The 121,896-nt window shown below is 37.5% G+C and overlaps 4 protein-coding genes, 1 long non-coding RNA gene and 2 other non-coding genes across 10 annotated transcripts; 2 read left to right on the top strand and 5 right to left on the bottom strand.

Annotated features, from left to right (window-relative positions):
- Positions 1–7,606: 7,606 nt before the first annotated feature.
- SAP18 (Sin3A associated protein 18) lies at positions 7,607–13,028 on the top strand. The gene is made up of 4 exons (XM_045567669.1): positions 7,607–7,769; positions 7,968–8,077; positions 12,402–12,524; positions 12,794–13,028. Exons 1-4 carry the CDS (start codon positions 7,641–7,643, stop codon positions 12,948–12,950), a joined length of 519 nt encoding a protein of 172 aa, XP_045423625.1. The 5' UTR covers positions 7,607–7,640; the 3' UTR covers positions 12,951–13,028.
- Positions 13,029–20,807: 7,779 nt separating this feature from the next.
- Positions 20,808–42,290, bottom strand: SKA3 (spindle and kinetochore associated complex subunit 3). Its single transcript, XM_045567667.1, has 9 exons — positions 41,882–42,290; positions 37,220–37,281; positions 36,943–37,108; positions 34,463–34,874; positions 29,220–29,305; positions 25,778–25,863; positions 24,109–24,312; positions 22,176–22,297; positions 20,808–21,859 (listed from the first exon to the last, which is right to left on the bottom strand). Exons 1-8 carry the CDS (start codon positions 42,075–42,077, stop codon positions 22,217–22,219), a joined length of 1,293 nt encoding a protein of 430 aa, XP_045423623.1. The 5' UTR covers positions 42,078–42,290; the 3' UTR covers positions 20,808–21,859; positions 22,176–22,216.
- MRPL57 (mitochondrial ribosomal protein L57) lies at positions 42,133–43,075 on the top strand. Its single transcript, XM_045567668.1, has 2 exons — positions 42,133–42,230; positions 42,461–43,075. The coding sequence occupies exon 2, from the start codon at positions 42,466–42,468 to the stop codon at positions 42,772–42,774; it is 309 nt and encodes a 102-aa protein (XP_045423624.1). The 5' UTR covers positions 42,133–42,230; positions 42,461–42,465; the 3' UTR covers positions 42,775–43,075.
- A 2,874-nt stretch (positions 43,076–45,949) lies between these two features.
- On the bottom strand, positions 45,950–49,968 carry LOC123649479. Its single transcript, XR_006739016.1, has 3 exons — positions 49,953–49,968; positions 46,856–48,215; positions 45,950–46,341 (listed from the first exon to the last, which is right to left on the bottom strand). It is a non-coding gene; the product is annotated as an uncharacterized LOC123649479 (long non-coding RNA).
- A 1,830-nt stretch (positions 49,969–51,798) lies between these two features.
- ZDHHC20 (zinc finger DHHC-type palmitoyltransferase 20) lies at positions 51,799–118,612 on the bottom strand. Of its 4 annotated transcripts, none has more exons than XM_045567662.1 (13): positions 118,294–118,612; positions 93,893–93,919; positions 89,664–89,767; positions 83,680–83,800; positions 76,516–76,585; positions 75,329–75,361; positions 73,998–74,118; positions 66,232–66,364; positions 61,445–61,571; positions 59,346–59,435; positions 57,679–57,794; positions 56,459–56,536; positions 51,799–55,279 (listed from the first exon to the last, which is right to left on the bottom strand). In XM_045567662.1, the coding sequence occupies exons 1-12, from the start codon at positions 118,409–118,411 to the stop codon at positions 56,499–56,501; spliced, it is 1,098 nt and encodes a 365-aa protein (XP_045423618.1). In that variant the 5' UTR covers positions 118,412–118,612; the 3' UTR covers positions 51,799–55,279; positions 56,459–56,498. The 4 variants fall into 4 exon arrangements, with proteins under 4 accessions (XP_045423618.1, XP_045423621.1, XP_045423619.1 ...); XM_045567665.1 differs by lacking the exon at positions 118,294–118,612 and adding an exon at positions 108,162–108,221; XM_045567663.1 differs by lacking the exon at positions 56,459–56,536 and having other exon boundaries at positions 118,294–118,584.
- Positions 58,976–59,082, bottom strand: LOC123649534. The gene has a single exon (XR_006739042.1). It is a non-coding gene; the product is annotated as a U6 spliceosomal RNA (small nuclear RNA).
- Positions 65,795–65,921, bottom strand: LOC123649578. The gene has a single exon (XR_006739076.1). It is a non-coding gene; the product is annotated as a U6atac minor spliceosomal RNA (small nuclear RNA).
- Positions 118,613–121,896: the final 3,284 nt, after the last annotated feature.

Here is a 121,896-nt window from a genome sequence, read left to right as displayed (position 1 = left end):
TGTCCAGTCCATGAGGGCAGGGAATTTGACCTTTTCTTCACCCGCTGTAAGCACAGTACCTACAATAGTGCTAGGCGTGTCATGTAGTAGGTGCTCAGAAAACATTTGTTTAGAAAAGTGAATTGGTTTACTGTGTCACTACTTTTGACCTGCACAATAGCCTTGTGAGGTAGATGTGTACCTTTTGTTATCCTTTCCATTCTTCAGGGAGGACATGAGACTTACCTACAGCCAGCAACTAAAGGGGGGAAGGGCCAGGCTCAAATTAGTTTCTAGTTCATCATTTTTTAATATCCTTATGGAAAGAAATCTGATATTCTTTCTGTCATACCACAAACTACATCTTCTAGACATTTTTTTTTAAAAAGTAAAAGATCTTGCTTTTTCCTTCAAAGTGAAAACTTAGCGAAATAACTAAGCTCCAAATCCACTAATCACATTGTCTATATAAACAATGCACACCGTAGGAAGCACACGTTTTGGGACCTGCCCATTCATTAGATAAAAATGATGACATACATATGGAAAGAAGTGAATGGATTTGGAAATGAGTGGCAGGATCAGGTGGCTTGCATGTTGGATACAGAGAGACAGAGAGAGGGGCATCTAGGCCACTCCCTGTGTCTGCTTGTTCCTTTACGGTAATTTGGGACTTTGCTATGACTCACTGGTTGGCCTACTCCTGTTTTTGTTTGTTTTTGATTTTTTATGAAAGAAATACTTTGTAGAGACCATCAAAACTCTCAACTCTGCCTTTCTGCTCCTAGTATTTGCAATGTAGGTGAGATCTCACATTGAATGCTCAACTGCAAAAGCAGATAAATGGAAGTTTCATATTAAAGCAAGAGAATATTAGTCTGATAATCTCAGATTTTTAATGGTGGTACTAGTATTGATCTTATTTTAAATTATGTTGTTTAATAAAATGCAGATACTGGCATTTTGATTATATGGGAGAGAAAATAAATTTGAGATATTTATAAAATTGTAAAACTACATATGAATCACAGTAAACATACTTATTTTCCTATTGTACTGTAATCTGAAGACCAAAAATGGAATTATGCTAAGTACTGGAGTTAATTTCACAATTATTTAATGAATTTAATGAAATTCACAATATACATTGTACTTCACATAAAATTTAGTACAGAAATTCGATTCAGCAAATGAATACAGGTGAATAATCTGAATTATTTTTATGATTTCTTACCCCTCATTAAATTGAAACTGCTGGTAAAGGTATAAAAAGGGCAGTTTCTATTTCAGTATGTTTTATAATCTTTATAAAAAATTTGACATTTCTTAAGTATTTTGCCCACTGCCTAAAGAATTACAAGGAATCATTCTTTTACAACTTATAATTTCTCATTTGTTAGAAGGAATTTTTTCTATTTTACTGTCATATATAATAATTGTATGTATTTACGGGCTACAGACTGATATTTCAATACATATACATATGTGTAATCATCAAACTAGGATAGTTAGCATATGCATCACCTCGAACATTTATCATTTCTTTGTGTTGTGGACACTCAAAATCCTCTCTTCTAGCTTTTTGAAAATAGACACTAAATTGTTAACCATATTCACCCTACAGAGTTACTAAGGGTACATAATATAATCATCAAAACTATGTAATTCAATGCTAAAAATGAGGGGGGAAATGGTACTAAGTCAGCAGAATTTTCCTGTTATAAAATAATTTTATTAGTCTATAGAGTACCTAAAAATATTTGCAACTCTCAAGCAGATGTATTTTTATAGAACAATGACAATCCATGTTAATGAATTCCAGTTTCAAATTCTTCCAACAATTCTTAATTTTATAATTTTGGAATTCTTGGTTTGTTGGGAAACTGGAAAACTGGGAAAAGGAAATCACGCAGAAATTTAGTGTGTTTGACCACATGATTTTAATGTATAATACTTTATCTGCCTTTAATGAACTTTTTTTCTTCAACTGAATAAACATGCTCTAAGTATTTTGCAATGATTGACGGTTAGGAGATCTTTATTTCAACATGCATGATATGGAACTGGTGAAGGTTTATAAGTAATTATGACAGCAATGCTATTTTTTGCATGAAGATTTCATGGAATCAGTTATTCTTGGGAATTAGAGGAAATTAGCCTCTTAATTTGACCCTCTTACCGTATTTCAAAAGGAGATAGAATCTATATGATGATAGTGATTATAATGGTTCACATTTGTTGATTGCTTAGTATACAGCAGACACAGTGCCAACTATGTTAGATGTATTAATGTCTCAAAATAGAAATATTAGGACTATTCTATTATTTTTATTATATCTTTATTAATATATTACTATTCCTAATTTACAGATAAAGAATCTATAACTCTGAGTAGTTCAGTGACTCAAAATTAGCCAGAAAGCAACTGAGCTGAAATTTAAACTTAAGTTCTGTCTGACTTCAAAGTCTAAGCTTTTAAACATTGATTAAACTTCTGTAGTTGCCCTCTACAACTTGCTTCTGATAAATATGTTGTTGACACTCTGCAGTCTCTTGAGGAAATGGATGTCTTGTTTAAAAACCATTTTCAATCTAATCATTCCATTGCTTAAAATGAACTCTCATTCTGTTCCATCAGCTTAAAATACACTGTAAATGAGAAGGCTCTCAAACAACCTGAGAAGCTGGTTAAAAAGTGGGTTTCCAAATCCTATACCTCATGGTCTATTTTAGTGGGAGCAGCCTAGTAATGTATCCAACTGTTCATCTATATCATTCAATAGACACTGAGCACTATGTGCTAGGCTCTGTGGACTGTGCTAGGAGCTGAGGATGCAGAAGGCAGGCAGAACCTCTGCCCTGGGGGAGCTTACATTCTAGAAAGAGAGACTGACAAAAAGTCAGATAAATCAGAAAGGAGACATGCTATGAGAAACTGGCGACTGATGAATGGAGGAGGGAGGGAGGAAGCGCTCTACCCTACAGCAGCTGAGAACAGCCTTCTGAGATGACTTTAATCATAAAGTGAATGAGAACTGAGGATGGGGCAAGGGTGGGGGAAGACTGTTTCGGGCAGAGAAAGCAGCAAGTGTGAATGTCCTGCGATGGCAGGGAAGGCCCCTGTGGCTGTGGAGCAGTGAATTAGGAGGATAGAAGGAGAGCAGGGCCGAGGGGTCAGCAGAGCCTTAGTACAAAAGTTGGTTTTCATTCTAAATTGCAACGGGATGCTTTTAAGGTTTTTAATCAGGGAACTGGGCCTTTAAAAACATTCTATCTTCAGCCTGAGCAAGAGTGAGACCTTGTCTCTACAAAAAATAGAAAATAGCTGGGCATGGTGGCACACGGCTGTAGTCCCTGCTACTTGGGAGGCTGAGGCAGGAGGATGACTTGAGCCCAAGAGTTTGAGGTTGCTGTGAGCTATGATGATGCCACTGCACTCTAGACTGGGTGACAGAGCTAGACCCTGTCTCAAAAAAAAATAATAAAAAATAAAATGCTGGGACAAGTGAGAGGGAGTAGAAAGAGTGGAGAAAGTTTGATGACGTCTTGAGATTTCAGATATTCACTTTTTTAATTTTTAAAATTGTGATAAATGTATATAAAATTTATGATATAGTATTACACCATTTTTAGGTGTACAATTCAGTAGCATTAACTATATTCACAATGTTGTGCAACCATTGCCAGGATCCATATCCACAATTTTTCATCATCTCAAACAGAAACTCTGTACCCATTATGCAATAACTTCCCATTCCCCTCTTCCCCACCAGCCCCTGGTAACCTCTATTCCACTTTCTTTCTTTGTGAATTTGCCTATTCTATGTGCCTCATATAAGTGAAATTGTACAATATTTGTTCTGTTGTGTCTAGCTTATGTCACTTACCACAGTGTTTTCAAGGTTCATCATCTATGTTGTAACATGTATCAGAATGTTTCCTTTTTAAGATTAATATTCCATTGTATGTATATCTTTTCATCTGTTTATGAACATTTGGATTGTTTCTATCTTTTGGCTATTGTAAATAATGCTGCTATGAACACTGGTGTAGAAGTATTTGAGTCCCTGCTTTCAATTCTTTCAGGTATATACCTAGAAGTGTGATATTAGCCTGTATAAATTCTAAAGAAAAAGAGAAAATATGCATACATTTAAATATTGTAATTTCTCGACCAGTTCAGACCTGGTCCTACAAGATGGAATGAGGGCTGCTAAAAGACTACCCTAACTAACCTAAAATATAGCTGCAGTTCTACCACCTCAAGTTGTTACAAAATTCCATTTTGATGAAAGCTATCTAAACCTCCCCAACATTGCCTATAAAAGTTGGAAGGGTCTTCATCATCACAGTTTCAATGTTTTCCCTTTAACGGATTGATTAGAGTGCCCTCATGTGTCTGCATTTTTACATCATGGAGGTTTTGAAAAAGATTTAATACTAGAAACACAGAATGGGGAGAAAATTTAAATACCATCTTTTTTAAAAAATTGAACATTGCCTGCATGCCAGAACCCATCCTAAGCACAATTTTAAAAATAAATTTTTTTATCAATGCTGTCTGTAGAAACTAAAAAAAATTTTAAACAATAATCTAGCCGCACATGGTGGCTCACACCTGTAATCCTAGCACTTTGGGAAGCCAAGGTGGGAGGTTTGCTTGAGGCCCAGAGTTCAAGAACAACCTGAGCAACATAGAAAGATCCCATCTCTACAAAAAATACAACAATTAGCCGGGTGTAGTGGACACCTGTAGTCCCAGCCCCTCCAAGGTTGAGACAGGAGATCGCTTGAGCCCAGGAGGGTGTAGTGAGCCATAATGATGCCACTAAATCTGTAGCTGGGCAACAGAGTGATTCCCTGTCTCAAAAAGGAAAACAATCCCAAAAACAAAACAGAAAAACAATAATCTAAACACAGAAAGTGTCTAAAATGTATAGCTACAATTTAAATAAAAAACCACACCCCTCCTAGTGAGAAAGAGTTCCGCTGTCTTAGAAGCCCAGGATGCCCTTTGTAAATTGCATCACCTGAGCTTACCCTCAGGGAATAACACTATCTTGAATTTAGTGTTAATCATCCCCTTTGCTTCTCTTATGGTTTTACCATTCATATTTGTTTTCTTAAACAATGTTTTTGGGGAGTTTTCCTGTTTTTTGAGCATTGTATACATTGAATACTATTGTATGAATTTTTCTGTGACTTGCTTTTTCTACCTTTTAAGAAAGCATATTGATTCGTTTACTTTCAAATCTTTATGATATTCCATTTTATGAGTATTCTCTTGGTAGACCATTGGATTGAGTCTATTACAAATAAAGATGTTAGAACATTATTCAAAACGTCACTTTGTGCTTATGTTCCACAGTTTTTCTGGAGTATATACAAGGGATAGAATAGCTGAGTCTTAAGGTGTGCACACAGCCAATCTTTACAGGTAATGCCACTTAACTTTCCAAAGTGGATGAGAGCAGTCTATAAGAATTCCCTTTTCTAGCACTCTGGGAGGCCAAGGTGTGAGGACTGCTTCAGGTGAGAAGTTCAAGACCAGCCTGAGCAACAGCGAGACTCCATCTCTACCAAAAACAGAAAAAATTAGCCAGGCATGGTGGTGCACCCCTTTAATTCTAGCTACTCGCGAGGCTGAGGCAGGAGGATTGCTTGAGCCCAAGAGTTGGAGGTTCCCGTGAGCTAGGCTGACGCACAGCACTCCAGCCCCAACAAGAGAGTGAGACTCTGTCTCAAATAAAAAAAAAAGAATTCTCTTTTATCCATATCCTTGCCAGCACATGGTTGTCAGACTTCTACATTTTGGCCAGTGTGGCAGAGTGAAATGTCATCTCATTGCGTTTAAATTTGCATTTGTATAACTATTCAAGAAGTTGGGCATCTTTTTGTATGTTTACACTTATTTGTGTTTAGTCTTCTATGAAACGTTTGTCCATGCTTTTTATCCATTTTTCTGTTGGACTGTTTGTCTATTTTAAAAAATAGCAACATACAGCATTACCATGGAACATAAATGTTCTCTTTAAAGAGTAATTTAATTCAAGCAACAACGTAACCACGACTTACATTAAAAAAAGAATGTTGCCTTGTGCTCCAGGAGCACTCCACTTGCCCCTCCCTCATCACAATCCCCTTCTATCCTCAGGGGTAACTACCATTTTGACTTTGTGGTAATTATAATTACTTCTTGTCTTTCTCTATAATTATTTCACCTGGGAATCTTCCTGAACAATATATTTGTCTGCTTTTAAATGTTATCCAAATGGATTCACACAGTATATATTCTTTTGTCTTTGGCTCCTTATACCATGTGAGATTCACGTTGTTTCACGTGGCTGTAGCTGGTAAATTTTTGTTGCTTTATAGTATTTCATTGTTGTTGCTGTATAGTATACCACACTTCATTGAACCATTGTATTGTAGGTGGGCACTTGGGCTGTTTCCAGTTTTATGTTCTTATGAACAATATTGCCAAGAACATCCTTGTAATGTCTCTGGATACACTTAAGCAAGATTTTCTCTAGGGTATGTACGCCGGGGAATGAAACTGTTAGACCCAAAGTATACATATCTTCAACTGTACTAATAATCCCCAACCACTGTGCAAAGTGGGCGTGCCAGTTTACACTCTCACCAGCAGTGTGAGAATTCCCATTAGTCTACCAACAGTTGCTACTGTCAGTTTCTAATTTTCGCCACTCTAGTGGGTGTAGTTTAAAACCAATCAATTAAAACCAATTACTGTGGTTTTAATGCACCTCTGATTAATAATGAGCCTGACCACCTTATGTTTATTGGCCACTTGGATGTCTTCATTTAAACACCTGTGAAAAGAAGGAAAAAAGCACAACAAAAATAAATAAAACACCTGCTCGGTTAATTTACCCATTTTTCGATTGTGTTGTCTTTTTCAGTTCTTATATATTCTGGATCCTAGCTTTTGTCAATCATACGGGTCACAACTATCTTCTCCCACTCTCTGGCTTGTATTTTTCTCTTTTTAGGATGTATTTTGAAGGCCAGATTCTTTTTTTTTTTTTTTTCCAGGTTTGATCTAATCAAATGTACCAACCGTTTCTGGGTAGTGCTTTTTTCATCATCTATTCCTACCCACAGGCCATGAAGATATTCAAGCACGTTATTTCCCAAACGTTCCCGGTTAGCCGCTCACATCGAACTCGCGCAGGCACCCGCACCGCGTCGCGCGGCCGCAGACGCGCATCCCCACCACGCCGCCGTCCCCCGCTCCCCTCGGGCTGCCGTTCCTCCCTCAGAACGAAAGGATCGATACTTTGCTAATAAAGGAATGTCTTTTGCTTACCATGTGTAACGTTCTTAAGTGTTTTGTGTTCAATAAGGTTTTCATCACTACGTGTGAAAACGCCACTTTAAGCTTCTTTCGCCTGTGAACATTTAAAGTTTAAAAACGCCTCGCCAGCCCACGGCGGGGCGACGGACCACAGCCGCTCCCCTCAGAAGCTCCGCCCCGCGGACGCCGGCGCCCGCCTTTTCCTCAAGGACGCAACGCGCACGCGCGCCCGGCCCGGTCTCACACGCCACACTGCGAAGTGCGCCTGCGCTGGGAAACGCCCCGCCCTGCCCCTGGCTTGCTATAAAGCCGCTAGCTTCTCCTCGCGAGAGACTTCGTGCTCATGCTCGCTGCGGGGGTCGGAGGTCAGGGAGAGCGTCTCGCGGGCCATAGGAGGAAGATGGCGGTAGAATCGCGCGTCACCCAGGAGGAAATTAAGAAGGAGCCGGAGAAGCCGATCGACCGCGAGAAGGTGAGGAGCCCGGTACTGTGGGGTCCAGGAAGAGGTTGGGGTGGGCCCAGCAGGACGGAGGGGTGCGGCCTGTGCGCGGGAGGAGACGGTATTTTTGGTCCCTGAGCGGCTCCGAGGCCGCGACGCCTCGCAAAAGGAAGAGAGCGCCTGGCTAGCAGCCGCCGCCTTCAACTCCTGTCCTTTTCCTGTCGCCCCCAGACCTGCCCGTTGCTGCTCCGGGTCTTCACCACTAATAACGGCCGCCACCACCGAATGGACGAGTTCTCCCGCGGGAACGTACCATCCAGCGAGCTGCAGATCTACACTTGGTTAGCGGGCGGGGGCGGTGTCAGGGACCTCGTTCGGGGGGAACCTGGAGGGTCAGTTTCGCCTTTGCTAGTGAGGAGTTATTCTCCTTGATTTCAATTTCACTCTTCCACTTGGGGCATTGGGGTGCAGTTCTCAGAAAGTTAGAGGTTTTTGCTGTTAGGTAAAACGGGATCTGTCCATCTGCAACGCTTTTATAATTAATGTTGAAATTTTTGGGTTGTTGATGACTGACAGACCCAAGATTGCCATTATGGCTTCCTGGTACGAAAATGCTATGTAGATCATTAAAATGCAGTAGCCGCCCTTAAGGGACTCATAGTCCAATAAGTGGTACTAGGATAACATGGTAAAGGGAAGTGATGCTGTTGAGTGGTATTGTTATTTTCAAAGAGCCTTTCTACTTAATATTAAGCCTTAGGTGCCATAGCACCAAAAATAAATCACCACCAAAAACCAAATGATTTCTGCTCTAGAGGTTAATGGAAAAGCTTTTGGTGTGTGTTTAGTGAAAACTGGTTCCTGAGTGTTTATTTCTTGTTATGTGTACCCGCTTTTCCTTCAAGTCTGACTAGGACAGGTGCATACTGTTAACTTGTCGTTAGCGCTGCTTGTAACTCCTTGGATTGACACCTTAATGGCTTTTTTAGTAGCAGTAAAAGGTGTGTAATTTAAAAATATTTTTATTGCGATGAAATATATTAATATATACCATAAAATTTGTCATTTTTACCATTTTTAAGTGTACAGTTTGATGGCATTAGTAACCTTCACAATGTTGTGCAGCCACTGTATTTCTAAAACTTTTTCATCCCCTTCCTCCCAACAGAAACCTTGTACCCTTTTGTTTTTCCTTTTTCTCAAGACAGGGTCTCGCTCTGTTGCCCAGTGGCATCATCATAGCTCACTTCAAACTCCTGAGCTAGAGTGACCCATAGGGCAGGCTCTCGGGAAGGCTGGAACTCTTGAGCATGAACATGGGCTTAAGAAGTTGTCCACAGCCAAAATTTCTTCGGGGAAGCTTCAGGTCTGCTCTTAACACATTAACTGCCATGTGAGTTGTGTTTAACTCCTCTAGTTTTGAGCCCGGGACCTTGTGAAGCATATGTAACTCACACCCTTGGGAGCCTTGAGAACTATTTTTCAAGTTGCGTATAACTCATGCACAGAAAACAATTTAAAAAAACAAATTTTTCATTAAATTAGAATGGATCATTTTGTTTTCAAAGGCTTTATTCTATTTTCATAATAAACACCGTGGCCCCAAGGAAAAAAAATTTTTTCTAGTGTGGCAGTCAGTGTGTTAAGGCCTTTCAACAAGTGGAATGAGGCCCACCCAGATTATGTAGGAGAGTCTCCCTAATTTAAAGTCAACTGGTAATAGACTTTAATCACATCTACAAAATATCTCATAGCAACACCTGCATTAGTATTTGGTTCAGTAATTGGGGACTGTAGCTTTGCCAAGTTGACACGTAGTAATACTGAACCTCACAGTCACCCAGCAAAGACTTCAGCCCTGAGGAAGCGCCGCCTTGCATTCTCAAGCTGCATCCTCAGGTTTCAGACTAATGGTCAGAAAGCAGTGCTTGGCGCTCTGGCTGTTGGTCTGGGAAGACAGTCCTTAGAAGGTGGGAAGCTTGCGGAGCATTCACACTGTTGGAACTGATGAAAGGTGTTAAACGAATTCTCCAGGTTCTTGTGAGCAAGGTGACAATATGGAAAATGTTTTTAGAAAGGAAAAAGTCCTTTCTGGTGTATATCATAAGTACATTGTGTATCAGAGTATAGATTGAGCATCCCAACTCCAAAATCTGAAGTGCTCCAAAATTTGAAACTTTCAGTGCTGACATGACACCAGAAGTGGAAATTTCCACACATAGATACTTAACATAAACTTTGTTTCATACACAAAATTATTTAAAATATTTTATGAAGTTACCTTCCAGCTGTGTGTATAAGTATATACGAAACATGAGTGAATTTAGCGTTCAGATATGGGTCCCATCCCCAAGATGCCTCATTATGTGTATGCAAATATTGCAAAATCTGAAAAATCCTAAACACTCTGGTCCCAGGCATTTCTGATAAGGGATACTCAACCTGTGATTGATACAAAATAATTAACGTAAGAATATTGGGTAAAAAAAAATGACCTCCAAAACAGATAAAATCAGTCTGACCTCAGGTTTATGCCATCGTTGGAGTTCAGTGGGGACAAATATAAAACAACTGTTCTATGTTGCAGAGTAGAATATGAACTCTGACAAAGTAAAAATAAGCTACAAAATTATCTAGGAGGAAGGGTAACAATGTAAGTCTTTATCTGAAGTTTTACAGTTTCTTCAATTTGACTTTAGTGTTTTTCTTCTCAAAATAAAATTTAATTTTTATTAAGATACATATTATAGGCCAGGCGAGGTGGCTCACGCCCGTAATCCTAGCACTCTGGGAGGCCGAGGCGGGTGGATCGCTCGAGGTCAGGAGTTCGAGACCAGCCTGAGGAAGAGTGAGACCCCATCTCTACTAAAAATAGAAAGAAATTATCTGGCCAACTAAAAATATATATAGAAAAAATTAGCTGGGCATGGTGGTGCATGCCTGTAGTCCCAGCTACTCAGGAGGCTGAGGCAGTAGGATCGCTTAAGCCCAGGAATTTGAGGTTGCTGTGAGCTAGGCTAACGCCACAGCACTCTAGCCCGGGCAACAGAGCGAGACTCTGTCTCAAAAAAAAAAAAAAAAAAAGATACGTATTATAGCATGAGTTATGTTTTTGTATTATGATCTCAGCATGTATAATATGCTTGGTATCTGAAGAATTTTTTTCTCTGTATTGTGGATATGCAGAAAAAGATGCCCATGGTAATGTTAACATCACTGGTTATTTCTGATTGGTGAGATTTGGGATATAATTTATTGCTTTCTTGCATATGCATTTTCCCTGCCTCTTTAAATAATGTGCATGTATTGAGTTGGGAAGGGCAGTCATGCCTAGCTGCTCACCCCTGACATGGTACATAGAGTGGCCTTGGGTCTGAAACATTTCCTTGCAAAGAGATAAAGAACCCTCACAGCCTGTGTTGGGAGATCTCTTTGGGAATATCTTTTCCTGTTCTGGACTTGATGTGTACTTTGCTTTGCTTATGTGCATGTGCCATATGGCACCTGCCAACCCTACTGCTGTATCCATTCCCAACGAAGGGGGGCCTTTGCCTGCAGCATGAGAGGAGCCATCTCCCTGTGTTGGCTGTGGGGTGAGAGCTGCTAGCCATGGGGCACCAACACTCTCTACTGAAGGTGATCTTAACTCTGTCTCTTTGTGTGAGCAGTGTTGTTCCAGCCAGTGCCAGAGTAAGTCGTGTCTGTTGTGGTGACTCTGACACCTACAAATCACATGCTGGCTTGACATCCTGGGGTTCTCCTGTTGGTAGACATTGTTAGGCTCTTTGCTGTCCTTACATGGTGGGCCTCCTCAACAGGTGTCACTTGTTTGACATACTGGTTTTGTACAACAACAGAAACTTTTAAAAACTAAGATGGAGATGAGTTGAATGCAACATATACAAAGGATTATAATGAGAGGTTGAAGTAAAGCCATGACACTAGGGATGGAGAAAAAAATAGATCTTCATGTAACAGGATGGAGATGGGATGAATTGAGCAATGCTTATGGTTATGACCTGGGCAGGTAGGTGGGGGATGGTATTTTTGATAGAAATATGAGAGGAAGGACATGTTTTGGGGAGAAGATATTGAGTTCTGTTATGGGAATATTGAGAAAGATTTGGTACAGTAGAAAATAGATGATGTGGTCATCCCAGGTATTTTTATTCAGTGTAATTGAAGCATTGGTTTACTTTGGGTAGGGTGTGGTGGAGATTTGTGAATAGAGTACAGAGCTAAAACTGAATGAGCTCTTTGATGTTTGGTTCCCTACTTGCTGTACGTGTACATGCAGTTCTCCTGCCTCAGCCTCCCAAGTAGCCATGACTATAGGCCGGTGCCACCACACCTGGCTAATTAAAAAAAAATTTTTTTTTGTGGAGATTGGGTCTCACTATGTTGCCCAGGCTGGTGTCAAACTCCTGGGCTCAAGCAGAGCATCTGTCTTTAATTAATCAAAATTTCCCACAGGCTGATACAGGGAGTTTTTGGAGGCAAATAGAATTTTTAGCTGCTTTAATATTAAACCGTAGTGTAAGACCCTGGCGGTTTCTGACAAGTCATAAACAACCCAGATATATTTAATTAACTCACTGAATGTCACTATCCTTGTTATATTATTGCTGATTACTCAAATGTAAATGTCTTTTTTTAAAAATTCAGGATGGATGCAACCTTGAAAGAACTGACTAGTTTAGTAAAAGAAGTCTACCCAGAAGCTAGAAAGAAGGGCACACACTTCAATTTTGCAATCGTTTTTACAGATCTTAAAAGACCTGGCTATCGGTAGGTAACTTCTCACTTTGAATTACTGTAATCTTTTTGTTTTTCTTATGTTTTAACTGACAGAGATAACTGCTTTAATGAATCTCGTTAGTGGAATATGGATTTATATTATCATAATCATAATATCTGATTTAGCTTAATGCAGTACTTACATTTTTGGACTGTGTTATGTAAGATGATGGAAGAAATCTAGTCCCATATTCACTTCATAGTACCAATTAGTTTTCATTGATCTGTGGACCATTAACAGTTGATTTTCTTTCCTGCAGAGTTAAGGAGATTGGCAGCACCATGTCTGGCAGAAAGGGGACTGATGATTCCATGACCCTGCAGTCGCAGAAGTTCCAAATAGGAGATTATTTGGACATAGCGATTACCCCTCCAAATCGAGCACCACCTCCTTCAGGGCGCATGAGACCATATTAAATTCTATTTACTATTTCTTGAATTTATTTTTTAGTCAGTTATGTAAAATAAACTTACGTGTTCTTTTTCCTCCTCTGATTATTGCCATTAAGCCTTTAAATTCTAAACAAATTATAATGCATCTATTTAAGAGTTAGATTTGGATGTGCTATGGTATGAATATTAATAGAAAATCCATGTGTTTCAAGCCCTTCTGTAAACTATGAAGAAAAGTGCTCTTAGCATTCTGTGTAAAACTGTATTGTTAAATACATGTGTGTACTCAGCCTGAGTGTGAAAGTTAATGGAGGCATGGAAACAGGGTTTAATCTCATGTTGGAAGAGAGGGTATGTTTAAGCCCAAAAGGGGCACAGCAAGAAAGCCATGGGATTGTATGAAATCAAGCTGTGACTTTGTCACATAGACTGTTGCATGCAATTAGAAAAAAGGAGCTGTGAGAATGAGGTGATGTGGCAGCAGAGGTGTTTTGGAACAGTGGAGCTGAGCCAAATTGAAGCACCTGTTAGGAGAGATTGGCCTGGCTTGATCAGGTTACTGTGACACAAAAGGTTAGAGAAAAGAACAGGTACCACAGTGAGGGCTTTTCATGGTTTAGAAATGGGGGCAATGGGGCATTTTGAAGGCAGGAACCAGTACAGAGGAAAAAGGATTAGAACACAAGTAAGGATGGAAAGGTTTACCTTGAAGATCTGATGATGGAAGGAGGGATTAAAGACGAATCTTAAGACCAAGAGCGAAGAGCCAGGGATGAGGTCAGATTGAGTGAGTAGGAGATGTTCACATATCCTGCTGTGTGCTGGGGCTGCCGTGCATCCAATCTGAGAGGCAGTGTAGCATAGCAATTAAGACCATGGGGCAAAACAGTTACATCCTGATTGTACCAGTAGCTCTGCAACCTTGGACAAATTACTTGGATCAAGTCTTTATTTTGTAAAATGGAGATAATAGCCCATAGGATTGTGAAGATTAAGTATTTGTAAAGGGCTTAGAGTAGTGCCTAACAGGTAAGAGTAAATACTGGTTAATGGCCATGAAGTGGAGTTCTGTCAAAACTGGAACCCCGTCTTTAATGGGACTACTATACTCTTGTTTTGAAGTTTATAAACCATATGGCAGTGTGTATTGAGCCTAATTACCTTTAGTCTGTTAAAGTAGAGAGTTGAAAATGTATGTCCCAAAATGAAAAAAATGTACTAGCGGTAATAAAATTGCACTAGATTTATCTTGTACATACAAAAGCAGCCATTTAAAATCACATTTCTGGCCGGGCACGGTGGCTCACGCCTGTAATCCTAGCCCTCTGGGAGGCCGAGGCAGGTGGATCGCTCGAGGTCAGGAGTTCGAGACCAGCCTGAGCCGAGACCCTGTCTCTACTAAAAATAGAAATAAAAAAATTATCTGGACAACTAAAAATATATATAGAAAAAATTAGCCGGGCATGGTGGCTCATGCCTGTAGTCCCAGCTACTCGGGAGGCTGAGGCAGAAGGATCGCTTAAGCCCAGGAGTTTGAGGTTGTTGTGAGCTGGAATGACGCCACGGCACTCACTCTAGCCTGGGCAACAAAGTGAGACTGTGTCTCAAAAAAAAGAAAAAAAAAAAAAAAATCACATGTTTCTGTGGAAATGGTGTCCATGTTGCCAAATCAATAACAGAGACCAGACCGGATCTTGAGCCTCTGCTGTGCCATGGTTTACCCCTAACCCTCAAGTGGTTTAATTAATTCAGACTAGATGGATTTGAGTTTTATATGCCATGAACTTAATTTAAACTTAACTTTCTGGAGATAGCCATTATCTTCCTATTTGTGAGGGGGCGGGGGAGGACTATGATTTATTCTGCAGATCGAGGGTGGGAACTTTAATAGAAGACCTGCATAAGCCAGGTTTTCATACAGTGTGAACTCTTAGCAAGGGCTTTCCTGTAATTCCAAGTTATTCTCCCATTAGTTTAAAATAAAGTGGTTTGGCTGGTTTGCCAAATTCACCCTTTGCTTGGTTCCAACATGGAATTTTTCCTTTAAAGATTTCAATCTTCCACCAAAAATATAAAAAATACCTAGTGAATTTATTATTGAATATAATGCTAAGAATCAAAGGACTTGTACTTAGTCCTTGTTTACCTCTGGCTTTGGTAAGTAAGTATGGCTCATAATAACTGAGCTGTTTCCTCAGATATAAAATAGAAATAGTCCCCATGAGAGCATCTTGTTCAGTGCTTTAGTATCTGCCCTGACTGCCTCAATTGCTCATAGTATTTTGGAGTTGACATTTTCCCTTTGGAATATGTGAGTTACAGTATGTGATACTGCCTTTGTCTTTTCAGTGTTCTCGATGTACAAAAACTGGGACAGTTAGACTCTAGTCATCGACTCAGGTAATGTTTCAGATACCAGTTTTATGTGTGTATGCACATTTGAGCATGTGAGCGACAGGTATGAATGGGGGTAGAAAGTTCTATTAATATTAAACTGTTAGGCTAGGTTTAAAATTCTCTAAATTTTCAACTTATTAAATAAAGAGTTGAACTCAGTCTCTCTCTATTTAATCAAATTCCAAACTTGTTTTTGTGAAATTGAGAAGGCAACACTCTAAAACCAAGTTTATAATTATGATTTATATAATTATGCTTAGCTGTGTCAAATGCAGGTGATCCCTGACTTAACAATGGTTTGACTTCTGATTTTTCAACTTTGCAATGGTGCGAAGGCAATATACAGTGTGCTCCTTGACTTATGATGGGGCTACATCCAGATGAATCTGACATAAATCGAAAATATTGTAAGTAGAAAATGGACTTTTGATTTCAGATATTTTTTAGCTAATGATGGGTTTATTCAGACTCATGACCCCATGATAAGGAGCATCTGTACTGTGCTAAGGAACAAGTTTACCATGTATTATCTCATTGAACCTTCACAACTGAGATACAACTGTATAGTTTCCATTTATAAATGAACTTGAGGCCTAAGTTGGTTAAAAGGTCAGCTCAGACAGAGTCCTACTTTAAATAATAGTTCAAAAGTCGGAGGTGGGTCATTGAACTTCAGGAGGGAACCATAGAGGATGAGTTGAAACATACATTTTGAGAAATAGTGTTCTTTCACACTTATTTTCTTTTATCTTCAACTAATTAGTTTGGCTTCCACCCACACTACACTGACGCTGCTCTTGCAGTGACATTATCCCCTACAATTATAAATTTCTGCCAAAATAAAGTAGACCTTTATCCAGTTTTTATACAAACGAAAAATACCTCTATTTTTTTTTTTTTAAATGATGTAGTCAAGGTTTCCACTTTGATAAGAGCAGCCTGATTGTTCTGGTTTGTCTTTTATTGCTTAGATGCAGGTTGCTGTTGCCAATAGCTATAATTTCCTGGAATCTGCAGTGGAACAAGCTTGAAGGAAGTCACATTTATTCTGTTAGAAAGGATTAATCACGACTAGGCAACTGTTCTATGAAGAAAAAATCATGGATTCCTCCCCCACCCCACCCCCAAAATCCCTAGGGGGAATAAGCTAAAACCTAAAAGCAGTTTTAATACTAAACACTAAAAAGTAATTTTAATAAGCAAAAAATCCTTAGCCTGGGAATGCTGTGCATACCTTATTGTGGAAAGGTTGTAATGACATCTACCTCATAAAACTGTTGGGAGGTGTCAATGAAATGGTGCTTAGGGGACAGCCTGATGGACAGTGAATGTTCAATAAATGTCAGCTGATTTTAAAAGAGAAAAAAGACATTTCTAACCCCTTTATGCCTTTGGCTGTTCAGAATTTCCTACCCTACCCAGGCCAGCATGCCGGTCCACCAGCCCAGTTACAACCAACTGGGAAAATTTCACAGGTAGGATTTGGTGAAATTAGAGCAATTTAAGAATTAGGTGAACCTCCTGAGGGATTTTCAAAACCTGTGTAAAATCTAAGGAGAGTAATTATTGGAAACTGGCAGAGAATTTGAAGTATTCCCGATTACTTTAACTCCCCTCACACTTCAATACTTTGGCAGGGAATAAAATATATTAAATGAATGTTTTATATTATTAGGTCATTATGAAATGTCTGACTTCAGATCAAAAGTGTAGTTTATGGTATCTCAAACAAGCAGTACCAAGTATGCACCTAACCTATCAACTGTTTTGCCATCTTAACGGTAGCTTGTTTGTGCCAGCAGCAAAGAAGTCTGGAGAGCGTGTGGTGATGAAATCACAAAAAGCGTTTTCCACACTTGTTGAGAACTCAATATTTTCCCTTGCAAGAAGTGTTGGTGCGAGGTCTGGTGAATATGACAAGAGTTTCCAAGTCCAGCTGCTATAGTTTGAGCAGTGGTGTTTTTGTGACAGGTGGTCTTGCAAGAGGATTGACCTGTCTCTATGGACCAGTTTCAGCTGCTTCATTGCAAGCATCCTCCTCATTTCATCCAACTGGGGGCAGTAGACATCACCTGTAATCGATTGACCAGGTTTCGTGAAACTGTAGTGAATAATACCAGCGCTGGACAACCAAACAGACACCATTAGCTTTTTTTTGATGAATATTCAGTTTTGGACTGTTTTCGCAGTTCATCTTCACCCAACCATTGTGCCAAACACTTGCAATTGTCAAGAATCCATTTTTCATCACGTGTAACAATACGGTGTAGAACTGGTTCACCTTTATGTCGTGACAGCAAAGAAAGGCAAGCTTCATGATGATTTCTCTTCTGATGCTCATTTTATTCATGCAGAGCCCATCTAGCCAGCTTTTTTACCTTGCCCATGTGTTTCAAATGGAACAATATTATTGGAATAGTAACGTCAAACCTGCTAATTCATGCATAGGTTGAGATGGATTCACTTCCACTACAGCTTTCAGCTCATCATTATCCACCTTGGTCTCAGGGCTCATTTTCAATATTAAAATCACCAGAATGGAACTTCTCACACCATCAATGTAATGTGCGTTCATTAGCCACATCCTTCCCGAACACTTCGTTGATATTCTGAGCTCTGCTGCATTGGTTCCACAATGGAACTCATGTTCAAAAATAACATGAATTTTTGATTTATCCATGGTTTCACAAAAATTGCTCTAAAAAAAAGTTTGAAAGATAATCACAAGCCAAAATGTGTGTTTGAAAGAATGAGGATGTTCCTTCACAAAAAACCAACAAAAAAAATTGAAGTGTCAAAGTGATATGTACCAGGTGCCATGGAACTGGCAATACAGAGATCAATCTGCACAGATACAGATACTTCCTCATAAAGTCTTAGTCTAGTGAGGAGGAAAGATGGTAAAAGGTAGAAGTGTCACAAGAAAGGAGGATAAATTGCTACTCAAGAGAATACTATATGGTGGGATGACGAAAGGCTTCCTGGAGATGGCATTTGAGCTTGTCCAACTCCTAAAAGAGGAGTGGGATTTGTACTCCAGATAAAGGGTACAGCACGACAAAGAGGAAATGACAGTGGAGTGCTTCTTATGTACTGACTTTCGGCAGGAGTTCAAGATAAAGAGATGGGAGTGTCAGATACTATGGCAACAACCTAGGTGAGAATCAGGATAGTGGCAGAGGGTAGAGGGGAGGGAATATTCCAGGGATGTTCAGAGACCATCTGGAGGGCACGAAAATCACAAGGCTCAGGCTGCGAAATGGGATGTGAAAGAGGAAAGTAGATCATTAAAGCCTCAATTTCCTCACCTGAAAAATCTTACCTCGATTTAATGAATTAAATAGGTTACAGCTGAGGTAAGTGTAAAGCATCTAGAACCGTGCCTGGTATAGTAAGAGCTCAATTGTTTGACGTCATCACTAATTCAGTCACTGAATACTTTAAATTGCTAGGTACCAGGGTGATGAACAAAGCAAGCAAGGAAACAGGGGCCTTGCCCTCATTGAGCCTGTGGTCCAATGGGGGAAACAGATGAACTAGATAAATGTACACCCAAGTATTTTATTACAGACTGTACCAACTGCTATGAAGGACAAGAATAGGGTGCTGAGAGAGAAGACTTCTTTTAAACTGGGAAGACAGGTAAAGTTTTTGATAAAATGATATTCAATCTGAGACGTGAAGCGTACCAGCCAGGACTCTAAGAGAAAAACTCCAGCTTGTTTAAGCACACGGAGTTTATGGATCATTTAACAGAAAAGTTCAAGGTGGTGCTAGCTGGCGTCAGGCCCAGCTGATCATTGGCCTCAGAGCTGTTGCCTCAGCTGAGAGGGGGGCTCCCTCTCACATAGGCTTCGCTTCCATGGCGGGGCGGTGCGGCCGTCACTCCAGGTGTACTGCTGCAGCTCCAGAAAGGGGGTGCACTGCTCTTCGCCAGCACTTGCCCAAGGTCCCAGAATTGGCTGGGGTCCCACGCCCATCTCTGACCGGTATGGTCAGAAATTGTGATGCTACTTGGTGGAGCCTGGATCTGGCCTGTAAGTTCTTAAGGGCAATAGTATGGGGCGGATAGAAACACCAGGTGTCCACCACTTAAGCATGGGCGGGAGAGCCAGTGAAGCAGAGGCAGAAAGTCGTATTCTAGGCAGAGAGAGCAGGGCGTGCAAGGCCTGGAGGCAGTATGGTGGTGTGCCCAGAACCCACGGTGCAGGAGGGAGAGGCAAGCTGGGGTCAAACTATGCAGGGCCATGTGGACCATATTAAGAATCTTGTGTTTCATTTAAAGAGCAGTGGGAAGACATGCTTGAAAGATCCCAATGTTTGGAGCTTGAGAAGCTGGAAGCATCACAGTTCTAAGGAACAGAAACTAGGATCATAGGAGAAAGATGGTAAGGGTCAGGGAAAGATGAAGTTTGGACAAATGCATTTGAGGGGTCATCACAAAGCAAGTGGAGCCCCTTGCAGGCAATCAGAAATACTCAAGTCTTTATTGCCCATCTTAAAACCTCCTTTTTGCTCCATAACCCCTGCCAGATGCTGCCCCTTCTCTGTCCTCCCTTCTTTAGCAAAACTAGCCAAAAGAGGTGTCTAAAGTGGTTACTTTTACTTCCTCGCTTATTTTCTCTTCAGCCCACTCCAGACTTCTATCACTAGCACTCCACCAAAGCTAATTGGTGTTGTCAATAACACTGACTTTGCCGAATCCATTGGTCAATTCTCAGTCCTCTTTTCACTGGAATTCTCAGCAATATTGACAGAATCATCACTTTCTTTGAAATATTTTTCTTCTTCCTACTCTACTGTCCTTTGCTAGAGTACTCTGCCTGTATACATCCTCCAAATCTGGGGTAAGCCCAGGACTTGGTCCCTGGTACACTTGGATCCACCCCCTCCCTCCAGTCTCTTCCAGTTCTGTGGACTCACACTTATGGTTACACAGTGATATAAATTTTGGAATCATCAGTGTATATAAGGTTGACTTGAGCTTTACTTTGAAAACTAAAACTATCTTGAAAATAATTTATTTTACATTATATTCAAGAAAATTATACTTACTTACAACTACACAGTAATTCCTAGAACAAGGACTAAATTTTGTTTTGGTAACAATTTTCTGACAGGATTAATGGAGCACAATGGACACAATCATAGGCCAGGCACGGTGGCTCATGCCTGTAATCCTAGTACTCTGGGAGGCCAAGGTGGGCAGATCGTTTGAGCTCAGGAGTTCAAGACCAGCCTGAGCAAGAGCGAGACCCCGTCTCTACTAAAAATAGAAAGAAATTAGCCAGACAACTAAAAATATGTAGAAAAAATTAGCTGGGCATGGTGGCACATGCCTGTAGTCTCAGCTACTTGGGAGGCTGAGGCAGGAGGATCATCTGAGCGCAGGAGTTTGAGGTTGCTGTGAGCTAGGCTGACGCCACGGCACTCTAGCCCGGGCAATAGAGTGAGACTCTGTCTCAAAAAGAAAAAAGACAGTCATGAAAATGGGTAATCTTTATTTACTGCATCAAATTTCCCAAAGCTAAGCCTTTGAAGCACTTTGTCATGATACTTATCAGTTTCTTCTCACATTTTAAACTGGTCTCCACAGTAAGCTAGATCCTTATTTTCCCATTGGCTGTAATTTGACAAGTTCTCCAACAGAACTTAATTAGATAATTACTTTCCAGTTGTACTTAAACTGGAAGGATCTTGGGCTCCATGGACTGGGCAGTCTGAAGCTGCCAGGGAGCTCCAGAGGCTCCTGGCCACAGCTGACAGTCTGCCGGAGTGCCCCTGACCCAGGACAAGCCATCAAAACTTCCACAGAGGGGTGGCCAAGGTGCAGAGCAGAGGCTGAGAGGCCAACAGCCATGGGTGGGAGGAACTGATGGGAGAGAACAAAACCAATAGTAAAAAGCTGGGGGAAAAGAGAAGAAAAACAAACAAGCTGACAACACTGAGTCCCGGATCCCAACTGTCTGGGGCCTCCCTTCACCTCCAACAGTTATAGTGCGTTACCCTGGCCCAGAAATTCCCCTCTTTTCCTAAGTGTAAGCTGTGTTTCTGTCACTTGCAAATAGCAACAGAGTCTTAAAAGAGTCTTGAAATAAAAGGTGTGAAAGGCTCTGGGACTCTCCCAGGGGAGATGAGAGAAAGGCAGAGCTGGTAGGCAGCAGTGACTGCCTGGCTACAGGAAGGTCAGGGCTGCCGCATCTGAGTAGCAAACAGCAGCATTTATACTTTTACAGTTATTTGTCCTACTTCCTGATATTACTTAAACCATTCTGTTAGATTATGCAGAATAATTTAATAACAATGAAACAGTAATATTCCTCAAAACTAAATGAACCACATGTCAACAAGACTGAGGTTAAGCCAAATCAAAACATCACAAAAAGCATATGATTATGTCAATATCCATGTTCTTCTCTGAAATGAGTTGGTTTGAAAAAGGGGGAAAGAGGTAGGGAAGTGGGAATAACAAAGTAAGTCCAGCTGTTTGATATCACACTGTTCAGTTTCTGTAATGGATGAATGCACTAGAATTTCTGCAACAGATACAAATAAAAAATATCTATTAAGTATAATTAAAAGCCATCAATAAAACAATTGACACAACACTGTGGCTATATATTTTAAAACTGTTGTTAATAGATACTGGTATCATCAAACTTGGGAGTCACAAATTTGGGAGTCTGTGATTCAGGGATCACTTAAGGTCTATATCAAAAGATAAAGACAGGCTATTAACCTAAGCTGGCAAATGTCAATTAAAAACAAAATGTTTACTACCATTCAAATGTTAATTTTTAAACGTACTCCTCAAATAACACACAAACTTTCTTTACAGTGTATCATACTCACCAGTTTTCTTTGTTGCCAATATCTCGGATATTCTGTCCTTCTTATTTAAGGAACCCTTTGCCAGGTAGCACTGCTTCAACTGCTACTGGAGTAGCTAGGTTTGAGTTGTATTTTGATAAAATCTAAAACAAAAAGTAAATTCTTTTTTATCAAGTCACATGAACAACATAACCTAAATTTGGAAGGTGTTATAAAATGTTCAAGAAAATTCATGGACAATTTCAAGATATGGGTTATTTAAAACACTAAGAATTTTTTAAGTAATAGTGCACACAGATATTCAACAGCAATGAGAAGATGGAGATATTAAAAATTTAACTTGGATGTGAAGGATTGATTTCTAAAGCCTAAAATGCACTCTGATGTTAATGAAAACAAGTAGCAATACACCTCTGAAAGCAAATTAAACAAAGATGTTGGGGAAAATATACGTAGGAAAGAGCTGAAGTGAATGCTCAAAAGATAGATCATCAGTTATAAAAACTATAAAAGCAGGACCTGAAATATCAGCATTGTTTTTTTCATGCATAAAGAGGTGATACATAAATACAAGTTTTCCTTAATTTCACATAGAAATAAGAACAAAAGAATCAGCCACGGGGAAGTGGAAACTCTTTATAACTCCCATAAAGACAGAAAGTACTCCTTCTTCACCCAATTTATCATATCTCCCAAGAAAGCAGAAAAGACAGAAAGATGGATAACAAATGCTTTGTTTATACTCTAGGATGGGTGAGTTCTAATGGCATTTGGGTATTTTCCCAAGTGGTTTATCCTTCTCGTGGCTCTCCATAAGCCAGGAAGATTCCTAGAATGGTTATTAAGAATTCCACATACTTAATAATTGCCAAACACTATAACTTCTATTAAGGAGGGGGAGTGTCAGGAGCTTGAGGCTACAGTGAGCTATGATGATGCGACTGCACTCCAGTCTGGGTGACAGAGCAAGATTGTGTCTCTTTACAAAAAAAAAAAAAAAAAAAAGCAGAATGTCAAAGAATCAGACTGGTTATTTAGAATTGGCAGTTGTTATAAATCTGTAGAAGACTAATGGTAAACAATGTTATACATATATTGTAACATTAGATACAGTCATGCATCACAGAATAACAGGGATACGTTCTGAGAAATGTGTTGTTATTAGGTGTTGTTAATAGGTGACTTCTCATTGAGCGGACGTGGGACGTGATAGAGTGCACTTAAATAAACCTCAATGGTATAGCCTACTACACACCGAGGCTATATGGTAGCCTACTGCTCCTAGGCTACAAACCTGCAAAACATATTACTGTACTGAATACAATAGGCAATTGTAACACAATGGTAGTGTCTGTGTATCTAAACATAGAAAAGGTACAGTAAAAATACAGTATTATAATCTTATGGGACCACCATCATATATATATATATGCCATCCATCACTGTTGGAAATAGTTATGCAGTACATAAAATTCTAATATACACCAAGTGGTGTTTCTTAAATTGAGGTCCAAGAAGTCTAAAGTTCAAGAAACACTGATATAAGTTATTCATGATACCCTGGCTCTCGAGAATTATAGGGTAAAAGACATTTCTAACTTTGCCAGTGACACTTCAAATGGAAACATGATCAACGTGGCAACCACTGTTGAACAAGTATTGGAAACTATCAGAATATATTTCAGAACATGGAGTTAAAGGTGAAGAGAAAATGACCCATAAAGGTAATAACACTAAAGATATGAAGAAGTCCCTAGCTTGTGCTCAGCTCAGAAGAGTCTTAGCCAGGTGGTCTTAGAATGGCCTAATAGCCTAGAATTTAGATTTTCTCAATACCAAAACTAGCACATTAGCCCAATAATAAATAAGACAGTTTATATGCATTTCAGGTCTTTAATATAAATGTCTGATTTTTGAAAAGAATAGAAAAAATAAAATAGCCTGGAAGAATAACCTGGAGAATATCTTCTGGAATTGTAGTTACTTCTGGAGGTGTAGGTGTTCTGAGCAGATTCTCATAAGAAGAAATCGTAGGAGAAGAGGGATCTGCAAAATTCTCAAAGCACTTGTCTGAATTTAAAATTATTGAAGTACAATCTTTAACTTCCAAATCATTTGATGAACTATTTGTTTTTGATAGTGAATAATTTGTGGATACCTGTTGAATAAAAATAAATCATTAAATTATGGTAGTATAAAATAATGTAGTAAATAAAAATTGTGAGTTGTTTGTTAGTTCTGTTGGGCTCTGTACGTAGGCCACCAAATGATCCCCTCTCCCCCGACCAAGTTCTCAACAAAATCAAGAAAAAGAAATGGCGTAAGGAGGACAAAATACCATCTTCATTACTAATGAAGACTGAGTTAGAGCTTGATGTCAGGACTAAGCAGATGTGTTGCCTGAGCCCAGATTTGGACGACTCTCCCACCCATCTCAAGCACACCATGCTGGCCAGAGGAGAGTCACTGCAAGGATGAGTAGGCTACCCACGCCCTCAGCAGGCAGGCTTCCTCCAGAGAGCAGAAGCAGATCTGAGGCAAGCTTAACGTGCAGTTTATTCATGCTAAATGGACCAATTGGGTAAGTCACCCCATCTCCCGGCAGTCAAAGTTGATAGAGAAGATGGAGTGTCACCTCAGCAGGCCACCTCCCATGTAAACAGAAATCTGAGAAGTAGATTAATTGTAAATGGCAAGTACCAGCAGGCAGATAACCTGAAACTTCAATTGATAAACAGCACTGTTTGTCTACAGCTGCACTGTCCAATATAGTGGCCACAAGCCACAGGGGGCTACTCACATTTAATTTTAAGTTAATTAAAATTAAATAAAATTTAAAAATTATTTCCTCAGATACACTAGCCACATTTTAAGTGCTCAATAATTACATTTGATTAGTGGCTACTATATCAGACAGTGCAGATTATAGAACATTTCCACCATTATAGGAAATTCTATTGGAGACCTTAATACAGTATTGGTTGTCTATACTATTGGTGGTCTTAAAATGTTCCTACAGACTTTAAAGAGGGATAAGGTTTTGATTTGATTAAATCTGTCCATTAATTTGGGAGGGGAAAGCATAAAATCACCTTAAATCTATCACCCAGAGACAACTACATTTTGGTGTGTTTCTATACATTCTTTTTGCTTAAAATATGTGTGTATATATGTGTGTGTACACATATACATGTCATTTCCATATGATTAAGTATTTCTTGAAAACATACTTTTTATATGTTCTTTTATATGTTCTCATCTGGTTTTCAAAATATGTGAAATAACACCAGATCTCATAGCTATGCCTTATTGGACTCGCTTCTCTATCATGCGACATTTACATTGTTCCCCGTGTTTTGCTCTTACAAATAATGCTATTCCTCCTTCCATAATTTCCCTGTTATAAATCGTTGTCCAAACTTGTCTTAGAACAAATTCTAAGACATGGTTAAAGGGTATGAAAAAAATTGTAAAGCTCTTGATCTATGCTGCCAAATTACCCTCAAAATATATTCCTAAAAACTTCATTAGTGTAAGTTTTTAAAACAGACTGAATCTGGAAGCAATACTGTATCTGAGTCTTTAGGAGCAAGATTAGAGTTTTCAATTTTACAGAAGGTTACCAAAGCCGTGCTGTTCTTTGTAGAAGGAATTTTCAAACCAGGAGTGCAGAATGTAGGTGCCAAGGGAGAATTTGTATACTCAGCATCTAGAAGACACATACGATGGTCATGAAAATAAAGATGTGGCTATAAGCTGAAATAAGATTGCAACTTTTAAGTTATAAGCTTTGTCAATATAATTTTTATCCTTTATTTATTTATTGTTTAGAGACAAAGTTTCACTCTGTTGCCCAGGTAGAAGGGCAACCTTGAACTCTTGGGCTTAGGTGATCCTCCTTGCTTCAACCATCTGAGTAACTAGGACTACAGGCATGCACCACCATGCCCAGCTAATTAAAAAAAATTTTCTTAGAGATGGGGGTCTTGGTATGTTGGCCAGGCTGATCTCCAACTCCTGGCCTCAAGCAATCCTCCCGCCTCAGTCTCCCGAAGTACTGGGATTATAGGCATAAGCCACCATGCCTAGCCTACTTTATTTGTAATAACTTCAAAAAATTATAACTACAGTGTGTGTCTGATTAGACAGGAAAAAACAAAACTGTCATATTCACATATGTAATTACCATTAGCGCTAATAAAAGTTCAGCAGAGTTATCAAAGCACTACACAATAATGAATAGTTCTGTTATATAATGGATAGAAGAGCAACAAACTATTAAAAATATAATTTGCCAGCCTGAGTAAGAGCGAGACCCTGTCTCTACAATAAAAAAATTAGCCAGGTGTGCTGGTGCATGCCGGTAGTTCCAGTTACTTGGGAGGCTGAGGCAGGAGGATCGCTTGAGCCTAGGAGTTTGAGGTTGTGGTGAACTGTGATGATGCCACTGCACTCTAGTTGGGGTGAGAGTGAGACTCTGTCTCAAAAAATAAAAAAATTAAAATACAATTTGGAAAAAGACATTTTTCACAGTAGTAACAAAGAAGACAAGATACCTACATATATATCTGTTAAAAACTGTATAAGACCTTTATGGAGAAAATTATTAAACTCCTGAAGAACACCAAGGAGGAGGAAGAGGGAGAGGAGGTCACCTGCCCTCCACGATATCAGAACTTACTCTAAAGCTACAGTAATTAAAAACAGTGTAACATTTGCCTGTAGTGAGAACAGCTGGGCAACATAGCAAGACCTTGTCTCTAAAAAAACAACAGCAACAGCAAAATACAGTGTAACATTAACGAGTGATGGAAAAAATTGACTACTGGAACAAAAGAGAGCCATATAGACATTTGCTACCATCAAAGCAATCTTAAAAAAAAAATCAAAGAGAACAGGTAAATATGTTAGAAAAACAATCTGATTGGCAAAATATTTCAAATCTAAAAATCATCAAGTACTGGAAAAGATGGAAAAACAGGTACTCAAACACTGCTGGTGAGAATATAAGTCAGAACAGCCACTCTTAGCTGGCAACTCAGCATTTTCTAGAACAGTAAAGATGTGCATGCCCTTTGACCTACAAATTCTACTCCTAGATGTGAGAAACACATATGTACACAAGGGGACAATTTCACTAGAGCACTGCCTGTAGTAATAAAAACTAAAAACTACCTCCTAATAAGGAAATGAACAAAATATGCTTTATTTATACAGTGGAATACTACTTGTCAATTAAAAAGAATAAATATAACAAACATACCATTAACTGAAAAAAGTGGCAAAAGAGTATGAATTGAATGTTGGCACTTCTGTAAAATTTGAAAACAGAAATGTACTTTAGAAAATTTACTACTTTTGGAGAGGAAGGGAAGGAGACTAGTGGAGTGGACCTTGCGATTTAGCTTTATGTTCATTCTCTTTTATGAAACAAAAATCTGAAGCACATATAGCAAGAATCTGGTATTTCCAAGTATATACCTAGACATCTAGGCTTTTAAGACAAGCACAGAGAGGAGTTAAGGTGCAGGCTCTGAATGAATGGGGAACAAAAATGGAGCACGATGTATAAAAGTTAAAAGCCTAGAAGAGCTGTAAGGTCCATGAACCAGGAACTAGAAAATATCTGCCCACTGGCACTGGCTCCAGGGAAACAAGATGAAAGCAAGCTAGGATAAAGGTGGAGTCTTTGGAGAAAGATTTAAAAAACAGAATATGAAGTCCATAACAGTGTGGAGTTGTGGGTTCTGAGTTCACCCTACATATCCAGCACAGCTCTCCTGAACCAAGCAGTTCACCTAAAAACTTGTCTGCAAGTGGCAAGACCCTTGGGGCCTTGGCGAGGGCCAGCATGAAACAGCTCCTCAGAGACTACTTGACAATCCAGGGCATGAAGAACTCCATTGAAAACAACTTCTTTTGAACTTAAAATTCATAGTTAACAGTTAAAAATTAAAAGCATATGAGGAAAGAAACTACCAAGAGAGTGAATGAGACCAATAAACAACAGAATCCACGCCTTAAAGAGTCTTTCAGATATATGTGTTTAAAATATTCAGAGAGAAGCTGGGTGTGGTGGCACATGCCTGTAATCCCACTACTCAGGAGGCTAAGGGGGAAGATCACTTCCACAAGAGTTCAAGGCTAGCGTGGACAATACAGTAGAACCATCTCCAAAATAAATACAGTAAAATATTCAAAGGGATAAATGAAGGCACAGAAATCATAAGGTAAGGGAATGATAGTACACAAGGAATAAAAAGGGTTCATTCACCATATGGCTCTCCCAGGCTCCTAACTTTATGTAACATATTCAGTTTCAGTGCCCATACATTTGAAAGAAAATCTTTCAAAACAGAAAATGTAGTTACTAGAGTAAAAATTCAATTGATGGATTAAAATAACAGCTTATACTCAGTGTAAGAGAGAAACAGTAAATTGGAAGAAAGATCTAACTAAAGCACAAAGCAGCATATTTCATACAAAATACAAAAGGTAAGTTAATAAACTGAGGAGACAGAGTGATACATTCTAACATCTATCCAATAGGAATTTTAGGAGATAAAAATTGAGAAACTCATTAATAAAGAGATAATGTCAGAATATTTTCCAGAATTGATAACATGAGTCATTGGTTTAAAAAAAAAAATACTAAATTCTAGGCCAACTGTAATCTTAGCACTTTGTGACGCCAAGGCAGGAGGACTGCTTGAGGTCAGGAGTTCAAGACCAGCGTGAGCAAAAGCGAGACCCCATCTCTACCAAAAATAGAAAAGTTAGCTGGGTGTGGTAGCATGCACCTGTAGTCTCAGCTACTCGGGAGGAGGCTGAGGCAGGAGGATCTCTTGAGCCCAGGAACTGGAGGTTGCAGTGACCTAGGATGACACCATTATACTCTAGCTGGGGTGACAGAATGAGAGACTGTCTCAAAAAAAAAAAAAAAAAAAAAGGAAAAGCTATTAGAATGTCTAAGGTGACATTTTTGTACATCTAAGGTATACCATTTTTGTACAAAGATAGTCTAGCAATAATATAGCTTGAAAGTAATTTGATTTTTATACTTACCACTTTTTTCCAACCTCTGGATTATGGGGCCAGGAGTAGCAAAATAATTATCACTGGTCATGGATTCTGTTTCTATGGCCTTCTCACTGGTGTGATTCACAGTAAAAATGTAAGATTAAAAAAAGTAAATATTAAACCTCTGGGAAAAAATTTAATCTTAAAAAAATTAATCTTGCTATATATCATCAAGTTTAGACCAACATCCAATCCTGTTTTATGAAATAGAAGTCTCATGAAACAAATATTTTTTTAAATATATAATTCATGGCTCAAAAATATTAAGAACCATTTTCTATTGATAGTCTTGATTTAGAGAAGTGGGTTAAGAACCTCCGACTTAAAGGAAAGTCATTAAGTTCAACTCATTAGTTCAAAAGCAAAAATTGTGGCCAGGCGTGGCAGCTCACACTTGTAATCCCAGCACTTTGGGAGGCCGAGGCAGGAGGATCACTTGAGGCTAGGAATTTGATGTTACAGTGACCTATAATTGCACCACTGCTCTCCAGCCTGGACAAAGTGAGACCCTGTTTCAAAAAAAGAATAAAATAAAATAAAATAAAGGGATCTGTACAGTTCATTGCTTCAAAATCCTGAAGTGGAATTTTATAACCAGTATACAGATATAGATTAAGAACTGGTCATGTTTTTTAGACTAAAAAACTGATCCTGTAATTACACAGATGTCTGGGATATAAAGAGAAGTATCACTGCATACTACAAGATGGTTCAGGATGGATTTTCACTTATAAATTTCCAGTTTTGAACTGAAACATAATGACCATGCTATCCTTAATACCTTATATAAATATTTTAAAAAAGTATGTGTACAATATGGCACATATACAAAAGAATGTATAATGAAGTATCAATTTTTAAGAAAATTAACACCCTCAAATCCACTTTTTTTTTTTTTTGAGACAGAGTCTCACTCTGTTGCCCGGGCTAGCATGCTGTGGCGTCAGCCTAGCTCACAGAAACCTCAAACTCCTGCGCTCAGGTGATCCTCCTGCCTCAGCCTCCCGAGTAGCTGAGACTACAGGCATGCGCCACCATGCCCAGCTAATTTTTTCTACATATTTTTAGTTGTCTGGCTAATTTCTTTCCACTTTTTTAGTAGAGATGGGGGTCTCGCTCTTGCTCAGGCTGGTCTCGAACTCCTGAGCTCAAATGACCTGCCGGCCTCGACCTCCCAGAGTGCTAGGATTACAGGCGTGAGCCACTGCGCCCAGCCCAGATCCACTCTCTAGCTTAAGAAAGAGAATACTGTAATACTAGTACCTGTGTAGTTCTCTATGGAATCTTCCCAGCTAGACATCCCTCTCTGCCCCATAGAGGTCAATCTCTTCCTAGATTTGCTTGGTGTTTGTAACTACTTATTTATGTATTCTTAATATTAATATAATTTTTACCTGTTTTTGAACTTCAGAAATATACATGAAATCAGAGTATTATATATATATACCATTACACACTGATTATTTGCCTTGAATTCATTCCTTTAAGTAAAATTTCACAGACTTACATATACTGCCTATTTTCCCTTAGATTCAGCAATGCTCACCAGCATTACAAAAGTGTTTTTCTTATGTCTTTATCAACACTGCAACTTGCCTTTTTTGATATTATCTCTCTCAACTTTATCTCCCTAAACTTTAACAAGCCTAGTTAAAACTTGGAAATAAAATGCATGTATCTGGATAGGTGAAAATGACATCTCATTTTTTTATTTGAATTTTTTTGATTACTTACAAAGTTAAACATGTTCATACACTAATTGTTCACTTGTATTTCTTCTTTTGTTAATTCATGTCTTTGCTCCTTTTTAAAATTGAGGTGTTTTCTTTCTCTAATTGATATACATGGGTTTTAAAAACATGTTATGTGGCCGGGCGCGGTGGCTCATGCCTGTAATCCTAGCACTCTGGGAGGCCAAGGCGGGTGGATCATTTGAGCTCAGGAGTTCAAGACCAGCTAGAGCAAGAGCGAGACCCTGTCTCTACTAAAAATAGAAAGAAATTAGCTGGACAACTAAAAATATATAGAAAAAATTAGCTTGGCATGGTGGCGCATGCCTGTAGTCCCAGCTACTCGGGAGGCTGAGGCAGGAGGATTGCTTGAGCCCAGGAGTGTGAGGCTGCTGTGAGCTAGGCTGATGCCACAGCACTCTAGCCCGGGCAACAGAGTAAGACTCTGTCTCAAAAAATAAAAAAAAAATAGTCATTTTATTGAGGAATATGATGTCCTTCTTCATCCTAATTTCCCCTGTATATGACTCAGAAATGTTCTATGCCTGGTGTGGGTATTTTACTTTTTTATTGCAAATTTGTTTTTTTTTTTTTTTTTTTTTTTTTTGAGACAGAGTCTCACTTTGTTGCCCGGGCTAGAGTGAGTGCCGTGGCATCAGCCTAGCTCACAGCAACCTCAGACTCCTGGGCTTAAGCAATCCTACTGCCTCAGCCTCCCGAGTAGCTGGGACTACAGGCATGAGCCACCATGCCCGGCTAATTTTTTTGTATATATATTTTTAGTTGGCCAGATAATTTCTTTCTATTTTTAGTAGAGACGGGGTCTCACTCTTGCTCAGGCTGGTCTCGAACTCCTGACCTCGAGCGATCCACCCGCCTCGGCCTCCCAGAGCTAGGATTACAGGCGTGAGCCACCGCGCCCAGTCGTTTATTGCAAATTTGGATGGATTTTTTTCACTATAATTACCAACTAGTTATTAATAAAATGTAGGAAAGTTTTTAAATATTTATACAACTATATAAAATATATATCACCCTTTCTGATTTTTATTATTTCTAGAAGTTTTTCACATGATTTTCTTGAGTTGCATAGGTATAAAGCTTGGCCTAGAAATATAACACAGAAATACTTGTTTCTATTTGCTATCTCATTACACTGGCCAGAGTGTCAAGAATGATGCTAAATAATAATGGTGACAGATAACTTCACTATGAAGTTAGATATTCATATTGTTTATTATGTTAAGAAAGTATCCTTCTATTTAGAGTATGACCAAGCATTTTAAATGAAGAACAGGTGTCAAATTTTATTAAATTCTTCACTAGCATCTATTGACATTAATTTTTTTTTCTTATTGAATCATAGAAATAATGTATTTTAAGAGTTCCCAAATATTAAACTATCCTTGGATAGTTTCCAAGATTAACTTGGAAGTTGTCCATTATATAATGCTTTTAATATGCTACTGAATTTAATTTTAAATATTTTAATTAGAGCTTTTACACAAATTAGATTGGGCCATAGTTTCCTTTTGTGGGCCTTGTCAGTGTTTTTATATCAAGGTTATATCAACCTCATTAACTAAACAATTTTGCCTTATTCTAGTTTTAGAAAAAGAACTTTGTTTTTGAGCAGTGTGTTCTAATAAAACTTTATTAAAAAAAATAGGCAGAGGGCTGGATTTGGCCTGTGGATATAGTTTGTAGACCCCTTTTTATTATTTCATTATTTTTATATCATTTTTTTATCTCAATCTTAAAGCAGTTTATAACTTTTAATCTATTATATCATTATTTTTATAATAACTCATTCTTAAAGGAGTTTATGATATTTAACCCATTATACCTCACTGACTCTGTGTGGCAAACAGGGTAGATATGGTTATACTCATTTCACTGGTGAGAATATGGAACACAGAGAGGTTTTGTGCGTCTGAAGGTTCCCAGGGCAGGTGCTGGTACGTTCACTGGAACATATGTCTCCTTCTCAGAAAAAGAACATTACAGGCAAGGCGAGGTGGTGCACACCTGTAAGTCCCAGCTACTCGGGAAACTGAGGTGGGAGGATTACTTGAGCCCAAGAGTTCAAGGCCATAGTGCCCTATGATCATGTCTGTGAATAGCTCCTGTACTCTAGCCTGGGCAACAGAGACCTCACCTCTTTTAAAAAAACAGAAACGAAAAACTTTTCATATAAGATGAAACTTATATGTTCTCTGAAATTTTGAAAGGATTCATCCAGAAAACCATCTGTGCTCAGAGCTTTTTGAAGCTGGTTCTCTGATAACTTTTTCAGTTTTCTTATCTGATTATTGGTCTATCTAGGTTTTCTACTTCAAGTCAATTCTGATTATTTTATATTGTTTTCAAAAACTTTGATTTATTGAAAATTTTCAAATTGCCTAATACTACACCCTATGGTATTGTCGTATAGCTTAAAAAATAGCCCTTAGTTCCTAATTTTGTCATTCGCATGTACGTTTAAATGGGAACCAGTTCTTAGATTTATCAATTGTATTCTTCTAAAAATCTTTTGCATTAACATTTTATCTTTAGTGTTTGTTCCCTCCCCTTTTCCCCAGAATTGTGGATTTTTTCCCCCGACTCTTTGAGATGAATGCTTATTTTCCTTTAATAATATAGTTTTTAAAGATAAGCATTTATCTTATTTATTTATTTAGACAGGTCTTGCTCCATCACCCAGGCTGGAGTGCAGTGGCATCATCATAGCTCACTGCAACCTCTAACTCCTGGGTTAAGCAATGCTCCTGTCTCAGCCTCCCGAGTAGCTGGGACTGTAAGTGTGAGCACCCAGCCGAGGCTTTATCTTTAGATAGTGCTTGGCTACTTTGATAAGTGGTATTTTCTTTTTTTTTATTATTTTCCCTCAGACCTTGAAGAAATGAAATAAGTGGAATTTTCAGTGTAGCTCTTATGGCTTTAATTACCATTTCCATGGTAACCACCCTCAAATCTCTTTAGTCTAGCACTGAATTCATCACTGAGCTTCAAACTCATATTAAAATACCTAAGCTTAAGAGATAATAAAAATGTCTATATGCACCTCAAAATCAACATGTAAAAACATTACCTTTTCCTCCAAGCTGCAGGCATTCTTGTTTCTCCCAGCATCATCTCAAAATGCAAAAGAGAAATCTAGGGTTTATCCTAGATCTTCTCTTCCCAAGTCTGTATACCAAATCAATCACAAATTCTTACTAATTGTGCTCCTTTAATTTTATCCACTTTTCTCTATTCCTACAAATACCATCTTTATTCAGGCCCTTATCATTCCTATAGCCTCTCACTTGAGGAAACCAATAGCTTACACTTTACTGATAGAATTGACAATTCAGGGAGGTTTGAAACATAAAGTATCTGAAAACTTTCTAGGGGAAAGATATTGTCATAAACATTATATTTCTTCTAGGAAAAAAAATCAATAAATGAAGGATTTAGAAAGCTAGATAAAATGAGCCTTTTAAGAAAGCTGCTTACCTTTTCTTATTCTTCACATTTTTAAGTCCCATTGTATAATCTTCATTTAAACATATAGTATATTCGGAGATACCAAAGTGCTCTAATTTAGGAGTTACACACTCAAAATCATCCATCTTTAGTGCACATTTTGGAGTTTTTAGTACTTTAACTGGTGATTGTCTGGTAGCTGGAGTTATAATTTTGGGCTCTTCCTTCTGGTTGTTTACTGCCTGTGAAGGTTTTGGTAGAACTTGGGATATCATGTACCGCTCAAGTCCAAAATCTGAAAGTTGCGGACTACGTGGAGACTTCTCAGAAATAGAACTGCTTGCAACAGTAGGATCACAAAGATCATCTTTCACATCAGGCTTTTGAAAAATTTCACAGTTAGACAACTCTGGAGTAGAGTCAATGACTTCTTGCTCACACACTAGGAGGAAAAATCAAAGAATATTATGGTCAAACATCAAAACAGAAAACCCCATGTTTACAAAAAAACCCCCAGAAAATAGCTTCATCTGAAATTTCCCAAATCAACAAAAGTCCTGATTCTCTAAAAACTTTTATCTCAATTTTCCCTTCAGTAAATGTCTGACATGTACCTCTCGTCCACTCATATTCATTCCATTTTGATTATACGTTACAGAAGGAAAGCAAACTAAAGTGTCAAAAGACGAAAAATTAGTATTCACAAATCAAGGTCCATTTTCCTTACTTCCTCAGTGAATGTGATTTACCAGTCTGTTTTAATGTTTTCTGAAAGTATTGACATTAATTACAGTGTGGAATTAACTGTGTTCTAGGTTTAACACCACATATACTAATATTTTTTAGATTTTTAACTGTCAGATGTTAGAAAGGCATCTGGAAGGAAAACACTGCTATACAAAGATAAATTTTTATCCTAAGTCAGTCTGGAACACCCATATCAAAAGCCTAACTGAAAAAATAACAGAACATTTGAAAGATACATAGTTTTACAACCATTAATAGGTTTTATACTTTGGCCCTTGATTCATGGTTTTTGGCCCGTAGAAGAGCTTCTGATTTGCCTAATTCTGTTTTGGCACTGTGCTTTCTGTTCATTTTGAGGAATGCTACAAGAATCACCAAAAACCTACTGATGTATTTATACAGCACTGTCATTGATGAGATTAATAAAGTAAAATCATTACCATTATCACTACTCCATAGGGAGGTATTATTATCCCTGTCTCACAAGTGAGGAAAATGCAATTCAGAGAAATTATCCAAGGTCACACATGTAGTAACTGGCAAAGCTAGTCTTTGACTCCACGGCTCTTTTACACCAAAGTCAACTGCATTCTTCCTATTATACCATAAGGGCTAGGTAATATACCTTTTACACACAACTTCAATACAGACTTGTTCAATTTAATTAATATTTTATTTATGTGCAAAGATCATTTCCACAGTAGAAATGAAGATACTGAAGCATACTGAAGTTAGTCATTCAGAGAGATAGGCATAACAACAGCAGTAGTTAACACTGGTGATTGACATGCCAGGCACTGCTCTAAGCAAATTTTATCTCCTTGGATTCTTATACAACCTCATGAGGTAGATACATTAAACATTTCCACTTTATAGATGGAAAAGTGAAGCACAAAGTTAAGTAACTTGCCAAAGATAACACAGCTAGTAAGTGATGGAATACAGATTTCAACTCAGGCATTTTGGTTCCCAATTCTAAACCACTGTGCTATACTACCCTTCATTAAAATTTTAGAACTAAAAAAAAGCCTTTATCAACTTATACAGCCAAAATCTCTCATTGTACAGAAGAGGAAAATGAGAACAAGAAAAATGAAATAGCATGGCTTAAGGTATCGCAGCTATTTATGGACACAGGTGACTACAATCCACCTATCCTAAGTCATGTAGATTTATTTTATACTTTTCTGTTTATTTATTTATTTTTGAGACAAGGTCTTGCTCTGTTGCCTGGGCTAGAGTACAGTGGTGTCATCATAGTTCACTGCAACCTCAAAGTCCTGAGCTCAAATGATCCTTCTGGCTCAGCCTCCTAAGTAGTTGGGACTATAGGTGCATGCCACCATGCCCAGCAATTTTTTATTTTTTGTAGAAACAGGGTTTTGCTATGTTGCTCAGGCTGGTCTCAAAACTCCTGGCCTCAAGCGATACTCCCATCTTGCCCTCTCAAAGTGCTAGGATTCCAGGTGTGAGCTACCCCACCCGCCTACTTTCTCATTTAAATAGCTCAAAGAACTTTCATCTAGCACTGTTAGTTCTCATCTAGCATTTTGGAAAGGAGAGTAAGGACTTTCTTTATATTGCACCACTGATCAGGACTGCATCCAGCACACAGTGAAGGTCAAATAAATATTTATTAAATGATGGTCAGATAACGCCAGAGTTAAAACTCAAAATCATGGCCAAGCCTACAGTTGTTTTAGTTAATCATGCTGCCTTCTTTAATACTAAAACAAATGCTGTAAAATGAAAGTTATTCAAACCTGAATTTTTCTTGACACGTGGATTATATCCATACTTCTGGAAAACCTCTCTTATTTTTATAATATCCATTGAATTTTTTTCCATCAATATTTTTGTTGCCTTTATGAAACCAATGCTTTCTTGACTTTCCGATCTTGCTTTATGAAGAAGAATATTAACATCATCCTTTTATGAGGAAAGAAAGTACATTATAATTTCTCTAACTTTTGACTAAGTCTATTTAGGTTAAAAAAATTACCACAGAAAAATGATAAATTAATATTATAGGAGTGATACCTTTAGAGTCTGGACTTCTGAATGAAGGTCATGTAAAATTCTCACTGGATAATCTTCAAAATCTTCAATATGAATATTGAAAGGTAAAAAGTCCAATAAATGTGAGGAAAAGGAAGAAAAAGAATAGAAAATTTAGTATATACTCATGTGCCACATAATGACATTTTCGTCAAGGATGGACCACATATATGATGGTGGTCCCATGGGATTACAATACCATATTTTTACTGTACCTTTTCTATGTTTAGATATGTCTACACAATAACTTACCAATGTATTACAATTGCCTACAGTATTCAGTACAGTAACATAATAGGCTATACCATCTAGTCTAGGTGTGCCATAGGCTGTACCACCTGGGTTTGTGTAAATGCTCTGTGATGTTTGCACAAGGATAAAATTGCCTGCTTCTCTATCCCCATTGTTAAGCGACACATGACTATTTAACATAAAGTAAACAAATCATAGTATATTGCTTGATGAACTTTATAAAGTGAACACACCTGCATAACCAGCCCTCAGCTAAAGAAACAGGAAAGGAGGGAGAACAGAACATTATGAGAACTCTAAAAGCCCTTCTATAGTCTCTCCTTCTCCCCAAGGGTAAACGTTACCCTGATTTCTAACACCATGAAGTAGTTTTGCTTGTTTATGAACTTTATTTAATGGATTCATACACTATGTACTCATTTGTGATTGGGTTCTTTCACTCAACATTCTTTGTGACATTCCTCCATGTTGATAATCTAATCCATCCACGCTTATTACTGTACAGTATTCCACTGTATGATATAAAACTTATCTATTCTGTTGTTGATGGGCTTTGGATTGTGTTTGGAACTATTATGAATAGCCTTGCTTTGAACTTTCTAAAACATGTCTTTGATACCAATGTGTTCACATTTCTGTGTGCTGGAGACCTAGACTTTAAAAAGTGCTGGATAATAGGTATGCATGTATTCAACTTTAGTAGATATTGCCAAACGGTTTTCCAACAGAGTTGTTACAATCCATACTCCCACTAACAGTGCATGAAAATTGTATTTGTCCCACATCTTTGCAAACACTTGGCATTTTTCTCTTTTTCATTTTAGTTATCCTGGTGGGTACGCCACTGTTCTGCATTGGGATTTTTTTTTCCAATGAGAAAATAACTATTTCATTTTGGGAAGTGGACAGTAGGCCAGTCTCAGAACTTATGGAATTGTTTCCTGGTGTTGGGGCCTTGGTGACCTTGAGTACTCTGAAGTGCACTGTCTTGCTCAGGGACTGGCACTCATCCATTGTGACAATGTTGCTCATCTGAAGGAGTGGGACCAGTGCACGGACATGTTCTTGTGGAGTTTCTTGTGGATGTAGTGGAGATAGTCCCTCAGGTGACAACGGTCCTCTGCATCTTCATCTAGATCCACCATCAGACAGAATCTACCCTTGGATGGAGACTTGACCAGGGAAGGGCATTTCTTGTCAATATAGGTGCCCTCAATGTCCTCTTTGGGCATCATGAAGCCTAGACTGATGTTCTTGTAGTACTCTGGGAGATTCTCCTTGCCAGTTTCTCCCAGCAGGACCCTATTCTTGTTTTTAAAGATGGTTGGCTGCTTTTGGTAGGCACGTTTAATCTGAACATCTGCAATTTTTCCAGCTGCTGGAAAAAGAGCAGCAGTGGTCGGGTTTCCTCATCCACTGCCTGCGTCGGGATTTAAGTTGCATTTCCTTGATATCTTTTCATAACCTTAATGGCCATCCAAAGATAATTTCTTTTGCAGCATCAATTTAAGACTTTTGCATTTTTCTATTGCATTGTCTGCCTTTTTCTTAGTAATTTGTAGGTACTCTTTATACATTTTGGATATAAGTCTTTTACCAGACACATGTATAGCAGTATCTTCTTTCACTCTATAGTTTGCTTTTTCATTCTCTTAATTTTGATAAACATAATTTCTTAATTTTAATGTAGTTCTACTTATAAAGTTTTTCCTTTATGACAAGCACTTTTTGGTTCCTACTTTAAAAATCCTTACCAATGAAAATACATATTTATTGCTTATGTTTTCTTCTAAGAGCTTTATGCTTTTACCTTTTGCATTTAGAGCTACAACCATCTGGAATTGATTTTTGTGTATGACATGAGGTAAGGATCAAGATCCATTCTTTTTTTCCATATAGATGTCCAGCTGACCTGGCACCACTTACTGAAAAGACATCCTTTAGCGAATGCACTGTCACATTTGTTGTTAATCAGTTGGTCATACATATAATGTAAAAGTAGTTTTTAAAAGGATTATATTTTTTTTCTATAGCACATCTCCTTTGAAGATCTCCTTCTCCTTCTACCTGTTGAAAGTTAACCAATTTTCATTAGGGAGATGCAAATCAAAACCACAATAAGATTCCACTTGTACTCACTGGAATAACTATAATAAAATACATAAATAACAAATGTTGGTGAGATGTGGAGAAACTGCAACCCTCATTCATTGCTGGTACAAATATAAAATGGTGCAGCCACTTCAAAAAACAATTTGGCCCCTCCTCAAAAGTTAAACATGGGTTACTGTATGACTTAGCAATTCTACCTCTATGTGTATGCCCAAGACAACTGAAAACACTTTCACACAAAAACTTGCACATGAATGTTTATAGCAATGCTATTTATAATAGCCAAAAAGTAGAAACCCAAATGTCTATCAATTAGTGAATAAAGAGAACATGGTATGTCCATACAATGGTCTATTACTTAGCAATAAAATGGAATGAAGTAATGACACATGCTACAACATGGATGAACACTGAAATATTACACTAAGTGAAATAAGTCAGTCACAAAAAACTACATATTGTATGATTCAATTTAAATGAAATGTCCAGAATAGGCAAATCTATAGAGACAGAAACTAGATTAGTGGTTGGCTAAAGCTGCTGTGGTGAATGGGGTGATGGGGAGTGACTGAATGGGCACAGGGGTTTCTTCTCAGAGTGATGAAAATCTAAACTTTTTGTTATGATGGTTGTACAACCCTGTGAATATCCTAAAAACCACTGAATTGTATCCTTTAAATGGTGATTTTTATGGTATGTAAATTGTGAATTACATCTGGAAAATGTTTATTTTTTTGAGACAGGGTCTTGCTCCATCACCCAGACTACAGTGTAGTGATTTCATCATAGCTCACTCCAACCTCAAACAATCCTCTTGTCTCACCCTCCTAAGTAGGTGGGACTACAGGCCTGCACCACCATGCCCAGGTAATTTTTCTATTTTTTGTAGAGATGGGGGTCACACTATATTGCCCACTCTGGTCTCGAACTTCTGGCGTCAAGTGATCCTTCCACCTCAGTCTCCCAAAGTGCTGGGATTACAGATGTGAGCCACTGTGCCCACCATCAAAGATGTTTAGAAGTCAGTCAATTTAATAATTTATTACTGTGATCATAAAAGGTGAAACTGTGATCATCTTCGCTAATTAGTACAATTCCATATTTTCTATATTACATATGGGCCAGGGACTATTCCAACTTTTTCTTGTAAAAACAAAAGAAAATGCAGAGTTTTTGCAGAGGTAATATGTTGGTAAGAAGATAACTTAGCACAAGCTTTGTGGAAAGCAATTCAGCATATATACCAAGAATCCAAAAATGTTAATGCAATTTTGTGTCTATTTTTATTATCTCAACTACATAAACAAAATGAAAGAAAAACAAAAAAGCCATAAAATAAGAATGGTACAAAAATTACTAAAATATTAACAGTGGTGTCTTTGGGTGGTAGGGTTATAGAGAATATTTATTTTCCTCTTTATATTTTTTCATATCTCAAATTTCCTACAGAGCACGATCAAATAAACATTTTCAAATGGCTGGAGAACTATTCATAATACAATTAAAGTAAAAGAAGTCAGCAGAGTACAATATTTTAAGATGCATTATGGTTATGACATTTATGAAATAAATCTTAAAATCCAAACTCCTTTTTCAAAAACTTAAAAAATCTCTAATACAAAGGTGAATGGCGATGAATTTTACTCTATTAAAAAAACAGCAATATTGAGTACTAGTATTTGTAATGGCAGTATGGTTTATTGGGAAAATACAGGTGTTTACTGCAACTGTGGACCATTTAGGTGAGGCAAGTCACTAGACATGTCAAGTGTAAAGAACAATGCTAAATAGCTTCATTTTAAAAGGAACTGCTTAATTTTGTTCACATGGTATTTGATTAACAAGCACACAATATTACATGTGACGTGAAAGCATGTCATATGTAAATTAGTGTATACATTACGAACTCAATTTGTCAACTTAGACTTTTATTCATAAGTGCCGCTGTTTTTCTTCGCAACATAATAGCGCTACTGTCGTTACTTGAGAAGAGCGATGTGGTGTACAGGTAACTAAAAACAGACACAACGGCACACTTGAGGGCCCCTAAGACTAAATCATAAAAAGGTGACACTCGCAGCTCCCAGAGCTACGTAAACGACAAACGTGGAGCATTTGGATGCGCGCACCACCCGCACCCGGTACCTCCTTTGGAGCCCTTCTCGCCGCCGTCAGTCAACACCCACTCCGCGAGTCCCTCCGCTGCCCCCCAGCTGCCCTTCCGGCCCGCCGCGCCCGAGGGACCCACGCAGCGCGCCCAGGCCCGCCAGCCTAACTCACCGCTTTCCTCTCTGTCCAGCGCTCGCTGCAGCCGGGCCGTCTCGCAGTCCAGGGTGCTGGCCAGAGACCGCAGCTTCCCGCAGAAGCTCCGGATCGGGTCCATCGGTGAGCGCAGCGGGGCCGGCGCACTCCAGGAGCCAGCAGACCACGACGCGCGTTTCAGAGCCTCCCGCCACTGATTTGAATCTGTCGGCATCCGAGTGTCTTCAGTTCTGCGCAGGCGCTAGAAGTCCTCTCGCGAGAGAGTCAAGTCTCGCGCAAGGTCGCCGTAGGCCTCGCGAGGCGGGTGCGTTCCGGACATAGCGGCAGCCCCCGCACTAGCAGACGCGGACTTCTGCGGAACGCGCTGGTGAGTTGCTGGGCCTGTCCGATACGTTGGCGGTACCTCCGCCTGTCGGCCTTAGCCGGACTCCCCACCTCCTTGCGAGCGGAACATTGCGCGTTCTCGGGGATGCCCGTAGGCGCCGCGGGGAGAATGGCGCGTGGCGCGTGAGCGGGATCGCGCGCTGGCTGCTGGCTCTGCTTGCCCGGCCGTGCCCAGTCGTGTGTGTCTCCGGCTTCTTGCCTCTCTGCTCGCAGGCACCATGTTCCTGACCGCCCTCCTCCGCCGTAACCGCATTCCTGGCAGGCAGTGGATCGGGAAGCACCGGCGGCCGCGCTTCGTGTCGTTGCGAGCGAAGCAGAACATGATCCGGCGCCTGGAGATCGAGGCGGAGAACCACTACTGGCTGAGCACGCCCTACCTGACCGCCGAGCAGGAGTACGGCCACGCCGCGGTGCGCAGGGCGGAGGCCTTCGAGGCCATCAAGGCGGCCGCCACTTCCAAGTTCCCCCCGCACAGATTTGTTGCAGACCAGCTCAGCCATCTCAATGTCACCAAGAAATGGTCCTAACCCTGACCGTCACCCCTCGATTTTATAGATCACGGGGCGGGGGAGGCTGCCCTGTCTTTACCTGGTCCTGGAACTGAAAAACTAGTTCTTATAAAAATGCGATGCTTTGGACCAGTTTTATTAAAAACAAACTTAAGCATGGTGGGCTGCATATCGAAATTCTGGGGCTCTAAATTCCCTAATACCTAAAAGTCTAATCACTGTTGTTTCTTTAGCGTGATAGGAAGATAGGGATTTCCTGAGTCTCAGATGATGTAAAATGTATTTTCAATGAAAACTGCAATAAAGCCGCGGACTATGATTTGGGGTCTTTGCTTAAATACTTGATGGGGGTTTTATCATGCAACTTTATTTAGTTGACTCACCTTCTGTTAAGGATAGTGCCTAAACTTAAATGGAAATAGCTTTTTCAGTTAAACATACTCCTATAAATCACATTTTCTTCTGGGATTTCACTACTAAAAGTGGACATTTAAGTGAAGTAAAAGATATTTACCTGAAGGTATATCTTTTAAAAAACAGCTTTTTGGCAGGGTGCAGTGGTGCCTGCCTGTAGTCCCAGGCAGAGACAGGGGAGGATCATTTGAGCCCAGGACTTGGGAGTCCAGCCTGGGCAACATAGCAAAACTCCATCTCTTAAAATACATGTAAATAAATATAGCTTTTTTGAAATATACCATGTAATTCACCAGTTAAAGATGTTTATTTTTAAAAATAACCTTTTTCTAAGTATAATAAAGATAGTCAAGTACTTTGTCTTACAAATACATACTGGGTAGGTGCATATAGCACCCTGTAGAGCTGGGACTGTTTTATACATGAGGAAACACTTAAGCAACTTGTCCAAAGTCACATCCAGTAATGAGAGGGACTTGAATTTGAATTGCTGTATAAGACAGAAATCTTGTTAACTGCTATACGTATGTTTAATAGCAAAATACATAGAAGAAAATCAATCTCATTACCCATTGAGATAATTCCCCATTAATGAGATAATCCTCATATATGTTTTTTCATTTAGTCTCCTTCTCTGTTTGAAAATGTACAGGTTATAGATAAAAGGAATTGAGACCAGAATCTGATGCCAAATGGCTTTCCAGAAAGGTAGTACAAATTTCAAGACTAATGTTAGTTAGATGATTCACATTTTAATATCTGCAATTTGTACAGGCTGTGGTGAAGGCACATTGATTTTATTATTCATTACACCTAACAAAGTGCCTGACAATAGGCATTTCATAGTTGAATGTTTATCCAGACTGAACTTTTAAATTAATGTGTCATATTCTTGTTGTTCCAATAAATTCACTGGCAAATTTCCTGGATGAACTCTACCATTTGCTTTTCTTTGTTGAAACCGACCTTACTGCTAAATATTGCTGGAGAAAATCACGTAATTAAGGTTAGTAGTTTCTGTTTAAATTCATGACCATAAACCCCAAATTGGAAGTCAATACTGCCCAACAATCTTACCATGTGTATTCCTTTGCTAGGGGTGCCAAAATAAAAATACCACAGCCTGGATGGCCTAACAACAGAAATGTATTTTCTCACAGTTCTGGGGGCTAGAAGTACAAGATCAAGGCTGCAGTGAGCTATGATCATGCTACTGCACTCCAGCCTGGGTGACAGCCTGTCTTCAACAAACAAACAAAACACAAATAACCATTATCAGAAATTAGTAAGATGACATCAGAGTTTTTCCAGATTTTTAAAATATTATAGATATAATAAGGCAATAATATTGACAACTTTGTGCCAATAAATTGGACAATTTAGATAAAATTGAAAAATTCCTTAAAAGATACAAACTACCAAAGCTCACGGAGGAAGAAATATATAACCTGAATGACCTTATATTTATGAAATGATTGAATCTGTAGTTAAAAACCTTCCCATAAAGAAAACTCCAGGCCCAGATAATGAATTTTACCAAATGTTTATGGAAGGAAGATCAGTAATTCTATACAAACTCTTAACAGAAAGTTGGAGAGGAGGAAATACTCCCAACTCATTTTAAGAAGCCAGATTATCCTGATATGAAAACTTTAAAAAGACTTTACAAGAAAAGAAATCTACAGAATACCCCTCATGAACATAGGTGCAATACTCTAAACAAAATTTTATCAAATGAAACCCTGCAATATATTATTATATAAAAACATTACTACAGCAAGACCAAGTAGAGTTTATCCCTTGAATACAAAGTTGGTTCGGCATTTGCAAATCACTCTAGTTTACCATATTCACACACACACAAACACACATACACACACTAACTCATGATTATCTCATTCGATGTAGATAAAAGTATTTTACAAAATCCAAACATCCAATCCTAATAAAAATTCTCAGCAAAGTGGAATAGAAGTAAAACCTGACAAAGTGCATCTGTGAAAAACCTAATGCTAACATCATATGTCATTGGCAAAAGACCCACCCCTAAGATCAAGAACAAGGCTAGGATGTCTGTCCTCACCTCTTCTGTTCAGTATTGTATTGAACATTATAGCCAATGTAATAAGACAATAAAATAACTCCTCCAGATTGAAAAAGAAGAAATAAAACTATCCTTCTTAACAGATAACAAGATTTTCTATGTAGAAAATAACAAAAATGCTACCCAAACCAGTGTGTTTGGTAAAGTTGTAAGATAAAAGATCAATATTAAAAAAATAAATTGTATTTCTATATGATCAATGAACAAATTCAAATAAAAATGCCATTTCCAGTACCACTAAAAATATGAAATACTTAGGGATAAGTCTGACAAAAGATATATAATACCAGTACACTGAAAATTAAGAAGTATCAAAGGAGTCCTAAAGAAATGGAGAGATATCTTTGTTTTACTTATTTATTTAATTTTTTAAGGCTAGTCAAGTGAAGCAGTGGGAGTGGAGAAGGAACAAAGGAATCTGCAACTGGTTACAATCAATTAGTTTGGAGAGATATTGTGTATACAGTGGTCAGAAGACTTAATATGGTAACTATGCCCATTCTACCAAAATTGTTCTGTAGTTTCAATGCAATGCCAGGCAAAATTTCAACAGGCCTTTTTGTGGGGGAAGGAGATGTAGAAATTGACTAGCCGGTTCTAAAATTTATACAAAAGTTCAACATGCCTTCCTCAATAAGCTTCATAATTTTTAGCTTTTGATTTGGAGACATGTGATTTTTCTTTTCACTTGAACACTTAGAGGCCATTTTAGGGTTATTATATTGGCCTAATTTCAATATTGTTGTGACAAGGAATAGGGAGGCTTTAGGAGAGGGAGAGAGATGGGGGAATGGTTGGAGCAGTTAGAACACACACAATGTGGATTGATTAAGTTTGCTATCTCATATGGGTATGATTTGTGGCCTCTCAAAACAATTATAGTAGTGACATCAAAAATTACTGATCACCATAATAGATATAATAATGACAAAGTTTGAAATGTTGTATTACCAAATATTTTGAAATACATAAACATGAACTGAGCATATGCTATTGGAATGATGATGCCAATAGACTTGTTCAACGCAGGGTTGCCACAAACCTTCAATTTGTAAAAAATGCAATACCTGTAAAGCACAAAAACACAGAGCAAAGTAAAGTAAGGTATGCCTGTAAATAAATCTCACAATACAGTATTATAATTTTTGATTTAAAAAATCACATCTTTTAAAGAAATTAAAATAACTCTATACGTTTATCTACATATTTACCATTTCTCATGAGCTTCCTTTTTCTAAATCTGCAGAACACACTTTATTATTTCCAGTCTAGATATTTCTCATAAGCTCCACATTGAAACATCCTACTATTTGACATCTTCACCTGGATGTCATTTCAAAGTTGCAATGTTCAAAACCAAACTCAATTCCACCCTCCAATAAACTATTTCCTCACTATCCTTCTCTATTGTATACACTCACATTTTCTTATGTCTAACTGTTCAAGCAACAAACTTCCTCATACTATTTTTCTTACTTGCCGCCTTATGTTAAAAAAAAAGTTTTGCTGAAAATGGAAGAGGCTTCAGAGCAGCTTTCTGTCCTATCTAATTATTAATATTTTTCCCTCTACATGTCTTACCTTGAAAATGGATAATTTGCCCATGTGGAAGTAATCTGCAGGAGCAAGATAATAAAGAGCATACATGTTATTAAATGTCTTACAGTAACTTTACTTTTAATCACAATTTTATTTTTATTCTCTGTTCAGTAAGTTACCCCTCACTGAAATCAGAACGCTCCTTTGTAGGGTCAGTGCAAATCCTGAAAACCTCAGGACATGAGCACGCGACTCTGACTGGGCATTACCTTCACACTTGCAGGATGCTTTTGTTGACTGTGTTCTTCCTTTATGGTGACAACTGAAGTTTGTTAAATCATCTAAGATGCATATGTTACTTTGTGTTTATCTTGATGCTATAGGAATTTTATTGAGCTCACTGCTGTGATGATGAAATTTCATTATTTAAAAACAGAGGTGACAACTTCATGGTCATTTCTTATAGCCTCTTGACCTGCTGTTTAAGTAATCCAAAATACACAATACAAAAGTATTACATGTTCATTGAGAAAGTGTGAAGTAAGAGTCTCATGCCTCCCCATGTCCCCTCCTTGTCTCCAAGGTAAGGAGCATTAACAATCTGGTGTCTATTCTTCCAGATACTCTTCTGTATATAAAAAATTATGTATCTGTGTATATTACATATATTTTTTAAAACTGGGATCACATTATGCACTGTATTTTGCAACTGTTTTTGTTTTTCAACTTTTTATTTTAATTATAGATTTCACAGGAAGTTGCCAAAAATGAAAAAAAAGTATAGAGAGGTGCAAGGTAACTTTCACCCAGTTTCCCCAATGGTAACATCTAGTACAAACGTAGTAGAGCTTATTCAGAGTTAACATTTTATATGTCCTCGTGTGTTTGTGTGTGTGTAAGTTCTGTGCAATTCTGTCAATGTGTAGAATCACGTAACCACCACAATCAAGATTTGGAACTATTCCGTTACCATGGGGCTTCCTCATAACTCTATAACTACATGCCCCAATCCCCTCAGCTCTGGCAACTACCTCTTCATCTCTATACTTTTATTTCAAGAATGTTTTACAAATAATTTATACTGGCTTTTCTCATTCAGCATTATTGCCTGAGATCCCTCTGAACTGCTGCATGTATCAATAGTGCGAACGTCCTTGTTTACTCAACGATAGATCATGGACCTTCCTTGTGGGTCTTTAATAGACATATCTTCTTTTTCTTAAAGGATATATGGTATTGCATATAATGCATATATCCATTAATTATTTAACATCTTTTAATGATGCAGATTTGTGGTGGCATCTAAGAATACAATTGGCCCTCTGTATCTGTGGGTTCTCCATCTGCAGACACAAGCAACCATGGGTCAAAATGTTTGAGGGGGGATCCTCAGGCATAGTGTCTAAAAAAAAATTGGGGGATAAAACAATAAAAACAATACAACAGTAAAAAATGCATATAAAAACATAGTATAACAACTATTTATATTAATATAATGTTTACATTGTATTAGGTATTATAGGTAATCCAGAGATGATTTAAAGTATAAAGGAGGATGTACACAGGTTATATGCAAATACTACACCATTTTATATCAGGGACTTGGGCACCAAGTGGATCTTGGATCTTGGTATCCAAGCAGGGTCCTGGAACCAATCCCCCGTGGATACCAAGGGATGACTATAGTAACAATGTAACACTATTCACATCTGCTTTAACACTGGCGAGCACTTCTAAAAATGTAGAAAAGCTAGATACAGGTATTTTAATGAAGGACCTAAGCTTAATCACTATATAGACAGGAGCCTGAATAACAACACACGCATCGAACAATGGTTCTAACATATACATTCTGGCACAAACCTTTCCCCTCGCCTACTGCACTCTGCCCTCCCCTCCTGCACTCTGCCCTCTCCTCCAACCCATGACACAAACATGGGCATCAGTGCAGAAAATGCTGTAAAAATTGCATTTCCAAAGGTGATTTCTAGAAGATAATAATGTTTCTTTCCAGGGAACTTTAACAAACAGATTACAAAACAAGTAGTTTTTCTCTTTTTACTCTAGCATACATTGACAACTTCTCCACATCTAGAAGGGCTACATGTTGCGAACAAAGATTTCAAGTTTATTTTAAAAGGTTGAGGGAAAAGCTCATGGTTGGTAAATCTTCCAGATAGAGGGTTGTCACTTCCAGTGGCTGAATCAGGTAAATCACAGCCAACATTTTTTGCTCCCTGTACCAAGAACACCCAAGGGCCCACTGTGGTCTTGAGTTCTCTCACTGGCCATCCAGGGACCTTCTTGCCATTTCAACTTGGAGGTCCTGGGATCCCCATACTCCCCGTGTGTGTTTCCCATGTGGGTCCATTGGTGGGAAGGCAGAACTGACTGTGGCTCTATTCCCACCATTTACCCATCATCTGGAGTAGGTGCTCAATGAACAGGCTGAGTCTGAACACATGGGTATGAGACACGGTCATTGAAAAACCATGGGATCATACTATAAACAGTATGAAGACTTCTGAAATTTGGTATTTTCACCTAACATCTTCAAGATCTTTTCTTTCCCATGGAGATACTTCAATTTTTACAAATATAGCCACACAAAACCTTTAAATGGCTTCATTGCAGTCTCTGGAGTAGAGAGTCATATAATTTAGCCAATTTCCTATTGACAGGCATTGGTTTTCCTTGTTTATTGCTTTTTTAAAAGTCTCTCAAACTAGCTTACATGCTGATCTCTGTATAAATTCCTTACAGCGGCTTGCTAGTACATCGGTTATGTACAGTGGAAACTGACACACATTGTGCCAAACTGCTTGCTTTAGTAAAGTTAAGACATTTTATACCCCCACCAAAAATGCTCCTTTGCCCACATCCTCAGCAACCATCTTACTGCTGTTTTAGTTTACATTTCTTTAATAATGCAGCTAAGCATCTTTTTACATGTTGTATTATTGATCATTCTTATTTCTTTTGTGAATTTCTTCTTTTTGTTCTTATTTTTTTATTAGAGCTAGTTTTCTTCTTAAATTTTCATGTACTCAAGTGTTTTACGATTACCAGTATTATGCCTGCTTTGAAATACTTTTCTTATCCCACCATAAAATTCTTTTCCCATGTTTTCTTGCAGTACCTTCCTGTATTCAGTTTTTAAGTCCATGTGCCATCTGGAATGTGTATTGGTGCCAAGATGTGAACAACAGAGGCAGCTTTATTTTTTTCCAAAGTGCCAGCACAGTGGTCAAGCAACCTTTGTCGAACATCCTGTCTTTTCCCCATGGACATAAAATTTCTAAGGTGCCAGTTTTCTTCCTAAAAAGTGATATATGCACATGGTTAAGAAAGTAAAACAGTGTAAAAAGGCATATGGTGAAATAGAACATATTACTGACTCCTAATGCTCCTTTCTAGAAGTAACGCCATTAATAGTTCACTGTGTATGTATCCTTTCAGATATCCCATTACATGTGTGACCATAAATGGAGGTGGGACATTTATATTGTTTCTAGTCCTTTGTTGCTTCAAACAGTAAGGCAATGAATATCCTTCTATATATTGCTCACAATGCAGATCTATAAAATTCCTACAAGTAGACCTAACAGATAAAAAAAATGGGCATTTGAAAACTTCACAGATATCGCCGAACTGCTCTCCACAGAAAGTACACTGATACAAACTATCACCAAAACGTCTGAGAGTTTGACTAATCTTTTCAAATTTAGGATAACCATGTAGGCTCTGGTGCACACTTTTCTTTCACTGAGAACTTGGGCAATACCAGAGGAAAAAATCTAATCAACATGAAATTCATTGCTACAATTATTTTTTGATCTTCAGTGTTCATTTTGTGTGTGGTTCTTCCAAAAATAAACAGTTCTCAAAAATTTACAATCTTGTGAGTTGAACTGAAAGTATGTATAATACATGGTGAAATGAAATAGACAACAGATAGAAGTCTAGTGATCTAGGCAGCACAGAGGATGTTAACCCAGCTCGGAGGCCAAGTGGAAGAAGGATGGAGTTGGAAATCCTGGAAGAAATTACCTTCTGTGGAGAATGGGAAGGGAGGAGATGGTCTCGGGTGAAGAACAGCATGTGAGAATTACAGAACAGAAACATAACTTACATCCTCTCTAGCAGTTGAAAGGCACTGATATGGAGGGGTCAAAGAGTGAAGTCAATATCACAGGACTGTTAAATCACCCATAAAGACCTATGACACAGAAGAAACTAAATGTTAGTTCTCATCCCTGTATATTCCAGAAGACATATGTAAGAAAAACACATAAAAGAGGCCAACATTGTTTTTCACTGTGCCAATGTGGCTCCAAAAAGCCAGGCTGTAAGAAATTAGGTCAGTGCGACGTCATCTGTTACACTCTTCCGGTGTCAAAACAGCCCTCTGGGCCATTTAGTAACTATTTCTCCTTACCACCCCAAACACTGTTCTGAATCTGGGGGGAAGGGGCAGTTGCTGCATCTCTACTGGCCTCTTGGTTCCTGCAAATATTTCAGAACCTACTAGTCTGAAAACTGCGAATCATAGCTAAACCTTAGAGCCACCTTGTTGTATTCAGCAGCCTCAGTATCAAAACCTTGCCTCTTTCTTTGGAAAGGAAATGGAATACAGATGCCATAAAAGAATTCTACACAAGGTAACATCTACCGTTCAGCATTTTAATGACCACAATTCAACAAACAACTTACAGTGATTTGAAGGTACTCAAGATTCTAAAGTGACTTCTGAAATTAAATTATGTTCAGTAAAAGCTAAGTTAAACTCTTTAGGTTTTGAATAAAACCAAATACACTACCATTTTGTTGTACTGAAATAATACCTACCTTTAGAGGTGGTTTCTCCAAATTATTAACCAGTCTCTTTCTCTAACTAAACACTATTTTACCAGATTTTCAAATTGATAAAAGTAATAGTTATTCTTTCATTTGGTAAATACCAGTTTATAACATCAACAAAAAACTTCAAATACAAGACTTTATTTATTAATAAAGTAAATCATTATGATTTTTGAAAAAAAGTTTTAAAATATTCTGCATACATGTTACTGTAGGTTAGGCCATCCAAAAGACAAAGCAAAGAGTTAACATTGAGTCATGGTCTAGGATGATACAAATGAGAACAAATGCAAGGCTTATGGTACTTGTTGAGTAAAGACAACCAAAGTAAACTGTACTTCAAATGTGTTTATATAAAAGCATATTAAAGATCACTTTAAAATAGTGTCCATCTTTTCTTTTAAATGGGCAAACTCATCTGTAATCATGTACAAATATTATAAACTGGACTAATAGCTTTCTTAATCTGTTAATCTTTAACAAACACAAGTCCTTCCTGCTTTATGCAACCCAACAAATATAGAATGAAGTCATTAGAAAAATATGGAACTTTCTGAATCTATATTACATTTTTAATTTAAATTGGAAAATACAGTTTAGATCATATGAAACATATGGATTTCAGATTTACATATCTGTATCTAACAGATTATTAGACATGGTCTTTATTTTGGCTGAAATGCAAAAATATGATTAATTTCTTAATAACAGATTAGTTAAAAATACTTTCCAATGATAGCAGTGCTAGTCCCTAGAACAAAATTTTGTAAGCAAAACTTACTTGTAAGTGACTAACTATTCAATGCCCCAAATATGCAGATCCAAACACTAAGCCCTTAATATACATTTACTTTAAAGATAACTGAATGGAGATCTCATGTCTGATAATCTTTAAACAATCCTGTAAACATAGTCACAATCTGCTTTCTAATAGAAATAAAATTCAAGTAAACATTGCATATTTGATTTAAACCAACCTGACAGTTAAACTCACTTATGACATATTAGATTATACCACTAGATATGTAAAAAGTTTTAAAAATATCATTCTTATGTAAAGATGAAACTAAACTTTGTAAACGTGTTCATTTTTAATAGCTAATATACTGCAGCTGCTCTTTGGTTTGGCATAGTCTCAGGTACTGAATATTCAAGTAAATTTATACACGGGTAAACCAAGTCTCCTGTCTAATTTGTTTTTAATGGCAATGGCAAGACCTGAAATTCAACTTTATTTTCCTTAGGTGTTATCACAAATGTTCATGCAAGTATTTAAAGGACCAAAGATAGTACTTATTAATTTTGACAGGGCTTCCTTTTGACCTTTTCTCCCCAAATAGTTGATAGCAATAATCAATACCAGTTGAAATACCAAAGAGGCAGCCTTTCCCCAATACCCATACCACTTGTGGACCCTTGATGAATGGTCATTAATATGTATGAATAAATTCAGCTAAATAATATTTAGAATGTGGTAAAATGTTGGCCATAAATGAAACCAAAGATAACTAATTAAAAGGCTTTAACTGAAAATTTCTGGAAAGGTGTTTACTGTACTATTAAAGATGATGTTAAATAACAGAAATTAAAAGAATTGAGATTACAATACCACAAAATTGCCTGAATCGGAAAATTATGTTTCCTCAGTCGGTAGCCAGTGCATGTAAATCTTTTGATCTAAATGTAGAAACACAAAAAGTACCAGAACATTCTGAAAGTAGTCAAGTATGTTTAAACATTTACTATTTCCTTATAATATGCACACTGTCAAAGTGAAGTTATGTTTTTGGTTGGCAATTGATATCTTTTAACTTCCATTCTAGTTTCCTAGAATCAAGATGATTAAGCCTAGAGAGTTGAAATGAAGATAGAAGAATCCATACTATAGTATTCCAAACTGTGTTTTCAAAGCTAACTCATTCCTTTGTTTCAAAGGGAAAAAAAAGATTCTTCCTTTTAAAATCTAGTAATAATACAGCCAATGGAAATTAGGCAAATCTTACAAATTGTAAACCTACAATAGCAACTATAAAATTTGTTACATTAGACAATGACAGAGGTAACCCTAGTATACTGTTTGGAGTATAGAAGTTACTCCAAAAAATTTGTTGGGTGAATGAAAACTAGGGTCATTTTGTAAAATTGGCCATCACAGGATGTTAAAAGTCATCCAGTCCAACTCATTTACAACACCCTTCCCCTACAATCCCATTTTACATATAAGGAGACTATAACCTTTGATACTCACAGATGCTGGTGAGATTTAGCTCTACCCACAGACTGGAAGCAATCAGTCATTCTGGGGAGTGTGTGTGTGTTTGACTAAACAGTATAAATAAACATTTCTACACTATTTATCTTTTATAGGATACTGTATTTTGTTTAAAATTAATGCAATAATTTCTGACACTTAGGTTAGATTTTAAAAAGAAAAAAGGAGAAATGTATCTAGTCAGATTTAAGATTATGCATTGAAGAGTGGAACCCACTTTTCAGAGACTGGGGAATTTAAAATGGCTACTTAGGTTAGAATTTCTTCCTGAGACCCTTGTTATTCTAAATAGTTTTTTTCCCTAGTTTGAACTGCATTTTAAGTCACTATTTAAGCTGTTATAGGAGTACTGTAAAAAGTTTCAAAGTAATTTTTAGTCACCACCTAAAATGAAATTTGAAAGTCAACTCAACAGCATGTTTTATTCAAAATATCTTTAGGATTTGAAATATTTTTTAACAGCTTATAATATCCTGCCTCTACTGTCCTTGCTTTTCTTCTAGGCATTCCCACCTCTTCCTACTGTGTAACTTTATGTTTGCCTGCCCACATATATACACTCATGAAAGTTCAACATAAAAAGTTATTAAAAAGTAGAGAGAACTAAAAATATTTCTTATACTGCCACATGTCTTTTAAGCCTTGGGCACACACTATATTACATGGTTGTATTAATACTTAAAACTAAGCCTTTGATGAATTATACCAATGTGTTCTATGTTCTCAATGATTATATTTAGATATCTGAATCCCTCTGAGTATTATTTTATAGGCAAACAAAAAAACTTTATTAAAAATGTTGAAAAGTATAAAAAAGTAATTATAAATTAGCAAAGCCCAATTTAAAAAAGCAGTTATTTTCTTATCCTTATACAGAACAAGCAACAGTAATTTGGATATTATTCACTTTCAGCCACCATTTGCCCTAGATGTACTTTACTTAAGACAAGTTTTTAGCTTGTGTTTTTGGAGTGAAACTTTACATGGATACTAAGAAACAACTCTAATAATGTAACTCAGGTATCAAAAAAAAATACATATGCCATGTTAACATGTGATGACAGCTCATATTACAGCATCTCATAACAGGTAAGTGTTATTTCCAGAGTAAAATTAAGTTACTTTTGTAGGTGTAAGTCAAGTTGTACAAATGGACATTTAAGATTAAGGCATCGTTCTGCTCTGGAGTAGTGCTTCTGTGAATCCAGCGAACTGTACAAAGGCTTCCTTTTTTAAAAAATATATCTTCTGTTATACTTCAATTATTTCAATCCATTGATCATTTTCTTACAAGTGAAATCGAAAATATCAGTCCATAATATGTTTTTATACACCTATAAAAACAAACAATTGAATTATCGGTTAAAATTTAATTTTTTATTCCTGAAATATTTATTAAATGTTTCTGTGGGCTAAGGTATAAAGCTGCTAATAGAACAAGACAGGCAATTAATTCTTAATACTACTAATATTATAGTAGTAAAGACTTTTATTGGCAGTAAATGAGGGGATATCACTGACTTTCTTCCCCTGAAGCAATCAAGAAAGTATTTTAAAATGGGGACATTCTCAACAGTACTCCCTGACTGCTAATTTGGATATCATTTGAGAAGATATTTTACCTACCTATACCTGTTCTAAGATGGGTGCAGGATGTGGGAAAGTTCCCACAGCAACATTAGAGGACCTGGAGCTGAGGATTCTCAACAACCACAAGCATCAGCCATTATTCCACCCAAATGAAGAAGAAATGTAGACTGAGGACCTGTCTAGGAGCTGCCTAAGTGCTACTGGACAGCTCCAGCTCCTCCCATTGAGGGCACGGACCTGGCCCTCAATCCCCACATGCAGGTCCTGTAGCTCCTCTGCAGGCTGCAGCCCATTCTGCCCAATGTGACCCCCACCCCCAGTACCTGTACCCTGACTTTGTACTGGGTCTTAGGCTCTGGCTGTAACCCTGGACACAGGCTCTAGGTCCTCTGCAAGGACCTGACTGCTCATGAAAAACCTGAGGGCAAGGAAGCAGATGCTCCCCTGAGTTAACACTCCAGATGAGATTCCTTTGGAAAAACGAGCTCCTGCTATATGGTCACTTATTACACTGCAATGCTCTGTTGTTGTATCTTTTACAAACCAAGTAACATCAATGGACTTCTTAAGTCTTTTTATCAGCCTTTAATTTTAGTCACTATTCTCTGGATCAAAAGTCACCTTTTTTTCTTAAATTAATAAGATACTGTTTACTGAAAAGGTTAGCTGTCTACATACCAGTCTGAAACAATTTTTATTAGTTTTGTCATTAATTTACTGATAAATGTTTACTAAGATTGTGGTGGAAGTGGTAAGAAACATAAGATTGTGGCAGATGTTATCTTCCAGTCTCTCCTATACTGCCTAAATTTGCTGATATAATTGAAAAGGGTGAAAAAAGATAGAAATGCAAATTGTTTTGAGTTATGAAATACGCAAATAAACTGCATTTGTTCAAGGAAATTACCTTTATACTGTCTTACCTTGCTCTTATTCAAATGGTTAGTTATGAACAAGTGGTACTCAATTTTCTATTGCCACTGTAACATGGTTATGTGTCCCTGTAAGCACATAATTATACATGATACGACGAAAAAAACTATTAAGTTTCTGTCTAAGTGGTGAAATTGGTTACAATAAAAACAACTATTATGTGAGCACTAAATAGGCTTATGGTGCCAACCATTTGTCTTCTTGCACAACCCAAAAGTAAGTAAAGAGCATTAGGAGTCAAAATTCTGGTTTTAGGCTTATCCTTGTGAAAATATCCATTAGCTTTAAAGATGCTAAGCAGCAATAATTAAGAAGTACAAAAATTAGGCCAGGCATGGTGGCTTACACTTGTAATCCTAGCAGTTTGGGAGGCCGAGGCAGGAGAATCACTTGAGTCCAGGAGTTTGAGGTTGGAGTAAACTATGATGATGCCACTGCAATCCAGCCTGGGCATCAGAGTGAAACCCGGAGTTAAAAAGAAAAGAAAAGAAAAGAAAAGAAATACACAAAATCGACTTTCCCCTTCATCTTTCTTTTTAAGAGATGAGGTTTCCCTATGCTGCCTAGGCTGGCCTCAAACTCCTGGGATTTCCCTTGATCTTATACAAAGAGTGTAATTATCCTAAAGATACTAATTTAACAGAATGTTTTAAGTGCTAATAAAAGTCAGTAAAACAAACAACAAAAAAATCAGAAATTCTAACAGCAAGCTTTTAGGGTACTTCCTGGAGTTAGTACAAATTTATTTGAATGTTCCAAACCATTTTTCAACAATCCAAGAGGATAATAACAATGCTATTATTATTATCAATAGGAACCACTTCAGATTATGTTTTAGGCTAGAATACCTAAAACAGAGTTAAGTGGCCAGACCATATTATAAAACCAGGTCCAATTAAAAATCCCACTTCAATTTTATCTACTATTCTATACTGTATCCACAACTCATAATATTTGGCTGAGTAAAAAAAAAAAAAGAAATCAGCTAAACGGAACAAAAAACAGCATCAGCCACTACACTCACCTTATTCTCCCCCATTGCCCATAAAAGCTACCAGTAAACACGAACACTTCATATGTATTTTATTTAAAAGTTTCACGCATTTTAGCAGTTTAAAATGTCACATTATTTTGATTTTTCCAAATTTATTACATCTGGTGATTTTCATTTGACCCAGACAAAGCAGTGTTTTCATCTGTGAACTATTACCTGATCTGACGATGCCTTCTTCAGCTCCATTCTCTAGCCACTGAGATTCACTGTCCAACAAGCGGTTTTTTGATTCACTAAGTGGTTTGATAGGAAAAGGTTGATTTGAGCCAATACTGAAAGGAAGAGCAAGTAATTTAGAAAATAGTTTAATGCTCAATTAGGGGTACTTAATAAATTAATAAGCAGCAAATTAGTACTCCTTCTCCTAAATATGTGAGGGCAACTCAAGAGATCTCAGCACTCTGAAAAAACTCTTCAGAAGAAATCTTCAAAAGAAAAGTATGCCTGCAACCCCCCATTAAATGGCTCTCTAGACCCAAGAATCTGTATTCCAACACTGCCAATGAAAACATTTAGACAAAAGAAAAAAAGCTCCAGAGGCCAGTCTGAAATGTTTTTAACATGTTAATCAAGAGCCGTAAGGTAGTACAAGGACAGGTGAGGATCTATGTCTGTGGCCAGTACAAAAAAATTACCTGTCATTTCCCAAGTTTTCTGCTTTCTACCTCTGCAGTATAGATCTAAGGGGAAAAAATGATTCAGTGATTTAGCGTAGACTTATATTTCTAGCTAAGAGATCCAGGGAGGGAGGGAATGAAGGAAGGAAGGAAATAAGGAGGAAAAGGGAACCAGTATTTGTTGGGTCCCTATTATGGGTCAGACACTGTGCTAGGCACCTTATACAAATTATCTCAACCCTCACAATTACCTTTGGAGGAAGGAATCATTATCTTTATAGAGGTAAAAACTGAGTCTCATAGTTTAAGTGACTTGCTCAGAACCATAACATATTAGAGCACAATTAGACTCTAGGTTCTAGGGCCTATGTTCTTCCAATATTAATATGCTAGCTTGGAACTTAAGATCCCTCTGCCCCTACAATTTATTTCTGTAATAAATATATTTTGATTGTTTCACTTTGATAGAAGTATCTCTAGCTTCTTTAAAATTTCATTTAAAATGAACTATTTCACTGAATTTAAGAAACAGTTTGCTTGCCATGGAAATATTTTATGAGAAAATGTTTTCTAAGATGAATCAATGAAAAAATATTTGTATTTTTGAAATTTCATTATTACTTTGACACTGTAGTTAAAATTTATCAAAGTAAAATAGTGACTAGTACAATGAGTAATTTCTTTGAAAAAATATAACTTAAATAAACCAGTATAATCAAATCTTCAAAGAATATTTTAGATGCTGCCTAGTTTGTCCAGATAATTCCAATTATATGTGATTATACTGGTTTAACTATTATGACTACCCTGGTTTAACTTTTTTTTTTTTAATTTTTAAAAATATGGAATGCTTCACGAATTTGCGTGTCATCCTTGCATAGGGGCCATGCTAATCTCCTCTGTAGCGTTCCAATTTTAGCATGTGTGCTGCCAAAGTGAGCAAGTGAGCACTGGTTTAACTATCAATAAGCAAGCATTCTCTTTCCTACTCTCAAGTGTTCTAATCTGGATAAAAAGATATGGTTATCCTAAGCATACTGGCACATCAACCCTCAGTTAAAAAAAATTTAAATAGAATTTCCCTTTCCCTATCTATGCTGTCTTACTGAATTACTACTGAATTTATCCATAAGATATGTACACATAACATATACATACAATTTGCTTTACAATGAATACGAAAAAGCTTAATGACAAGCAGCACACCTTCTGGCATACTCATTTTGGTTTGTAACAGAAGCTTGTTCTGGATCCATTCCCACAAGGCGAGTTGGAAAACTGCAACCATCACCCAAGCTGCGTAATGAAAAACATCAGTAATAATTTAAATTATATTAAGTTAAAGTGGTCAAATTTAACACCAGTCTTTCAGAGGCATGATATAAAGAAATTACCATAACTTGTCATTTCATGGAATAATTCCTAAGATTTCTAATTTTGAAGATGTAAGCCATTTTCTTTTATAATTTAAATACACTTAGAAACAATGTCTTCCACACCTATTAAGATTATGATGCTTAGTATAGCACCTCAAACATAGGTACTCAAATATTTGGGTAACTGACCTGTCTGTCACAATCATTTATAACATAATTCAGGCTCAAATTGAAATTCAAATGTAAGTTCCACATATTTATTCATTCAACAACATTCATCAAATGAATATTTACTGAAGGTCTGGGTACTATTTTCAGCATTAGGGATACGACAGGGAATGAAATAGAAGAAAATCTCTGCCTTCAAGAAGCTTACAGTCTAAAAAAAGTACAGTTATGTCTTACTTTCACATTCTAAACACATTCAAGTTGTATAGAACATGGACTTTCGCTTCCAGCCAAAATGGAATAACTGGCACACTTGACATGCCATCATAAACAGTCAGAAACTGAACATTATAGAATAACAGTTTTCAAAATAGGCAGCAAAAGACTGTAGTCTTGGAAAAAACAAAAACAAACCAAGTGAGTCTCAATTTCCTGCCAGGACCTTATTACCAGGAGGGAAAACCAAGCAGAGCAGGGTAGTTTCACTGAACTGAGGTGCCAGAGATGGAAGTTTTGAGAAGCTGAGGTGGCTTGAATCTACAGGACAGAGTTTCGAGAGAGTAAGACATGCAGAGAAATGGCTACAGAAATCTGCACAGTGCCATAACTGGAGTATTTTTATGAATACTAAGCTGCACATGTGAATCCAGGTCAAGAACAACTACGAAGCACAAGGTGAACAATTCAGAGATCCCACAGCACTGGGAGGCATTCAAATGTGACCAGCCAGGGTGAAGAGCTCTCACTGAATACATGGATTTTGCAGAAACTCCATTTTACTGTAAGAGTAAACTAGCTCTAGAGAAAAGCCTACTTGTGGAATGCAACCTAATAAAGCTTAAAACAAGCCTCCAAAAGATTAAGCTGGAACATAAGAAACTTAACTGCCTGCCAAAACAAAATTCACCATTCTTTAAAGGGAGACAATAAAATTTAGATACTCAGCAAAAAAGCATTCAAAATGTCCACCATTCAATCAAAACTTATTAGACATGAAAAGTAGCAGAAAATGTAATCTACATAGCTAAGAAAAATAAGTCAATAGAAAAGAATCAGAAAATTAGCAATTGCAGTAAAATTAGCAAACAAGACTTTGATATAGTGAGTATAAGTATGTCCAGGAAGTAAATGGAAAAAAATACATATAATGAAAAGAGAACTGTAAGATATTAAAAAAAAGACCTGAAAAAATACAACATCTGATGTAAAAAATTCATTTGATGGGCTTACCAGCAGATTAGACACTGCAGAAGAAGAGATCAGTGAACCTGTAGACATAGCAATATAAACTAACCCAAATGAAGCAAAGAGAGAAAAAGATATGGGAGAGGGAGAAGGACAGAACAGCAATGAACTGTGGGTCACTATCAAGGAATTTAACATATGTATACCCCAGAGTACCAGAAACTTCAGTGAGAGGAGGGGTTGGAAAGAGGGGAGTAGGCAGAAAAAACAATCGAAGACATAACTGATAAAAATTATTTAAATCTGATGAAAACTTTAAATTCACAGATCCAAGAAGCTTAATGAACTCCTTGTAGGATAAACACCAAGGAACATGATCATCAAGCTTCACCCTATCTAATTAAAAAAAAAAGTATAAAGTATTTCATATAGGATCAAGATATTCGGCATTTTCATTCTCAAGGCCCATAAGAATGTCATTATGTATTGTAGTCTCTAAATCTTAAGACATTTAACCAGAGAGACAGAGATTACCACAGATTCCACAATCTCTGAGACTTGCATTTTATAAATTACCTTGAAAATACTGGAAGTAGCCAATATTTCTTTTCATCACCAAAGACTTGTCTCCAATTTTTACTGCATCCGAGAGAGAAACCATTTCCATCAGGTCCATATGAAAATGTGGGTGCACGAAATGATTCTGTTAAATATAAATATATAAATTAATTAATCTATTTAAAAATTGTAGGAGGGATTAAAAGTACCAATTTTCTTGTTTACATCTTTAATGTAAAAAATTGTACATACAATTTAAAATAAAGACTATATTTGTAGCAATTAACAGATAAATTTCTGAAACTTATTTGGCAAAAAATAGCACATTTACCATTTCTTCAACCTTACATCAAAATAATTATCTAATACTTCTGGAAATCTACTATAGTGTGTTCAATGTATCTTTAAAAAAAAAAGATGTTCTAAACTGTTGTAACTTCATTATTTATCACCTTCTCACTATGTTCCTGATGGCACAGTACCAGGTATTTGGGATTCAAAGATAAATTAGATGAAATTCCTACCAAAGAACCTACAATCTAGCAAAATAACAATGTGATAAGTGCTAAAATGCTCATGTTGCACTGGGAGCACAGAGGTGAAGGAATCTGATTTTGTCTGCAAAGAGACATATGTGTGTCTTCGGGGTGGGGAAAGGTGAAAGATGGAGGTGGTGGTACTTGAGCATGATCCTGAACAATGAATAACAGGTACAGAAGCAGACAGTAATTATAGATCATTTCAAGGTTGATTGCAAAGTGATGTGGAGTAAGGTCTAGAGAAAGACACAAGTTTCATAGGAAAAGCTGTGTTTCTTTGTTTACAACCAGAATGCAGCCAGGCATGGTGGCTCACATCTGTAATCCCAGCACTTTGGGAGGTTTAGAGGCGAGGACTGCTTAAGCCCAGGAGTTTGAGACCAGAGTGGGCCAACATACTGAGACTCTGTCTCTATAAAAAATAAAAAAAATTAGTCAGTCATGGTGGCACTGTAGTCTAGCTTCTCAAGAGGCTGAAGGCTGCAGTGAGCAATAATCGTGCCATTGCACTGCAGCCTGGGCAATAGGCAATATTTTTGAGACCCTATCTCAAAAAATAACAAACAAACAAAACCAAACCAGAATGCACTTCAGCATGTTTTATAAGCTAAGGATAAGAAGCCAGGGCACTGGGACAGGTTGATGATACAGAAAAGTAGAAACTGAAGGAAAGGATCCTAGAAGAGACAGGAAGGTGCACAGAGGAGCTCCTCAGAGGTCAGAGGGCAGGGGAAAAGGATAGGTGTGAAAGGAGAAATGTTTGCATGAGGCTATAAAGATAGGAAGTTGAGAGTTTACTTGTAACTTTTTCTAATTTTTCTATGAAGGACTCACAAAATGAATAAGAAGAGTAGGGAGAATGGTGAAAATGTGGAATAACCACTGTGAATAATAGGTGAGGAATCTGACCAGAAACATGTGACCTTACTGCCAAACAGAGTTGAGGGCCTCAATGAGGTCTGAGACCTTGCATCTGTAGTTGTAACAATCCCTACAGGACAAAGACACCCTTCACCAGCCCCACTGTACATGTGGATAAAGCGGATGGCCCAGGCAGGATTAGCAAAGGAATTATGGGAGAAAGTCTAGGTACAGAAGATGCAAGGCTACCATCAAGAGTTGTTCAAGTCATTTATCATAGGATCTAGAATGGACATGGGTGAGAAATGAAACCAGAATTGAAAGAATTGAACTTGGCTACTGTCAAGAGTTGTTCAAGTCATTTATCGTAGGATCTAGAGTGGACATGGGTGAGAAATGAAACCAGAATCGAAAGAAAAAAACTTGGGAGAAAACTGTTGGAGAACTGGGTAGGTGACAGGAAGAAGAATAGAGGTGATATGGCAGAATAAAATATCCTCTATTTAGCAGTGGAGGGTATGTAGCAGTGGAGAACTAGCCAGAGACCAGGGGTGTGGGAGATGAGGCTATAAAGAAAGTGGTGTGCTAACGCAATGTTTTCTTAAAGTGTGGGTTAAAATAACTTAATAGGCTATAAAATCAATTTAGTGATTTAAAACCAGCATTTCTTTTTAAGGAACTAGAAAAGAAAATATCACAGTACATTGGACATAATAGAGATCAATGCTGTTTTGTGAAACTTTTGCTTATTCTATTTACATAATTTTATAAATATGTACATGTTCTAGGTCATGATATAAAATGATGCATTTTTTACTGTGGTCACTGGCAGAAAAAGTTTGAAAAAGATTGTTCAAAGAGAACAGTGGGTTCCCTGGAAGTGCCAATCTCTCAGATACCCATAAGACCTGGGCATGAAACAAACGAAGCAGACTTGGTGAGAACTACGGCAAACTGCACGCTCATGCCCCATCTAAAGCAGTCTGCTGCCACTCAGCTCCACTGACTAACGCCAGCTGGGGACGTGGGCCCACATTACCAGACTTATCATTCTGAAGAGAAGAAATCTGGTTTTCTATGTGAAATGTCTCACATAGATTTTAGCTGTTGTGGGAGGTCTTAAGGGATGGATTTTGCATGTAAGCTGCCTTTTAGTCATCTCTGATGAAGGGTAAGAAGATGGCAGGAGACTCTGTGAAGAGGACAAGCAAAGTAGTTAATAAGGATAAGGAATTTTATTTACATGGAAAATGGATGAAGGCCGGATGGAAGTGGACAGCTCAGCAGTGGAGAGTAAGCTGGGGAAGAAGGGCAGAGAAATCTTTACAGTGGAAGCCACCATCACCAGCATGACTCAGTAGCACACATTAAATTGATCCAAATACAAAAGTATCTACATGTCTCATAAAATCTCTTCATCTTTATGTTAAAAACTGTTTCTTTCCAATTTTCCTGGCAGATACATGGCTTTAGATGGCATGGTTTTTAACTTTCTTACAAACATTATAACATATCCCTGTTTTGTATCTTGGTACATCAGCAAATATATACATACTTCAAGTAAAACACAGCGATGCTTCTCACATGCCAACAGCTCAGTGTAAGCGAGGCCACCATCTGTGTTTAGTAAATATTTGTGCAATTACTTGAATACCTTACTGAATTTTCCCCCTAGTTTCATTTTAAAAGTGAGCAAAAAGAAAAAAGGGAAATAAATGCTGATACTAGTGATACAATACATAAGTTTCACTGACAACTGACACAAAGATGGAAATAACAAAGCAAGTGAAAAGCACTATTCCTTAGCCTCAATCATGGAACATATACCAGTCAAATGCGTAACTGGGGAGGAAAAAAGTAAAGAATATATATAAAATACACTGTTATGTTGTAGCTAAAGGATAAGACGTAATTAGAAGGATTAAAAAATTTTTTTGCTATCTGAGAATGAACCTCCTTAGAGCACGTAAATCTACTATCATTGCTTTTTTTAAATGTTGGCTCTTCCTGTGGTTTTTCATTTTTTTAATTTTATTCTACTGAGACATAATATTTTACATATTTATGAGATACATGTGAGTATTTGTTACATACATAGAATGTGTAATAATCAAGGGAGTATCCATCATCTTGAGTATTTATCATTTCTATGTGTTGGGAACATTTCAAGTCCTCTCTTCCAGGGACTTTAAAATATATAATACATTGTTGCTAACTATAGTCACCCTACTGTGATATTGAATATTATAATTTCTTTCTTTCTTTCTTTTTTTTCTTGAGATGAGGTCTTGCTATATTGCCCAGGCTAGGGTGTAGCAGCATCCTCATAGCTTACTGTAGCCCCAAGGAATCCTCCCGAGTAGCTGGGACTACAGGTGTAAGCCACCACATCTGGATAATTTTTTTATTTTTTGGAGAGACAGGGTGTCGCTGGGTTGTTCAGGCCTGTCTCAAACTCCTGACCTCAAGCAATCCTCCTATCTTGGCCTCCAAAAGTGCTGGGACTACAGCTGTGAACTACTGTGCTCAGCCAGAACTTATTTCTTCTACTTAACCAACCTCTCTTCATCTCCCCACCCACACACCCTTCTCAGCTTCTGGTATCTTCTTATCATTCTATCAAAAATGATGGTTAGGGTCCGGCATGGTGGTGCATGCCTATAGTTCCTGAACTCTGGGAGGCCAAGATAGAGGATCACTTGAGCTCAGGAGTTCGAGACCAGCCTGTTCAAGAGTGAGACCCTGTCTCCACCAAAAACAGAAAAATTAGTCAGGCGTGGTAGCGTGCGCCTATGGTCCCGCCTACTTGGGAGGCTGAGGCAGGAGGATTGCTTAAGCCCAGGAGTCTGAGGTTACAGTGAGCTACAATGACATCACTGCACTCTAGCTGGGGCAACAGAGTGAGACACTTTCTCTAAAAAAAAAAAAAAAAAAACCAAAAACAAACAAAACCCCCCAAACCAAAACAACTAAACTATGGTTAGATGCCACCAAGTAGGTTATAGTGACTTAACCAAACAGTGTGTTGTCAGGCCCAAAGGCCTCTTCCATCCTTGTCAAGGGGAGTGCTAATCTTCTCTCCTTTCATATAATACCACAGATGGGTTTTTGAAAAGACACTCTATAAACAGCTTTTATTTATTAAAATTTATAAAATATACTCAGCTCCCTTCTATATGTAATACATTATTGAAAACATATATAAAAGTCAATCTCACTTCCTCAACCTTCTAAATGATAAACCTTTACATTTACTATATACCCACTGTTCCCATCTAGTCACAGTTAATTTTAGTACAGAATTTTTAACTATTTCTCTATCATCTGACTCTTGTCCGTCTCTAGATTTCACATTCATTTGTGGTCATTTTCCTAAATAACTGTAATTTATTTTAACCTACTTACCTATTGTTGTTCTATTTTTTCCAACTAACCAACAGTGGTAGCTGAAAAGTGAGAGGACGCTGATGAAGAACATTGCAGACACAAAGAAAAGAAAAAGTACGTGGAATTTTGCACGTGTATCTGCCAATTCATTCTGAGGAAGGAAATAAGAAGTTTATTTTGAGAACTGTCCGCTTCTAAAATATAACTTTTAATTCAGTTCTGCCTAAAGATTGAATATGTTAAAAGTTTGTCAGATATGAAGAAGAATAAAATAAATTAGATGACAAAGCAACAACTACAAAAGCAAACAATTGGTATTACTGAAACAGCTTGTTTATTTAACAGGTCAGGAAGACTCATTTAAAAAATTTCTTTTAAATATTTAAAAATTTTAGCAATACTTTCAGTCATAAAGTGAAAAAATGAACAACTCTACCCAATAATTTTCATTTGTACTTTATATATGTTCAAGCTTTTCCCAATATCTAAGATATATATGAGAGCTCCCCCTCAGCTATGCTAAAACATTTGCTTGTTTTAATTAGATATGCTGCTAACCAGAAACTAATTGTGATATATTAATTTTATTTTTGAACTTCTCTAATCTTTATTTCCAGAACACCACTGAAAGGTGCCACGCCCTCAGCTACTTTGATTTCTACCTTTTTCACCCCTGCTTCATTTCTACAGAGCCTTTGTAAGTAATTAACAATTCTGACAAATTTACCACAAGGTATTAATGAATGAAAACAATTTTTTGTTATGCCTTCTTATGGCTGTATGCATTTTAACAGGAGTAAACTCTTCACCTAGAAGAAATTATCTTTTTTTCTTTTTAATTTTATTTTCTTCTTTTTACTCTCCTTTTCCTGGTGCCAACAGTTAAAGCTGAGAAATTATCTTTTTTTCAAAAAAAGTTTTTCTTGGTACTCACTGGTTATAGCATAGTATCTATTAATAGGAGGAAGAGAAAGCCTTTAAATGCTCTTAAAATAAAACCACAGAGGTAAATCACCTATTCTACCACAACAAGAGGCTGTCCTGCTTGATTTAAAAAGTGTTTACAGACTAAAAGAAGTTCATTAGCATGAGATTATTCTGACATTTATGTTTTTCTCCTTTCTTCCAGAGTAACCATGGTATCTTTTAAACATATCAAGTGATTCTTCTATTTCACCATCTTGTAAAGCAAATTTTTATTATACATATTCACTATAAATATCACAAAATAGATCATGAGAATGTCATGGCAATGATATATTTTACCTTTGGACAACTCTCTGTAGATTTCCTGCGGCAAAGCTTGTACAAATAGAGACAATATATTAAGAAACCAATTTTTATACAAAATTATCCTAACCACTAGTTTTATAAATCCTTTATGTTTTGAAGAACACTAAGATGGTCATCTATAACTTTCTCTCAAGAAACACAGAAGAGAAAACAGACAAAAACATTTAGTTCTTCAAGCACATTTCAGGTACTCTTTACACACTTTTCCACTCAGTTCTTAAAACAGAGATTTGTGTCTAGCAAAGAATAAAATAAAATGTTTTTCGCCAATACTTTTTAAAAAAAAACTTCTGATGGGTAGTTTCCATAAATCAGATCTGCCGACTTCTTACCTCCTTCGCCCCTATCTTGTGGGGCCTGTCCACACGTGCCCCCTGCCACCTACTCTCAGCTCAGCCATCAGAGCCATCTTCCACACATCAGATCATGTCCCTCCTCTGTTCCCCACTTGACTCCTGTAAAAGCCACAGTCCTTCCAATACTCTCCAAGGCCCTCTGCCATTTGGCCTCCCTCCTGGACTTCCCTGCAGCCCTCTCTCACTCATTCTATCCCAGCCCCGTAGCCTCCCCACTATTACTCAGTCACAGCAGGGACACCTACCATGTTCCCTGGGCCTGAAATTCTCTCCTCGTAGATAGCCACTAATTTCCTTCAAGTTTTTGCTCAAATCTGACTTTCTAAATGAGGTCTACCCTGACCACTCTCTTTAATACTCCCACCTGCCCCACCATAGCACCCCTGCACACTTAAATCTCTTACCTGCTCAGTATTTATTACCTGTCTCCCCCTTCTTAAAAGTAAGCTCTACGAAAGACAAGACCCTGCCCATTTGCTCACTGATGTATTCCAAGTACCTAGAACACTGCCTGCCACAGAGAAGGTGCTATAATAAGTATTTCTTGAATGAAGAAAAAGGTAGATTTTAGTTTTCTTACTTGTGATGAATCTAAAAAGGTTATTTAACTAATAAATATTACATGTCAACACTGATGAGTTTTCTGATAGAGAAATGTGAAATTATATAAATTAGATTTCATTTACCTGGCACTGAATCCTCTTTAATTAGGGCCACTGAGTATGGTTAGCAGGTTGTAAACTAAACAAAGAGCCCAGCTAACTGTGGACATCAGAGGCCAAAATTCATGAGGCTGAGACCACACACAGGTAGAGGTGCTCTCTTCTAATATGTGCAATGGGATTGTAAGTGCTAGCATCCTCTGGTTTTAAATACCCAAACTTTAAAAATCTAATGATGTTTTAATGAAAATCCTTCTAAAATGTATAGGTATTTCCTGGAAGTATAATTGTGCTTAATGACTCAGAGCTTTAACTGTTCTACCCAACCATGATCATGAGTAGTAAGTTACAGTGGAAAGTACCTGGATGTTGGAATAGATAAATTGAAATTTAAATTCTGGCTTCCTATGCTATTAAGTATGTGACCTTGGGGTACTTGCATAACCTCTCCAACATGTTTCCAACTCTGAAAACTGGAATAATAGCAGTCCCTTCTGTATTAACATTTTTTCTTATTTTCTGTATTCCTGTTGCTCTGGCATCTGGGGCCTCACTGACTGGGAAGAGACTGCTCCTCCCAGGGTTAGCCAGTTCTGGGAAAGAGCAAATCACTCACCCAGGAGCATACTTTTCATATGCAAACTAACCAATCCAGAGCCCAAACTCAGAACCACCTCCTCTATCAGGTTCTTCTACCCCAGGAGGCAATGGCCCTCTGCCCTAATCACACCAGAGCCAGATATCTACAGATGGCCCCTAGCCCCCAGGGTCTGCGGAAATTATTCAAACTGGACAATCCTTAATCTGTTTACCCTGGCTTTCCTACAGAAAACATAATAAAGGCTCAGGCCCTCATGTCGACTGCAAACCCAGCCCCTGCTCTGAGGACCGTGAGTAACAACTATCTTTTCAGTGGCCAGTAGTCTCCCATAGTCTCCTGATCTGTTGGCCTCACCATAACTAATAACAAAACGTACATTTTTTTAAAATTTCAGAATATTATGGGGTTTCAAACATTTTGGTTACATATATTGCCTTTTGCAACGCCCAAGCCAGAGCTACAAGTGTGCCCATCCCTCAGACAGTGCACACCGCACCCATTTGTTGTGAATTTACCCATCCCCTCCTTCCTCCTTCCACCTGCCTGGCACTCGATGAATATTACTTCCATATGTGCAAATAAGTGTTGATCAGTTAGTACCAATTTGATGGTGAGTACATGTGGTGTTTGCTTTTCCATTCTTGTGATACTTTACTTTGAAGAATGGGCTCTATCTAGCTCAATCCAGGATAATACAAGAGGTGCTAGGTTCACCATTGTTTTTTATGGCTGAGTAGTACTCCATGGTATATATACACCACATTTTATTAATCCACTCATGTATTGATGTGCACTTGGGTTGTTTCCACATCTTTGCAATTATGAATTGTGCTGCTATAAACATTCAAGTGCAGATGTCTTTATAATAGAATGTCTTTTTTTTCCTTTTGGTAAATACCCCAGAGTGGGACTGCTGGATTAAATGGTAGCTCTACTTTTAGTTCTTTGAAGTATCTCCATATTACTTTCCATAGAGGGCATACTAATTTGCAGTCCCACCAGCAATGTGTAAGTATTTCCATCTCTCCGCATCCATGCCAGCATTTGTTGTTTTGGGACAACAATCTTCATAGGGATTTTAGGAAGAGGAAATGTGAAAGTATTTTTTAACCACAATAATCTCGCCTTTAAAATCAGAGATTGAAATGTAAAAATGAAAACAATAAAAGTGCCAGAAGAAAACGTGGGAGAATATTTATATAAATTTATACTGAATAGATAACAGCCAGAAATCATATATAAAAAGAACTCCTTTAAAAATGTTAAAACTTTGGCTGGGCACAGTGGCTCACACCTATAATCCTAGCTCTCTGGGAGGCTGAGGCAAGAGGATCGCTTGAGCTCAGGAGTTTGACACCAGCTTGAGCAAGAGTGAGACCCTGTCTCTACTAAAAAGGAAAAGAAAAAGAAAAAAAAAACATAAGACAACAAAAACCAGGTGGGCACTGCGGCGTGCCTGTAGTCCCAGCTACCTGGGAGGCTGAGGCAGAAGGATCACTTAGCCCAGGAGTTAGAGCTTGCAGTGAGCTATAATGACAACACTGCACTCTACCAAGGGCAATGGAGTGAGGCTCTGTCTCAAAAAAAAGAAAAAGAAAAATAAGCAGTTAAAACTTTGGTTTGACAAAAAAGAAATAAACAAAACAGGGTTAGAAGATATAAACAGAAAACGGGGAAAAAACAATTGCAGCCTGTGACAGAAAGAGGATTAATAGTATATAAGTGCCTCATGTATCCTGGACATGAGATGCAGGCATTGCAAATATCTTCTCCAAGTCTGCAGCTTGCCTTCTTTTTACTCTAAAAGATGCTTTTTTTATACAAAGAAAAGTTCTTAATTTCAATGAAGTTCAATTTATTAATCTTTTTCTTTTATGGTTAGTGATTCCTATGTTCAATTTAAGAAATTCTCATCTGTCCTAAGGTCAAGAATAAAGATTAGTATCTTTAAATAAAAAACACTTCATACGCAAATACAAAAACCTACTGGAAAAAATTGGGCAAAGAACACAAATAGCATGCTCACAAAAAAACATGCCAATGGCTAGTAAGCATATGTTTGTAAGCATATGTAAAGTAAAACAAGTAAGATATTCTATTTTGTCCATAAATTGTCAGGCACTATACTTAAGAAAGGGAGAAAATAAAGACAGGGGAAATCAGAAGATGGAGGGTCTAAACCAGCAGTCCCCAACCTTTTTGACACCAGGGACCAATTTCACGGAAGACAATTTTTCCATGGACGGTGGGGTCAGATCAGGCAGTGATATAAGTGATGGGAAGCGACCATAAATACAGACGAAGCTTTGCTTGCTTGCCCACCACTCACGAAGAGGCAGGGCTCTGTGGCCCGGTTTTGAAAAGGACATGACTGGTACCACTCTGTGGGGTTGGGGACCAAAGGTCTAAACCATGTCTATAGGCTGGGCGTGGTGGCTCAAGCCTGTAATCCTGACACTTTGGGAGGCCGAGGTGGGAGGATCACTTGATGCCAGGAGTTCAAGACCAGCCTGAGCAAAAGTGAGACCCCGTCTCTACCAAAAATAGAAAAATTAGCTGGGTGTGGTGGTACACATCTATAGTCCCAGCTACTCGGGAGGCTGAGGCAGGAGGATTGCTTAATCCAAGAGTTGGAGGTTGCACTGAGCTATGATGATACCACTGCACTCTAGCCCGTGCGACAGAGCAAGATCTCATCTTTAAAAAAAACAAACCAAAAAACCTCCCATGTCTATGATATTAGGAGAAGGAATGATCTGAGGCATAATTGGAAAAAACAAAATCAAAACATCTATTGAATGCTTTCCATATAGCAAGTATTTTCACCACTTAATTTAATCTTCACATCAACCCTGTATTACTCCAAATTTTAAAGATAAAAGAACAAAAAATCTAAAGTTTAAGTATCTTGACAGTGGCTATTCTTTCATTCAGCCAATATTTGCTGCATACCTACTACGTGCCAGTCAATACTCTACGTGACTGAGATACACCAATAAGCAAAAGAGGCAAAAATTCTCACTCTCAGGGAGCTCAGATTATGACAAATAAATACATACATGGCATTTACAAAGTAAAGAGAGCACACGTTCTTTTCTAGTATACTACCCTGATTCAAGACCTAAGTTTTGTAAGGGAATAACAATAACTCAAAGATGACATTAATTTTTTTACCCTGGCAATCAACAGATTTATAGATTTTGTTCCCATTAAATCAAATAAACACAGAAAGCACAGTGAAAAGAAAATGACACATGCTGATTTTTATGTCTTCATCATGTCTGATGGCTCAATAAATAGTAAGTAGAAACTGAGGACTAGGACTCAGCCAGCATCAGAACTGGGCTGAGAACAGCTATTATGAACACCACAGGGGCCACGCAACCACCCAGAAACACACTAGAGAGAGCCAAGAGTGAGGCAGCCAAGGACTGAGCCTATGTTTATTTAAGGGGGATCATGGGGATGGAGCGGGATAAAGACAAGGAGTAAACAGTATCCTTAAACTTAAAGAGAGCGTTTAAATGAAGGAGTAGTTTTCATTTATTTTAAAATTATTTCTAAATTGTACCAAAATGGTACATTCACAGAAAAAATAAAATAATGCTAAAAAGCTATTATGAGAAACATTTTCAAGAGGCAGTTACTTTCAAAACTTTGGTAGTCTTTCTTCCTAAATACATACTTCCATAACTAAAAATTTTCAACCTATATTATCTGTTTTGAATAGATTACTATTTGGACGTGGTATACAAAATTCAAAAGATAACTACAAGGCATATCTCCCTTTCTAACTGGCCTTTCCAGAGGCAATCACTGTCCAGAATTTTTAAATGTATTCTTCCAGAGAAGACATATACAAATATATGCTTGTATGTTGTTTTGCTATAGAAATGGTAGTATACCATAACTATTCTTTTGTGCCTTGTTTCTTGCACGTGATAATCGACCTCAAAGATCACTTCACATCATTTGTCATAAAGAACTTCCCTTCTTTCTTAAGCTGTATTGCATTCCTTTGTATAGATATATTACAGCTAAACTAGACCCCTGTTGATTAGACATTTGATTGTTTTCTATCACTTGCCTTTAAAAACATGCTATAGGCTGGGCGCGGTGGCTCACGCCTGTAATCCTAGCACTCTGGGAGGCCGAGGCAGGTGGATCGCTTGAGGTCAGGAGTTCAAGATCAGCCTGAGCAAGAGCGAGACCCCGTCTCTACTAAAAATGGAAAGAAATTATCTGGCCAACTAAAATATATATACAGAAAAAATTAGCTGGGCATGGTGGCGCATGCCTGTAGTCCCACCTACTCAGGAGGCTGAGGCAGTAGGATCGCTTGAGCCCAGGAATTTGAGGTTGCTGTGAGCTAGGCTGATGCCACGGCACTCACTCTAGCCCAGGCAACAGAGTGAGACTCTGTCTCAAAAAAAAACAAAAACAAACAAACAAAAAAAAACACACAAAGGAAAAAAAAAACATGCTATAAAACCTATAGAGACAGGAAGTACATTAGTGGTTGCCTAGGGCTGAGAATGTCACATTTCTTACTGTAAAACTACAGTAAGCCTCACCGACTTCAAGCAAAGCAATTACTTCTTTAAAATTGGTATGTCTTTGTTAGAGTGTGGCTAAAAATAATTCGGATCACTAAAAGAAGCTATTTCCTGCTTAATATACATTTATTTACAAATAAACATGTGTAAAGAAGATAAATTATAGCCGTATCTACCCTCTGATCCATCATAAATACTAACTAATAAAATTAAAATAAAGCATATCTACTTGTAATAAAGAATGAAGTAATTCTTTAGGAACATGGCATCTTAAAAAAGTCTTAAATACATGTTTTAATATAAAAAAAAGACTTACCGTCCAAAATTTTATAAAGTACTCTAAAACCGTTACTGCCACGAAAAGGCAATATAATAGGGAATACAATAAAAACAGCAGGAAGAATTTGTAATTAGAAAATCCCACACAGTTATTCACCCTGGAAGAATAAAGAAAGTCACACTATAAAAATAAGACAAATCACAAATCCACAGAAACAGAATATAGAATGGAGGTTGCCAGGGACTAATGGTGGGAGGTGGGGTAAGAGTTGGGTGGGGGAATTGTTTGATGAGAACAGAGTTTTAGTTTTGCAAGATGAAAAAGTTCTGAAGATTGTACAACAATATAAACATACATAACACTACTGAACTGTACACTTAAAAATGGTTAGGATAGTAAATTTTATGTTGTGTGTTTTTTACCATAATTAAAAAAAAACTATCAGAAAATTTAATCATTATTACTTGGAAATGGGTCATTTGGTAGTTGAGAGTAGTGCTATAACTGTAGATGTGTATTTTTAATAAATTCTATAAGGAAGGTCAGGCATGATGGCTCACATCTGTAATGCCAGCACTGTGGAAGACCAAGGCAGGAGGATAGCTTGAGAGCCCAGGAGTTTGAGACCAGCCTGGGCAACATAGAGAGAGACTGTTTCTACAAAGGCCCCCAAAATTAGCTGGGTATGGTAGCGCGCACCTATAGTCCCAGCTACTTGACAGGCTGAGGCAGGATGAGGCAGGAGGATCGCTTGACCCCAGGAGTTTGAGGTTGCAGTGAGCTATGATGATGCCACTGCACTCCGGCCTGGGCAACAGAGCGAGACCCTGTCTCAGGCACAAAAAGAAAATTCTACAAGGAATGTGGAATTTTAATGTTAATTCTTAATAAATTGTTATTTGGGTTAATAATATCAGAAGATATTTTTAAAGGAAAACATTTAATATAAATATGTACATATATAGGCATATAAACAGATCAATCTTAGTATCTATGAGTAATTAAATTGACCTTCAAAATTTAGGAATACTGCCAGCCTGAGCAAGAGCGAGACCCCGTCTCTACTAAAAATAGAAAGAAATTATATGGACAGCTAAAATATATATAGAAAAATTAGCCGGGCATGGTGGCACATGCCTGTAGTCCCAGCTACTTGGGAGGCTGAGGCAGAAGGATCACTTGAGCCTAGGAGTTTGAGGTTGCTGTGAGCTAGGCTGACGCCACAGCACTCTAGCCCGGGCAACAAAGCAAGATTCTATCTCAAAAAAAAAAAAAAAAAATTTAGGAATACTGAAGCAAGTTACTCTACATTCTCTCCTTCCCACCTCCCCATCCCCTTAATGCAATTTTCTGTTTTTTATACATACCAAGGACAGTGATGATCCATCTTAAGAATACATCTAAGAAACAAATAAGCATAAGAAAAATTCACCTAAATTTAATTTCTCATAATTTTCTTTTGAGTTAAAATTTTCCCTTTACAACTACACCTTAAGAGAATCAACCCAGAAACATCAGGTTAGAGAAAACTTCTGATACTTCCAGGAGTATTTTCATAGGTAAGAGGTCATTATGTTTTACACTGCAAATGCAGCTAAGCATATTCAGTTGCATCTGACAACATCAAATGACATTTTAATGTTGAGATCTGATGCACAATAATTGGTACATTAGAGAGGTCTAGCTAACAAATTAGCTACAGGAGATAAAATGCAATACAGATGATCCCTATGTTATTTTAAACACGTGCAGGTCATAAAAATAAAACTTGAGAAGCAAGTAAGTCAAAACATTCACAATGATGGGCTTGGAGACGGTTATTTTTTCTACATATTTTATAAAACTTAACCCCAAGAATAAGTACTACTGTATTTTTATAATAAGCAATAACAATACAAAACTCAAAATTTGCCTCCCTACTAATATACATATTCTATATTTATATAAAGTTAGACTACAGATTATCTCAAATAATACAACAAATGAGTAATCTAATACCCAGGAAGTTAAGTAGCTTCTAGCTAAAAATCAAGGATTAGTTGAGATTCCCAAACTAGTGATCTTTCCTTCAACATATCACTTTCTCAAATGCACACATAGACTTAAGTTTTTTTCAAATTTTTCTAGAAGACATGTCACAGAGAGTAATTTAAAACAATGATGAAATTACTTTGGTGGTTTTCTTAGGTTTTAATATCAGTATTAATAAAAATGAGGAAACTGTCAATATGGCCTTTTTAATCAAGCAAATAAAGTTATCTTTCTCAAGGGGGTTATTAATACTTGCTCATCAATATTATATCAAGTACAAGCAGAGAAAGCATATTTAAAGAAAATTCTATCAACTGGTATAGAAATTACCAACAAAGATTACTTCTGGGTATATTCTAGCTTATGTAAGTATTTCTGTTAGCCCTGTGTGCATAGCAAATAATGGGAGAGGATGAAGTGTTTTGCTAAGTATTAAGCATATAAAATATTTCTTCCCCTTCTATTCTCCCATCACTAAATTTCCAGTGCTGGGTTTAAAGGAAAGCAAATGAGTAACACTTACATGTCACAAGCTGAGCAGTGATGCGCCCGATCAGGTTTAATCAACTGACATTTTTCACAATATCTGATCGCTGTATGAAAGAAGTGAAAGGAAGATCTTGAAGGATGTACAAGCTTAACTAATTTGACTATAAAACTTGCCTTTGTTTTTCTAATAAACAACTTTGGGTAATTGACAATTAATAATTTTAAAATAATACCAAAATGTACTGGAGAGATTCTCAAATCAAAACGTAAAGAAACAGAAGAGCAGAAATGTAGTTTTCCTAGCAATTTTCAGATGAAAAAGTAGATCCAAAGCAAATAAATGACTTACATAAGGTCAAACACCAAGATGAGTAGCAGAACTAGACCAGAACTTAGATTTACTAAGTCCCAAATCCAGTGTTTTCTTCTATTATACCATAGTGCCTACACTAACATCAAAATTTATCTTCATACTTTAAGACATCCTATGGGATTTTGTGTGTGGAATTCTGAAATGGCTTTATTTAAAAAAAAACAAAAAACAAAACCACACACACCTTTTATCTGCCATCCCTACCCTGGAAAAACAGCAAAATTGAGAATGCATTTCTTAAAAAAACCCTCTGAATTGTTTACCACTAAATTCTAATGTATGGTACTGTTGCCTAATACATACTTTCATTTGTTCAAAAGATACTGAACACCTACTAGGTGTCAGATACTGTTCTAGGCAAAAATCCTTGGTTTCATGGAGCTTTCATTCTACTGGAGGAGCTGGAGAGTAATAAAAAGTTAACAAAATAAATAGTATATTACACAGTGGTGGCGAGACAGCAGGGAAGTGGAATTGGGCATTGTCATTTTAGAAACATATGGCAAAACTGATATAGAAAGAAATGAGTTAGTGAGATATCCCAAGATAGCTACATAGCTATCTGGGAAAACCAGGATTCTAATCAGAGGGAACAGACCTGAGGTTAGGACATGCTTGGCTTGTTCAAGGAATAGTGAGGAATAGAGATGTTCATCACAGCATTGTTCTTACTAAAACACTAAGAATAACTTGAATTATGAAAACAGTTAAGCATTTTATGGAATATTCACACAGTGAAATACTATGGAGACTTTAATAAGAATTTTTCGTACAAAACACAGTTATATCCTATTAAAGAAAAGAGAGCAGATCCAAAATGGAGTCACTCATGCCAAGGGGCTCTATCACCAAACTGAACCTAAGTTGTTTACTGGTAAGAGTTGACCTTCTGAGACATCAGGAGAAAGATGATATCCAAATCCCATTAAGCCAACAAAATTTTGCTTATGCCATTAAGAGGAAAATAAGTATGAAACGACCAATCTCCTTTTTGTTCCTTGTTTCTGCTTTCTTTAGCCTTTTACGCCAATACAGCCCACACCCTCTGTTCAACTCGTCAGAGCTCCTTTCTGTTTTGCAGACTGGATGCTGCCTGGTTCACAAATCATTAATAAAAGCCAATTAGGCTGCCCAAGGTCACTCACACCTGTAATCCTAGCACTCGGGAGGCCGAGGCAAGAGGATCGCTTGAGGTCAGAAATTCAAGACTAGCCTGAGCAAGAGCAAGACCCCATCTCTACAAAAATAGAAAAATTAGCTGGGTGTGGTGGCACACACCTGTAGTCCCAGCTACTAGACAGACTGAGGCAGGAGCATGCCCTGAGCCCAGGAAGTTTGAGGTCGTAGTGAGATATGATGACGCCACTACACCCTAGCCCAGGCAACAGAACAAGACTGTCTCAAAAAAAAAAAAAAAAGCCAATTAGATCTTTAAAACTCAATTCTTTGAAATTTTGGGTTTTGACAACCCTAATGTGGAAAAACACAAATATATTAAATGGGAAAAAAAGCAAATCATACGATAGTTTGAATATGTAGTGAGTTTCCATCTATAAAAGGAAAGGTGTATTTCTTTCTTTTTACATGTATAGCCATATATACCATATCTCAATAAAATGCATACATCTTCCAGATGTGAATTACTATCATAACACAAAGTATACCTTAAAGAAATGTTAGAAACTATAGCTGACAGAAAGCTCTATCCAGGTAATCAAATTTGTATTGGTTAATACCTATCCACTCTAATGGTTAAAATATGCTAATTGTATATCAGTTTTGCAATACTTAGTCATGTATAAGACATTTCTGCTAGGATAAGAAAAGGTAGTAGCTTTGGGGGAATGGTGCCACAGATGATGGGTAGACTCATTCTTTATTTGGTGCTCCTAAAAAAATTTTTTTAAATCACGGGCATATAATACTTTTATAATTTAAATGAAAATTTTAGGACAAAGGGAATTTACACAAATGTCTACTTATTAAATAAATAAGTTATATTTTACTGAGGGCCTTCTTATAATACCTTGCCTGGTATAGGCACTACAGAGGTAAAACCATATGATGTAGAAAAAGTAGAGCTATAATGGACTTTAGAGATTTCCTAGTTAAATCTCTCCACTTTACAGATTAAAAACATTCTAAAACTTAGAGAAAGTACTCTGTCCAAGGTTATATGGCTACATGAGTGGTAAGACCAAGATGAGAAGCCAAGTGTCTTATTTTCCCTTTCCTCTACACCTCTTCCACTCAACATTCTGACATTGCAGAATCTGAAATTATTAAATAACTAGGCTCTGAGATGGAATTAAACCAAACATGCCTTGTATGAAGATGAGAGGCTTGATGACTGAATAGACTAAACTGAAGTAAAAGCAGCAATCAAAGGAAACTTCAGTTTCTAGTCTAGGGCAATGAGAAGAATGACGCTGCCAAGGACAAAAGAGCTGGATTTGGGTAGAGGTGTGGTGTTTTCCATTCACTCATTCATTTGACAAATATTTACAGAGTTTCTACCATGCGACAAATACTGCTGCATGCTGAGAATATAAAGGCAGACTTTTGTCTCCCGCCCCCTTGATATTAGGTTTTAAATGATGAATCCAGTTTTGTATGAGCTGGAAGCTTTGGATAATAGGTCATTCAAGCATAGGTAACCCTTGGAAGCTCGAAATACAAGAATGGAGCTCTAGTGATACCTAGAGATGCTGAATTGAGAGGAACATGCCAAGGTGCATGCTGAAGGTTTGATAATGGCTACTGCATGCGCTGGTCTGTAGTTCCCCACTCGGAAGCAACAGGAAGGGTGCTATACCCCGGAGTGCAGCTAGATCACAGGCCACTCCGTAGACATGCAATCCTTGTATGTAGCTGCAGCTCCACCCCTTTGCCTGACACACAAGAAAGGCTTTGGAATTTGAGTACTAGTATGAAAATATCCTTGAATCTGTTCTAATCCTATTATTAAGAAGGTAACTCATTTCTGACAACTATTAAAGAAAATCAAACTATGAGACTAAATTAACTAAAGATCACAAGATTGAGGTGTTAGAATTCCCTGGTTAAAAATAATAGCTTAAAGGACACTACAGAAAGAAGAACAGGGGCAAGGTACCCTTGTGAAGTTAAGAAATAGGAGAATACAAAAAATGTGGGAGGAAAAAAAAATCATTCAAGGACACAAAAACAGAACCACAACAGAAAAACACAAAGAAGAAAGCTCTTTAAGAAGTCAGAATGACAAAAAGCCACTAAACACAGTTAGGGAGAATGAAAACTTGATGGCTGGAATTTGCTAGAAGCAAGTGAAGCCCTGGGTATAGAACACTTAAAAGATGATCTATAACCAAAGAGAAAAGAAAATAGAACGGTAGTTAAACCAGAATCAGAACCAAATTTTTTGTTGTTCTTTTTAAAAGGAGACATACTTTGAAATATACCTGAAAGCAGAGGGAAGAAACTGGTCGGAATTTATTAAGTGAAGAGCAAGATTTTTAGGAGCAAACTGGGAAAGAAAAGAAAAAGGTCATGAATCTCTGTAAATATAAGAAAGGATGAGAATGAAGATATCAAGAGGTAAGAAACAGACTGAGAAAAGTCAGGGTCTGCAAAGGCACACTGACAGTGTGCTGTCTTGGAAGCAGCAGGGCTGTCATCAGTTAGGTCTGATACTAGTTCTCCCACTCACTAGCTTGTAACCTTGGGTCAGTACCTTACTTTCTAAGAGCGTCAATTTCCTCATCTGTAAATGCAAATAATACCAAGTATAAGGATTATTGTATTAAAACTAAATCTTCTAGAAAATATCAGATTCTCAAATCAGTTATTATCATTATGATACTACTATCAATGATAAATATTATTTATGATAAAAAATAAAGTCACACTTGTTGGTGGGGAAAATCAATGAAAGAGAGAAGACCAAGGAGATCAGAAAATGGGTAAATAGCCAACACAGAGAACACCCAGGAATAGATTCATTCAGCAAGACCTTCTGAGTGCCTATTTTGTGAGACACTGTGTAGGGACAATGGGAGAAATTCCCAACTGCCAGGGGCTTAAGACTAAAGTTAAGAAGTTCAGAGGAACACAAATAACTACAAGGCAGTGATTTGTGATCTAGAAGGTAAGAATCAAGTTCAGAGTAGACTTCAAAATCACTTCCTGGCTGGGTGTGTTGGCTCATGCCTAGAATTCTAGCACTTAGGAATCCAAGGTGGGAAGATCACTTGAGGCCAGGCGTTTGAAACTAGGCTGAGCAATACAGACACCCTGTCTCTACAAAAAATACAAAAATAAGCAGCGTGTGGTGGTGCATCCCTGTAAGTCCCAGCTACTCAGGAGGCTGAGGCAGGAGGATCACTTGAGCCCAGAAGTTTGAAGTTACAGTGAGCTATGACGATGCAACTGTACTCTAGCACCTAGGTGACAAAGCAAGACCCTGTCTCCATAAAAAAAAAAGAAAAAAAACATTACTTCTTGGTAAAGTAAATAGAAATATAGAAATGAGTTGAAAAGAGATGGACATTGAATTAAAACTTTAAACTGGATTTAGGAAGGAGAAAATAATCATTCCAGGCAGAGAAAAAGACCAAAACAAAACAAACAAACAAATAAAAATAAAAACAGTGGAAAAGGACTGGGTGATTTAGCACAATTTAAAACACAGGATGCCCAGGGAAATAGGGTAAGACAAAGCTTGAGACAGAGGTTGGTGAGATCCAGATTGTGGAGGGGAGAAGGTATAGAAAGACTCATTTTGTTTTCTGAATATGTCCACAAGGTTCAAAAAAAGCACAAAAAGAAATTCAGTGAAAAGTCTCTCCCATCTCTGTACTCTAGCCCCAATTCCCACTGTGAAGGCAGCTCTATTACTCTTAGAAAGAAGATAGTAACCTCTGATATCTGAAAGGCCCGCTTTCTTCAATATGCATTTATGTAATTTTGTTTTTGAAAGAACAAATAGGTATTACTTCTATGACAACAAAAAGGAAGAAAACCCTGCAAGGGTTGGAATTCTAAGCAGTAGAAATGCGGTACAAAATGGTGCTCAAGAGTGCAGACTCCGCCTGGAGTCAGAAGAGAGGACATGCACGAACCCCAGGCGGGGCCACTAAGAGACTTGGGCTACATCATTTCATCTTTAAAACGGGCACAAGTGCAACACCTCTCTCAGAGTTGTAAAGAGGACTGAAATAATCACAAGTAAAATGCTTAGCATAATTCTCAACAGATGATGGGTATTATTCAGATTAGAGGAAAGCCATTATAATTAATGAAAACTAGTAAAGCTTTAAGAGTAAAGTTTTTACATCAGTGGCTCTTTACTTTTTGGGGCACATGTACTGCCTAAAAAAAAAATCAGAAGATCTTGCTATGAATGGGCTGCTTTTAAAACTACATGTACCCAAAACTCTGCATATGATCTCAGGGGTTCATCAATTCTCTGAAATCTTAGACTTTGGGTTAAAAACATCTGATCCATAGAACTCTAATTGCTAACAATTACTGTAAACCAGATCTTTCAGAATTAAATACAAAAAAGGATTATTTTACATTGGCTATCATTTACTGAAAATGAAATTTATGAAAAATTTATTATTACATGCCAATATTTATACTAAGTGCTTTAAGTATATTATCTCATTTAATATTTTCACTAACTCTGTGATATAAATATTATTATCCTTATTTTAAAATGAGGAAACTAGGGCTTAGAAAGTTTAAGTGACTTGCACTGTGCACTAGTAATGGAAAAGTTGGGGTTTTATCTGTAATCTATATTTTCATTGTATATCAAAATATATTTAGTTATGCAAAAAGGACAGTATTAAGTGCAACAAAAATTAAAAAGTTGGTCAAACATCCCCTCCTAAAGTCTTATAGACACTTTAAATTTTCTTGAGTTACATCTTGTACCTAGCTACACAAAGGTAAAACTCCTATTTCCCCTTGGAGCTGAGAAGCCTAGTGGGTTCTAGAGTCAGCATCTGGATGTAAATCCTAGTTTTGTTCACATGCTACCTGCATGACCTTGAACAGGTTACTTAACCTCATTGTGTCTCAGTTTCCTCATCTGTAAAGTGGGACTGTAGTCTACACCTCACAGGGTTAAGTTTAAATGAGTTCATATATGTAAAGCACTTAGAACGGAGTAACTGTTAAGCAGCTGTTATCTGGCATTTGAACCAATTAATATGGTATATAATACATAATTTAAAATAATTTCCTATATTTAAATGACCAGCTTGGCCACTCATAGACCCCTCCCTGTTATACGGCTCAAAGCTAAGAAAAGGAAGCTGCCATTGTGATTCTCACTGGAGGCAGTGGTGACGGGGAAACACCACAAGCTCTGGAGTCAGGCAAACCTCAGCTCACAGCCTGACTCTTGGAACACTAGCCTTAGAACCTTGAACAAATTTCTTCCCCTTTGTGTCTTTTACTTCTTCTCATTCTGAGCATATTCTTGGATTTTTTAAAATTACTCAGAGATGAAACACAATATTCAAATTCAAACTAGAATTTCCAAATGATGGATTGCTAAGAATAACATTTGAAACTTTTAGCCATGAAGGTTGACTTGGGGGTGAGGAACAGGCACAGAAAAGAGATTCACATTACAGTGAGCCCCTTAAGAATCTATGTTGACATATGTGTGTATCTATATATCTGAAATACCATACAAGATGCAGAAAACAGGAAAATCTTGTTCCTACAGATGTTATCTGTGGCATTCATAGTATCCATTTAATATACCCTGGCAGAAATAAACATATTTTAAAACTCCTTTGGGCAGGAAAGCTTCAGATTTGTTTTTCTTACTTCTTGAAGCTGATGTGGTATAGATAGGTAAGGCTCTTGCTGCTCTTCTCAAAATTTCTTGTTGTCTTTCCTGGCTGAATTCCTTTTCATAACGTTCCTTTTCAGAATTGGACAAGTGGAACTACAAAAAAAGAAAAAAACTATTAAATTAAAAATTCTTTTCAATCTCATGATGTTAATTATCATGCGCAGGAAAACAGATTTATCTAGAACAGGAAAAAAAAAATCCCCAAATATTTTCCTTTTCTGAAGGCAGAACTTGTCTTCAAATTTAAGTAGATAAATCAAGTAAATTTTAACAAAAACTACATACCTTTGGCAGATTAAAAAATATCTGCCCTCTAAACTAATGCTGGCAAAGAATGTGAACTAAATATTTTTGCATCTTTATTTTTAAAGATAAAATTAAATTCCTCCACCAAAAAGGCAAAATACATATTTTCTATTAGTAAAAATTTTGTTGTTTAAAAGTTTCTGTTGGCCAGGCATGGCGGCTCATGCCTGTAATTCTGGCACTCTGGGAGGCTGAGGCAGGAGGATCACTTGAGCTTAGGCATGAGACCAGTCTGAGCAAGAGCAAGACCCTGTCTCTACTAAACAGAAACCCTGTCTCTAAAAACAGAAAAATTACCTGGGCATCATGACAAGTGCCTGTAGTACCAGCTACTCCAGAGGCTGAGGCAGGAGGATCACTTGAGCCCCGGAGATTGAGGCTGCAGTGAGCTACGATGACATCACTGCACTCTACCCAGGGCAACAGAGTAAGACTCTGTCTCATAAAAAAAAAAAAAAAAGGAAATTTAACCCCCTTTCACTCTCCCTCCCCTTAAAAAAAAGTTACTGTCAAGAAATTTTGAATTTTGAATTTTTAGAAGTATGTTTAAAGACTTGCTTTAGGTAAGAGGCTAAATCACATGCATGGGATCCCACTATTTTCTGGCCCCATCTCAAATGAGGTCAACAAGTCATTCTTTGACCATCTTTAGCTTTTAAAAGCTAACCAATTTCTCAAGAATTGTCAAGGCAAGCATAGTTGCCCTTTCTCAAGGAGAGATTTTTTGATAGAGCTGTTTTCATTTCTTAGTGTTTGTTTCCATGGTGTGGCCAGCCTCTAGTTCATTTCTTTAATAGTAATTTCCTTACAAAGTACTTGTTCAGTAGCTCTTCTTTTCATATGCCGTCCCAACATTTCAAGGACCCTCATTTCATGTAACCAGGAACTCTAAGTTTCTATCAGTCTTTATTGTGTTTATTCATTTATTTAGAGACAGGGTCTCAACTCTCTCACCCAGGCTGGAGTGCAGTGGTGTGATCACAGCTCACTATAACCTCGAACTCCTAGGCTCAAGCTATTCTACTGTCTCAGCCTCCCAAGTAGCTAGAAACATAGGTGCATGCTACCCTGCTCAGCTAATTTTCAAATTTTTTATAGAGACAGAGTCTCACTATATTGCCCAGGCTGGTCTTGAACTCCCGGCCTCAAGTGATCCCTCCGCCTCAGCCTCCCAAAATGCTGAGATTACAGGAGTGAATCACGGTGCCTGACCAAGATGGCTCATACTCTGTTTCTTTTTTTTTTTGGTTTTTGGAGACAGGATCTCGCTCTGTTGCCTGGGCTAAAGTGTAGTGGTGTCATCATAGCTCACTGCAGCCTCCAACTCGTGGGCTCAAGCGATCCTCCTGCCTAAGTATCCCCAGTAGCTGGGACTACAGATGTAAGCCATTATGCCCAGCTAATTTTTCTATTTTTTGTATAGATGTGGTTTCATTATTGCCTAGGCTGGTCTCAAATTCCTGGGCTCCAGTGATACTCCTGCCTCAGACTCCCAAAATTTTAGGATTCCACTGTACCTGGCCCCATTCTCTATTAAGAGAATTTTAACTTGTTAGAAAATCCTTCCCTGACATGATGTGTCTCTTACACATTCATAGTAGAGTATAAAAAGCACACTGTATGATGTTAAATATATATATGTGGATGGGAGATATTCTGATCAAATTTTATAATTTCCTTATAAAATCTCAACAGATTTCCCTGGACTGTCTATTCCTGGCCTGTGGCAAGTATCCCAGACCTCAGCCTGGTCTTTCTTCTATTACTTAACATCATTAATTTTCCTTAAGAACTAAGGTTATAAAATTATGAAAAGCTTAAACAAAATAAAAATTTCAAGAGACACCAGAATTTTAGATGAGGAATGCAATAAAATCAAAATTAAAATAGATTTGACTTTTGAATTAGTACTAAAAGTCTATTTTTCATTAAAAACTACTAAACAGAATTCAAACTATGAAATGCCATTATTATCTTAAATTCAGTATTCAGATGGTTCCATTTAAATATATATTAAATACCAATTAAGAGCTAGGCACTGTCCCAGATATCAGGGATCCAAAGATGAATAAAAACAATCTTTGCCTTCAAAAAGTACATTCCTACAATCTAGTAGGGAAGTTAGCCATGTAAACAAAGAATTACAAATACAAATCAACATATTAAGTACAACATTAATAATACATTATAAGATATGATAAAAGCTCCCTTGGCAGGCAGTGGGAGCTATCTATAAAAGTTTCTTGAAGGCAATGATACCTAAGTTTTGAAAGATAAATAGGAATCTTCCAGGAAGGCAGACAAGGAAAGAGAACAGCCAAGGCAATGGAAACAGCAAAGAGAAATCACAAGGCTGTGAAAGTAATATGGTGTATCAGGGTCACACTTTGCTTGGGCATAGAGTTCCAGAAAGAAGCAATGGAGGTGGAGTCAGGATTTCAGTTTAAGAAGGGTCTTGCATACCATGTGAATGAGCATGAGCTTTATCTTGCAGCTGACTGGCAACCTCTGTAGGATTATAGCCAGAGATGTGAAAGGACCACATTTTCTTTTCAGGAAAGATGACATTTGGGGGCTTGAGATGCCTGCCAGCTACTCCCAGCCTGTCTGCGCCGCACCATTCCTTCATGTCTGTATCAACACACCTGTTACACACTAGGTCTAATTCAAGGTAATGAGGACAGAGGAGTAAACAACAAAGACTTTCTTCCAAAACGCTTGGTGGAAGAGATACTTAAGAGATAGCTTAAATGCCACTTCCACAGAGAACATTTCTTTGGCCACACTATCTAGGTTTTCTCCCCCCACCAAAGTTGCTTTTTCCTCTGTTATGCTCTATCACATTACCAAGCTCTTCTTCTAAATTCATCTAAATTTTCTAAAATTATCTTATTTGTTTGTTTACGATTTATCTGTTTCTCCCTTTAAAACGTAAAGACAATGTCTGTCTTGTTCTTTTTATTCTCTTAGCCTAGCAGAGTCTGACATACAATGGGTGCTTAATCAGTACTTGATGCCTGAAAAAATTCTGTATTCATAACTTACCTTTCTTAAAATTTTATAGACCCAATCAATTTCCCTAGACCTGATTCCCAAGCGTTGCTCTAACCTCTGGGCTAACAGAGTCCTCCTAAGACAGTAATATTAGCATCAATCTCACAGCTTTGTAACTGCTTATATGGGGCTATCTCGCTCAGCACATTGTGTGCCTAGTGAGAAAGAATCTTAAATTCTTGTTCTTTGTTGTTACTAGAGCTTAGCTTAGCTAGCCCTTGAGGATTTAATAATTTCTTCAGTAGTTCTTGAACACCCACTATGTTACAGATAGTGGGGGGAGGGATATAGTGGAGAACACAATGGAAATATTTCTGTCCTGTAAAATTTACAATTTTATAAGGTGATGCCCATCAGTAAACAGGCAATTACAATGCCAGATGATAAGTTCTATGACAGGGTAAATGGAGAGTGCGGTAGCAGCCATTAAATACAGGCTTGGGCAGTGAGATGAACTTAGGGGAGAATGAAGGGTGAAACGGATATATATAAAGGCTTAACTCTGGATGCTAAATGGATGCAATATATCAAAACAACATCCAAAAAGGAAAAAATAACAATTAGATGGTACTTATTATGTGCTAGGCATTTTTCTACATAGTATATACATGCTACTAAATATATATAATATTAATTGGTTCAATCCTTATAGCAATCCCACTGGATGCATACTAATATCACCCTCACTTTACAGAGGAGGGATCAGCTAAGGAAAGTCTTCAAAGTCACATAGCTAGTAAGGTACAGAGGTAAGAGTTGAACTTGGGCAGTTTGGGTCCAGAATCTGTGTTCTTAACCTCTACACTACATTGTTTTCTCAAAAGTACTACCATTTGTTTTTCTTATTCTATTTCTTATTTCCTGTAATAAGAACTATTTATTTTTACACATGTTAATGTTTTTAATAGCCACCACTACTAATAATTGATTAAATAAAATTAGGTCCTTGTCAACTTAGAGATTAAGAAATGGATAATAGTTTGTAATATTAAAGGTTAAATAATTATTATCAAATGCCTAAAGGATATATTTGAAGAAACACCAAGTTTGACTTATGGTTTGGTTTACCTCTTAAAACAAAAGCATCAAATAGAAAAAGCGGTTCAAAGATTGTGTGGCATTATCCACTAATGTTGAATGTACACATAATGCAGTACATGATACAGCAGTTCTACTCCTAGACATTGACTCCGAAGAAATACACATATATTCCCCCAAGAGACATGCACTAGAATGTTTACAGCAGCCTGTTTGTAAGAGCCCTAAACTGGAAGCTACACAAATGTTCATCAATAGCAGACCCAGTAAATAAATTGTGTTACATATCACAACTGAATATTAAACAATAATGAGAATGAATGATTTACAATCATAGTAACAACATGGAATCCCACAAATAGAATGTTAATGAAAGAAGCCAAACACACAAGCATATATAACTATGACAACTACCTATGACTATACTAAGTACATGACTCCATTTATATCAAGCAGAAAAACAAGCAAAGCTAATCTGTGCTGTCAAAAGGCAGAAGAGAGGTTTCCCATGAAGTGGGTGGATGGAAGAAGGCATGAGGGGGCTTATGGGGAGCTGGTGACACTGTTTTCTGAACCAGGTGGTGGTTACACAGTTGTGTTCAGTTTGTGCAATTTCATTAGGTGTACACTCATGACATGCGTACTTTTTCGCAAATATGTTCTCCATTAAAAAGAAGTTGATATTATTTTTAAACACAGGACTATGATTTTTAATGAATTTTGATGAATTTAACACAAAGGGAAACAATTATATTATCATCATCATCTAATATTAATGTGGCAGGTACAATAACATGTTCAGTTTTACCTGGACAAACTCCCTTAATCCTCATAAACATCCTACAGAGACAGGCACAATTGTTAGCTCCATTTTTTGATGAGAAAACTGAAGCTTGGAGAAATTAAGTAATGTGTTAGGGCACAAAATCAAACTCAGACAATCCTAACCCTAGAGAATACATTCTTATTCATCTTGCTATACTAAATTTTCAGTGGAGGAGGAATTCAGTCGGCTATTGGAAGGCAACAGACACACTGGTAGTAAAACTTATTCCACACAAATGTTAACCTGTATTATTTTCCAAATGGAACCTCCAATTAGAAGAAACACTAGTCATACTAAAGTGTAGAAAGCAATAGCCTAGACAGTGTATTTTGCATAATCAAAATACTTTTGTTACTTGCAGCATATTTGTTCATGCCTGAGAAAATATAAATGTTAAGAGGGTGCCTAAAAATGAACTCTATTTGTCTAAGTGAATTCTGTCCCTTAAGACTTTTTACACCAGTAATATAAAGTATATGTTTAATTCAAGAAAAAACAGCATGGCAGAAAAGTACTAAACTTTTCCGTACAGTTAAACGTTTACTATTCTATGTCAGTGGACCCTATCTGAGAATAGGCTGATGACTCACGTTCACAGTACAGAGTTACCAGGCAATTTTATGAATGGAAACAGAACAAATGCATTATGTAAAGTTGTAACAAAGGTAACACAAGGGAAAATAATTCCATAATCAGTTAAAGCATTTGGTAATTTACCAACATTAAATTTACCTCTTTGGAGGGGGAAGCGGGAGATGTGAAAATTGTCATCCAATAGGACCATACAAACATAACAAAGAACAGATGGAAAGCCACAAGGTAAACAACGGTCTTTCCTGGTAAATAAAAACAAATAACATTTCATTGAGTCCAGGTGAAAACAGGAAAAAGCATTACATTAAAACACAATATATGGGTCAAGAGGCCTAATCCAATAAAAATTTAATTAAAACCTATTGAAACATCAAGTAATATAAACTTTACACAATGTAACATTACTAGATATGAAGAAATATTCTGTTCTTACATTTAAGGATTATCAGCATGGTTTATAAGTAAAAATGAGATTTGAGATGAATTTTCATTTTATTAAGTTGCTGAGGATTTAAGCTAAAACACCTTCCTTACTCACTATATTTCAAGTTTTCCCTAAAAGTTAATTTTAAATGACCTAAAAATTATTTAAAACAGAATCCATCACTAAGAACATTAAATCCAAGGAACTACAAACTGAAAGTAAATAAAAGTTATCATCACCATGAATAATGAATAAATCTGAGTAACTCAATCCCTGTGTTGTTAAAAAAAAGTACCCTAAATTTCATTCCCCTGTTCAACACAGGCTAAAAAGAAAAATTTCTAGGTATTTTGAGTTTCTACCATAACTGTTTCCCAAGTGTAACATTCCAACATCTTTACTCACTTTAACCTTTTTGTTCTGTTCTGTAGTTTTTCTATTTGAAAGAAGTAGGACTGGTTTCCACAAGAAGCAAGAATCATCTACCAGGTGCTTAAAAACTCTTTCAGTCTGGAATGCAGCACCACAAACCCAGTGAGGATAACAAAATTCAGACAGGCATCAAAGTCTGAAATTCTACTCATTTTTAAAGTTCAGATCAAATGCTACTTCTTCTACCAAAGGTCTTCTCTATTACTTTCAGAATTCATTACCCCTTCAAATTGCACTCCTTAAATAATTTGCTTAGACTTCATTAAAGCACTTGTTTCAGTAAAGTTAGTTGCTTAATACTGACAAGCTAACACATGCAAAACACAACAGTGTCTGACACACAATAAATCCTCAATAAATACTGGCCATTATTATTATTATTACTAGTCCTATCCAGGGATCTTTTTTTTTTTTTTTTTTTTGAGGCAAAGTCCTGCTCTGTCACCCTGGCTAGAGGGCCGTGGCGTCAGCCTAGCTCACAGCAACCTCAAACTCCTGGGCTCAAGCGATCCTACTGCCTCAGCCTCCCAAGTAGCTGGGACTACAGGCATGCACCACCATGCCAGGCTAATTTTGTTTTCTATATATTTTTATTTGTCAAGTTAATTTCTTTCTATTTTTTAGTAGAGATGGGGTCTTGCTCTTGCTCAGGCTGGTCTCGAACTCCTGAGCAATCCTCCCACCTCGGCCTCCCAGAGTGCTAGGATTACAGGTATGAGCCACCGTGCCTGGCCCACGCATCTTAATTCTTCTCAAAATTTGGTTCTTTTTGTGCATTTCCTATTTCAGTGTTTCTAAAGTTTAAGAAGTGATAGTTTTCACCGATCTGCAGTGAAATGAGAAACATTAAACAACCTAGTGAAGCTTCTATAAAGCTAACGTGTATTCAATCTGAAGTATTGTCCTTCCTTCGGTTTGAGGTTATTTTTCCCTATATTTTTGGTTAAAAAAAGTTTGTTCTTTTTAAATAAAATAGTATGATAAAAAAAATTGACAACCCTGTTAGAACCCAACATTTTCTTTTGAAACTGTACTGGTCCATGCCTGATCTCAGCGAATGGAAACCCGTTACACAGTTGACCGATGCAGGAACACAGGCCTCAAGTGATTTTTCTTATCTTACAGCTAATCAGCATAAATCCTACTTCTAATTCTAGCTCCTAAAATTTCTTTCAGAGTGAACTCATTATTTTCACTGCCAGTACAGAGTTCATAAATTGTTGCCTGTGTCACTTGGATTGCTGCAAAAGCCAACTGGTCTTCTTGCTTCCAATCCCTCTCAATGGCCAGTGTGAAATGTGATGTTCATAGTTTCTTTTCCCACTTGGTTCTGAAATTCCTGGAAAATAACTCCCATCTGCATGACCAATGCATCCTAATAAAATTCTGAGACCTCCTAGTCACTCAGACTAGAGCTACTCAAATTACTACTCCCATCTACTGAAAGCCTGGTAGAAGGCATGTAATGTATGCTTTATTTCTAACCCTCTCAGTAGTCTTGTAAGGTATTCTTCCAGTCTACAGATGCAAACACTGAGGCTCAGAGAATTTAATATCCTGCCCAATGCCACTTAGTTATTAAGTGAAAAGGCCAGAATTCAAATCCATATCTGCTTGATAAAAATCCAAGGTTCTTTTCACTCTGTCCTACCTAAAACTCTATTTTCCTCTTCTTTTTTAACCATCATCTTAATGGTCACATTCCACTTGTGAACCAACATCTGATGCCAAGATAAAATCCTAACCATAACTTTCTTCTATTTTCAAATGTACTCTTTTCACTCCCGCTAATATTGTCATTCATGTTGAATATTCTGGCTTCTCAAAATCTGCATCCTCTGTCCTGTCAGCTTTCTCCAGGTTGAACTCCATGGTCTACCCAATGGACTCATTTCTTCATTTGTTTTTCATTTGGAAAAGCATGCAGCAGTTTAGTCACCTACTGAAACCATTTATTGACTCTTTGATGTTATCTTCATTTAGCTCACTTCCTTTACGTATATTTTTGCCTAGCCCCCATATTCAATCAAGCTTCTCATTCCTCATCTATATACTATTGTATAGTGTTGAGATAAACGGTAACCTTGAGGTACTTTAAACTTCTTAATCATTTATTTACAACTAAGAGTAGAATGTAAAACAATATATTCTTCAAATACTTTTTAAACATTTCATATATTTTTAGAGTACTTCTGCTCTCCATGAGAACAAAACAAAATGGTTTTGCTTAAAAATATATTAATTCCCAGTTAAATAAAAAAATAGATAAAATAAGGCAGTTAGCACAAAGCCTAGGATATAGTAAGTTTTTAACAGATGGTAATTATTAAATTATAATGAGTAAAGAATAGAAAATATTGCTTTTCATCAAGTTCAAATTAATGTGATTGTTAATAGACAATCTTCTGGTCACATACATATGCTACAAACCATTGGTTACAAGTAATATGTAACATAAAATCTTAGTTAACTAAGCAAATTAAACCAAAGCTGAAAGAAAAACCTGAAACCTATAGATCAAAATCTGTGTTCAAAAATCACCTGTAACTGAATTAAAAACCAAACAAGCAAACAAAAAATCTATATCGAAAGAGTCTTTGAAAGACACGGTAAAAATACCCCCAAGAAATAATAATAAAAGTTTAAAGTTCTTTTATAAGAACTTCTGAAATTTTCTGCTTTCCATATCTGTACTTTCAACATACAGAAGATCATTTTGATTTAAAGAAAGAAAAATAAACATATCAAGATTGAATCTACATTTATACCATTACTGAGAAATTACTAATAGATTTAAAGGCAACTTGCGACTTACATGCTTAATGGCTAATTATCTCCAATAATAACTACTTATTAAAAATTTCTAACTGTTCAACTGTTTTAGAAAGCCTCTGGATCTTTGTATGTTAAATCAAATTTTATTTTTGAAATTTCATCTGAATAGACTTCTAAAATTTTCCTTTATCTTAGTGAAATTTTGAAAAATGATTTTTTCCTCTAGGTATTATCTCTGACTAGTTGTTATAAAAACTTTAATTCCCTTAAGCTAGTAATACAATTTACAAATTTATAGTCTGGTTATTTTATTAAATATCTATGCATAGTAAAGTGCTATTTTAACAAATGCTTAAATAAGAGAAATAAGATTTAGACATCAAGAAAGCAGAATCCCCTCCTCAACCTAGCTAGGACAGATATTTAAAACATAAGGGTTCTGAAGAACATACAAAACAGAAATACTTATATAAATATACACTAAGCAGTTTGGGTACTAGGTGTCTTACAAAATAATGGCTACTTCAATTTATATAAATAACACAAAATGAGAATATACAGAATGTCTGGGAATAAGCCCAATAGTTGATCTCCTTTTAATTACACAAATTTTAAAGATACAGGTTTTCTTTGTGAAAAACAAAAACACGTGTATTCATCACTAAATAAAAAGTATATGGGTTGCAATTAAGATACCAGAAGCATTTTACTTAAATTGAGACTAAAAGTGCCTTACCGTTTTCTTCATTTCCAGAAATAGTAACTAAAATAGAAGAAAAAACAGTGAATAAATATACTTTAAACATTTTGTATACAAGTTTAATTTCAGGTTTAATATTCATCTTAATATCATTTTCATAAAAATAAAATTTGCTTATAAAATGTAAACACCAATACAAAGTCAGAATTACACTCAACCCCCCCCCAAAGCATTTAAATGCTAAAACTCAAATTCTTTATCATTAACACTACAATTGCAGTAAATTTTTTCAGATCTCTGCTAATTTTAAGTGTATCAACATGGTTATGGTTGTGACATTTCCTTAAGCTCATTCTTTAATGATATACGTAGAATGAATCGAACTGTTTTCTATGGCACCATAACTTATTTATTAGTCTGTGATGTATCTTACCAACCTCCTTGTGTAAGCTATACTTAAGGCAAATTTATTTTTACACAGAAAAAAGTAGAGGAACTTATCTTTCTAATTTTTAGAGTGCTTTTTCTCTGAACACTCAAATATTCAAGAAATTAAGATGAAGCACAGAAAAGTTAATTCTGTGTCTACCTCTCTTACATTTTCTTCCATGTTGTATTACTATCCTGATGAATAGAGCCATAGAGCCAACAATTACATCAGTCTCTCAAGCCTGAAACCCTGGGAATTGCTATTTACTCCTTCTTTCTGGAAAGCTCAACGCCTCTAGGTTCTATTGATTCTACTACCTAAGTCTCTTTCAAATCTGTCACCTCTTCTTCAATCCCTCCATTGCTTTTCTCAAATGTGAAAGCCTAAAGCATCTTCCCATTTATCAGTTTAACACACCCTCACCACCAGCAAATCTGATGAATACTCTTCAACACCTCTGAATCACTTTTAGAATAAAGTCCACGGCCCACAGTGACTTATACTTGTAATCCCAGAACTTTGGGAGGCCAAGGTAGAAGGATCACTTGAGGCCAGGAGTTCAAGACCAGCCTAGGCAACATAGTGAGACCCTGTCTCTACAAAAGTTTTAAAAATTAGCCAGGTGTGGTGGCAAGTCTGTAGTACTAGCCACTTGGGAGGCTGAGGTGGGAGGATCACTTGAGTCCAGGATTTCAAGGTTGCAGTGAGCTATGATAGCACCACTGCACTCCAGCCTGGGTGACAGAGCAAGACTGTCTCTAAAAATAAAAAAAATAATTAAAAAAAAGTCCAAAATCTTCAGGGTAGCAAACGCTACAAGTCATCTGTAATCCACAGTCTCTCTGCCTCTCCAGTCTCTTCTGTCATTTGTCCATAGCACTGGTCTCATTACACTGAACAAATTGCAATTTCCTGAGTGAAACAAGCAGTTTCACACGTGCTCATCCTTCAACGCCCAGTTTGAATACTACCTCCTATGTAAGACCTTCCTGAATCTCTTTTTAGGCAGAGCAGCTCATTCCTTTATATCACCACTGCTCATCTTCCAACTGTACCCCACCATCTCATTTTTTTTTGCAATTACTTGTTGACATGTCTCTCTTACCCTACTGGACTACACGCACCTTGAAGTGTGAAATCATGTCTTATAACAACAACTAATGAAAGTTATCATTAGTTCCATTTTACAGATAAGTAAACTAAGGCTCAAAATAATTAAATGACTTTCCTAAGATCACAGAGCTAATATATGTGGCACAGACGGGATTTGAACTAAACTCTTTTCAGACTTGTATTGTTTCCTAGTGTCTCTCATCTTATTTATTGTTTTAGTCCCAAAGCCTGGAATACAGTGGCAATGCTTAAGAAATGTTTATTGATTCAATATTCACTTTTGATGAAGATCTCTTGATAAAATAGGAATACATGGAAAATTCCTTAATAAACTAAAATATATTAACCTCAATCACCAAACCAGCATAATTTAATGAGATAACACTCTAGAAATTCCCACTAAAGTTAGGAACAAGACAAACAAGAAGTTCATGAATCCCTTTTTTTTGAGAACACTATTTTGGAGAGGCTGTGCCTGTGGGCTTTTTCTCAACTTCTATTTGTCAGGTAGGGACTGTGGTGATCTCCTTTGGCCTCACACAGCATTTCCCATTTACCTTAGTGTACACTAAAAAGATTATAATTTGCTATGTGTGCCATAATGTGAAAACGATTGGGAAGTACTATACTAGCTACACAATTATAAAACAGAAGTATATTAGTAGTATAAAAATTAAAATGGAGGCCGGGCGCGGTGGCTCACACCTATGATTCTAACTGGGAAGCCAAGGCAGGAAGATCACTTGAGCTCAGGAGTTTGAGGCTGCAGTGAGTTATGATGATGGCGCTCTAGCTGGGGTGACAGAGCAAGACTCTGTCTGAAAACTAAATAAATAAATAAATAAAATTAAAATAAAAAGAAGCCAAATGTATCACTATTTGTAGATCATATATCTACGTTCCTTCATAGTCAAAGAAGATGAACTGAAAAACTATTATAAATAAGAGGTGACAGTGTACAAAACCGATTTACAAGAATCAGTAGCTTTCACTATGTACAAGTTACAACCAGTGAAAATTTTTATTTATAAGGCCATCTAACAAATAAAATTCCTAGGAAAAAATGTAAAAAATGAGCAAGGTCAATTTAATGCTTTAGAAGGACACATAATAAAATTTGGACAAATGGAAAGCCCTATGATGGATGGGTCATCATTCAAATGTCAATTCTCCCTAAGTTAAACTATAAATTTAGTGTGATTCCAATAAAAATACTTTTTTAAAACTAGACAGATTCTAAAATTCATCTACAAAAAATATGGCTGGGCATAGTGAGTGGCTCACGCCTGTAATCCTAGCACTTTGGGAGGCTGAAGCGAGAGGACTGCTTGAGGCCAGGAGTTCAAGACCAGTCTGAGCGAGAGGAAGAACCGTCTCTACAAAAAAACAGAAAAATTCGCTGGGTGTGGTGGCCTGTAGTCCCACCTACTTGCAAGGCTGAGGCAGGAGTATCACTTGAACCCTGGAATTTGAGGTTGCAGTGAGCCAGGAAGAGGCCACTGTACTCTAGCCCAGGTGGCAGTGAGACTCTGTCTCAACAAAATAAAATAAAATAAAATAAAATTCATTTGCAAAAAATAAACTTCCATGAAGAAGTAAGAAAATTTTGAAAGAGGAAAATAATGAAGTAGGACTAGCATACCAAATACTAAAGAATATTATTTTTAAACTCCAATTATTAAAATAGTTATACTGGCTCATGAACAACAGATTAATAGAAAAGCACTGAAAGCCCCCAAATTCATATAGGAATTCAGTATATAATAAATATAGGATTTCAAATCACTGTGGTTAAGAGTCAAGAAACAGCATTGGACACCAGTATACTTGTATCTATTATGGCCATGGGATCCAGTTCTTGCAAATGGGTCCATCTTGTGGGAGGGGAGGGTTGTTACTGGGAAAAAATTCTTTTGCCCTTCTTAACAAGTGAGAAAGAAGCCCTATTATTTCATTTATCCTGTTTTTTGCCCTGGATGCTTGTAGTGTGAGGATGTGCTGTCTGAAGCTAGAACTGTCAGCTTTTGACCTTGAAGGGGCCGCTATTTGTTGTGTGCAGGATTCTGGGTTGACAGTTCTTTTTGTCCATCAGTTGAAAAACGTTGTGCTACTTCCTTCTAATCCCATGATTTCTGATGAAAAATCTGTTATTCTAATTGTTTTTCCCTAATGTGTAAGGTGTCCTCTCTTACTGTTTTCAAGATCTTGTCTTTAGTTTTCAGAAGTTTGGTTATTAAGTGTCTTGGAATGGATTTCTTTGGAGTTTTCCTGCTCAGAGTTTGCTCAGCTTCTTGAATATGTTTTTTGCCAAGTTGGGAAATTTTAAGCTATCATTTCTTTAATACCTTTTCAAACACCTCCTTTTTCTTCTCTCCTTCTGGGACTCTGATGGCACAAATGTTAGAACTTTTTCAAATGGTCCTACAAATCCCTGATGATCGATCTGTTCATATTTATTTATTTATTTATTTTCAGTCTATTTTCTTTCTGTTGTTCAGATTGGGTAATTTTTATTGTTTTATCTTCAAGGTCATTGATCCTTTTCTCTGCCTCTCTATTCCACTGTTGAGTAGACTTTTTTATTTTGGCTATTGTATTTTTCAGTTTTAAAATTTCCATTTTGTTCTTTACTATTTCTTTGTTGAGAATTCTATTTGTCATGTTTCAATTGTGAATTGAAATAGTTGCTTTAAAATCTTTGTCATATAATTTCAATGTCTATGTCACTTTGGTTTTGGCATTTATTGTCTTTTTTCATTTAAATTGAAGTCTTCCTGGTTCTTTGTATGATGGGTGATGTTCAACTGCATCTTGGACATTTTAATATTATGTTGGGACTGCAGATCTTATTTAAATTTGTTTTAGCAGGCCTCCCCCGACACCACAACAGTACGAGATGAGGGAGCACTACCTTGTTGCTATCAGGAAGGAGTACAATCACAGGCTCCTCACCAGGCTTTTGCCGACATATCCCACTTTGGACATAGGGATGCCTCCTTAGTTCTCTCCACATGACCTCCACTGACACTATGGGGAGAGAGAATTTCTTACTGTTGGGGGGGAATGTGGAAGGGTACATCATTCATACTCAGTGGGAATGAAAGTCTAGGCTTTGGACTAGGCCTTCACCTCTTCTGATGCTATCCCAGGAGGAGAGTGGGGGAGGAGACACAGAAGGGATGTCTTGTTATAGGTGGTCAAAGGGGGAAGTCTTAAGCTCAATACTCAGTCTTGTATGGTGAGAGTAGGGATGGGGTGCAGTTTGCCCAAGGTCTTTGGCTGGGGTAGGGCAGCTATTGTCTAAAAGCTTTCTGTCTTGCTAGGTTGCCCCTTTCCTGGTTTGACTAACGAAAATGGCCTTTTTGTGAAGCTTTTTTAGTCTGTGCCCACTGGTGTTTCCAGGTTGCCAGCTTCTCTAATACCTCTAGAATATGTCTGGGACATATGAGGCCAAAAAAAAAAAAAAAAATCGAGGGAACTCACCGCCATGTTATTTCTCAGGTCTCAAGGTCCCTAGCTAAGCTGGCTTCTTCTCTCCACCTTTCAGAGTCTTCTTATGTTTGTTTTATGTAAATTATCTAGGGTGTTTGGTTGTACTTAGCAAGAATAGGAAGAAGAGTATCTATTCCATCTTGTCCCAGAATTGAAGTCCTAGCTTGTCCTTTTACTGCTGAATAGCATTCTATTATGTCGGTATTACAACTTGTTTATCCATTCATCAGTTCATAGACATTTGAGTTGCTTTTACTTTTTTTGTCTATTATGAATACTCACGTATTCATCAAGCCTGTGGGTGGAGATGTATTTTTCATTATGTAGGTAAATATCTAAGAATAGGATTGCTAGATCTAACACTGTCTATTTAACCTTATCGGGGATGACCAAACTGTTCCCAAAAGTGGCTGTATTGTTTTGCATTTGCACTTATAATGTATCAGAGTTACAGCTGCTCTATATCCTCACCCAGTTCTTAGAATTTTAGCTATTCTAAAAAATGAGTACTGGTATCTTCATTGTACTTTTGTGTTTTCCCAGTGACTAACGATGTTAAGCATCTTTTCATGTGCTTATTAATAATCACTACCTCTTCTTTGTGAAGTTGTATGTTCAAATTGTTGGTCCCCCTTTAATTGTATTGTTTACCTTAGAGTTATGAGCTCTTTCTATGTTCTGGATATAAGTCTTCTAAAGAGATATGTTTGCGCAAATACTTCCTCCTATCCCATACCTTATCTCTTAACATTGCCTTTTGAAGAGCAGAAAATTCTAATTTTGATGAAGTCTAATTTATCAGTTTTTTTATTTATGATTCATGCTTTACATCCTATTTGGGAAATCTTTGCCAACCTAAAATCACAAAGATTTTCTCATATGTTTCCCTTTAGAAGTTTTACAGGTTTTACATTTAGGTCTGTAATCCATTTGAAAAGTTGATTTTTCATATATGGTGTGTGGTAAAGATGGAAGTTAATTTTTTTATATATGGATGGTCAATAGTTCTTATACCATTAGCTGAAATAACTATTATGTCTCCCTTGAATTACTTTGGAACTTTTGATGGGAATCAATGGACTATATGTATAAGAGTTTATTTCTGAACTCTTCATTCTGTCCCATTGATCTATGTCTATTTTTACTGACATACTACACTGTCGTTATTTTATGTAGCTTTTAGTAAATCTTGGAATTGGGATAGTGTCAGTCCTCCAACTTATTTTTTTTCAAAAGTGTTTCGGCTATTTTAGGTTTGCATTTTTATATACATTTTATTTATTTACTTTCTCACCTTTTCTTTTTAAGAGATGGGGTCTCACTATGTTTCTCAGGCTGGTCTTGAATTCCTGGGCTCAAATGACGCTCCCATTTCAGTCTCCTGAGTAGCTGGGACTAGACGTATGCACTACCACACCTAGCTCTTATAAATTTCAAACCTATCTTACTGATTTCTTTAAAAAAAAAAAAACTGCCAGGATTTTGATTGGTATTATGTTGACTGTACAGATCAATTTGGGGAGAACCAATAGCTTTATAATATTGTCCTACATTCTATGAGCATGGTATATCTATTTTAGATTTTTATCTCATCAGTACACAGAAACTTGTACATATTTTGTTAGATTTATCCCTAACATATTTCACATTTTTGATGCTAAACAGGATTTGTTTGAATTTCAACTTTAATTGCTCCTTGCTATTATTTAGAAATAGCATTTGGTTTTGTTTATTTGACCTTGTATACTGTGACTTTGCTAAATTCACTTTTTAGGTCTAGTAGCTTTTTCATAGATTCTTTGTGATTTTCTATATAAATGATTACGGTAATCAACAGGTTTTTCCCCTCTGTTTCTATCTATGTGTATGTGCATGGCTGTATGTATATGCATAGTTACTTTAAAAAAACAAAGATGAAATACCTGATGAGTTTATATTGATATTTCCAATTCAAATTAAAGTCTACAGAGTTTTTCTTAACATCATGTATTTTACATTTCTACCTCCCTTTTCCCACTGAGAATCCTGGTTCTCAAGGACACAAGGGATTAAGAATTAGAATATCCCATATTGCTCACCCAACAATCTCAAGCTAATGAGACTAATAATACCCAGTAATATAATTACTTAAAAGTTTAAATAATTTTTTCATATATTCTTTCTCCATTCTCTAATAATTGTGCTGTATCTACACTTTTAAAGCATAGATTCATTACAAAGTTATTATCTTGTCCTTAAAACCCTTATTTAGTCTTGGGTCTACAAGAAAATAAATATTTAACATTTATATTGGAGTTTTAAGTTGTATCTCTTAGTCAATTTGGTTGTCTGAAGCACAATGTCATTCTCCAGCAAACTAACTTTGCTATCGATACTATTCCAGTTGCTGTTTTTACGCAGTCATTTGGGGTGCTTCTAGAAATCACTACCCATTAGTACTAAAGACAATCTTTTTTTTTTTAAAGCACTACACAATATTCCATTGTGTGGGTGTTCCAGTTATACAATCAGGTTTCTACTGATGGACATCTGGGTTGTTTCCAATCTTTTGCTAGCACCATGTGACAATAAATAACCTTGTGCATGTGTTTATTCATGGAAGTTTATCTTCAGTACAGATTCCTAAGAGTAGAATTACTGGACCAAAAGTAAATCTGTCTGCTTTGTTCTTAGCTTTTCCCAAAATCTCTGTTATAATCCCACCAGCAATGCATGAGACTGCCTGTTTCTCTGCAGTCTCCTCAATAAAGTTTTCAACCTTTTGGTAATACAGGGTAATTTTACCTTGTGTTTACCTTCTAAGTGAGTGTAAGTATCTTTTCTTATGTTTATGAGTTGTTTTCGCTTTTTTTTCTGTGAACTATCTGTTTATGTTATTTATCTACTTTTTTCTATAGAGCTTGGCAATTCTGAGCTATCTTTAGAGGGTTTTCTCACTCCCTCAAGATCATATAACCATATTTTCTTCTAGTACTTGAATATTTTCTTCTTTTATATTTATATTTGGCCCATTCTGAAATGGTCAATTTCAGGGGAGGAAATGAGTGTATCAGATGAGCCTGAAATATGTTGTGGTGCCGGAAAGGAAGAAAGTACTAAAAAATGATGGGGACACATCAAAGGACATAGAAACTAGGTTGAAGGGGCTCCTATTGGCCAAATCTAGGACAACTTGAGCAACAAAATAAATGTTAGATTATACCTCATAAAATAGAATTCATGAGTATATGCTGATATAAATAAATGAATCAATAAATAAGTAAATAGGAGGATAATAAGCTCTTCCATACAGAGTTTTAACTAATAAATGTAGAAGAAATGATGGAATTGGAAAATCACTACTTAGCAACTAGTAAAATAATAACTGTTTCAAGCAAGAATCTGAAATACATGCTAAAAAGAGTAAGAGAAAATAATAAGGAACAGAGTATTTACAGAGTTTCATAGTGCTCCTCCAGGTTGGGTTCTCTGGAATCAGATGCTGACACAGAGTTTGTGGTACAATATATTTACTAGGGATCAACACCTGTGAAAGGAAGGGGGAGGAAGCATAATTGGACCTAGGGAGAAATCTAACCACAATATAGGCCTAACCTCTGCAACTGGCAGAGAGCTCTGAAGTGAGTAGTCCTGCCCCTCTCACTCAAACACTGCACGCAAGCTGCATCAGGAAGTGTATGACCTTGGGTGAGGTGAGTCATGCTAAAAGTCATGCTGGCAGATGGAAGCTGTCTTCTGACCACACTAGCCACAGTTGAGCAGTAAGTCCTTCCTCAAAGAGGAATCCGTGGGTGTGGTGGGCTACTAGAATGCTAATTCCAAAGAAAAAGCGTACCTTTACAGAATGGAGTAACATGGCAAATACCACCTTAAGGGCCGATCAAAGTTAACAGTCCCCCAAATGGTACAATCAATGACACAGCATCAGTTCTGCAATATTCTTGCTGAAAGTGTACAAGCATACCTCGTTTTATTGCACTTTATTGTGCTTTGAAGATACTGTGTTTTTTACAATGTGAAGGTCTGTGGCAACTCTGCATGCAGCAAGTCTACCATGAGTATTTTTCCAACAGCATGTGCTCACTTAGTGTCTCTGTGTCACATTTCAGTAATTCTCACAATGTTTCAAACTTTTCCATTAATTTATGCCTGTTACGGTGATCTGTGATCAATGATCTTTGATATTACTATTGTAATTGTTTTGGGGCATTACAAACCATGTCCATATGAAATGCTAAACTTAATAAATGTTATGTGTGTTCTGACTGCTCCTGACCAGCCGTTTCCCAGTCTCTCTCCCTCTCCTTGGGCCCCTCTGTTCCCCGAGACACAACAATATTGAAATTAGGACAACTAATAATCCTACAATAGCCTCTTAGTGTTCAAGTGAAAGGAAGAGTTACATGTCTGTCACATTAAATCAAAAGCTAGAAATGATTAAGCAGCGAGGAAGACATGTCAAAAGCCAAGAAAGGCCAAAAGCTAGGCCTCTTGTGCCAAACAGCCAATTTGTAAAGGCAAAGGAAAAGTTCTTGAAGGAAATTAAAAGTGCTACTCCAGTGAATATACGAATGATAAGAAAGCCAAAGAGCCTTACTGCTGATATGGAGAAAGTCTGAATGGTCTGGATGGAAGACCAAACCACAACATTCCCTTATGTCAAAGCCTGATCCAGAGCAAGGCCCTAACTCTCTTCAATTCTATGAAGGCTGAGAGAGGTGAGGAAGATGCAGAAGAAAAGCTCGAAGATAGCAGAGGTTAGTTCATGAAGTTTAAAAAAGAAGCAATCTCCATAACATATAAAATGTAAGGTAAGGCAGTAAGTACTGATGTAGTAGCTATAGCTACAGCAAGTTATCCAGAAGATCTAGCTAAGATAATTGATGAAGGTGTCTGCACTAACCAACAGACTTTCAATGTAGACAAAACAGCCTTCTATGTTAGAAGATGCCATCTAGGACTTTCACAGCTTAAGAGAAGTCAATGCCTGGCTTCAAAGCTTCAAGGGACAGGTTGACTCTTTTGTTAGCGGCTAACATAGCTGGTGATTTTCAGTTGAAGCCAATGCCCAATTACTATTCCAAAAATTCTAGGACCCTTAAGACTTATGCTAAATCTACTCTGCCTATGCTCTATAAATGGAATAACAAAGTCTGCATGACAGCACGGTTTACTGAATATTTTAAGCTCACTATTGAGACCTATTGCTCAGAAAATAAGATTCCTTTCAAAATATTACTGCTCATAGACAACGCACTTAATCGCCCAAGAGCTCTGATGAAAATGTACAAGCAGATGAATGTTTATTTCATGCCTGCTAACACGACATCCATTCTGGATGTGGATAAACTGAAAACCTCTGGAAAGGACTCACCCTTCTAGATGCCATTAAGGACATTCATGTTTTATGAAAGGAGGTCAAAATAGCAACATTAATAGTAATTTAGAAGAAATTGATTCCAACTGTCGTGGATGACTTTGAGGGGTTTAAGACTTCATTCCATGGAGGAAGTAACTGCAGATGTGGTGGAAATGGCAAGAGAACTGGAATTAGAAGTGGAGCCTGAAGATGGAACTGAATTGCTACACTGTCATGATAAAACTGAACAGATGAGGAATTGCTTCTTATAAATGGGCAAAGAAAGTGGTTTCTTGAGACGGAGATCTACTCCTGGTGAAGATGCTATGAACATTGTTGAAATGACAATGAAGGATTTAAAATATTAATATTACATAAATTTAGTTGATAAAGCACCACCACGAGTTGAGAGGACTGCCTCCAATTTTGAAAAAAGTGCTACAGTGAAAAGAATGCTATCAAACAGAATCACATGCTACGGAGAAATCTTTAGTGAAACAAAGAGTCAATAGATGTGGCCAACTTGTTATCTTAAGAAACTGTCATAGCCACTCCAACCTTCAGCAACCACCACCCCGATCAGTGAGCAGCCGTTAACACTGAGGCAAGACCCTCCACCAGCAAAAAGATTATAACTTGCTAAAGGCTCAGATGATAGTTAGCATTTTTTAGCAATAAAGTTTTTTTAAAATTTATATATGTACATTTCTTTTTTAGACATAATGCTATTGCACACCTAGCAATAGCATTACTATTGTACTATAGCATCTGCTATAGTACAGACTATAGTATAGTGTGAACATAACTTTTATATGCACTGGCAAACAAAAAAACTTGTGTGACTCACTTTATTTGGATATTTGCTTTATTATGGTGGTCTAGAACCAAACCCACAATTTCTCTGAAGTATGACTATATACTCTGAATTTAATCATATTAGATAAACCAAAATTGAGGGACATTTTATAAAATAAACCTGTACACTTAGTCATGGTCATGAAAACCACAAAGTAAGACTGAGGAACTCTTCCAGATTAAACGGCACTAAAAAGACATGAAAATTGCAGTGTGTGATCCTAGACTGGACTGTGGAACAGAACAAGGAATTGCAGGAACAATTGAAGTTTGAATAGGCCTACAGATTAAAAAACAGTATTTAATCAATAGTAATTTCCTTATTTTTATAACTGTACTTTGGTTATATGAGAGAATGTTCTTGTTCTCAGCAAATAAAACTGAGGTAATTTATATTATTTATATTATCTATAACTTACTCTCAAACATTTCAAGGAGAATGAATAAAAAGCACATATGGCAAATAATAACATTTGGGAAGTGTGGGTGAAGGTTATACGACAATTCTATTTTTTTCACAAGTATGAAATTATTTTAAAATAAAAAGTTAAAAATATAAGAAAAGGAAAGATTTTATCTATTTGTAATTTATAAATAGTGTGAGATAAAAGAAGAGATTTTATCTCTTACCAAATATGTATTCAATTGTCCCATCTTCTCCTCTGTGATTTAAGGTGCTATCTTTATTATATTCTATATTTCAATAATTACTGTCCATTTCTGGACATTCTATTCTGTTCCAATAGTCCATATGTCTATCCATTTTCTTCTCTTTACTAGTAAGCCTTCATGGGACCCTTTCAGCTTCCAAAGTGCTGACTTCTCCTCTAAAGAGGTTCTTTCTCAAGGCTGCCATCTTTAGTCATTAACACTTTCCAAGTCGCTTTTCTTTTGACTTCCCAGTTGCCACGCTCTGATCCACCAGATTTCAAATCTGTTTTCAGTGTTTCCAACTCAGGATGGGGTTCTCGTCTTCTGAGGATGAGCAGAGACCCTGATGTATTCTGTTCTCTTCCACACAGTCCCTTCCTCTTAGTTCTGGTGTAGTTACTAGAGCTCACATAGCTATTCTCTGACATCTACCTCTCCACTCACATATAAATTGAGGTTTTAAAAATTCTCTATGTTCTAGTTATGTTATAGGCCTAGGCTATGGTTGATTTTATTGGTGCTTTTTAATCTGTATGGTTTTTAGAAGAATCTGTGAAAAGGTCTGAAGAACTAACTCAGTTTCTCAAGTTATAAATTGGGGGAAAATATACACCTCCATTACTGTGAAGATTAAAATAAACAACACAGATCACTTAATAAATTACTTAGTGTATAATAAGTGCATTAACTGAATAAATATTACAGGTAATTATTACCATTTCCTGGGCTCTTTCAATACTGCTCAGAAGAATTTAAAATATTATCTGCCCACTCTCATTTTTCTAAGGCTTCCACATATAGCTGTAGATACCATTATCTTTTGGTTAATCTGTGTTCTAAAATTTTATTGTTATAATCAGGAATACCTAAGCCTAGGTTTAGGCTAAGGCTTTTGCCTTTAAACAGGGCACTTGCAAGTCAAGGAGGGTTATTTGTAGATTATGCAGATCCAGGGAGAAACATGTTAGAGAGATCAGGTGGTATGCAAAGGAAGTGATTCCCAAATCCAAGTGTATGAACCAGGCCACAGTAAAACAAGAAACACATAAGTAAAAAAAAGGTAGAGAATTTTTCATAAACTATACTAATTAAATTTAAAAGCACTAAAGTTGTCATTGAGATTATGTCTCTTATATTAGGATATTCTTTTATAAAATGAGTAGTAATGAAGGGTGGTTTTGGGCTGGGCGCAGTGGCTCACACCTGTAATCCTAGCACTCTGGGAGGCCGAGGCGGGAGGATTGCTTGAGCTCAGGAGTTCGAGACAAGCCTGAGCAAGAGTGAGACCCTGTCTCTACTAAAAAATAGAAAGAAATTAACTGGACAAATAAAAATATATAGAAAAAAAATTAGCTGGACATGGTGGTGCACACCTGTAGTCCCAGCTACTCGGGAGGCTGAGGCATAAGGATTGCTTGAGCCCAAGAGTTTGAGGTTGCTGTGAGCTAGGCTGACGCCATGGCGCTCTAGCCCAGGCAACAGAGTGAGACTCTGTCTCAAAAAAATAAATAAATAAAATAAATAAATAAATAAATAAATAAATAAATAAATAAAATGAAGGGTAGTTTTAAAAAAGATGCCATTATTATATAAGAAAATTAACAAATTTATGTTCTCCTCAATTAAATTACTTTTATTGGTCCACGACTCAAGAAATAAGGGTAGATCTGAAATAGCAGTAAATAGAAAGAGCCAGTAAATCAGCCCTCTCTATGAGAAAGCTTGTAGGTGTATCTATCCCTACCTTTTGGTGATCTTTTTCCTTCAAATTACCCTTGATAGTTACTAATATCCCAAATTTCACCTATATAAAAATAACGGAGGGGTTTTGTCTTATTTGCATCACATTGCTCCAAACATAAGACTTGACTAGTTACAGTTAAAACAATTATGACAAAAGGCCTTCAAATAGAGCTCATAAATTATTAAATATGAGCTAAACATCATAAATGTATAATGGAAAGAGAGAAACTTGTAGAGTTACACAGATGTGGATTTTAATTTTGGCTCTATGTACTAATTGTATGACCCTGAAAGAGATCTTTAACCTCTGAGTCTTCTTTTTTATCCATAAAATAATGCTAATAATCTCCCTCTAATAGAGTTAGAATTAAAAAGACATAATACAAGTGAAGTGCCTTATACTATAAGATACACATATAGCAGGCATACACTAAATTACAGCTATTATAATTAACATTTCCTCCTGAATTCAAGACCAGCTATCTGAAAGCAACAGAGGCAATTGTGAGATTTCCAGTAATACTTCCCTGCCAGAATCTCTTGGGTCCTACCTAAGCAGGTTCAGAAGTAAAGAGATTGTTGTTTAATGGGAAGGAAAAAAAAAAAAAGAAAAAAAGAGGCAATAACTGTTTACCAAGGGAAGATGAAGTGACTCTACCTACCTATTTGTTGCTGGTAGTTGAGTTCTTTCGCATGAGGAACAAAAGGCAAGTAGAAAGCTATCACCCCTCTTATCTATCAGTCACCACTGCTTTCACCAGGGTACAGTCCCTTCAGTCTGACCTCTCTCCACCCCCACCCCAACACCATTCCTGGAGCTTTGTTCCCAAAGGTCAATGATTATCTCACTGAAAAAGGATTTAAAGAGATATTTCATGAAAACAGGATTCCATGGCAAAAAAATTTCAGAAAAATACCGAGCTAAACAAAGTGACATATTTAGTTAAAACAGGGGTGCTTAAACTTGTGATATGCAAATGAGCACTATGAATATTACAGATGGAGAGTACTATATGAAGCCCAAATGCATGTGACTATGGGCATTTATACACATCTGTAGTCCCCATGTCGCATACAGTACCTGAAACACGATAAGCATCCAATGTTTTTTAAATGACTAAATTAACATGCAGATGTTAAGGCCCTGAGAGTATCTGCATTTGAAATTACTTATGAGTTATCTACTATGTGAAAACATCCCAATTTTTTCTCTTCTACTAGCATGGGAACAGGCAGCTATATAATCAATCCACTCGTTCAACAAATACCTACTGAGAACATATTATGCCAGACTGTTTTAGGTTCTGGAAATACAGTCATGAACATACTACTGGGGAGAGACACAAATGACTATATGTCATGTGGTAATAACTGCTGTGGGGGGAAAAAAAATAAAGTAAGGAGATAATGAAAGAGGAAGTACTTGTTTTACAGAGGGTGGTGAGGAATGCCTCTCTGATAGGTGACTATTTGAACAGCAATCTAGACAAAGTGGGAGAGCTAGCCATGTGGAAATTTGGGAGGAAAGCATTCCAGGCAGAAAGAACAGGAAGTAAAGGCAGGTGGAGAACACCATCCCTGGCCCAATATATGAAAAGCAAGGTGGCCTGCTGGCTGAAGCAGAACTAGCAAAAGAAGAGTTGAGGGGTTGAGGTCAGAAGCAGTGACGGGCTGGAGCATGTAGGGCCTTATAAGTCATACAAATAACTTTGGATTTCATTATGAACAAAGTGGAAAGCCACTGGAGCGTTCTGAGCAAAGGAGTAATAATCGTGACTTGGGTTTTAACAGACTCATTAGCTGTCTGGGGGCTGGGGGAAGAATATACTGTAAGGGGAAAGTATGAAAGTCTCCTTATTAAGATGCTATTGCATGAAGAAAAAACCAGTATATCTCATACCCAGTGATATACACTATTAATATTTTGGTGTATTTGGTATTATTTCCTTCAGAGATTGGTGATAAACTTTCCATGCAATCAGTTTAAAAAGTTTCCCCGAAGACTTCACATTTAATAAGCTTGTGTTTGCTTTTTTATATGTGGTTCAATTAATATACCGTATTTAAAATTTTTTAATTTATATTTATAATTTTTATTTCAAAATATTAAGGGGGTACAAATGTTTCTGTTACATGGATACACTGTACAATGCTGAAGTCAGGGCTTTCACAGTGTGCCTGTCACTTGGACAGTGATCACTGTACCCAACAGGAAAGCTTTTATCCCTCACCCCCCTTCTCAGTTTCCAATGTCCTTTATGTGTCTTTGTGCTCACATGTAGTATGTTAATAAAAATCAACTCTTCCTCTGATTCCAATAGGTGGTTCACAGGTCACATTAGTTAGTATAATGAAGCACTGGAAAGAACAAAAAAGTAAAAAGGCTTTAGAGCAGATTTTTTTAAAAAATCTTTATTTCCAAGACCTATGGCTCTCTATTTAAAGAAATCTATTCTCCATAAAACTACAGTCACCTTTATGCTTGATCTATCATTTCAGTTATTTAAGTGTAGGTGCCCATCTGCTCAAGAATAGTGCTGTATTTATCAGCAATGCCTAACTGTGTGGCTTATATGCTTACAGAAAACAGCATCAGGTATTAATCTTCTTAAAATCCCACATGATGATGATGTGGTAAGCTCCCTCTCTTAGACAACACACTGTCTCACACCTCTTTCTACACAGACTAGATTTCCTTAAGATAGAGATATAAAAAGAAGAAGAGTGGAAAGGAAATTATGTCAGAAAAGTGATGGAGCGAAAAGCACATAGTGCCTTAAAAGCCGTGGCAAGACTTGGATATCCTGCTGAACAAAACAGGAAGCCAGCCAGAGTTTTGAAAACAGTGACAAGATCTCGTGATAATTTGAACGGGATCATTCTGGTACTTCTTGGAGAACAGATGGGGTGAAGGTGGGGTGCAGTGGAGGAGGACACAAGTTATAAGGCTATTACAATGACACACATGATAATGTGGCAACAAAGCACACCACAACTTACTGACTTTAAACAACAAACTATTTATTATTTCCTACAATTGTATGGATCAGCATTTTCTGCAAGATAGCAATGAAGTCCCAAAGAAGATTAAGTTTATATGGAAGAAAATATAAAAGATGCTTTTGTTGATTCAGGTTTAGGGTTTTTTTTGATACATATTCATACAGCTCTCTCAGACGAGTTTGCTATTTGGTAACAACAGAAAATAATACCAAGACAGATTAACTCACTTGTAGTCATGATAAAAAAACTTTTTCTTTAAAAAAGGGAAAGAAAGAGAAGGCAAAGGCAACTACAGAATTAAAATTAAGAGGTCTGCAGAGCACTACAGCTTTCAGTTGCCTTGTTTGTTTTTGTTGAGACAGAGTCTCACTCTGCTGCCCTGGGTAGAGTGCAATGGCATCACTGTAGCACACTGTCATCTCCAACTTCTGGGCTCAAACAATCCTTCTGCCTCAGCCTCCCGGGTACCTGGGACTGTAGGCCCAATGCCCGCCTGGGTTTTTTTTCCTTGTCTTTTTGGTAAAGATGGGGTCTCACTCTTGCTCAGACTAGTCTCGAACTCCTGAGCTCTGGGAGGCCGAGGCGGAAGGATTGCTTGAGGTCAGGAGTTCAAGACCAGCCTGAGCAAGAGCTAGACCTCGTCTCTACTAAAAATAGAAAAATTAGCTGGGTGTGGTGTTGCATGCCTGTAATCCCAGCTACTCAGGAGGCTGAGGCAGGAGAATTGCTTTAGACCAGGAGTTTGAAGTTGCAGTGAGCTAGGCTGATGCCATAGCACCCTAGCCAGGTGACAGAGCAAGACTCCATTCAAAAAAAACAAAAACAAACAAAAAAAACTAACCATATCAATAATCACATTAAAGGTAAATGTTCAAAACATCCCAATTAAAAGGCAAAGATTTTCAGATTGAATTTTTTTTTAAAAAGCAAGACCCACATTCATGCTGCTTACAAGAAATACATTTTAAATATTAGGTTATTAAGTAAGAAATGTCTGATTTCCTTAAGTACTGAGTTTGACAGTTGATATCTCTGACATTTCATTTTGACACTTATTGTTTTATTGCATATCTTGTCTTTCAGACACATGTTTTAGCTTGTGATTATCTTTCAAATTTTTCTTTAGAGCAATTTTTGTGAAACCATGGATAAGTCAAAAATTTGTGTTACTTTTGAATACGAGTTCCATCGTGGAACCAATGCAGCACAGCTCCAAATATCAACAAAGGTTTGGGAAGGATGTGGCTAATGAACACACAGTATGTCGATGGTTGAGAAGTTCCATTCTGGTAATTTTAATCTTGAAAATGAGCCGTGGGAGACCTCAGACCAAGGTTTATAATGATGAGCTGAAAGTTGTAGTGGAAGCAAATCCATCTCAATCTATGCGTGAATTAGCAGCAAGGTTTGACGTTACTATTTCAACAATATTGGACCATTTGAAACAAACTCGCAAGGTAAAGAAGCTGGATAGATAGATGTGTTCCGCATGAATTAAATGAGCATCAGATGAGAAATTGTCTCGAGGCTTGACTTTCTTTGCTGTCACGACATAAAGGCAAACCATTTCTACACCATATTGTCACGTATGATGAAAAATGAATTCTTTTTGACAATTGCAAGCATTTGGCACAACGGCTGGATAAAGATGAAGTGCTGAAACACAAGTCAAAACCGAATATTCACGCCTGTAATCCTAGCACTCTGGCAGGCGGAGGCGGGAGGATAGCTTGAGGTCAGGAGTTCAAGACCAGCCTGAGCAAGAGCAAGACCCCGTCTCCACTAAAAATAGAAAGAAATTATCTGGACAACTAAACATATATATAGAAAAAATTAGCCGGGCATGGTGGTGCATGGCTGTGGTCTCAGCTACTCGGGAGGCTGAGGCAGAAGGATTGCTTGAGCCCAGGAGTTTGAGGTTGCTGTGAGCTAGGCTGACGCCATGGCACTCTACTCAGGGCAATGGAATGAAACTCTGTCTCAAAAAAAAAAAACAAAAAACAAAAACCGAATATTCATCACAAAAAGCAAATGGTATCTGTTTGGTGTTCCAGCGCTGGTATTATCTACTACAACTTCATGAAACCTGGTCAATGGATTATAGTGGATGTCTACTGCAACCAGTTGGATGAATGATGAAGATGCCTGTAATTAAGCCGCCAAGACTAGTTGACAGAGACAGGCCAATCCTCTTGCAAGACAACACTTGACCACATGTTGCACAAACAACGCTGCTCAAACCACAGAAGCTGGCCTTGGAAACTCTCTGTTATCCACCATATTCACCAGATGCACCAACTGACTACCATTTCTTCTAAGCTTTGGACCACTTCTTGCAAGGAAAAATATTCAATTCTCAACAAGCTGTGGAAAATGCCTTTGTGATTTCATCGCCACTCACTCTCCAGGCTTCTTTGCTGCTGGTATAAACAAGCTACCATTCAGATGGCAAGACTGTGTCGATAGTTTAGGAGCATACTTAGATTAATTGTACTGCTTCTTGTTTGAGATACAATAAACTTTTGTTTGAGATACACTACACTTTTGATTCAAAATCGGACATTTCATATTTAATGACCTAATATAAAGATGTCAACAGGTAAAAAGTAAAAAGACACAGAAAGATATACCATCCTATAATCAAATGATAGATTAGTGAGCATGTTAATATCTGCCAAAGTAGATTTCAGAGTAAACAACCACCAAGGATAATAAAGTCATTTCATAACGATAAAGGGACTGATTCATCAAGAGGATATATTAATCCTAAACATTTTATGGACCTAATTATAGAGATACAAAATATATGAGATAAAAACTGATAGAACTACAAGGAGAAATCAACAAATCTACAATTATAGCCATACCTCTCAGTAATTGAGACAACAAATAGAAAAGCAAGAATATAGAAGACTTGAACAACACTACCAACTTGCCTTAATTGACATTTATGGAACATTATGAAATAAAAGAATACCCTACTCAGCAACAAATGGCAAAATTCACTGCTGAATACAGAATATGTTTTTCTCAAGTACACATGGAACACTGCCAAAATAGATCACATTCTGGCCCATAAAACAAGCCTGAATACATTTTAAAGGATTTAAGTCATACAATGTATGTTCTCTGACCACATGAAATTAAATTTAAAATTAGAAACAGAAATATATCTGGAAAATTTCCAAATAAATGGAAACTAAATAGCATATTTCTAAAATATCCACTGGGGTCAAAAATTAAATCAAAAGTGAAATTAAGGAGTCACTCTGAAATGTATTCTGGTTCTGTTGCCTGCCCAATAAAAAATAAAATATATTTATTTATTTTTTATATTCCAGAGAGAGTAGAATGGGTCAGTCTCCACTAGCAGAGAAAGACAAAAAAATAAAATTTAATTTAAAAAAGAAAAGAGAAAAAAGAACTAAATTTTAAAAAGTGAAATTAGAAAATAATTTGAATTGAATAAAAATGAAAACACAACAGATCAAAATCAATGAGATATGACTAAAACAGTATTTAGGGGTAACTTTATAGGACTAAATATCTAAGAAAGGGCTCAAAATAATGACCTCAGTTTCCACATTAAGATACTTTAAAAAGAGCATATTAAACCCAAAGTAAAAGAAGCAAGCAAATAAAGATCAGATAAGAAACCAATTAAAAAGATAAAAACAATAGGGGGGTGAAAATCAATGAAATAAAAAGCTAGTTCTTTTGAGATCAAAACCAGTGTGCTCAGTGATAGTGTTGAAGTTATTTATCTTGTCTCACTCTAAATTTGAGAAAGTTATGAAGGAGAAACAAGGAAGTATTAGATATAGACTGAGAGTTTAGAGTGTACTCTACATAGTATTAATAAATATTTCTATCTGAAAAAAGATAGAAGGTATATCCTTTGATAAACCACATAGCTCTTCTGAGCAACAGTTTCCTCTGAAGTACACTAAAGGGATTGAATTAGACCACTGAAATCTCTTTAAATTCTAAGATTTTCTACAAGCCAAAGACCACATACACGTCTACTGCTAATAGCTCAAAATGACCTGAATAAGGTGTTCTAATAAAACCCTGGGAACCTGAATTAGCACCTTCCTCAAAAATAATGATCTTGACCAAAGAGAAAAAGTTGTTCCATCTACCCATAACTAAATTAGTATCTTTTAAATATTAGCCCTGGGGAGAAATCAAAGGGGAATTTTAGTCTAATTTAAAATCAAGGACCAATATTACTAATGACTTAATCTTTACTTCTCTGCTTACCAATCCTGTGAAATGGCCATCACTTCTTAGATGTATCACTTCTTACTCAATTTTTTCCTTATATGATTCCCAGTGACGCTGATTTTATGTATGTATATATGTGTGTGTATAACTACAAAATTAATAAGTTATATAGGCTGGGATGGAATGAGGGCCTCTTGGTCATATTACAATTTGTTCAAATGACTTAGAGTCTTCTATGGGCCAGGCATTTACATTGTCTGAGATATTTTAGGAACCTTTTGCTGCTGCTGTCATTTAGGAGAAAATTACCTTATATAAACATATCATACATAGGACTGAAATCTGCCCTAAGTGTCTAGATCTTGGTAACCAAGAAGACTGTACAGTAGTTAATTTTAACAGCATGCACTCTGGAGCCAAATCCCTTGAGTTCCAATTCTGATTATACTACTTACTGGCTCTATAACCCTGGCAAATTACTTAACCTTATGGGGATTATTACGAAGATTAAATGAATTAATACATACATGTAAAGATATACTTACGATCCTCCTCTCCTTCTAGTTTGATAAGAATACCAGAAGCTAAGAATATTCTATAAAAATTATTAAAACAGTACTTTAATAAAACTCACACTTCCCACAATTTAAAGTTTCCCTATAAAACAATATATAATATCTATATATTTCAGTGGCAGAGTTAGTACTTATGAAAACAAATATATATAAGTAACTTAAGGAATAGTTTTAATGAGTAAATGTACTTTTACCATCAACTATTATATAGTCCAGTGACACTGCAGACCTCCCAAATTCTCTCTAGTTAAAACCACACAATTTAGAAGTAAATACAGCCCTTATGTAAGACCTTTCACCATTGAATATTTTAAAATTCTGCCAAGCATTGGGCCATGGTTGTTGCAAAATGTTTTAACTTAATAAAATCCTAGGGTATAATCTCTACAGGATGGGCCTAAAGCCTAAGTAATCTCCAAAAATGCCAACTACTTTAATCCCCCACCCCATTATTGACCAAACAATTAGAGTTCCACTGATCTTCATAGCTCACTAAATGTTACACGGAAGAGAAGGGAAGACGTAGGTCACATTCTAATAGTCATCAAAAATGTGTGACCTAAACAAAGGATCTATTCACTTAGAGTCTCACTTTCTATACCTGTAGAGATGCCTATGCTCAGGGATACTGGGAGAATTAAAGGAGGGGGTGAATGAAATGTCCCCTCTGTCCTTGCTAGCATACAGCACTTTTCAATCATGTTCATTTCTCTTTATTTGAAGGCGTGGAAGAAATGAGGAACAATTTAAGACTTTTTATAGCATTGATCTTACCTTTTTATATTTTTGACAGAAACCATCTATAGGTTAAGCTGTGTAATTTCAACATACATACTCATTTTTACTGTTCCTTCAGAGGCTTTACTTGAAAACTACTATGGGAATTAGAACAGAGTAGAAATAATAATATTCTGACAGAATTAAATAAGAATGATATCTTGATGACCACATTTTTAAAAAATGCCACTTTTGGACTAAATATTCACTTCAGAGTAAATAAGGGCAAAGGAGGTATCATGGTAAGTTGATAAGAATCCTACAATCGCTAACATTTTCTGCAAGTAGCCTCAAGAAATATCTAAATCTAGTCTATTGTAATTGCCTTAAATGTCATTTCTAGCAAACATTTTGGTATCCAAAAGGATGAAACTAAACAATTACACATGCAAAAGATTAACTCTAATATTATTTAGAAAAGTATTCCACAACTAATTTATTCTGGGCCTACCTAAAAGGATAGTTTTCCTCAAAATTAAACATTCCATGGGTGCAAAGTAATTTTCTTAAGGGTAGATTTTTTTTTTTTTTTTTTGAGACAGAGTCTCACTGTGTTGCCCAGGCTAGAGTGAGTGCCGTGGCATCAGCCTAGCTCACAGCAACCTCAAACTCCTGGGCTTAAGCAATCCTACTGCCTCAGCCTCCTGAGTAGCTGGAACTACAGACATGCGCCACCATGCCCGGCTAATTTTTTTTTTTTTTTTGGTATATATATATTTTAGTTGGCCAGATAATTTCTTTCTATTTTTTTTTAGTAGAGACGGGGTCTCGCTCTTGCTCAGGCTGGTCTCGAACTCCTGACCTTGAACGATCCACCCGCCTCGGCCTCCCAGAGTGCTAGGACTATAGGAGGGAGCCACCCCGCCCGGCCAAGGGTACACATTTTAATTAATAAACCTATCCTTAAATTTTCTGAACCAAAGCATTCTCTTCTATGTACAGAACTCAGGTTTTAACCAAATACTTGCTTGAGAGCTATATAAACCCAGAGACACAACTAAAATCTTGATTCTGCTACTTTCAGGAGTGGATGGTACTGCTTCTTTTCACTCATACAATTATTAATAGTATCTAGCTCATGTGAATCTTTTTTCAAAGAATATTAATAGAGGTCATTCAGATAACTGTGGACTCAGTCTGAGTACTAAGACTAGATCATTCTGGGATACCAAGGGATTGCTTTTGCAAACTCCGCTTACCATTTGGTCTTATGTTTTCATAAAAATTGATATAAGCAGCAGATGTATACAGAACCGCGGAAGGCATAAATGTAAAACAGCCACATACTCAAAGACTGTGAACAATTAAGACAAAGCAATCTTGGGGCAATTAATTGTTCAATATCACAAACACAACAGTCGCACCCACACCATGTTCTGATTAACGACAACTAATTTCCTTCAATCTTAAAGGTAAGCTATTCAAACTAGGTTAACTTCTTGAAGAGTACTATAATTCCATTCCTTTTTTCCGGGGAATCAGATGAGAATCGGGTCTGAAAACTAATCAGGTAAATTGGAAGTAACGAAAATAAAACAAGACCCCCAAATGTGAAGGTATAAGAAATATAAACCTCCATAACAATCAGCCAAGAAAAAGATAATCAGACTTTGCACCATCCCACCTTTTCTTTCTGTCTTAGAACAATATTCTGTATGAATGTTGGGTTCAGATTTGAAATGAATGAACTCTGAAATAAGAACCACCAACAATCCTGAGCGGGCGCCACCAGCCCTCCAAGGCCGCCCCGCCTCCAGCCGGAGGCCGCCAGGAGACACACCTCCCTTCCCCCACCCGCAGCCGCTCCGCAGGTAACAGGCGTTTCTTCTCGCGCTGTTTGGACAAAATCTAGACGGAACAGATGTCTTTGTTTCTTTTTTAAAAATGAACGCACGCAAAAAAGGCCTAACACACATACACCAAAAGCTTCTACGAAGCTCGGCTACTCCTGTTTGAAGAAAGCCCTTTTCTGAACATTCCTTCACCGAAGGATGAGGAGCCGCCCGGTCACCGCGGAAACCACGAAACTCTCGGGGTCTCGCCGGGCCCAAATCCGCGCGGCGGGAACCCCGAGGCCGCCCGCAGGCCGCGCCGCGGCTCGGACAAAGCAGCCGGTGCCGCGGCCTCGGCCCCTCCGACCGCGGCCGCCGCAGGCGGCGGGGCGCGCCGAGGCCTGCCTTCCGCCCGGCCGCGGCCCACGCCCGGTACTCACACACGCACAGCTCCACCACGTACGCGTAGTAGGACCAGACGGCCACGAAGGCGATGAAGACCACCGGCACCCAGCCCACGATGCGCTGGCAGCAGCGCCACAGCGTCCAGGGCGCCATGTTCTGCCGGCGGCGGCCGAGCCCAGTGCCCGACGGTTTTGGGCAGCGCCAGACTCCCGGCTGCGGCGGCGGCGGCGGCGACTCGGACGGCTCCTCGTCCGGCTCCTCTGCCTCGGAGGCAGGGCTCGTGGGAGCGAAAGTCGGAGGCGCCGCCGTGACTCCTCCCTTCACGGCGCCCGGCCAGGTCCCGCCCCCACCCCACATCCCGCTGTCCCCCTCCCCACCCGGTCGCCCGCGCCGCGGGCCGCTGCCGGTCGCCGCACCGTCGGGGGCGGGGCTTCCGCTGCCGGAGGAGGCGGGGCCTGGGGCGGGGCCGCGACTCGGACCGCCCACGGGGCGTGGCGAGACTGGCTGCAGACTAGCTGGTGAGCAAGGGAGGATGGAGGAGAAGAGGCACTGTTGTTGGGGTTCAGGACATCCACCGAGGCGGAAAACACCCCCTTGATGGGGGAGAGGGACTGGGGGTGGACCGAGACTCACGGGGGGAGGGAGAGTACCGGAAATTATTCCTCAGCTTATTTGTGGGCCTTGGGCCTCTCCGTGTACAGAGCTCACTCCACTGGGGTTCCTGGGACCCTCACTAGTTGGGGCACCTTTTCAAATAGGCCATTCTCCATTCTGGGGTGCAGGCGAGGAATGTATATTGTTAAAAGACTTATGTGATTTTTGATGTGCCTCTCTGGTGAAGAACCCCTGTGCTTTGAAATAATTTGGTCCGTGTTTCAAGCAGTACCCCTCCTTTTTTTGAAGATGGAACCAATAGAGGGCCGTGGTTTAGGATGGAGCCATGTAGAGTCCATCAGTTTGATTTGGAACCCAAATTTAAGATTGGAGTTGTAAGTAGGAGATAAAGGACCCTCTTCCTGCCCCCCAAATGACTACTGGAATTTCAAGAATTTCTTTACAACAGGAGATTGCTAAGCAATAACTGTAATCATGATAGAACCTAGAAGCATCATTGTGAAAACGTCATAATACAAGGTCAAAAGCATTAGAAGTAATTCCAGACAGCATTCTTAATAATGGTTCCTGTTACTAGATGTCAGTTTTGGTTAGACTGAGATTTTAATTAGCCACTGCTCACTAAGGTCTCCATGAAGAAGGCTTTCCCCTTTTATAGTGTGATATAAAGGTAGTAAAAGTAAGTATTTAACAACTGCACACTACTGCTTGAAATAATAAAGCATGTGTAAAATATTTTGTTCTCCCAATTTTGTGCCTTAAAAGTTGTGTTAGTTAGTGGCAAAGTTGATGTTAGGTTCAGGCATTAAAGTGGATCAAATTGAGCTTGTGTTCCAGAGAGACTGCTTAGAAAGGTTAGACCTCAAGATGGAATTTGGATTGACATGCAAGAACATAAAGCTCTTTCTCCTCCTGTCATCTCTACGAATCAAAACCATCCTACTAAAGCTCACCACAAGTGCCATGTTTTCCACAAGCTCCACCTCAGTTGGGAATGACTTTTGTTATGCCATTTGGTTTACAATACTAGCTATAAAACTATAATATTAGTTTCCTAGGGCTGCTGTAACAAAGTATCACAAACTGGGGTTTTTAAAATGACAGAAATTTGTTGTCTCACAGTTCTGGAGACTGGAAGTCCTAACTCAAGGTGTAGGCAAGTCCAAACTCCCTCTGAAACTTACAGGGGAGAATTATTCCTTGCTTCATCGTCATTTTTGGTGGTGGCCATCAGTCTTTGGCTTGCAGTGGCATCATTGCAATCCATCATCATGTGACATTCTCCTTTTCCTGTGTCTGTGTCTTTTTCTTGTTTTACTTCTTTTTCTTTTCTTTTCTTTTCTTTTCTTTTTTTTTTTTTTTTTTTTGAGACAGAGTATCTCTCTGTCCCCCAGGCTAAAGTGCAGTGGTGTCATCATAGCTCACAGCAACCTCAAACTCCTGGGCTCAAGCGATCCTCCTACCTCAGCCTCCCAACTAGCTCGGCGTACAGGCGTGTGTCACCATGACCAGCTAATTTTTTTCTGCTTTTAGTAGAGACAGGGTCTCGCTTTTGGTCAGGCTGGTCTTGAACTCCTGACCTCAAGGGATCCTCCCACCTCAGCCCCCCCAGAGTGCTAGGATTACAGATGTGAACCACCTTGCCCACCCAGCCTGTGTCTTTCTTGTCTCATATTAGGTTTTTTTGTTTTTTGTTTTTTTTGAGACTGAGTCTCACTCTGTTGCATGGGCTAGAGTGCCATGGCGTCAGCCCAGCTCACAGCAACCTCAAACTCTTGGGCTCAAGCAATCCTACTGCCTCAGCCTCCCAAGTAGCTGGGACTACAGGCATGCACCACCATGCCCGGCTAACTTTTTCTATATATTTTTAGTTGTCCGGTTAATTTCTTTCTATTTTTCAGTAGAGATGGGGTCTTGCTCTTGCTCAGGCTGGTCTCGAACTGCTGACCTTGAGTGATCCATCTCGGCTACCCAGAGTGCTAGGATTACAGGCGTGAGCCACCGTGCCCGGCCTCATATTGAGTTAAGGGTCTATCCTACTCCAGTATGACCTCATCTTAACTAATTACACGTACAAAGATCCTATTCCCAAATAAGGTCACATTCTGAATTACTGGGGGTTAAGACTTCAGCATATCTTTTGAGGGGGACACAATTTAGCACATAGTGGCACATATAAATAGTTTTGATACTAATTGAAATAAGTCACCTTGCCTACTATCTTGTAAGGTTCTTGAAGTTGGAAAGTGTTTCTTGGCCAGGTATAGTGGCTAACGCCTGTAATCTCAGCACTTTGGGAGACTGAGGTGGGAGGATTGCTTGAGGCCAGGGGTTTGAGACCAGACTGGGCAATATAGTGAGACCCTCATCTCTACAAAAAAGTTTAAAAATTAGCCGGGCATTGTGCCTGTAGTCTCCACTATTCAGGAGGTTGAGGCAGGAGGATCCCTTGAGTCCAGGAGTTGAAGGGTACAGTAAGCTATGATTGTACTACTGATCTTGCACATCCTGTTTTCCCCACAGTGCCTTGCAAGTAGGAAATATTTAGTAATTAAAAAAAAAATGGGGACAGGGTCTCATTATGTTGCACAGGACGGTCTCCAACTCCTGGGCTCAAGCAATTCCCTGCCTCAGACTCCCAAGTAGCTGGAACTACAGTAAACACCGCCACATCTAGCAGTAATTATTGAATGGAAATCTGTAGTTTTCAATTATTATCCAGCTATTTCCTAACTTTTGGAGTCACCAACCAGATCACATTGGTTTCTGATTTCTAAATGACTGCCACATGTTCTAAGAAGATGTTGACTCTTACGTGGGATCTAGGAAATATTTCTGATCTATTTCCTTGTCCCAAAGTCATTCCAGTGAGGACACATTTTTGAGGAGGTGATAACATTTTTATTCTGTTGGGAATGTTTCTGTCTTAAATGGCTGCAGACACGAACTAGTTAATGTTTTTTTGCCCACAAGCAGTAGGAGCCAGCATAGGGCACCTTGGCATTTGAGGAAACAGGAGAAAC

The sequence above is a fragment of the Lemur catta genome, chromosome 13 (assembly GCF_020740605.2).
Source record: "Lemur catta isolate mLemCat1 chromosome 13, mLemCat1.pri, whole genome shotgun sequence".
NCBI classification, from domain to species: Eukaryota; Metazoa; Chordata; class Mammalia; order Primates; family Lemuridae; genus Lemur; species Lemur catta.
Note: the sequence above shows the minus strand (reverse complement) of the source record. Positions and strands in the feature narration are given on the sequence as shown.

Coding starts and splice junctions, on each gene's coding strand:
- SKA3 (XM_045567667.1), bottom strand. CDS start 42,077: ATGCCGACAGATTCAAATCAGTGGCGGGAGGCTCTGAAACGCGCGTCG. Junction 34,875..36,942: donor ACGTGTCAAGAAAAATTCAG/GTTTGAATAACT, acceptor TTTTCCTCCTAG/TGTGTGAGCAAGAAGTCATT. Junction 29,306..34,462: donor AATGTGAAGAATAAGAAAAG/GTAAGCAGCTTT, acceptor GAATCACACCAG/TGAGAAGGCCATAGAAACAG.
- SAP18 (XM_045567669.1), top strand. CDS start 7,641: ATGCTCGCTGCGGGGGTCGGAGGTCAGGGAGAGCGTCTCGCGGGCCAT. Junction 7,770..7,967: donor AGCCGATCGACCGCGAGAAG/GTGAGGAGCCCG, acceptor TGTCGCCCCCAG/ACCTGCCCGTTGCTGCTCCG. Junction 12,525..12,793: donor CTTAAAAGACCTGGCTATCG/GTAGGTAACTTC, acceptor TCTTTCCTGCAG/AGTTAAGGAGATTGGCAGCA.
- ZDHHC20 (XM_045567662.1), bottom strand. CDS start 118,411: ATGGCGCCCTGGACGCTGTGGCGCTGCTGCCAGCGCATCGTGGGCTGG. Junction 74,119..75,328: donor ATGGATCATCACTGTCCTTG/GTATGTATAAAA, acceptor TTATTCTTCCAG/GGTGAATAACTGTGTGGGAT. Junction 59,436..61,444: donor CTACTTCCAGTATTTTCAAG/GTAATTTATAAA, acceptor TTCATTACGCAG/CTTGGGTGATGGTTGCAGTT.
- MRPL57 (XM_045567668.1), top strand. CDS start 42,466: ATGTTCCTGACCGCCCTCCTCCGCCGTAACCGCATTCCTGGCAGGCAG.